At 51.5% G+C, this 139,446-nt stretch overlaps 6 protein-coding genes and 1 long non-coding RNA gene across 10 annotated transcripts; 5 read left to right on the plus strand and 2 right to left on the minus strand.

Annotated features, from left to right (window-relative positions):
• The first annotated feature begins 17,725 nt into the window (after positions 1-17,725).
• Positions 17,726-28,628, plus strand: LOC120383913 (zinc finger protein RFP-like). 2 transcript variants are annotated; one of them, XM_039502237.1, is made up of 7 exons: positions 17,726-18,342; positions 20,583-20,678; positions 22,103-22,333; positions 22,941-22,963; positions 23,696-23,811; positions 26,842-26,901; positions 27,873-28,628. In XM_039502237.1, exons 1-7 carry the CDS (start codon positions 17,926-17,928, stop codon positions 28,391-28,393), a joined length of 1,464 nt encoding a protein of 487 aa, XP_039358171.1. In that variant the 5' UTR covers positions 17,726-17,925; the 3' UTR covers positions 28,394-28,628. The 2 variants fall into 2 exon arrangements, with proteins under 2 accessions (XP_039358171.1, XP_039358172.1); XM_039502238.1 differs by having other exon boundaries at positions 17,918-18,342; positions 22,103-22,240.
• Positions 28,629-38,857: 10,229 nt separating this feature from the next.
• Positions 38,858-71,907, plus strand: LOC120383489 (zinc finger protein RFP-like). The gene is made up of 8 exons (XM_039501652.1): positions 38,858-39,274; positions 63,777-63,872; positions 65,465-65,602; positions 66,304-66,326; positions 67,061-67,176; positions 70,255-70,314; positions 71,283-71,573; positions 71,885-71,907. Exons 1-8 carry the CDS (start codon positions 38,858-38,860, stop codon positions 71,905-71,907), a joined length of 1,164 nt encoding a protein of 387 aa, XP_039357586.1.
• Positions 71,908-78,842: 6,935 nt separating this feature from the next.
• LOC120383982 (zinc finger protein RFP-like) lies at positions 78,843-88,993 on the minus strand. The gene is made up of 7 exons (XM_039502316.1): positions 88,550-88,993; positions 86,126-86,221; positions 85,511-85,741; positions 85,172-85,194; positions 84,264-84,379; positions 81,821-81,880; positions 78,843-80,673 (listed from the first exon to the last, which is right to left on the minus strand). Exons 1-7 carry the CDS (start codon positions 88,973-88,975, stop codon positions 80,159-80,161), a joined length of 1,467 nt encoding a protein of 488 aa, XP_039358250.1. The 5' UTR covers positions 88,976-88,993; the 3' UTR covers positions 78,843-80,158.
• Positions 88,994-92,028: 3,035 nt separating this feature from the next.
• LOC120383925 (zinc finger protein RFP-like) lies at positions 92,029-103,887 on the minus strand. Its single transcript, XM_039502253.1, has 7 exons — positions 103,436-103,887; positions 98,953-99,048; positions 98,155-98,385; positions 97,528-97,550; positions 96,680-96,795; positions 93,673-93,732; positions 92,029-92,799 (listed from the first exon to the last, which is right to left on the minus strand). Exons 1-7 carry the CDS (start codon positions 103,850-103,852, stop codon positions 92,285-92,287), a joined length of 1,458 nt encoding a protein of 485 aa, XP_039358187.1. The 5' UTR covers positions 103,853-103,887; the 3' UTR covers positions 92,029-92,284.
• Positions 103,888-111,367: 7,480 nt separating this feature from the next.
• On the plus strand, positions 111,368-123,680 carry LOC120384005. The gene is made up of 3 exons (XR_005588592.1): positions 111,368-111,415; positions 122,886-123,093; positions 123,626-123,680. It is a non-coding gene; the product is annotated as an uncharacterized LOC120384005 (long non-coding RNA).
• LOC120383966 (zinc finger protein 239-like) lies at positions 113,963-118,211 on the plus strand. Of its 3 annotated transcripts, none has more exons than XM_039502290.1 (3): positions 113,963-114,018; positions 114,626-114,742; positions 115,074-118,211. In XM_039502290.1, the coding sequence occupies exons 1-3, from the start codon at positions 113,985-113,987 to the stop codon at positions 116,039-116,041; spliced, it is 1,119 nt and encodes a 372-aa protein (XP_039358224.1). In that variant the 5' UTR covers positions 113,963-113,984; the 3' UTR covers positions 116,042-118,211. The 3 variants fall into 3 exon arrangements, with proteins under 3 accessions (XP_039358224.1, XP_039358223.1, XP_039358225.1); XM_039502289.1 differs by having other exon boundaries at positions 113,966-114,018; positions 114,629-114,742; positions 115,038-118,211; XM_039502291.1 differs by having other exon boundaries at positions 113,966-114,018; positions 114,629-114,742.
• Positions 123,681-123,698: 18 nt separating the features above from the next.
• On the plus strand, positions 123,699-137,787 carry LOC120383985 (zinc finger protein 641-like). Its single transcript, XM_039502320.1, has 3 exons — positions 123,699-123,752; positions 124,269-124,382; positions 137,648-137,787. The coding sequence occupies exons 1-3, from the start codon at positions 123,719-123,721 to the stop codon at positions 137,722-137,724; spliced, it is 225 nt and encodes a 74-aa protein (XP_039358254.1). The 5' UTR covers positions 123,699-123,718; the 3' UTR covers positions 137,725-137,787.
• Positions 137,788-139,446: the final 1,659 nt, after the last annotated feature.

The raw sequence follows: 139,446 nt of genomic DNA on the forward strand, positions 1-139,446 counted from the left end.
GCAACAGCGTGATTTGTGGGTAAGATCAGATGTGTATATTGACCTGGGGCTGGGGCTTGGTCCTTTGGGATCGAGAGAACCGTTTTCTTTTATTGGGGTGTTGGTTTTCATAACCATTCATCCCCAGGACGAGTGGGTCTGGTGGTGATACTGGGAGACTGGAGTGTCTAAGGACATTGTTTGTGTGACTTGTGTTACCCAGTGCGGTGAAACCAAAGTCCTTTTTGTCTGGCTGGTTTGGGTTGCCTTAGAGGTGGAAAACCCCCAGCCGAGGGCTGTAACTGCCCTGTTTGAGCAATTTGTCCTGAATTGGCACTCTCACTTTGGTACCGCCAGAACTGCCTCGTCACAGTGTGAATAAGTGAAAAGGGAGGTAAGGTTTGGGGGTACAGAGGACGCCCCTGACCCCAAGGTGGTAACCAGAGTGGCCCCATTCATTTTTTCCACTGGCTTCCTCCTTGATTATTTCCAATGACTTGGCTCCCTATGCACATGTCACTGGTCCAGGGATGGTTGTGCACCTGTCACTGTTCCGGGGATGGTTGCAAATCTGGAGGGATGGGCTTTGCGGTCAAAAACGCTCACGATCTGCTTCCTCCTGGCTAATGTGCCAAATTGACCTATTGGATGAGTGAGGTGCGCTCTTTCACTCATTTGTGTGTGAGTACGTGAAAAGGGAGGTAAGGTTTGGGAGTATACCTAAATGCACTCCCCTTCCCCACTCCCAGCCCTATGCATGCTGGCTTGGGAATATCACTACTGTAGTGTCAGCTTTTAAGAGAGCTTCACATGCAGAGCTGTAACTAGGGATTTTTGGCACACAAGGCAAGGAACAGAGGCAGCATGTCTGGCTCTTCCCTATTGGAGGGAAGGATCCACCAACGAATTTCTGCAAAAGAGCCGTATGCGCCGCCCATCTCCATTGAAGACGACCAGCGGCACTTCGGCAACGAGTACCACAGTCCCTCTCAGAGGGAAGGACTTGCTGCCGAATTGTCGCTGAAGGAGAGACTTTCTGAGCCCCTCACTTTCTGTGCCCGAGGCAAGTGCCTCACTCTCCTTGCCCTCGTTACGGCAATAGTCACATGCACCACTTCTAGTATTACAGTAAGTTAAAACAAGCTACAGTACATTGGGACATTAATGCTCTATTACAGTGTTTGCAGTAGCATATTAAAAGCTATAACACTGAACAGACTAGTTAGGGCCGGCTTTAGGAAGTTTGGGGCCCACCCAATTCAAACATTTTCGGCGGGGCCCCAGCAGGGATGACTTTAAAAAAAAGGAAAAAAAGGTGGGGAAAAAAAAGCCTTTCCTTTCTTAGCAACCGGTTCCCTATAAAAAGTTCTGATTTAAGGGATGTGCCAGAATATGAATTTCTGGTACCAATAGGGTTACTATATTTCCAGATTTAAAAATTCCTCCTCAACAGCAATTTAAGAACCAAAAAGTCTGACATGTCCGGGAAAATATGGCTGTATGTTAACACTACCTACAGTTCTTTTTTAAAAAGATGGGACTGAACTAGAAATGAACTCCGCTTCCCATGTGTGGGTCCCCGCCACTCCCTGGGAGTGTGCTAGGGTGACCAGATGTCCCAATTTTATAGAGACAGTCCCAATCTTGGGGTCTTTTTCTTATATAGGATCCTATTAACCTCCACCCCATCCTGATTTTTCACACTTGATGTCTGGTCACCCTAGGGTGTGCACATGGTTACCAGCTGCTCTCTTCTCCCATCATTGAAGCAGGTGTGCAGGGTTACTGCCCAGGGAATTGCAGGACACCAGTGGACATGGGGCTGGCTGCAGGCAGGGCAAGGGGTGCAGCAATGGCTGGAGACAGGGGTGTGTGGGGTGGGGTGGGCTGGCTGGCTTCAAGCAGGGCCATAGGGGGGTGTGGCATAGATTGGCAGTGCGGCATAGATTGGCAGTGCTGAAGACAGAGAAGTGCAGGAATGGCTGGCTTCAGGCAGGGGGGGTGCAGCAGAGGTTGGCTGGAGACAGGGCATGGGGTGCAGGTACAGGGGGTACAGACCACCCGGTATGGTAAGTGCTCCCTCCTCCTCCTCCCTCCCCCACCAGAGTAGCAGCAGCCACCTGGGGCTCCCCTGCTTCCACAGCCCTGGCCATGTACACAGCTGCCGGAGCCCTGGGGAAGCGGCGGGGCTCCAGTGGCTATTTAAAGGGCTGAGGCGATAGAAGCAATGGGAGCCACAGACTTTTTAAGTAGCCCACAGATCCCAACAGCCCTACCCCATGGCTCCAGCAGTGTGGCAGTGGTGGCAATTTAAAGGGCCCCCAGGACCTTTAAATTGTCCCCTGGAGAAGCCGGGCCACCCTGGTACAGTGCACTGACTCTTGCCAATACACCAAACCGGGGCTTGGGCGCGGGACCCTCTTAGGGGCAGGGCCCGATTCAGGGGAATTGGTTGAATTATCCTAAAGCCGGCCCTGCCAGTATATCCAGGACATTAGTAGCACACTTTTCCCCCACCAATACCTAGTAGTTGCACTGTCATCTCCCATAGCTACTTAGATTACAGCTTTATTGTTAAACCTAAATTGGGAAGAAAGACGACTGATTCAGAACTTCTTTAATGGTTACTTTATCGCTAAAGAGTGTAGTGGGGTGTAGACTTGGAGAGAGGAAGGTTTCTATGATGTAGGCAAGATCAAGTATTTTATCCAAAACCAGAATACGAATGGCACTGGTCTTCTTGGTGTCTGACCTTGAGCTATTGTCGAAAGTTTGAGGGTGACTCGTCTTCTTCCTCATATTTTGGTTGAGGATTCCATTGATAAAGGGATTGGCCTCAAATACCTGGTTGTAGGACTCTGCCACGGTGTAGTTTTCATCTTGGGTTGCCTGGTCCTAATTATAGTAAAGCATGCACTTTAGTCTTTGTAATTATCTGTTATAACAATGTGGAACTAGCTGTTTTACGGGATGTCTCGATTTCATTCCTGTAGTAACATAACTGGTGATAGGAAAGCAGGGAGAGAGAGAGGTGTGTGCTCTGCAAGGCTGCTGGCCACAGGGCCAATGGGTGTGGGTGGGCTGGGTAGGATCGCGGGAGTCACCTCTCAGGGATCTGCCCCACTAGTGCACAAATCCTGCAAACTCCTAGTAAGGGTGTAAAAATTCTCCCCTTCCCCAAATATCTGCCTGTCCCAGGGGGGCTCTATGACCATGTTCCCATCTTCTTGGATTCCATGATCCTCCAGAAAAACCAAGAGGACAGGTTCAACTCACAGAATGTCCTTTGTGACAGACACTCTCCCACTACTTCAGGCACCCTGATCTGGTCTGATTTCACCATCTGTGCAGGATTTCCCATTCCCAAACCTGACCTGATCACCCGGCTGGAGTGAGGGGAAGAACCATGGGTGCCCAATCTCCAGGCCTGCAAGAAAAGAGTGATCCCGAGAGGCACCCGCACAGGTGACAACTGACATCTGGTGAATGAAGGAAAAAGTTGAGAATCCCAAAAATGTGGTGTGAGTAAACACCCTCAGTTCTTCCTCATCTCACCCAGGGCAGGGTTGTATTCAGCAGATATCACTCACACCACTCCACCCGTCCTGTTAGCTGCAGGAGTTTCCTTCCCATCTTTCCTTCTCTTTGAGTCTTTGGGTGGGAAGTGTAATCAGATTCCAATTGCTCAGTCTGTGCAAATGTAGAGTGTTGGGTTTTCCTTTGGTGCTATTCCTCTTTCTCCCCAGCACAATAATTCCTGTCTGGATTGTCTCTCTCTCCCAGCAGGTGATGAGGCAGTGAGTTAGAACAAGGAGAACTATCATGAGGAAGTTCCTAGGGAAGTAGAATCACTGGGAACCTTTGTGGGAAGAGTTTCAGGGAATTTTTCCCAGTGCTTGGAACAGGGAGAAGCCTGGGGAAAATTGGCACGAGTCAGAGAGGCTGCTGGGGAACCACCCAAGGAAGAAAGTGCATGGATCTATTCTATATGGGGGAGGAGACAAGGGTCCCAATGAAACCACAATCCAGCAGACAAAGCCCACCAAAGAGAAACCCTATCAATGCCTCAAAAGTGGGAAAGGATTCATTCTGAGATCATACCTTGTTACACATCAGACAATTCAGAGTGGAGAGAAACCCCTTCAATGCTTGGACCATGGGAAAAGCTTCAATAACTACTCAGACCTTAGTAACCATGGGAGAAGCCACATGGGAGAGAAACCCTATCAATGCCTCAAGTGCAGGAAATGTTTCAATGGAAGCCAGCCCTTATTGCACATCAGAGAATCTGCACTGGAGAGAGACCCCATAAGTGCTTGGGCTGTGGAAAAAGTTACACAGCAAGATCAGGCCTTGTTACACATCAGGCAAGCCACACAGGAGAGAGGCTTTATAAATGCTTGGCATGTGGGAAAAGCTTCATTAATAGCAGAAACCTTAATAGCCATCAAAGAATCCACACAGATGAGAGAGCCTATAAATGCCTGCACTGTGGGAATGGTTTCCATTGGAAGTCAGCCCTTAATAACAAAAGGAGGAGTCTGGTGGCAAATTAAAGACTAACAGATTTATTTGGGCATAAGCTTTTGCGGGTAAAAACCCACTTCTTCAGATGCATGGAGTGAAAATTACAGATACAGGCATAAATATACTGGTCCATGAAGAGAAGGGAGTTACTTTACAAGTGGAGAACCAGTGCTGACAAGGCCAGTTCAATCAGGGTGGATGTGGTCCACTCCCATTTAAATCTGTTATTGAATGTCCAGGGAGATTGAAGTGTTCTCCTACTGGCTTTTGTATGTTACCATTCCTGATATCTGATTTGTGTCCATTTATTCTTTTACATAGAGACTGTCCCATTTGGCCAATGTACATGGCAGAGGGGCATTGCTGGCATATATCACCTTAGTAGATGTGCACATGAATGTGCCCCTGATGGTGTGGCTGATGTGGTTGAGTCCTATGATGGTGTTGCCGGAGTAGATATGGGGACAGAGCTGGCAACGGGGTTTGTTGCAGGAATTGGCTCCTGGGTTAGTGTTTCTGTGGTGTGGTGTGTAGTTGCTGGTGAGTATTTGCTGCAGGTTGGGGGGCTGTCTGTAAGCGAGGACTGGCCTGTCTCCCAAGGTCTTTGAGAATGAGGGATCATTTTCCAGGATAGGTTGTAGATCATTGATGATGTGCTGGAGAGGTTTTAGCTGGGTGCCATATGTGATGGCCAGTGGTGTTCTGTTATATTCCTTGTTGGGCCTGTCCTGTAGTAGGTGACTTCTGGGTACCCATCTTGCTCTGTCAATCTGTTTCCTCACTTCCCCAAGTGGGTATTTCAGTTTTAAGAATGCTTAATAAAGATCTTGTAGGTGTTTGTCTCTGTCTGAGGGATTGGAGCAAATGCGGTTGTATCTTAGGGCTTGGCTGTAGATAATGGATTGTGTGATGTTTCCTGGATGGAAGCGGGAGGCATGTAGGTAAGTATAGTGGTCAGTAGGTTTCTGGTATAGGGTGGTGTTTATGTGACCATAGGCGGCAGGTTTGTATAATTTTTGGTGGGGCCCAAAATGGTGGTGCCCCCCCGCTCCCGCCCTGTAAGCCAATATAAAATGAAGCTATAACGCGTCAGTGCCACAAGATTACAAGGGTCAATTAAAAGTGGAAAGTCAGAAGCAGCACTTACCTACTTCAATATACAGTATTATATTTTGTTGCACTTGTTGTGATGAAGTGGGAATGTTAATATTTTCTCTGAATACTGTGTGGGTGCCTCAGTTTCCCCTGCAAGATGCCAACTGAAGGTGTTGGGGACAAAGAGATCAGGTGGCCTCCTTGTCCGGAAGAGACACAGAGGAGGGAGTGTCAGTTTGGAGCTGGCTGGGGAAATGGGGAGAGACCCAGAACTTGGTTCTGGGCTCCCCACCCCCTAAGATAGACCTGACAGAGGGGTTCTGTTTTCTGTACCAACAAGCTCTGTTTAAACTGTGTTCCCGTCATCTCATAGACTTTAAGGTCAGAAGGGACCATTATGATCATCTAGTCTGACCTCCTGCACAATACAGCCCACAGAATCTCACCCACCCACTCCTGTAACAAACCTCTAACCTATGTCTTAGTTATTGAAGTCCTCAAATCGTGGTTTAAAGACCTCAAGGTGCAGAGAATCCTCCAGCAAGTGACCAGTGCCCCACGCTGCAGAGGAAGGCAACAAACCTCCAGGACCTCTGCCAATCTGCCCTGGAAGAAAATTCCTTCCCGACCCCAAATATGGTGATCAGTTAAACCCTGAGCATGTGGGCAAGACTCACCAGCCAGCACCCAAGAAAGAATTCTCTGTAGTAACTCAGATCTCATCCCAGACCACTGGGCATATTTACCTGCAAACCTTCTGTTTTACTGTCTGGCTGAGAGTCACATCTGACTGCGGAGTTGGAGTGCAGGGACCTCTGGTTGCCCCAGGACCAGCCTGGGCAGACTCGCTGTGGAAAGTGCATGATGTGGAAGGGCATGCTGAATGCTCTGAGGTCAGACCCAGGAAGGTGTAAGCTTCTTGCCCTGGAGACAGTCTGCTCCGAGAGAGGAGGCTCCCCCAGAGTCCTGACTGGCTTTGTATGGAGTTGTTCCAAAGCATCACAGCATCCCCTTCCACACCATGCACTTCCCAGAAGTCCGCACAGGCACTGACACTCCCTCCTCTAGCCTTTGCCTCTTTTCCAGGCATTAGGAGGCCACCCGATCTCTCTGTTTTCCAACACCTTCAGTTGGCACCTTGCAGGGGAAACTGATTTGGGAGAAATGAAGTAAAAGCTGCCCAAACGGAGCTTGAATTTTGAGGTGTTCAAATCTGGAAGGCAGGTGCTGGGGGTGGGAGAGGGCTGTGGGCTCCATGGGGGAGGATGGCAGCAACTGTCTGGAGCTGCATGGAGCCAGACACGCTGGTCTGAGTGGCACAGTAAGCGGTTTGGGGGTTGGAGAAGAGGTAGGAGGTTCCGGGGGGCAGTCAAGGGACAAGGAGCAGGGGGGGTTGGATGGGGCAGAGGTTTGGAGGGACAGTCAGGGGACAGGCAGCAATTGGATAGGCATGGGAGTCCAGGAGGTTTATCAGGGGACAGGTAGGGGGTGGGGTCCTGGGGGAAGTTGGGTGGAGTCTCAGGAGGGGCTGTTGGGGACAAGGAGAAGGGAGGCTTAGATAGGGGCTGGGGTCCCAAGGCAGTTAGGGGCAGGGGTCTCGGGAGGGGGTAATCGGGGCAAGGACCAGTGGTGCTTAGATAGGAGATGGGGTCCTGAGGGGCAATTGGGGCAGGGGTCTGGGGAGGACAATCAGTGGCCAGGGGCTGGGATTCAAAGGGCTCTGGGCTGCTGGCAGCCGCGGGAGCCCTGAGACCTTTAAATCCCAGCCGCGGCCGGGAGTCAGAGGGCTCTGCGCTGCCCGCAGGCTTTGCGGCGGCGGCTGGGATTTAAGGGGCTCAGGGCTCCCCGTGGCTGCCAGCAGCCCAGAGCCCTTTGAATCCCAGCCCTGGCCGCTGATTGCCCTCCCCAGACCCCTGCCCCAATTGCCCCTCAGGACCCCACCCCTATCTAAGCACCACTGGTCCTTGTCCCCGATTACCCCTCCCAAGACAACTGCCCTTGGAACCCCAGCCCCTATCTAAGCCTCCCTTCCCTTGTCCCCAACTGCCCCCTCCTGAGACTCCACCCAACTTCCCCCCAGGACCCCACCCCCGACCTGTCCCCTGATAAGCCCCCTGGACTCCCATGCCTATCCAATTGCTGCCTGTCCCATGACTGCCCCTCTGAACCTCTGCCCCATCCAACCTCCCCAGCGCCTTGTCCCGTGACTGCCCCCCGGAACCTCCTACCCCTTCTCCAACCCCCAAACCGCTTACTATGCCACTCAGACCAGCATGTCTGGCTCCGTGCAGCTCCGGACAGTTGCTGCCATGCTCCCCCATGGAGCCCACAGCCCTCTTCCACCCCCAGCACCTGCCTTCCAGATTTGAACACCTCAAAATTCAGGAGTGCTCAAGCTCCGTTTGGGCAGCTTTTACTTCATTTCTCCCAAATCAAATATACTGATCCACTGTAACTTGCTGTAGAAAAAGTAGGATAAAATTGAGCAAGAAATGCTTATTAGCACTGGAATTGCTACTTTCAACAGCCATTGCCTTTTTGTTTGTTTGAAAGGAAGACAGTGAGATTGCATTGGCAAATTCCCCATAGAAAGAAAGAGTGGAACAAAAGAATAATAAAGGCTCCTCAACTTTTCCTCATTTATGGAGAACAGTCTTATAATATGCATCCAGATATCCTCCAATCACACAAGCTGAAAATTGTTCCACTTTACTGCAGCTCTGTAAGCATATGGGAACCAATCCTGTCTGTGTTTTGTGCACATCCAAAATTCTGGCTGAACGACCCGCCCTGGGAGCGAGTTACCAGTGACCCAGGGCTGGGGCAGAAGGAGGTGGGGGGGGGCACTGGTGTGGGGAGCCCAGGGCTAGGGCAGCAGCAGGGTGGAGGGAGGGCACTGGTGGGGAGGAAAGGGGGAAGCCCAGCGCTGGGGTGACAGGGTGTGTGTGTGGGTGGGGGGAGAGCCCAGGACTTGGGCAGCAGGAGGGTACGGGGGGAGCCCAGGGCTGGGAAGGGGGACAGCAAAAAACCTAGAGCTGGCCCTGCCCACAACCCCCAGCTGTGTCCTTGTGTGTGTCTGTCTCCATCATCCCTGGCTGTGTCTGTCTGTCCCACAACCCCCTGGCTGTGTCCGTGTGTGTGTCTGTCCCACAGCTGTGTGTGTGTGTCTGGCTGCCCCCAGAGCTCACCGGCTGTGTCTGTCTGACAGTGACAGACCCTGCTGCTGCTCTGCCCAGCGCTGAGAGCCGCTGCCTGTGGCTCCCTCCCACTCCCTGCTGTGGAGGCGTGGCCAGGCAGCTCCGGCACCGCCCCCGGCAGCTCCCATTGGCTGGGGTTCCCAGCCAATGGGCTGTGAGCCAAGTCAGCCCGGGGAGAGCTGCCGCTGAGGTAAGAGCGCCCACATTGCTGGTGTGGGGACCCCCGGAGCACAGGGCCTGGGGCCCAAACATTGGTGGAGCTGGGCCCACCCTCGGGATTATTGGTGGGGCCTGGGCTCCACGGGCCCATAGAACTCGCTGCCTATGTCTAGGGGGTCTGGGTAGGTGCTGGGCACTGGGGGGGTGGGGAGATCTGTGTGTTGGGGGGCTGTCAGTGGTGGAGATCTGTGTGTGTGTGGGCGCTGGGAAGTGTGGGGGGTCTGTGCGGGTCACTGCAGTTGTGGTGGGGGGCGCCACTGGACAGTGAGGGGATCTGTAGGGGCCTCTGGGTGGGAAGGTGTGGGGCACTGTGCAGTTGTGGGAGGGCTGTGGGGGGTCTTCAGCTGGGGGCACTGGTCAGTGAGAGGATCTGTGGGGGTTCTGAGTGGGTGGGGAGTGATCTGGGAGTGCACTGGGCAGGGGTTTGTGGGGTCTCTGGATGGTGCAGCACTGGGCGAAGGGAGTCAGAGGGGTTCAGGGCAGGGGGGTTGTGGGGGTCTCTGGGTGGTGTGGCACTGGGCATAGGGAGTCGGAGGGGTGCTGGACAGGGGGTTTGTAGGGGTCTCTGGGTGGTGTGGCACTGGGCGAAGGGAGTCAGAGGGGTACAGGGCAGGGGGTTTGTGGGGGTCTCTGGGTGGTGTGGCACTGGGCATAGGGAGTCGGAGTGGTGCTGGGCAGGGGGTTTGTGGGGGTCTCTGGGGGATGCGGCACTGGGCATAGGGAGTCGGAGTGGTGCTGGGCAGGGGGTTTGTGGGGGTCTCTGGGTGGTGCGGCACTGCGTATAGCGAGCCGGAGGGGTGCTGGGCAGGGGGTAGCATGGTGCAGCATGGGCCCACCCCCAAGGGGAAGAAGCACAATGGCAATGCAGGGCTGGACTGGACAGCGTGGGTCTGGCAGCTCCTGGTTTGTAAACAGTGCCCTTGTACTGGGCTGGGTGGAGTGGGGCTGTCCCTGCCGTGCCATGACTCATATCCCATTGCCCCAAGTCAGCCCCTCGCTCTGAGGACTCTGCCCCCATGCCTCATGTCCCCATTTCCCCCATGGGGACCCACAAATATGTTTAGCACCGGGCCCACAACAGGTTAATCCGGCCCTGTTTGGGGTGCAGGCTCTGGGATGGAGTTGGGGGTGCAGGAGGGTTGCAGGCTATGTGGAGTTTGAGTGACGGGTGCAGGCTCTGACCTGGGGCAGGGGATTCGGGTACAGGAGGGGGTACAAAGACATGTGGGCTCTGGGAGGGAGTTACCAAATCAGCACGTTGTATAAGAGAAAGGAGCTGCAGTGATTTCATATAGACATAGAAAATGATAGAAGACACTTTTCCATAGTCAAAATGTGAGAGGCAGATGTGAGGGAGAGAGGGGGCGTCTGTACAATATTTCCCCGCATTCAGTCTCCTGGCTGGAGCAGTAAGAGCCCCGCAGCACTTGTACAGGATCGAGAGGAGCTGCGGTGTCTGAGCTTTGACAGTCTGGAAATTGGGCTGCCTGTGCCTTTAAGACCCAGCCCCAGGAACCCGCCCCCTGCTCCGGGGCTGACACGCGGCAGAACTGAAAACCGCCTCTCCCCCCCCCCCCCACAGCTCCGACCCCCCCAGATCTGCGAGCCCAGCAGGTGGCTCATCCCGAGGGGCCCCTGTCCCCCCCACCCCCTCCCTAAGCGGGGGTTTTGTCCCCGCACAGGGTCTGGCAGAGTCTCCCCCCCTGCGCTTAACCGCGGCTCCCACCCCCCACCCCCGATTTTTCCCCTTCAGCCTCTCTCCTGCCGCTGCCTACAGCAGCTTGAACCCCCCTGGCCCGTAAATTTCTGTCCCCCGCTCAGACCCTGGCAGCCCCCCCCCCGCTGCGATTTGCCCCCGTGAGCATTTTAAACGCCCCCAAAGAGCAGGCAGCAAATCGTGAGTAGAAGTGAGGGCAGAGAGAGGGCAGTGGCGACAGCGGAGGTTACTGGGCATGCTCAGTTCGGACGCGCATGCTCAGTGCAGCCAAAGTAGCAAATCGGGAGCGGTTCGTGTTTCTGTCCATACACCGGGCCTGAGCCCAGCGCTCGCTGCCCGGAGCTGCCTCCCGGCTGCTCCTGGGTCCTAGCGCTGAAGGGATCGCGCTGCAGCATCTCTGGGCATAGGGAGTCGGAGGGGTGCTGGACATGGGGTTTGTAGGGGTCTCTGGGTGGTGTGGCACTGGGCGAAGGGAGTCAGAGGGGTACAGGGCAGGGGGTTTGTGGGGGTCTCTGGGTAGTGTGGCACTGGGCATAGGGAGTCGGAGGGGTGCTGGGCAGGGGGTCCCACCGTCCCTCGCGGCGACCAGCAGAGCGTCTCCAGTGGCTTGCCACCCCAAGCACGGGCTTGGCGTGCTGATGCCTGGAGCCACCCCTGCTAGTGTGGGGAACTTCTCTGGCTTATTCACCACTCTGATGGAATCGAATAGCAAACTGAGCTGAGTCCTCGCTCTTACTACTTTCACCCAGAGGCCTGCCTGACCTCGAGGATTCCCTTTCCACGCTCATCCCTGAAACCCCGACAAGGCTGGACCCAGGATTCCTGAGGGGGCTTCACCCCCAATTTTGTTGCGATCACCAGGATAGAAGCTAGGGTGTCGTATCCCCACTCTGGGGTGCTCTCTTCACTCTGGACGTGTCCCTAATGTCGCCATTCAGCATTGCATAGAATTTAGAACAAATACGATTTATTGAACAGCAAGTAATAAAAAATAAAAAAGGAAAAAATGGAAAAGGGGAAAGGAAAACATGATGTCATCCCATGCTGCCCAGGGTCCCCCCTCACTCTCCCCAGCTGCTCACCACACCCAGCTCCAGACTGCTCCAGACCCAGCTACCCTCTGCCTCAGTGCTTCTGCTGCTCTGCCTCCAGCCCAGTTCCGGCTGCTCTTCTCCCCTTAGCTCTGCCCTTCTCTGGCAGGCAGCTCCAGCTCACACAGAGAACGGGCACCTGATTCCCTCATTGGCCTGCCTGCCCTGTCAACGAGGTTGACCTATAAAAGCAGCAAAGAATCCTGTGGCACCTTATAGACTAATAGACGTTTTGCAGCATGAGCTTTCATGGGTGAATACCCGCTTCGTCGGATGCAAGTTGACCTAGTGCCTTGGCCTCTCTCCATTCGCCCTGGGGACTAGTCTCAGGGTTTTCATTTCTCATTGGCCCTTCCTGTCTTTTGCTACTGGGAGAAACCAACCAACCCCCCCCCCCACTATGTTTCAGTAAGGGGCCAACAGTTATGGGTCAGGCAACTTCATGGTCTATGTGAGCTCCAAAGCATGCCTCAGGTGACACAAGAGATCCACTTCCTGGACACTACAGTGCAAATAAGTGATGGTCACATAAACACCACCCTATACCAGAAACCTACTGACCACTATACTTACCTACATGCCTTCTGCTTCCATCCAGGAAACATCACACAATCCATTATCTACAGCCAAGCCCTAAGATACAACCGCATTTGCTCCAATCCCTCAGACAGAGACAAACACCTACAAGATCTTTATTAAGCATTCTTAAAACTGAAATACCCACTTGGGGAAGTGAGGAATCAGATTGACAGAGCAAGATGGGTACCCAGAAGTCACCTACTACAGGACAGGCCCAACAAGGAATATAACAGAACACCACTGGCCATCACATATGGCACCCAGCTAAAACCCTCTCCAGCGCATCATCAATAATCTACAACCTATCCTGGAAAATGATCCCTCATTCTCAAAGACCTTGGGAGACAGGCCAGTCCTCACTTACAGACAGCCTCCCAACCTGCAGCAAATACTCACCAGCAACTACACACCAAACCACAGAAACACTAACCCAGGAACCAATTCCTGCAACAAACCCCGTTGCCAACTCTGTCCCCATATCTACTCCGGCAACACCATCATAGGACTCAACCACATCAGCCACACCATCAGGGGCACATTCATGTGCACATCTACTAATGTGATATATGCCATCATATGCCAGCAATGCCCCTCTGCCATGTACATTGGCCAAATGTAAAAGAATAAATGGACACAAATCAGATATCAGGAATGGTAACATACAAAAGCCAGTAGGAGAACACTTCAATCTCCCTGGACATTCAATAACAGATTCTCTCATGTTTTCTTTGTTCCAAGTTTGAAAATTTCCCCTGGTCCTCACATTGAGGTCCCTTCCACTTGAACTTCCTTCTGATTCCTCTTCTACCTCACTCCCTTGTTCTCCTTTTCCACTGCCTCGAGGCACCTGGAGGTTTTCTCTTTCCAGACAGGAATCATTGTGCAGGTTTCATGGAGGATTACAAAGAGAGGAGAACCAAGAATTCTGATTTTCACACTCTGAGCAGACACAGTGGATTCAATTCCCACCCAAAGCACACCAGAGGAGAAAACTGGGAAAGGAAACTTGGGGGCTAAAACAGTGCTCTCTCTTGGTGTAAAGGATCCCAGCTGAATACTCCCTGGGAAACTGTCTCTCTGTCTGAAGGTTTGACTGCTTAAACTCACTGCATTTTCACCGTTTTCTCCAAGAACTTCAGTTCTCCTGGTTGTCACATGTCTGAGCGATTTTCTCTAGCACGGGAGGGGCGATGACTGCGCTTCATTTGCACTTGCACTTCTCTTATTCCCTCCACACTCCCAGGCCGACTCACAGGGGGGGAAATCATTAATCTCTGCAGACTGTGAAACTGCACAGAGATCAATCTGGAAGTAGTGGGAGAGTCTCTTCATGAACCAGCATATGATGAGGAACCTCTGATCTTTTGTGTCTGGGCCCACATGGAAGTGATGGGGACTTCTCCTCTTCATATTTCCCCCTGGGACAGGCAGATATTTGTGAAGGGAGACCTCTCCTCCTCTTATTAGGCAGACTTGAGCTAGGACACACCAGGTTCCTTGCACACCCTCAGCACTCATCGAAATCTGGAGCCTCCTCCTGTGAGAGCTAGCCCCAAACATGAAGGAGCTATTCCATGATTCCCAAGTGAGAAAGTTCTCTGGATCACTTCTTCTACGAATTCTAACTCTTGAACGATCTTCTCCTTGGGGTGCAGATAGGATGGGGATGAACTAGCATGTTGCAGGATTTGGAGCCCTCTCTCCCACCTTGGAGGGGCTCTCAGGAATGAACATTTCCTCCCCAGACCTTGCACAGAGTGTTTTCTCGCCTGACCAGGAACAGACAGACCATTAACTGACCAGATTACCCCACGGCTTCTAATGACTGCAATTAACAGGGGAGGAGGAAGCCCTTCCAAATGGGAAGATGACTCTCATGATGTCCCTGTAGAGGGCTTTCTGAGAATCTAGCTGAGCCCCCTCAGCAGAGGTGCTGCACTGCTTTGGTGACTGGATCACCATGGCATTGGAGAGTCACCTCCTCCCCACCACTTCACACACAATGCCAGCCACAGCTGGGTAATAGCCACAGCTCATCTTTCTGGGAAAACAGGCTCCCAACCTTCCCCCTGCAAATTTTTGCCAGGAAAAGGAATGAGGCTTCTGGGGGGAGAGGTGTGAGCCCCATCTACCCAAATTCTTCAGGATGTTGGGCCAGGCTTTCTAGCTGCCAGCCACAGAGCAGCTGCCCTGGGGGAGGAGCATGAACAGCACACTGACAGCATTGATTTAGGCAGATTCCCAGCCTCTGCACCATCCTGGTATGCCTCTTTCTACTGCTCCAGGAAACTGTTCCTAGCTGAAAACCATTCTGGTTTCCTTTTGTACAGGGAGTCTTTTTCTGATTTTTTTCCTGGCTTCCTGCAGCCCTGCCAGCAGGTTGATCACACACGGAGAATGATCCCTTTCCCCCCCCCTTTCCTTCCTCCCTACTTCCAGAGGCTCCTAGAAATCTCCTACCTCCCTAGGCTCCACTACAGCATTTTCCATTTTCTCCCCCAGATGTCATCTGGCACCCTGAGATGTTATTAGCATCACCTGGATTTCAGACCTGTAATGGTCCTATACAAATATGAGGATCCTCCTAGAACTGGAAAAATTTACGAGGTTTGTGCTGAACTCCCCTGCCATCCCTACTTGGGTGCAGCAGTACTGATTTTTCCCTCTCATCCCCAGTTGCTTCTCCTCCGATTTTAATTCACTGCCTTCCACCCTGCCTCCTCCCCAGCCTGGGGATCCTCCCCCCCCCCTGCCCACAAATCCATCCATTATTCCCACAGTTCACCCTGAATGGGCCCTTACCATATAGCATAGAGTCACCCAGGCCTAGCACTGTGCAGGCAGGCCCTGCCAGCTGAACTAATTCCACCAGACAAAGCTCTGCCACCAGATCCAGCAGCATTTCTGTGAAAATGATAGAAAGAAAGCAGAATGAAAGGAGCCACTTTGTTGTCCCCCACTCTTGTTGTGTCACTCCTCTAACTCTCCCCTTCTCTTCCTAAGTGTGCAGAGCTCTGTCTGAGTCCACTCTGCTTTCTTTTTCCTCACTCAGCTCTCTCCCTCTTCCCAGGGTACAGTCTCTTCCGGGGGTAGGTGAACTCCTGTGCATGGTGAAAGGATCGTGGTGCCTAGAAGGTAGCAGTATCTGAAAAGAAAAGTCCCAAAAAAGACAGGAGTCCCTATGAAAATCAACCCACCCCGGGAAGCAGGGAGGATGGAGAATCATTTTCTCCTTCCTCCTGCCAGATCTGCCCCCTGCCCCTGTATCACTTGCGCCCCTCCTGTCCTTCTCCCTGCCGCCCCTGGGAAAGGGCCGCCCCAGGTGGGTGCTTGCCCCGCTGGGCTCTAGAGCCGCCCCTGGAGGCAGCCATAAGTTGGGAAGTGTATGGTCACATCCTCACATTCCAAACTAGTCACATTGAAATAAGGTGCTACTGGGCTATGAGGAATACAATTCTGTCCTGATATTCCTGTCACCTCCAGAGAAAGGGAAGAGCCTAGAAGATGTAAAAGGAAACTTCATTTGATAGCATCCTGTCTGGCAAGAACTCACTTATCAATAGCTGGGATGTGAAATCCTCATTTCTGTATTGTTCTATCACTGTAGTCTCCACTTCCCTATTGTTTGTCCGTATAATCTCTGTCTGGTTCTGTGATTGTTTCTGTCTGCTGTATAATTAATTTTGTTGGGTGTAAACCAATTAAGGTGGTGGGATATAATTGGTTAAATAACCATGTTACAGTATGTTAGGATTGGTTAGTTACATTTCAGTAAAATGATTGGTTAAAGGTATAGCTAAGGAGAACTCAAGTTTTACTATATAGTCTGCATTCAGTCAGGAAGTAAGGGGAGGAATGGGAACAGGGACTGGGGATGGGGGAATTGGAATCATGTTTCGCTAAAGGTGGGGAATGGGGACACAGGCAAGGCTCTATGGTTTCATGGCTGGGAAGGGGGTCACGGAGGAAGGAAATTGGAATCATGCTTGCTGGAAGTTCACCCCAATAAACATCGAATTGTTTGTACCTGCAGACTTCGGGTACTGTTGCTCTCTGTTCATGCGAGAAGGACCAGTGAAGTGAGATGGTGAAGGAATAAGCCCCCTAACACTAGTGGCAGAGACACAGCCAGGAAGGTATCAGAAGCTTTTCTTGATGTAAGCGGGGAATGGTCCCGCTATTGTGGGGAACTTTCCTGGCTTCTGTACTACCCCGGTGAAGTGGGCTAGCGAAAGGATCAGAGCCCTCGCTCCCACTTCCTTTACCCAGAGGCCTCCCTGCCCTCGAGGGCTCCCCTTCCACTCTCCTGTCTGGCAGAGTCCTCGTAACCCCAACAAGGCTGGGCCCAGGATTCCTGGGGGGCTCAACCCCCAACCCTGCTGTGGTCACCCAGGACAGGGGCTACGGTGTCCCCACTCCAGGGTACCCTCTATGCACTGGGCACCTCCCTGACCCACTGATCACATCATACAATTTAAAGCAAATACAAATTATTTAATTAACACTTATTTTAAAAAAAGAATAAGGAAAAATGGGAAAGGTTAAAGGAAAACACATCACCCCGCTCTGTGGCAGGGAACATCACAAACAGTGTCTCTGGACATCAAGGCAGTTCACAGTCTGTTCCTTGTAGGTCCCAGGCCTTCTTCTCAGGCCCTGGCTGTGCTGCAGGGACACTGCGGGTTGGACACTTGCTCTGGCGGTGGCCACACACTCTCAGGCTCTGGGTGGCGGGACCCTTCTCCCCAGTGTCACCCCTGCCCTGTCAGGGTTACGATCCCCCTCCAAGTCTGGCCTGCAAGGCCTCTTGGCTGAGGCGTCTCCCTGTGCTGGGCCCACTGCCCAGGGTCCCCCTCGCTCTCCCCAGCTGCTCACCGCACCCAGCTCCGGACTGCTCCATTCCCAGTTCCACTCTGCCTCAGCACGGCTGCTGCTGCTGCTCTGCCTTGAGCTCCCTGGGCTGCTTCTCTGGCCTCTCTGGCTCTGGTTGCTGCAGCTCTGCTCCCAGGGCAGGGCTGCTCTCTCTGGGCTGTGCTCTGGCTTTTTGGGCTGCAGCTCTGCTCCCATCAGCTTAGCTTGGGGACCTGCTCTCTCCTTAGCTCGGCCCCACTCCATCTGACTCAGACAATTCCAGCTCACACAGAGGACGGGACCCCTCTGGCCTCCTGACTCCTTGATTAGCCTGCCCGCCCTGTCAATCAGGCTGACCTGGAGCACTGGCCTCTCCACATTGTTCCTGGAGACTGTCAGTCTCAGGCTCCTGATTTCCCATCAACCGCTCCCTTTTTAGTGCTGGGAGCTAGCGACCAACCCCCCCCCCACTGAATGTCAGTAAGGGGGCAACAGTTCCCTTACACATTTTTACACTAAAGCCTCCAGGGGTGAAATTGGCTGGGACCTTCCTGCTCTGCAAACAGCATGAGCCATTTTCAGGCAAGGAAACACCCCCTTGCTGCTGCAGGCGGGGCAGAGTGTGAATTCAGGAAATTGAAACTTACCCTGTTTACTGCCAGAGGGAGCCATGGCTGCAGAGAACCCCGTGGAAAGTCTCCAGGAGGAAGTGACATGTCCCGTCTGTCTGGAGTATTTCACAGAACCTGTCAGTCTGGAGTGTGGGCACAATTTCTGCCGAGCCTGCATCGCCCAGTGCTGGGAAGGATCCGATACAGCCGCCTCCTGCCCTCAGTGCAGAGAAACTGTGCAACAGGGAAACCTCAGGCCCAACAAGCAGCTGGCAAATGTCATAGAAATCGCCAAGCGGTTGAGTTTACAACCAGCAAAGGGAACAGGAGGGGACGGGGTGTGCAGGGAACAACAGGAGGCTCTGAAAATGTTCTGTGAAGAGGATCAAACCCCCATCTGTGTGGTGTGCGACAGATCCCGGGCTCACCACGCTCACACGGTGGTTCCCATCCAGGAGGCTGCCCAGGAGTACAAGGTAGGGAATTGCTGTAAAATTTAATGGGTTAACTTTTGGGTTTTAATGACAGGCTAATTTCACTGAGAGTTCCCTGTCACGGGTGTGACTCATCATTCAGCTCTGTAAAGTCTTCATTGTACGGGAGATGCTATAAGAAAATTAATGGTCCGGAGGCAAACTACCAAGTCTTGAAATCAGGATCTACCTCCCCCTTCCCCAAGACCTCGCCGAATTCCCGCTGAATCCATAGCCCCCTCTCTCCATTGCTCACTTTCACCGGTAAGGGCAGGGAGTTGGGGTTTGGGTGGGGGTGCAGGCTTTGGGCTCTGGCCAAGGGGTTCGCAGTGTGGGAGGGGGCTCTGGGCTGGGACAGAGTGTTGGGGTGCTGGAGTGGGTATGGGGGGGCTGGCTCTGGGAGGAGGGTTAGGGCTGGGGCAGGGGGTTGGGGTACAGGAGGGGGTGTGGGGTGCTGGCTCCAGCTGGGTGGCACTGGCTTACCTCTGGCGACTCACGGTCAGCAGGGCTAAGGCAGGCTTCCTGCCTGCCCCAAATCCTGCACCACTCCTAAAAGGGTCCCTGGGGGGGCATGTGGCCCTGCACGCTGCCCCTCTCTGCAGGCACCACTAACCACAGCTCCCATTGGCCACAGTTCCTGATTTAGGGCCAATGGGAGCTGCGGAGGCGGTGTTTGCAGTCGGGAGCCATGTGCGGAGACCCATGCCCTCAGCCCAGGCTGTGGGGGCATGCTGGCTGCTTCTGGGAGTGCCGTGCAGTTGGGGCAGGCAGAGAGCCTGCATTATCAGCAGCAGCCAACCCTGCTGTGCCACTGGAGATCACAATTAACCGGGAGAGTCTCCAGGATCGACCAGTAGGTGACCACTGGTCTAGCTAGACAAATCTCCCTAGACCCAGTCCAAGACTCAAGCCACTTTGCAATGCTGCCATCTTAGCATCAGCCCCACCCAGTGATGAAGTGTCTCCTTTAGGAGGGAGAGACGCCTTGATAAAGGTCCCAGGCCCACCAGGGAGAGGAGGTTTCTGAACTCCCGTCTTGCTCCATGAGAGATTAATCTCAGACGCTGCCGGCCTGCAATAGAGGAGATCATGGGGCTAAACGCTGTGTGGGACCCCGAGCACCTTGAGCCCACACACAAAAGGGCTCCAGACAGCTCAGGTCCATGCCAAGTACCACTGGGATTACACTGGCTTGTAGCAAAACTAACCCGAGGCTGGAGCTGACCGGTGCCAGTCTGACCTGTTCTGTTGTGTACGTGGGCAAGGACCAGCCAGAGTGGTTCCATTAGTCCCACCAGGCAGCCTTTTGTAATCTCCCAGAATGCACTGCTTCCGGGATCTTTACCAGGCAATGGGACTGTGGGGTATCTGCCCAAGGGGCATTGTCATGAAAAGAGTTTAGGGCAGCACTGGGGCAAACCCCAACCCGTTCTTTACACAAATCTGCATCATGTCTAATTAGGATGGTCACCGAGGCATCCCCAGAACATAGGACATGCCCACGCCTGCCTTCATGGGCCCGTCCTCACCAGTATCACTCGCCCTGTGTGGGCCCCACCACCGCTTTTTTCAGCGTGTCCCCACCTGCATCATTCTGCATGAAGGTGCCACCCGCAGCCACGCCCCCACTGTCATGGGTATCCTCCTGCAGCCTCAGTCTCCTCCACCTTTTTCATCGGACAAACACACATCCAGTGCCAAGTCCCTACCAGACACGGATAGTGCTCCACAACACTGGGACTGTGCAGCTTCCAACCAGATGAATGGCCTCCTGACGTCTCATGGGGTTTGCCCTGGTGCTTAGACCAGCTCAGCCCAACCCCAGTGCAGTCCCCAGGGCTTCAGGGCTGAAATCCCAGCCCCTATTTAAACCCTGGTGGCTTCTGGGATTTGTATCACTTGGTTCGTTAAACTCTCTACAAAACAGCTTTATTGATTCACCCGCATGTAACTTTGGTGCCCTGTTATGCTCTGTACCACTAATCAGTTCACAAATACCAGTAAAGCTTGGTTATAATTGAGATCTCTCTCTAACTACTGAAAAGACTGAATCTGAATAGGTACCGAGTCCGAATGTGAAACGTTCCCAGTCTCCATTAATGAGGTTTCATCTCCTTGGTGGTCCTGATGTCACAAAGTGATTAGAACCACAGTCATCTTGGGTTTTGGGTGGAAAAACACCCACTTCCAAACACCTCTCAACTATCCAGATTAAACCTCCTAAATCATTTCTCTTTCTTCAGGAAGGAATCCAGGCCCATTTGAAGATTCTGAGGGAAGAGAGAGAAAAGCTGCTGGGATTGAAAGCGATTGGAGAGGGGAATAGCCAGGAGTATCTGGTAGGTGCCTGTTGTTATGAACCGGCTGGGACTGGGAGCGGGAGGTCTGTTTGGAGGCAGACTCCTGTGTGGCCTTGGTGAACATGGGCTTGTGTGTTTTTCTCCAGGATCATGGATTGCTGGGTTAGATTCATGTATAAACAAGCCCTAAGCTTCCATTTTCTTTCATGAGTTAATATCTAGCCTTTGGTGGCTTGCCCAGAAATCCTCCCCAAGTGAACTGAATGTCCCCATGAAGTGCTATCCGCTGTGTCTGGTCATTTTGTGCATTTTTTAAAATGTTTGTTTCTTTTAACTCTCCTGGCGTCTCTGTCAGTGTAGTGCTGAGTCCTGCCTCCTGCTGCTCTGGGTGTGAATTTCCAGAGACCATAAATAACAGAAGATGCTGACCGTGACAGGCATGGAAACATCCATTTCAGAGGGATACAGGGGCCAAAGGGAAAGGTGTGAGAGAATCCTCTGCCTAGTACACACGGGGTAGAGTCAAATGTCAGAAATATGAGTCAACAGTGTGATGCTGTTGCAAAAAAAGCAAACGTGATTCTGGGATGCATTAACAGGTGTGTTGTGCGCAAGCCACGAGAAGTCATTCTTCTGCTCTACTCTGCGCTGGTCAGGCCTCAGCTGGAGTATTGTGTCCAGTTCCGGGCACTGCATTTCAAGAAAGATGCGGAGAAATTGGAGAGGGTCCAGAGGAGAGCAACAAGAATTAAATTCAGTTCTAGAACTGAAATGTCATCAAGTCCAGCCCCCTGCCTTCACTAGCAGGAGCAAATACTGATTTTGCCCAAGATCTATAAGTGGCCCCTGAAGGACTGAATTCACAACCTTGGGTTTAGCAGGCCAACACTCAAATCACTGAGCTATCCCTCCCCCTATTTAAGATTGATTAAAGGTCTAGAGAACATGACCTACGAAGGAAGGCTGAAAGAATTGGGTTTGTTTAGTTTGGAAAAGAGAAGACAGAGAGGGGACATGATAGCAGTTTTCAGGTATCTAAAAGGGTGTCATAAGGAGGTGGGAGAAAACTTGTTCATCTTAGCCTCTAAGGATAGAACAAGAAGCAATGGGCTTAAACTGCAGTAAGGGAGGTTTAGGTTGGGTATTAGGAAAAAGTTCCTAACTGTCAGGGTAGTTAAACAGTGGAATAAACTGCCTAGGGAGGCTGTGGAATCTCCATCACTGGAGATATTTAAGAGTAGGTTAGATAAATGTCTATCCGGGATGGTCTAGACAGTATTTGGTCCTGCCATGAGGGCAGGGGACTGGACTAGATGACCTCTCGAGGTCCCTTCCAATCCTAGAGTCTATGAAAAATCTTAGTATTTTAAAAGACATTCTCCCTCCTGTACACTCAGCTCTCCATGAAAGGACTCCAGGCTCCATCTATGTCCCTGACCAGCCCTTCCCCTATTTTCTTGCAGAAACAAACACAAACCGAGAGGCAGAAGATTGTGTCCGAATTTCAGGAACTGCGGGAGTTCCTGGAGGAACAAGAGCGACTCCTGCTGGCCCAGCTGGAGAAGCTGGATGAGGAGATTGTGAGGATCCAGAATGAAAATGTCAGTAAACTCTCAGAGCAGATTTCCTATCTCAGTGAGTTGATCAGTGAGATGGAGGGGAAGTGTCAGAAGCCAGCAAGTGAATTCCTGCAGGTGAGGCTGAATGAGAAATGCAGATGGGTGCTCCAGGGTGCCCCGACGGCTGCCCTGCTGATCAACTCCTCCTCCTACCTCTAGCACCATCTGGCTGCTGCGATCAGCTGTTCCACTGTGTGAAGGAGAGGCTGAGAGGGAGAGAGACGAGCGGGGAGGGAGTGTGCTCACCAGAGGAGCTAGGGAAGAGACAGGGTTGGGGTGAAGTGGGAGCAGGAGGAGCTAGGCTGGGGTGTGACATTGCAGGAAGGGTTTGGGCGTGGGGTTGAGCACCCCCAGGGACAATTAGAAACTGGCAGTCATGATTAAAAACATGCCAGATCCTAACACAAGGAAGGGAGGGCTCCTGAATCCTAAGCACTGGAGTCCAGCAGTCGTAGACCATGGTGTAACTCGGCGTGTGCATTGCTCACATGTGAGTAACTATTATTCTTTGCAGAGTCACAGACACAGAGATATGAGAGATGGAAAAGCCCCATTAGCTCAGGGAATCCATGACCCTGGGCCAGGGCAGGGCCTCTCTTCCTCATATTTGCAAAATCTCTTCCCTGGAATCCCGTGTGTGTCTCAGAGGGGACTGAAATTATTTTCTCTCTCTCTTTTCTAGGATATTAGAAGGACCTTGAGCAGGTACGTGTCTCTCTCTCACTCCCCCTCACACCTCACAATGCTGGGAAAGAGCTTGGTGGTGATGTTAGCACCACATCTCCTCAGGGCTCTACAGCAAAATGTGTGAGGAAGGTCAAATGTTGGATACGAACCTCTCTGATCAACTTCATCCTGAGGTTCTCACCTTTGTATAGAAGACTCTGGAATTCTCCATTCAGTGGGAAAGACTGACCTCAAGTATTTCCTAGAGATGTCACCTCCTTGGGGGACTGGCTGCTTCAGGACTATGAGGATGGAATATAGGCCTGTCACTGCTGGGTACTGGTCACTATTCAGCCCAGGGCAGCAGTGGTCAAGAGTCTTTCCCACCTGAGGACTGTTTGGAGACCTGTGTGGAATATGCTGGGGAGTGGGGAGTTGGTGTCTCAGTCTAGTTCCTAGAGGGCAGATTTCTACAGCACTTCACATGGGAACTTCCTGTTTCTCAGAGCATGGAGGCCTAGGAGTGAATTGGCCATGGAGACTCAATTCCCCTTTTGTCCCCAGAGCTGCTCTCTCCAGACCAGAGTTGAAGAATATTAAAGAGTCCTGTGAAGGGAAGGTTATACGGCCATGGGCTATGTTGCACCTACTCTCAGATTGGGAGAAGTTGAGGAATTGTAACTCCAGACATATTAGAGCAGCGACTCACTAGCCAGAATTTATAACAAGTCACACAATGAAATATAATCATGGGAAATGGTTTCTCTCTAGGTGTGAGAAGGGGAAGTTCCAGCAGCCAGAGGAGATTTCTCCTGAACTGGAAGAGCGAGTCAGTGATTTCTCCCAGAAAACGATTGTGCTACTGGAGACTCTGGGGAAGTTCAAAGGTACCTAGAAGGGATCTGGGAATGGAAATTGGGATGAGCCTCTGAGACTGAGGGAAGAGAGTGGCTCTGGCCAATTGGGTCACAATTAGATGATGCTTCTATTTCATTGTTGGGTGAGAATGTCACGCATTTGGGGTCCAAGTCACTCAGGTTGATATATTCAAGCCTTTATTTTTACTAAAAACATGCCTTCCCATGACAATTACTGTTAAAGAAAGAAATGACTCAGACTCATAGAGTTTAAGGCCAAAAGGGACCATCACGATCATCCAGTCTGACCTCCTGCACATTGCAGGCCACAGAATCTCACCCACCCACTCCTGCAATAGACCCCAACCTCTGTCCGAGTTACAAAGAATCCACCATTGAAATAGTTTAAATCTGCAAATGACCTGTGCCCCATGCTGCAGAAGAAGGCAGAAAACCCCCCAGGCTCTTTGCCAATCTGACTTGGGGGGAAATTTCTTCCCGACCCCAGATATGATGGTCAGTTGGATACCGAGCATTTTGGCAAGACCCAACAGCCAGACGCATAGCAAAGAATTCTCTATAGCTCAGAGCCCTTCCCATCTACTGCCCCATCACAAGCTATAGGGCACATTTCTCAAAGGCGGATCCAGCCCATCGCTGTGCTCGGGTCCAGGGCCAGTGCAACGATGTTTCGCGCCCTAGGCGAAACTTCCACCTTGCGCCCCCCCTCCCACCAAGGCAGCTCCCTCCCTCTGCCCTGAGGCACCCCCCCACACCCCAGCTCACCCCTGCTCCGCACACGAGCACGCTGTCGGTGCTTCACTTCTCCCGCCTCCCAGGCTTGCAGCGCCTAAGCTAATTGGTACCGCAAACCTGGGAGGCGGGAGAAGTGAAGCAGCCACGGTGTGTTCGGGGAGGAGGCGGGGCAGGGGTGAGCTGGGACGGGGAGTTCCCCTGTGTGCCGCTCCCCCCCCTTTCTGCAGGCGGCCCTCCCCGCGCTCCCCCTGCCCCAGCTCCCTCCACCTAAATGCCAGCGGAGACCGGGGCGGTCAAAGATCCGGCTGCCGTGGTCGCTGTTGAAGAAAATGGCGCCCCCCAAATCCCAGCGCCCTAGGCAACCGCCTAGGTCGCCTAAATGGTTGCACCGGCCCTCCTTGGGTCCCATACGGCAGCTAGTCTTGGCCAAATAGACAATTGTAGGGAAGGAGAAAGCCCCGCAGGGCTGCCCAGAGGATTCAGGGGGCCTGGGGCAAAGCAATTTTGGGGGCCCCTTCCATTAAAAAAAATTGAAATACTATAGAATATTATAGTCTCATGGGGGCCCCTGCAGGGCCAGGGGCAAAATGCCCCACTGCCCCCCCCGGCAGCCCTGAAGCCCAGCCCCCATGGTCAGGGATCCCTCCAGCACAGGAGCCTCTGGTGCCTCCTCCGCAGCACCTGCAGGCAGAAGGCGTGTTCCTGAGAGGGCTGGGAATGGGGTGAGGGTGATGAGGGCGGGTGGAAGAGGGACGGGGGTGGACGAGGGATAGAGGGAGGTGGGCAGCGTAAAGCTGGGCCTCTGACACTCTTCTCCCTGGCCAAGACCCATGGGGGCCATTGTCATAGGGATGTAACTCTGGCTGGCTTCAGAACTTCCTTATCCTCTCCCAAGTTCTGCACCGGCCCCTGCAGCCACTGAATAGCAGAGTCACCCCTCTCCTGCTGGTACAGGGGTGAATTGTCCAATTGAGTCAACTTTCCCCCACCTCAATTTCTACATTTATAAAATTTGTATTTCTGCCTATGGAGGACGAGGCCCCGTCATGCTGCTTAGTGTAGAGACGCTGAATGAACAGACCCAATAACCTCTGTGACAGACCCAGACCACTGGGGTACAGGAGCCTGGTAGAAGGAAAATATACTGGCCACGGGATGAATAGTTCCCTGAGTGACCAGAGGAGGGGCTGCACTAGAGCAGTCAGGACCCTGCTAGAACCAATTAAGACAGGCAGGCTAATTAAGACACCTGGAGCTAGTTAAAACCATACTAGAATCAGTTATGGCAGGCAGACTAATCAGGACACCTGGTTTAGAAAGAGCTCCCATCAGTTAGTGGAGGGTGAGCGAGGAGTGAGAAGGTGCTGCTGGAGGACTGAGGCGTACAAGCGTGATCAGGCTTCAGGAGGAATATCCTGCAGTGAGGATAAAGAAGGAGCTGGGGGGAGGCCATGGGGAAGTAGCCCTGGGAGTTGTAGCTGTAGCTGTCATGCATCTGATACAGGGGACATCGTAGACATCTGCTCTCCACAGAGCCCTGGGCTGGAACCCCGTGTAGAGGGTAGGCCTGGGTTCCCCGCATCCCACCAACTCCTGATTGGACACAGGAGGAGTTGACCTGGTCTGTGACCAACATCAGAGGGAAGGTCTAATTTGGAAAGGGATCTGGCCTGTCCCCGACTCACTAGGTGGGACACAGAGACTGCGGGGATTGTTCTCCATTTCGCCCATGCTGGTCAATGATGGGATTAGCTGAGTGAGCGGCAGGTTTGAGCCTCTAGCAGAAGTGGCCAAACTGAGAGCTGCCGTGAACCTCTGAGGTGAACAAATCCGCCAAAAAAGGGCAGGACCCACCAAGGCAGAGGAGGAACTTTTAGAGCCAGGATTTCACAAACTCTCAATATCCTGTTAGTGTCAAAGGGACCAAAGTGGGCAAAGTTACTGTCATTCCAAAGTCTTTGTAGGGTCTGGGTCTAGATTACGGCAAAAGGCAATAAGTGAATGAGACAAACCAACTGGAGTTTGAAGGGTGGGAGGGGATGAGGAGGGGAAAAGTAAATCTCACTGACAAATTATCTGTTCTGAGATGTTTGTGAGGCTGCAAGGACGTTGGTTCCGTTGCCGGGAAATGCCTGAATGAGAGAGGAAAGAGATGGTTTCTGACCTATTTATATAAAATATCTGAGTGTTTCTCGGTGTGGTTCTCTGACATAATTAAAAGACAGTTCTATGAGTTGAGAGTGGGGATGCTGTTATAAATATGAAAGCCTGAAATCTCATCTCCTTTTTCCTTCTCCCCTCCAGACACTCTGCCGTCTGCACTAGAGATGAAAAGAGGAGCATCCCTAGGAACATTCAGACAGGGTGAGATTGCAGCTGGAGATTGTTTTTAAATGATCAGAAAACGTCTTCATGAGATTGTAGCTAAAGTTACCAACCACACTGATACCGACCAAGACACACAGAGCCCTAACAGCACCACACTGAACAGTGAGGAGCTCCCACGCTGAAGTCCCACAAACACTCCTGACACCAACCTTAGTGCTGAGTTCATGCCCACGCTGCTGAACAGAAAATCTCTCCCTGAGCAGCATGTGCACAGAACTCTCTGTCCTGAGGGCTGACACATCACTCTGCTCTACCCCAGTGCTGGGGGTCTCCCTCATCCTGTTTCTACAACATCCTGCCTTTCCTCTGGGCAGGGTTGGGCTCTCCCATTGGAGCTGCTCACTGCTTCCTGGATTGAGGAGACGCTCTCCCTGTGAGGCTGTCAGCTCCTTCCTTCTCTCTGGGCTGGGGATGGGGCTACCCCACACAATGCCCGCTCCTACTCTCTGGTCATAAGCAGCTCTTTCCCAATGCTGCACCTTCCTCTCCGTTCCCTGGCCCGGGAGTGGAGGCCACCCCACCCAATGCCATTTCCTTCTCTCTTTTCTTAATTGGCTCTTCCTACTCTGGCTGAGGAGTGGAGGCTGCATTTAGGGGAGGGAGTTTAGCTCTGGGGTTTAAAGCTGGTACCTGCCTCCTCTGCTCTCTTCTCATTAAAATCTTCCTGGCTGTGTCTCTGATGCTGGGAATGGAGCAGCCCCAACAGAGGGAGCAGGGAGCTGAAGCCTCAGCAAGGACATGAAAAACTAATGAAGTGAGTCCCATTACACGGACTGAGGAACTGCAGTGACGTCCCTGCTCAGTCTCAGGTGCCCAGGCCAGAGGCAGCTCCCTGGGATCCAGGCCTGTCCCAGCCAGGATGGGGCTGCTGGGGAGTGTGAGAAACGGTCCCAGCCTCCTCTAAGGACAAACTCTGCCCCTAACGCTCTGATTTTCTCTCTCTCCAGTGAATGTGACTCTGGATCCAGACACGGCTCATCCTGACCTCATCCTGTCTGAGGATTGGAAACGTTTGAGATTGGGAGACACACGGCAGCAACTGCCCAACAACCCTGAGAGATTTGACCCTTGGCCCTGTGTGCTGGGCTGTGAGGGATTCACCTCGGGGAGACATTGCTGGGAGGTGGAGGTGGAGGTGGGGGATGGGCGATGCTGGGCTGTGGGGGTGGCCAGAGAGTCTGTGGGGAGGAAGGGAGAGATCAGCACTAGCCCTGAGGGGGGGATCTGGGCTGTGAGGCGCTTGGGGAATCGGTTCCGGGCTCTCACCTCCCCTGTGACCCGCCTGCCCCTGAGCCGGGCCCCCAGCAGGATCCGGGTTTGTCTGGACTGTGACCGGGGGCAGGTGACATTTATCGATGCTGGTGACGAGGCCCCGATCTTCACTTTCCCGCCGGGCCCCATCCCTGGGGAGAGAATCCGACCCTGGTTCTGGGTGGGGATGGGATCCCAGCTCAGACTGTGTCCCTGAGACACACAGCAGAGAAGGGAACCGGAAATCAGCCTCTCTACTCTCAGGGACCCCAGTCTATATGACCTTGGAGGACTCTTGTCTACCCAGAACCTGGCTCCTTATCTCTAAGACCTGTGGATGCCCCTCCCCTCCCCTGCTAGTGTGACCAGATGTCCAGATTTTATAGGAACAGTCCTGATTTTTAGGTCTTTTTCTTATATAGGCTCCTATTACCCCCCACCCTCTCCCCCCTCCCCCCGATTTTTCACACTTGCTGTCTGGTCACCCTATTCCCTGCATTCCCAAGGATGGGTGCAGGAGGAGGGAACAACCCCTGGGGCTGCAGGAGGGGCAGAGGGGCCCTGAAGGGGATGGGGATGGGAAGGAGGCAGAACTAACAGCCAGACTGGGGACAGGTGCAGGTGGAGGTGACAGGACACAGCGTGAATCAATCAGGGTTTGGGGGGTTGGGGAGAAGCAGCAGCAGGGAGGGGTTTGTACAGATCTGTGGGATCAGATCTCACGGGGGTCTCCCAGCCAGAGCTCCTGCCGCAGGGGCCCAAGTCACCATCCCCTGTAACGACAGGACAGCTGGTAACCCTGTAACTGTCACAAAAAAGGTGGGGGGATGGGGAGATGGGTGCATATTGACAAAAAAAATGATATAACCTTAAAAAAATCATCATTGTGTGAGTCTAATGATTTTTTTTTCAACTCCTGAGGTTGGCAGCACTGGGAGAGTCAGGGACAGGGTGGCATTAACAAGAGGGAATTAGAAGAAGCAAGAAGAAAAATGTAAATTTAAATCAAACAAGAATAAATAGAGAGTCTATGAGAAATGGTGAAGAACAGAAATGAGAAGAGTGACAAGAAAATATCCCTGACAGGGGAACAAGCCGGGGGCAGCAGGAGGGGAAGGGATAAAATCAGGGGAAAGAAGGGAGTGGCCGTAGGGGATGATGTGTGACAGGGAAGGAAGGAGAGTGGGAGAGACACGGGAAAATAAACAGGGATCAGAAGTGAGGGTTAGAAAAACGAGTAGAAAAGAACAGTATGAAAGGAAAGGGAACATGACAGGGACAGAGATTTATTACAAGTTCCTGAAAGCGACACTGTAACTCATTAATTCCCTATATTAATTTCTGGACGACTGTACTGTTGTTGTGCCATTAAAAAAACTGTTCTCAGTGGTTGGGGAATCTCCTTTCCATGCTGTGGTTATTAAGGCTCCTTCTCGGCTCTGTTTACTCACCACCTTTAGCAGGGCTGGCTTTAGGCCTATTCCCCAATTCCCCCTCATCGGGCCCCGCGCCTAATAGGGCCCCGCGCTCAGTGAGAATCCCTTCCCTGGCTAGAGGCACCTTTTTAATTTTTACTCACCTGGCAGCGCTCCAGGTCTTCGGTGGCACTTCGGCAGCGGGTCCTTCAGTGCCGTTGAAGACCTGGAGCAAGTGAAGGACCCACCGCCGAAGTGCCACCGAAGACTCGGAGCACCGCCCGGTGAGTACAAGCCCCACGTGTTTTTTTACACATCAAAACTGTTCGAATTGGGCCCCGCACTTCCTAAAGCCGACACTGACCTTTAGTTACTGACTGTAAATAAAACATTACAAACAATTCTTCGTGTTTCTTCCACTTTTTACTGTCCCCGCTGCATTTGTTGGGGGCAGAGTCCTGGGATTTGCTTTCTCACCTGCTTGTGTCCCCACCCATCCAGTGCCCACAGGATATATTGTGACCCTAGGAGGAGAGTTTGGGTTTTCCTGTGACGTGTCACTCTCCTGCCTGTGCTCTGTCTCTGTCCTGTGCACACCCACGTCAATCAGGAATTGCTCAGCTGTGCTCTGCGGAGAGGAGACTGGCTGCACAGGGTGCGATCCATGACTTGGTGTTGCAGTGCTGAGCATCACTTAATTTGTAGGTAACTAGAAAATCACAGTCTGCAACTCTGCAAAGCTGAGTTAGGGGCCTAAATGCCCTATACAATGCCTGGGCATCACAGGCACCTTATAGTGCGATTCACAAAAGCCAGCTCACTAGGCGGGGAGCCATCTCAGCTAGCCAATGGGAGAGGTGACAAGGGGAGGGAGTGTGCTAAGCCCCACCCTCCCTCACAGACAAGTGCCTACATCGGGGCTGCAGAGGGGCATCTGTGTCTGCTTAGCAATCCATAGACAGTAACCCAGAGCAATTCTGAACATGGGTCCGTGTGTTCACACTGTGAGCTGCAAGCTCATGGGGGTGGCCACAGTTGCGGCACTTGCAGTGGCACTGGGAGAGGTGGATTATAGGCAGCTATCCCAGAGAGCACCTCTTACCATTCTGGCGCCGTGTCTTGTGAGAAGGGGCCGGAGAGGTGTAGGGCATTCTGGGTCCTGTCCCAATGCACCGTGATGCATCGCTTCACATCCCAACAATCCCTGTGCTTCCATCCACATTTGGTGCCACCTTTCAATGGTTTTTGTACTGCGCGCTCTGTCTTCCCTTTCTGTCTGCAAGAATGGATCCTGACCTTGTGAGGAACATGCTCATGGGTCTTGCCAGCATGTCACGAATTGCAGTCGAGTTACTCCTTAAGCTACAAAGTGACAGGAGTCTGTTGATGATATTGACTTGAGTAACGCATACAACATGAGATTGATTGTAGTGTTCATGGACATACTCACCACCGCGGAACGCCGCTTTTGGCCTCGGGAAACAAGCACTGAGTGGTGGGATCACATCGTCATGCAAGACTGGCATGACGAGCAGTGGCTGCAGAACCTTTGGATGAGAAAAGCCACTTTCATGGCACTGTGCCAAGCTTGCCCCCATCCTGCTGCACAAGGACACAAGATTGAGAGTTGCCTTGCAGGTGGAGAAGCAGCTGGCTATTGCGATCTGGAAGCTAGCAACTCCAGACAGCTACCGATTGGTCACTAACAAGTTTGGACCATTGGAATCGTGTTGATGCACGTTTGCAGGGCCATTAATCACATCCTGCTCCGAAGAACTGTGACTCTGGGTGATGTGCGTGACATTGTGGCTGGCTCTGCAGAAATGGGTTTCCCTAACTCCGGAGGGGTGATAGATGGGACGCATATTCCAGTTCTGGCACCAGACGACCTACCCTCCGAGTACATCAATTGGAAGGGGTATTTCTCTATGGTTCTCCAGGCACTTGTGGATCACCGGGGGTGTTTCATGGACATTAATGCAGGCTAGTCCAGAAAGGTGCATGAAGCATGCATTTTTCAGAACACAGGCCTGTTCAGGAAGCTGCAAGCCGGGATTTTTTCCTGGACCAGAAGATCACCATAGGGGAAGTCGACATGCGTACTGTGATCCTTGGAGACTCGGCTTACCCTTTAATGCCGTGGCTCATGAAACCCTACACAGGGAGCCTTGACAGCAGCAAGGAGCGGTTCAACAACAGGCTGAGTCAGTGCAGAATGACTGTGGAATGTGCTTTGGGCCATTTAAAGGGCCACTGGTCCTTTCAGGATCCCGCCACACCTGTACTTTTTGATTTTCAGTAAGGGACTGCTGCATGACTTCATGCAGCAGGTCCTCTTTGGCTCTTCACAGCCGCTTCCTGACTCTTTGTAGTCTTTTGGCCGGCTGCGATCTCAAGGTTGCATCTGTAAAGCCAAAGTGCAACACTTAACAGAGGCAGCAATGTTCACACTAGACACAGCAATTATTTGGCCGTACTTAAAAACAAGTAAAGTAAAGTGTACACAATAGCAGAAAGTGCCGGCCCCAAAACGAGCACACACAACCCACAGCAGCCCCAAAATGGTGAGTAAGCACAGGGCCAAGGGGTCCTTTGGAGTTGGTTCTGTGCCTTGGGGAGAGCCAACAGCTGCAGGGGGGCCCTATACTGAAGACTGTCCCCACATTTTCTACACAATGAGTTCATCTTGGAAGTTATCTTGCTGCTGAGGATGACCTGAGAAGCAAGGGAGGGTCTTCTACTACAATGTGGGTTCCGCCCTGGCCCTTATGCCACTTGCCGGTGTGCAGCAATGGTCCCCCCCACGCCCTGCCCCTCACTGCACAGTGGCATGGACACATTAGCCTTACTGGGACAAGGAGCACAGTAGCTCTGCCGAGGAACATGCACAAGCGGATTGCCCAGCTTCTGCATCAGACCTTTGAAGAGATCACTGAGGACGATTACCACGATGTGAGAGAGCACATCAACGCCCTGTTCTGCATCTAGGGATGCCCATGGATGCAGCCCTAATCCTCCTCGCCCCAAGATCCTGCACCAAACAACTTCCTTCCCAAAATAAAAGCCGCCTACCTGGCACCTCCTCTGCTGTTTGTTCTTCCCCAAGCACCGTCCGCTGGGACTGGCTACCTTCCTCCTAGCTTGAAAACAGCTCCTGGCGGCATGCGTCTAGGGATGCTGGGCTGTCCTTTGGCTCTGGGACCCCCCCTCTTCAACACTCTCGCTCCCGCTTTCCTCTTCCTTGAACTCTGTGCTGCTACGGCCTCTGAGGTGTCCAAGGTGGTCTTCGGAGTGGAGGTGAGATCACCCCCAAGTATGGTGTCTATCTCTTTGTAGTAATGGCAGGTCACAGGGGCAGCACTGGAGGGGCGGCTTCCCTCCCACACTTTGCAGTAGGCACTCCGCAGCCCCTTCACTTTAACCCTGCACTGCATCCCAGTCCTGGACCCTTTCCATCATGGCCCTAGATATTTGCCCGAAGGTATCGTAATTCCTACGGCAGCAGCACAGCTGGGACTGGACAGCTTCCTCCCCCCAAACACTGATGAGGTCCAGCACCTCGCCATTGCTCCATAGTGGGGATTGCCTGGCGCGTGGAGGCATGGTCACCTGGAAAGATGCGCTGAGAGCACTCCACGCCTGCAGGAAGGGGAATTTCAAAATTCCCAGAGAATTTAAAGGGCAGGTCTGGCAGTTGGTCACCTGAGGGCAGGGCAGTAGAGTTCAAAGTGATGACCAGAGCAGCTAGAACAGGCATTGTGGGACACTTCTGGGGGCCGATCAGAGCGCAGTGATAGACCAGGGTGTCCACACTGGCACCGCCTGTGGGAGGGAAGGTGATGCTAGCAAACTCAGCACCAGGTTATGCCAAGGCCCCCAGGTCTCACTGAGAAATGCCTGGCTGGAAACCAGTCTGGATCACCTGTGTGTTAGTGCTGTTAAAATAGAGATTTGATTTATAAAAAAGTCCTTAGCTTTTTGAAATACTTGTGAGTTGGTGCCTGCATTAACCTCACTTATAATATCTGTATCCATGTTATAGGGTAATAGCTCAGTGTTTGCTCCGCCATTATAAATGTATTTGCTGCGAAACTATGAATCTAGTCAGGAGGGAAGGAAGCATCACCGAGCGTAAAATACTAGATTACCACAAGAGGTGAGTTGGTTTAAGGGACCATCACAAAGGCAGGCTTGCCTGAGTGGCAGGATATGTCAGTCTGTGACTCCATGTTAAGGCTGTTATAGTGCTTGAGGGGTTCAGACTAGATACCTAGTGGGTGAAATCTAAATATAGAACATACAACCAGCATGGGGTTTGTGCCCTGGTTTGGTACTCACATGCCTGAGCTCCTCTAGACAGCGGGATTGAACCTGGGTCTCAAGGACTGGGAGGAGGACTGGCTCCCAGGGATAGCACCTGAGATACAGCAGTGCTGGGCGGGCTCAGGGGAGCAGAGGGAAAGCTCCAGCCTGCTGCCTGCCAGGCTAAGGCCCCTGGAAGGAAGGGCTAAGAAGGTGCCAGGGCCAAGGGGAACTGGCCCAGGGAGAGCGAGCAGCAGAGGGGCGAGAAGGAAGGCAGGACATGGCTGTCGCTAGAGGGTCCCCGGGCCGGCAGCCAGAGGAGCGGGCAGGCCTGGGTCCCCCCCTTACACAGCACTAGCCGCAGAGGAGTGTGGCCTGATACAAACGGTGGCTTGTCCCTGAGGCAAGGGGCTAGACTTTGGGGCTGCAGTTGGCCACGGCGGCAGGTGCTGACTGAGAGCTGCTGATACCCCCCCGGAAGGGGGGTAAGAATGGAGGAGTTGGTGCTGCTGGGAGCAGTGCTCTGAAGAGGACACCGTGGTTCAAGAGCGATGTTGGTTCAGCGAGATGGTGGAGGGACAGAGGGCCGGAACAGGCAAGTCACCATGTGCAGAGGGCACTCCAGGCTGGACAGAGCTAATTCCCAGAGTGACCAGCAGGAGGCGCCATGGTGGAGAGCTTGGTACAGTTTAGAAAGCTGTTGGGACAGCGAACAGCATGAATGGGCCTTTGTCCTCCTTAGGCAGAAAGAGGAATAATAATAAAATCATTTTATCCATGTGGGAATTGAGACGGGGGGAAGGTTGGCTCCATGGGCCAGATTCACCCCTGTACTGGCAAAAGGAAAGAGGGGAGGGGCCATTTGTGACTCTGCTGTTCAGTGGCTGCAGGGGCCGGTGCAGACCTTGGCACAGGCAGAGGAAGTTCTGAAGCCAGCCAGAGCTACACCCCTGTGACAATGGCCACCGTGTGTCTTGCCCAGCGTGCAGAGTGTCAGAGGCCCAGCTTTACACTGCCCACCTCCCTCTGTCCCTCATCCACCCTCCTCCCTCTTCCACCCCCACCCCATTCCCAGCCCTCTCAGGAACCCGCCTTGTGCCTGAAGCTGCTGTGCAGGAGGCACAAGTGGCTCCTGTGCAGAAGGGATCCCTGACCATGGCGGTGGGGCTTTCCCCTTCCCTACTACAGCTCATTTGGTCCAGACTAGCTGCCGTACGGGACCAGAGCTCAGTGTTGAGCTGGGTCCAGATTAATAAACAGCTTTTAATTTAGGGTCTAGATGTTGGGTGCCGTCCTTTAGGCTCCTGGGCCTGGTTCTCACAGGGTTTGGGCACCTGCAGCTCCTACTGACTCCACCTAGCAGCTGTGGAGGCCAGGGGCAGCCCGTCCATATAGGCGAACTTGGCAGTCATCTAGGGTGTCAAGTTAAATGGGGTGCCAAATTTGAGGAAAAAAATCAAATGAAAAAAAAGAAAAAGGTGGAAAAAAATATAAATAAAATAATGGAGATGTCATTATTTCAACTCCTATGCACGTACGGCAGGAATATGAATTATAATTCATTTTTCCACATTTCTGAGAATGTATTAATATGTCAAATATTTTACTTACTGCAGAAATAAAGATTTTAGCAAAAAATAAATAAATTTGCGACATAGTGTCAAGATGACCCACTCTGCAATTTTGATAAGCAATAACTCAGCCACAGTGAAACATATCCTTCAGCGGCAAGAGCTGCAATGCTAGTGACACCTAACTCAAATATACATCAAGGTCACATAGACAGAAATTCCTGAAGAGTGGAGATATCGTGATTGATACATGTCAAACAGTCATTTTAACACACGTCACAGGTAGATGGTTAAGAATCGAGCGAATACTGTGGAAAATTGTCTTTCTTGGTGCCAAAGAATAAAGAATAACGTCTTTCAGCATTATACATCCAAAATGTGAGTATCTTTAAGCGTTATTAAACCTTAGCATTATTATCGGTCTGTATAATGATGAGCTTTTCTTTGTTATAACTGGTTCATGTGTAATAAATAAGGTCCATAAAATAAAAGAAACAGTGTTAATGCTTAATAGACTACGAAAGTGATGACGTCACACTCCACGCGGGTAACCGTGAGGAAGGGGATTACTTTCCAAACAACCGGTGTCAGGTTATAACGTCAAAAAAGGCCATTTTGTTTCCGCTGTAACTAACTGTTTTAATAGGTAACTGAGTGTATGTTACTGATCATTGAACCTTTAAGCAGTGAAAAAACGTGTTGGGATGGCTGCAATGTGGTTTAAATCGCCAACCATGTGGTGTGTGTGGCAGCCATCCTTAACGCTATAATGCTTGCAGTCGGCAGCACAATATATGACAATATTCAAATGCCCCATGGCAGAAAGAGGAAAAATAAGACCCTCAGGAACTGAGTATAGTAAACAAAAGGCTGAGAAGGAAAAGGAGCAAGTGAAACAGCAGGGATCCTTCCAGAAATATCTTCTCTTTAATCCAAATAAAGATGGAAGCAGTTTACAGTATCCAGATAAAGGACTTTTACCCTGCTCCAACCCCTCCCTGAAACCAATCTGCAGCCCGCAGCTCTCTGCCGTCCTCCAGGCACCTCCCCATGCCACCAAATAGCTAATTGGCAGCCCACAGAACAGCTATACCTGGTGGGTGCTGAGCTCCCCCTATATTTGTTCTATGGGTGTTTGAGCTCTGGAGCACCCATGGGGTCAGCACCTCTGCTGCTTACAGTCATGGGACCGAGCAGTGACCAAGTATAAACAGTGACTTCCAATGAGACTTAGCCACGTCCTGCTGTTAATGGGCAGGTCGGTAAGGCCAAAATTTACAGCAGTGGCCTAATTGTGGGTGTCTCGGTTTATCTTCTCGACATACAGGAGTTCAGGGCACGTGTTCCACCTGCATTCGCAGCTGCAGCTGGAGTCAGTGGGCGCTGCGGGTGCCCAGCCCCTTGGAGAACCAGCCCCTCAGCATCTACCCAAATTTGGACCCTAAATCAAAAGACATTCTTGACATTTGGACCCAGCCCATCAGTGTGCTCTGGCTCCTGGTCCAGCCAGCACGGCTGTTTGTGCCTCCTCCCCAGCAGCTGCAGGCACAGGGAGCGCTCCTGGGAGGGGCGGGAGGCAGTGGGGGTGGAAAGGGATAGAGGGGTGTGGCCAGGGTGAAGCTGCACCTCTTTTACTCTGCACCCTGGCAAAGCCCCTTACCATTAAAGCTGCGATGCGGCTCTGGCTGGAGCTCAGGACTAGCCTGGCTGCTGCTAAGGTCTGCACTGTCCTTTGCAGCCACTAAATAGTGGCCTGCTGAACCAGCCCTTTCCTTGCCTCAGTTTCCCCATCTCTACAATGCCTGGGTGTCTGTTCGTATTACAGTCTATGGAGGACGAGGGCCCCGTGGTGCTGAACTCTGAGCAGACGCTGAGGAAATAGACCCGAAAAGCTTACGATTCAGTGTCCCGATCCTGAAAGGTCTCAGCGTCCCAATGATGCCAAAGGGACCGAAATGGGTAAAATTACAGTCACTATTTACTGAGAAAGGGTCGGAGCACAAAAATGTCTCCCCCCGAGCTGTCTGACTGAATGTCTCTAAGTAACCAGTTGCACATGGTACATACGACAGCCAGGGGAGAGAAATGACAGGTACGATATGAACCATTCCAGTCTTTTTCCTTCCTGTAACCCTGTACCAAAGCACTGAATCTGCTCTGCTCTGCAATGCTGAGTGAAGACCCAGGTACCTGAGGGAGCAGCAGGGGAAAGGTGTTTGAATGATGCCTGCAAATCTCAGGCCTTGCGGAGACCAACAAAAGATCAGCACTTCCCTGCGCTGAGCTGCAACGTCTATTAATGACGTTGTTAAACCTCTGCAACACTGGACCCGGGTAACTAGCTCCATCTGCAGCAGCTTCTCTGCCCAGCACGGCTCCCTCACAACAGCTGAATTCCCTCTCCTTGTCCCTGATGGCAGCTTCCCAGACTGCCCCAGGCCTCCTCAGTCGGTCCCCACATCCCCTCCTGCAGCCACAATGGGCAAGTGGCCTGAGAGGTCTCTGTTTATCCCACACCAGGTACCTGCAGCCCCTAGTGCGAGCTCCCTGAACACCTGCTGCCCTTGGCCGTTGGGCCCCAGCGCTCACCTGGGGGACAGGAGCTTGGTCTCCCTGCAGTCCCTGGGCTCTCTGCTGGGACTGACAAACAGGGAGAAAATGGGGGCAGGGCCTTGCTGGGTGTGGTTGTGTTACAGGGGCACCTGCCCCACTAGGGCCTAGGCTGAGACCCCAGCACATTCCACAGGCCCCTGAGCCGCCATCAGATGGACTTTCAGCCTCGGTCTGTGTGGTGGTGGAGGAGGCACTAGGTTGCTGCTGGGGGAGGGAGGGAGGAGATTTACCTGCTTACAGACAATTTTAACAGTTCTAAAGCTTCAACTTCTTGAATCTCAGTGTCCAGTGTCATTAAATAGTTCTGGTCTGACCAAAATATTGTCTGATCCCCCCATAATTTCCCACAACTGTGAAAATTTTAACTGGAATCAAATGCTTAAAACCCAGATTGTTGTGCAGCTGTGAAAGTTAAAATCAATAAATATAAAAATTGCTTAAAATAAACATCATCTGTCAAAATTATATAGTATAGAAAAAAATTCTGCCCAGCCTGACTATCACTCCTAACACACAGCTCCTGCTCCTGCAGGCTCATCCTCACAGGGGGGCTGCCTCAGGGACCCTCCCCACCAGCACATGGGCTGATTGCAGGACCGTATCCCTAGTGCTACATTTTTACACTAAAGCCTCAGAGGTGAAATTGTTTGGGTCCTTCCTGCTCTGCAAACAGCCTGAGCCATTCTCAGGCAAGGAAACACCCCCTTGCTGCTGCAGGCGGGGCATAGTGTGAATTCAGGAAATTGAAACAAAGCCTGTTACAAACTGCCAGAGGGAGCCATGGCTGCAGAGAACCCCGTGGAAAGTCTCCAGGAGGAAGCGACATGTCCCGTCTGTCTGGAACATTTCACAGAACCTGTCAGTGTGGAGTGTGGGCACAATTTCTGCCGAGCCTGCATCAGCCAGTGCTGGGAGGAATCTGATACAGCCGCCTCCTGCCCTCAGTGCAGAGAAACTGTGCAACAGGGAAACCTCAGGCCCAACAGGCAGCTGGCAAATGTCGTAGAAATCACCAAGCGGTTGAGTTTACAACCAGCAAAGGGAACAGGAGGGGACGGGGTGTGCGGGGAACACCAGGAGGCTCTGAAACTGTTCTGTGAAGAGGATCAAAGCCCCATCTGTGTGGTGTGCGGCAGATCCCGGGCTCACCGCGCTCACACGGTGGTTCCCATCCAGGAGGCTGCCCAGGAGTACAAGGTAGGGAATTGCTGTAAAATTTAATGGGTTAACTTTTGGGGTTTAATGACAGGCTAATTTCACTGAGAGTTCCTGTCACGGGTGTGACTCATCATTCAGCTCTGTAAAGTCTTCATTGTACGGGAGATGCTATAAGAAAATTAATGGTCTGGCAGTGTGGCAACAGAGGCAAACTATCAAGTCTTGAAATCAGGATCTATCCCCCCTTCCCCAAGGCTCCGCCGAAGCCCTGCTCAATCCATAGCCCTCTCTCTCCATTGCTCACTTTCACCGGTAAGGGCAGGGAGTTGGGGTTTGGGTGGGGGTGCAGGCTCCGGGCTGTGACCAAGGGGTTCGCAGTGTGGGAGGGGGCTCTGGGCTGGGACAGAGTGTTGGGGTGCTGGAGTGGGTACGGGGGGCTGGCTCTGGGAGGAGGGTTAGGGCTGGGGCAGGGGGTTGGGGTACAGGAGGGGGTGTGGGGTGCTGGCTCCAGCTGGGTGGCATTGGCTTACCTCAGGTGACTCACGGTCAGCAGCGCTAAGGCAGGCTTCCTGCCTGCCCCAACCCTACGCCACTCCCAAAAGGAGCCAATGTGCCCCTGGGCCCCCTAGCGGGGGGGGGGGCATGTGGCCCTGCATGCTGCCCCTCCCTGCAGGCACCACTCCCACAGCTCCCATTGGCCACAGTTCCTCATTTACGGCCAATCTGAGCTGCGGAGGCGGTGTTTGCAGTCAGGAGCCATGTGCGGAGACCCATGCCCTCAGCCCAGACTGTGGGGGCATGCTGGCTGCTTCTGGGAGTGCCGTGCAGTTGGGGCAGGCAGGGAGCCTGCATTAGCAGCAGCAGCCAACCCTGCTGTGCCACGGAGATCACAATCAACCGGGAGCATCTCCAGGATCGACTAGTCGATAGGAATCAACCAGTAGGTGACCACTGGTCTAGCTAGACAAATCTCCCCAGACCCAGTCCAAGACTCAAACCACTTTGCCATGCTGCCATCTTAGCATCAGCCCCACCCAGTGATGAAGTGTCTCTGTTAGGAGAGAGAGACGCCTTGATAAAGGTCCCAGGCCCACCAGGGAGAGGAGGATTCTGAACTCCCGTCTCGCTCCACGAGGGATTAATCTCAGATGCTGCCGGCCTGCAATAGAGGAGATCACTGGGCTAAACCCTGCATGGGACCCCGAGCACCTTCAGTCAGCACACAAAAGGGCTCCAGACAGCTCAGGTCCATGCCAAGTACCACTGGGATTACACTGGATTGTAGCAAAACTAACCCCAGGCTGGAGCTGACCGGTGCCAGTCTGACCTGCTCTGTTGTGTACGTGGGCAAGGACCAGCCAGAGCTGTTCTGTTAGTCCCACCAGGCAGTCTTTTGTAATCTCCCAGAATGCACTGCTTCCGGGATCTTTACCAGGGAATGGGACTGTGGGGTACCTGCCCAGGGGGCATTGCCATGGAGAGGGGTTAGGACAGAACTGGGGCAAACCCCAACCCGTTCTTTATACAAATCTGCATTGTGTCTAATTAGGATGGTCACCGAGGCATCCCCAGAACATAGGACATGCCCACGCCTGCCTTCATGGGCCCGTCCTCACCAGTATCACTCGCCCTGCGTGAGCCCCACCAACGCTTTTTTCAACGTGTCCCCACCTGCATCATTCTGCATGAAGGTGCCACCCCCAGCCACGCCCCCACTGTCATGGGTATCCTCCTGCAGCCTCAGTCTCCTCCACCTTTTTCATCGGACAAACACACATCCAGTGCCAAGTCCCTACCAGACACGGATAGTGCTCCACAACACTGGGACTGTGCAGCTTCCAACCAGATGAATGGCCTCCTGACGTCTCATTTGGTTTGCCCTGGTGCTTAGACCAGCTCAGCCCAACCCCAGAGCAGTCCCCAGGGCTTCAGGGCTGAACTCCCAGCCCCTATTTAAACCCTGGTGGCTTCTGGCATTTGTATCACTTGGTTCGTTAAACTCTCTACAAAACAGCTTTATTGATTTATCCCCATGTAACTTTGGTGCCATGTTATGCTCTGTACCACTAATCAGTTCACAAATTCCAGTAAAGCTTGGTTATAATTGAGATCTCCCTCTAATTACTGAAAAGACTGAATCTGAATAGGTAACGAGTCCGAATGTGAAACGTTCCCAGTCTCCATTAATGAGGTTTCATCTCCTTGCTGGTCCTGATGTCACAAAGTGATTAGAACCTCAGTCATCTTGGGTTTGGGGGGAAAAACACCCACTTCCAAGCACCTCTCAACTATCCAGATGAAACCTCCTAAATCATTTCTCTTTCTTCAGGAAAGAATCCAGGCCCACTTCAAAACTCTGAGGGAAGAGAGAGAAAAGCTGCTGGGACTGAAAGCGACTGGAGAGGGGAATAGCCAGGAGTATCTGGTAGGTGCCTGTTGTTATGAACTGGCGGGGACTGGCAGTGGGGGGTCTTTTTGCAGGCAGACTCCTGTGTGGCCTTGGTGAACATGGGCTTGTGTGTGTTTCTCCAGGATCATGGATTGCTGGGTTAGATTCATGTATAAACAAGCCCTAAGCTGCCATTTTCTTTGATGAGTTAATATCTAGCCTTTGGTGGCTTGCCCAGAAATCCTCCCCAAGTGAACTGAATGTCCCCGTGAAGTGCTGTCCGCTGTGTCTGGTCATTTTGTGCATTTTTTGAAATGTTTGTTTCTTTTAACTCTCCTGGCGTCTCTGTCAGTGTAGTGCTGTGTCCTGCCTCCTGCTGCTCTGGGTGTGAATTTCCAGAGACCATAAATAACAGAAGATGCTGACCATGACAGGCATGGAAACATCCATTTCAGAGGAATACAGAGGCCAAAGGGGAAGGTGTGAGAGAATCCTCTGCCTAGTACACACAGGGTAGAGTCAAATGTCAGAAATATGAGTCAACAGTGTGATGCTGTTGAAAAAAAAGCAAACGTGATTCTGGGATGCATTAACAGGTGTGCTGTGCGCAAGACACGAGAAGTCATTCTTCCCCTCTACTCTGGGCTGGTCAGGCCTCAGCTGGAGTATTGTGTCCAGTTCTGGGCACTGCATTTCAAGAAAGATGTGGAGAAATTGGAGAGTGTCCAGGGGAGAGCAACAAGAATTAAATTAAATAAATGGAGATATCCTGTCTTCTAGAATTGAAAGATCATTGAGTCCACCCCCCTGCTTTCACTAGCAGGACCAAGTACAGATTTTGTTTGAGAGCTATAAGTGGCCCCCTCAAGGACCGAACTCACAATCCTGGCTTTAGCGAGTTAATGTTCAAACCACTGAGCTATCCCTCCACCTGTTTAAGAAGGAGTAAAGGTCTGGAGAACATGACCTACGAAGGAGGGCTGAAAGAATTGGGTTTGTTTAGTTTGGAAAAGAGAAGACTGAGAAGGGACATAACAGCAGTTTTCAGGTATCTAAAAGGGTGTCATAAGGAGGTGGGAGAAAACTTGTTCACCTTAGCCTCTAAGGATAGAAGGAGAAGCAATGAGCTTAAACTGCAGTAAGGGAAGTTTAGGTTGGACATTAGGAAAAAGTTCCTAACTGTCAGGGTGGTTAAACAGTGGAATAAACTGCCTAGGGAGGTTGTGGAATCTCCATCACTGGAGATATTTAAGAGTAGGTTAGATAAATATCTAACCGGGATGGTCTAGACAGTATTTGATCCTGCCATGAGGGCAGGGGACTGGACTCGATGACCTCTCGAGATCCCTTCCAGTCTTAGAGTCTATGAAAAATCTTAGTATTTTAAAAGACCTTCTCCCTCCTCCACACTCAGCTCTCCATGAAAGGACCCTGGGCTCCATCTATGTCCCTGACCAACGCCTTGCCCTATTTCCATGCAGAAGCAAACACAAACCGAGAGGCAGAAGGTTGTGTCCGAATTTCAGGAACTGCGGGAGTTCCTGGAGGAACAAGAGCGACTCCTGCTGGCCCAGCTGGAGAAGCTGGATGAGGAGATTGTGAGGATCCAGAATGAAAATGTCAGTAAACTCTCCGAGCAGATTTCCCATCTCAGTGAGCTGATCAGTGAGATGGAGGGGAAGTGTCAGAAGCCAGCGAGTGAATTCCTGCAGGTGAGGCTGAATGAGAAACGCAGATGGGTGCTCCAGGGTGCCCCCAATGGCTGCTCTGCCAATCAACTCCTCCTCCTCCCTCTAGCACCATCTGGCTGCTGTGATCAGCTGTTCCACTGTGTGAAGGAGAGGCTGGGAGGGAGAGAGACGAGCGGGGAGGGAGTGTGCTCACAAGAGGGGCCAGGGAAGAGGCAGGGTTGGGGTGAAGTGGGAGCAGGAAGAGTTGGGCTGGGGTGTGACATTGCAGGAAGGGTTGTGACGTGGGGTTGAGCACCCCCAGGGACAATTAGAAACTGGCAGTCATGATTAAAAACATGCCAGATCCCAACACAAGGAAGGGAGGACTCTTGAATCCTAAGCACTGGAGTCCAGCAGTCGGAGACCATTGTGTAACTCGGCGTGTGCATTGCTCACATGTGAGTAACTATTATTCTTTGCAGAGTCACAGACACAGAGATATGAGAGATGGAAAAGCCCCATTAGCTCAGGGAATCCATGACCCTGGGCTAGGGCAGGGCCTCTCTTCCTCATATTTGCAAAATCTCTTCCCTGGAATCCCGTGTGTGTGTCAGAGGGGACTGAAATTATTTTGTCTCTCTCTTTTCTAGGATATTAGAAGGACCTTGAGCAGGTACGTGCCTCTCTCTCACTCCCCCTCACACCTCGAAACGCTGGGGAAGAGCTTGGTGGTGATGTTAGCACTGCATCTCCCCAGGACTCTACAGCAAAATGTGTGAGGAAGGTCAAATGTTGGATACAAATCTCTCCCATCAACTTCATCCTGAGGTTCTCACCCTTGTATAGAAGACTCTGGAATTCTCCATTCAGTGGGAAGGACTGACCTCAAGTATTTCTTAGAGATGTCACCTCCTTGGGGGACTGGCTGCCCCGGAATATGAGGATGGAATATGGGTCTGTCGCTGCTTGGGCACAGGTCCCCATTCAGCCCAGGGCAGCAGTTGTCAAGAGTCTTTCCCACCTGACGATTGTTTGGAGACCTGTGTGGAATAAGCTGGGGAGGCGGGAGTTGGTGTCTCAGTCTAGTTCCTAGAGGGCAGATTTCTACAGCACTTCACCTGGGAACTTCCTGTTCCTCAGAGCGTGGAGGCCTAGGAGTGAATTGGCCATGGAGACTCAATTCCCCTTTTATCCCCAGAGCTGGTCTCTCCAGACCAGAGTTGAAGAATATTAAAGAGTCCTGTGAAGGGAAGGTTGTACGGCCATGGGCTGTGTTGCACCTGCTCTCAGATTGGGAGAAGTTGAGGAATTCTAACTCCAGGCATATCAGAGCAGAGACTCACTAGCCAGAATTTATAACAAGTCACACAATGAAATATAATCGTGGGAAATGGTTTCTCTCTAGGTGTGAGAAGGGGAAGTTCCAGCAGCCAGAGGAGATTTCTCCTGAACTGGAAGAGCGAGTCAGTGATTTCTCCCACAAAACGATTGTGCTATTGGAGACTATGGGGAAGTTCAAAGGTACCTAGAAGGGATCTGGGAATGGAAATTGGGATATGCCTCTGAGACTGAGGGAGGAGAGTGTCTCTGGCCAATTGGGTCACAATTAGATGATGCTTCTATTTAATTGTTGGGTGAGAATGTCACGCACTTGGGGTCCAAGTCACTCAGGTTGATATATTCAAGCCTTTATTTTTACTAAAAACATGCCTTTCCATGACAATTACTGTTAAAGAAAGAAATGACTCAGACTCATAGACTTTAAGGCCAAAAGGGACCATCATGATCATCCAGTCTGACCTCCTGCACATTGCAGGCCACAGAATCTCACCCACCCACTCCTGCAATAGACCCCAACCTCTGTCCGAATTACAAAGAATCCACCATTGAAATAGTTTAAATGTGTAAGTGACCTGTGCCCCATGCTGCAGAAGGCAGGAAACCCCCCAGGCTCTCTGCCAATCTGACTTGGGGGGAAATTCCTTCCCGACCCCAGATATGATGGTCAGTTGGATACCGAGCATTTTGGCAAGACCCAACAGCCAGACACATAGCAAAGAATTCTCTATAGCTCAGAGCCCTCCCCATCTACTGCCCCATCACCAGCCATAGGGCACATTTCTCAAAGGCGGATCCAGCCCATCACTGTGCTCGGGTCCAGGGCCGGTGCAAGGATGTTTCGCGCCCTAAGCGAAACTTCCACCTTGCGCGCCCCCCTCCCACCAAGGCAGCTCCCTCCCTCTGCCCTGAGGCGCCCCCCTTTGTGGCAGCTCCCCAGGCTCCTCCCTGAGGCACCCCCCCCACACCTCTGAGGCACCCCAGCTCACCCCTGCTCCGTGCACGAGCACGCTGTCGGTGCTTCACTTCTCCCGCCTCCCAGGCTTGCAGCGCCTAAGCTAATTGGTGCCGCAAGCCTGGGAGACGGGAGAAGTGAAACAGCCACGGCGTGTTCGGGGAGGAGGCGGGGCAGGGGTGAGCTGGGACGGGGAGTTCCCCTGTGTGCCGCTCCCTCCCCTTGCTGCAGGCGTCCCTCCCCGCGCTCCCCCTGCCCCAGCTCCCTCCACCTAAATGCCAGCGGAGACCGGGGCGGCCAAAGATCCAGCTGCCATCATCGCTGTTGAAGAAAATGGCGCCCCCCAAATCCCAGTGCCCTAGGCGACTGCCTAGGTCGCCTAAATGGTTGCACCGGCCCTGCTCGGGTCCCATACGGCAGATAGTCTCGGCCAAATAGACAATTGTAGGGAAGGAGAAAGCCCCGCAGGGCTGCCCAAAGGATTCAGGGGGCCTGGGGCAAAGCAATTTTGGGGGCCCCTTCCATTAAAAAAATTGCAATACTATAGAATACTATATTCTCATGGGGGCCCCTGCAGGGCCAGGGGCAAATTGCCCCACTTGCCCCCCACCCCCGGCAGCCCTGAAGCCCCGCCCCCATGGTCGGGATCCTCCAGCACCGGAGCCTCTGGTGCCTCCTCCGCAGCACCTGCAGGCAGAAGGCGTGTTCCTGAGAGGGCTGGGAATGGGGTGGGGGTGCTGAGGGCGGGTGGAAGACGGAGGGGGGTGGACGAGGGATAGAGGGAGGTGGGCAGTGTAAAGCTGGGCCTCTGAAACTCTTCTCCCTGGCCAAGACCCATGGGGGCCATTGTCATAGGGATATAGCTCTGGCTGGCTTCAGAACTTCCTTATCCTCTGCCAAGTTTTGCACCGGCCCCTGCAGTCACTGAACAGCAGAGTCACCCCTCTCCTGCTGGTACAGGGGTGAATTTGTCCAATTGAGTCAACTTTCCCTCACCTCAATTTCTACATTTATAAAATTTGTATTTCTGCCTATGGAGGACGAGGCCCCATCATGCTGCTTAGTGAAGATGGTGAATGAACAGACCCAATAACCTCTATGATAGACCCAGACCAGTGGGGTACAGGAGTCTGGTAGAAGGAAAATATACTGGCCACGGGATGAATAGTTCCCTGAGTGACCAGAGGAGGGGCTGCAGTAGAGCAGTCAGGACCCTGCTAGAACCAATTAAGACAGGCAGGCTAATTAAGACACCTGGAGCTAGTTAAAACCATACTAGAATCAGTTATGGCAGGCAGACTAATCAGGACACCTGGTTTAGAAAGGAGCTCCCATCAGTTAGTGGAGGGTGAGCGAGGAGTGAGAAGGTGCTGCTGGAGGACTGAGGCGTAGAAGCGTGATCAGGCTTCAGGAGGAAGATCCTGCAGTGAGGATAAAGAAGGAGCTGGGGGGGAGGCCATGGGGAAGTAGCCCTGAGAGTTGTAGCTGTAGCTGTCACGCATCTGATACAGGGGACATCGTAGACAGCTGCTCTCCAGAGAGCCCTGGGCTGGAACCCCATGTAGAGGGTGGGCCCGGGTTCCCCACATCCCACCAACTCCTGATTGGACACAGGAGGAGTTGACCTGGTCTGTGACCAACACCAGAGGGAAGGTCTAATTTGGAAAGGGATCTGGCCTGTACCCGACTCACTAGGTGGGACACAGGGACTGAGGGGATTGTTCTCCATTTCTCCCATGCTGGCCAGTGATGGGATTAGCTGAGTGAACGGCAGGTTTGAGCCTCTTGCAGAAGTGGCCAAACTGAGGGCAACCGTGAACCTCTGAGTTGAGCAAATCCGTCAAAAAAGCGCAGGACCCACCAAGGCAGAAGAGGAACTTTTAGAGCCAGGATTTCACAAACTCTCAATATCCTGTTAGTGTCAAAGGGACCAAAGTGGGCAAAGTTACTTTCATTCCAAAGTCTTTGCAGGGTCTGGGTCTAGATTACGGCAAAGGGCAGTAAGTGAATGAGACAAACCAACTGGAGTTTGAAGGCTGGGAGGGGATGAGGAGGGGAAAAGTAAATCTCACTGACAGATTGTCTGTCCTGGGATGTTTGTGAGGCTGCAAGGACGTTGGTTCCGTTGCTGGGAGATGCCTCAATGAGAGAGGAAAGAGATGCTTTCAGACCTATTTATATACAATATTTGAGTGTTTCTCTGTCATAATTAAAAGACAGTTCTAGGAGTTGAGAGTGGGGACGTTGTTATAAATATGAAAGCCTGAAATCTCGTCTCCTTTTTCCTTCTCCCCTTCAGACACTTTGCCGTCTGCACTAGAGACGAAAAGAGGAGGATCCCTAGGAACATTCAGACAGGGTGAGATTGCAGCTGGAGATTGTTTTTAAATGATCAGAAAACGTCTTCATGAGATTGTAACTAAAGTTACCAACCAAACTGATAACGACCATGACACACAGAGCCCTAACAACACCACACTGAACAGTGAGGAGCTCCCACGCTGAAGTCACACAAACACTCCTGACACCAACCTTAGTGCTGAGTTCATGCCCACTGTGCTGAACAGAAAAACTCTCCTTAAGCAGCCTGTGAACAGAGCTCTCTGCCCTGAGGGCTGACACATCCCTCTGCTCTACCCCAGTGCTGGGGGTCTCCCTCATCGTGATGCTACAACATCCTCCTTTCCTCTGGGCAGAGATGGGCTCTCCCATTGGAGCTGCTCACTGCTTCCTGGATTGAGGAGACGCTCTCCCTGTGAGGCTGTCAGCTCCTCCCTTCTCTCTGGGCTGGGGATGGGGCTACCCCACACAATGCCCCTTCTATTGTCTGGTCATAAGCAGCTCTTTCCCAATGCTGCACCTTTCTCTCCGTTCCCTGGCCTGGGAGTGGAGGCCACCTCACCCAATGCCATTTCCTTCTCTCTTTTCTTAATTGGCTCTTCCTACTCTGGCCGAGGAGTGGAGGCTGCATTTAGGGAAGGGAGCTTAGCTCTGGGGTTCAAAGCTGGTACCTGTCTCCTCTGCTCCCTCATTAAAACCTTCCTTGATGTGTCTCTGATGCTGGGAATGGAGCAGTCCCAGCAGAGGGAGCAGGGAACTGAAGCCTCAGCCAGCACATGAAAAACTAATGAAGTGGGTCCCATTACACAGACTGAGGAACTGCAGTGACATCCCTGCTCAGTCTCAGGTGCCCAGGGCAGAGGCAGCTCCCTGGGATCCAGGCCTGTCCCAGCCAGGATGGGGCTCCTGGGGAGTGTGAGAAATGGTCCCAGCCTCCTCTAAGGACAAACTCTGCCCCTAATGCTCTGATTTTCTCTCTGCCCAGCGAATGTGACTCTGGATCCAGACACGGATCATCCCCGACTCATCCTGTCTGAGGATCGGAAACGTTTGAGATGGGGAGACACACGGCAGCGACTGCCCAACAACCCTGAGAGATTTGACACTAGGCTCTGTGTGCTGGGCTGTGAGGGATTCACCTCGGGGAGACATTGCTGGGAGGTGGAGGTGGGGGGTGGGCAATACTGGGCTGTGGGGGTGGCTAGAGAGTCTGTGGGGAGGAAGGGACAGATCAGCCTCAGCCCTGAGGGGGGGATCTGGGCGGTGGAGTGGAGGGAGGATCAGTTCCAGGCTCTCACCTCCCCTGGGACCCCCCTTCCCCGGCGCCGGTTCCCCAGCAGGATCCGGGTTTGTCTGGACTGTGACCGGGGGCAGGTGACATTTATCGATGCTGGTGACGAGGCCCCGATCTTCACTTTCCCGCCGGGCTCCGTCCCTGAGGAGAGAATCCGACCCTGGTTCTGGGTGGTGGGATCCTGGCTCAGCCTGTGTCCCTGAGACACACAGGAGGCAGGAACCGGAAATCAGCCTCTCTAGCCTCATGGACCCTAGTCTCTATGACCTTGGAGGACTCCTGTCTACCCAGAACCTGGCTCTTTTTCTCTATGACCTGTGGAAGCCCCTCCCCTTCCCTGCTAGGGTGACCAGATGTCCAGATTTTATAGGGACAGTCCCGATTTTTGGGTTGTTTTCTTATATAGGCTCCTATTACCCCCCACCCACCTCCCAATTTTTCACACTTCCTGTCTGGTCACCCTATTCCCTGCATTCCCAAGGAGAAGGGAAGAACCCTTGGGGCTGCAGGAGGGGCCCTGAGGCCACATGTGGGGGCTGGGCAGGGGGCAGAACTAACAGCCAGGCTGGGGACAGGTGCAGGTGGAGGTGACAGGGACACGGCGTGAATCAATCAGGGTTTCGGGGGTTGGGGAGAAGCAGCAGCAGGGAACGGTTTGTACAGATCTGGGGGATTAGATCTCACTGGGGTCTCCCAGCCAGAGCTCCTGCCGCAGGGGCCCAAGTCACCTTCCCCTGTAACGACAGGACAGCTGGTAACCCTGTAACTGCCACAAAAAAGGCCGGGGGATGGGGAGATGGGTGCATATTGACCAAAAAAATGATATCACCTTAAAAAAATCATCATTGTGTGAGTCTAATGATTTTTTTTTCAACACCTGAGGTTGGCAGCACTGGGAGAGTCAGGGACAGGGTGGCATTAACAAGAGGGAATTAGAAGAAGCAAGAAGAATAATGTAAATTTAAATCAAACAAGAATAAATAGAGAGTCAATGAGAAATGGTGGAGAACAGAAATGAGAAGAGTGAGAGGAAAATATCCCTGACAGGGGAACAAGCCGGGGGCAGCAGGAGGGGAAGGGATAAAATCGGGAAAGAAGGGAGTGGCCCTGGGGGATGATCTGTGACAGGGAGGGAAGTAGGGTGGGAGAGAGACAGGTAAATAAACAGGGATCAGAAGTGAGGGTTAGAAAAACGAGTAGAAAAGAACAGTATGAAAGGAAAGGGAACATGACAGGGAGAGAGATTTATTACAAGTTCCTGAAAGAGCCACTGTAACTCATTAATTCCCTATATTAATTTCTGGACGACTGTCCTGTTGTGCCATTAAGAAAACTGTTCTCAGTGGTTGGGGAATCTCCTTTCCATGCTGTGGTTATTAAGGCAGCTTCTTGGCTCTGTTTACTCACCACCTTTAGTTACTGACTGTAAATAAAACATTACAAACAATTCTTTGTGTTTGATCTACTTTACTGTCCCAGCTGCAGTTGTTGAGGGCAGAGTCCTGGGATTTGCTTGCTGACCTGCTTGTGTCCACACACTCCCATGGCGACAGGATATATTGTGACCCTGGGAGGAGAGTTTGGGTTTTACTGGGATGTGTCACTCTCCAGCCTATGCTCTGTCTGTCCTGTGCACATCCGTGTCAATCAGGAATTACTCAGCTGTGCTCTCTGGAGAGGAGACTGGCTGCACAGGGTGCGATCCATGACTTGGTGTTTCAGTGCTGAGCATCACAGGGCTTAATTTGTAGGTAACTAGAAAATCACAGTCTGCAACTCTGCAAAGCTGGGTTAGGGGCCTAAATGCCCTATACAATGGATGGGCATCACAGGCACCTTACAGTGGGATTCACAAAATCCAGCTCACTAGGCGGGGAGCCATCTAAGCTAGCCAATGGGAGAGGCGACAAGGGCGGGGGGGAGTGTGCTAAGCCCTGCCCCCTCTCACAGACAGGTGCCTAAATCAGGGCTGCAGAGGGGCATCTATGTCTGCTTAGCCACCCACAGACGGGAACCCAGAGTAATTCTGAACATGGGTCCGTGTGTTCACACTGTCAGCTGCAAGCTCATGGAGGTGGCCACAGTTGCGGCACGTGCAGTGGCACTGGGAGAGGTGGATTATGGGCAGCTATCCCAGAGAGCACCTCTTCCCATTCTGGCACCGTGTCTTGTGAGAAGGGGGCGGGGAGGTGCAGGGCATTCTGGGTCCTGTCCCAATGCACCGTGATGCATCGCTTCACATCCCAACAATCCCTGTGCTTCCATCCACATTTGGCGCCAACTTTCAATGGTTTTTGTACTGCGCGCTCTGTCTTCCCTTTCGGTCTGCAGGAATGGATCCTGACCTTGTGAGTAATATGCTCATGGGTCTTGGCAGCATGTCTCGAATTGCAGTCGAGTTACTCCTTAAGCTACAAAGTGACAGGAGTCTGTTGATGATATTGACTTGAGTAACGCATACAACACGAGATTGATTGTAGCGTTCGCAGACATACTCACCACCGCGGAACGCCGCTTTTGGCCTCGGGAAACAAGCACTGAGTGGTGGGATCACATCGTCATGCAAGACTGGCATGACGAGCAGTGGCTGCAGAACCTTTGGATGAGAAAAGCCACTTTCATGGGACTGTGCCAAGCTTGCCCCCATCCTGCTGCACAAGGACACAAGATTGAGAGTTGCCTTGCAGGTGGAGAAGCGGCTGGCTATTGCGATCTGGAAGCTGACAACTCCAGACAGCTACCGATTGGTCACTAACAAGTTTGGACCATTGGAATCGTGTTGATGCACGTTTGCAGGGCCATTAATCGCATCCTGCTCCGAAGAACTGTGACACTGGGTGATGTGCGTGACATTGTGGCTGGCTCTGCAGAAATGGGTTTCCCTAACTCCGGAGGGGCGATAAATGGGACCCATATTCCAGTTCTGGCACCAGACCACCTACCCTCCGAGTACATCAATTGGAAGAGGTATTTCTCTATGGTTCTCCATGCACTTGTGGATCACCGGGGGTGTTTCATGGACATTAACGCAGGCTGGTCCAGAAAGGTGCATGTAGCATGCATTTTTCAGAACACAGGCCTGTTCAGGAAGCTGCAAGCCGGGACATTCTTCCTGGACCAGAAGATCACCGTAGGGGAAATCGAAATGCCCACTGTGATCGTTGGAGACCCCGCTTACCCTTTAATGCCGTGGCTCATGAAACCCTACACAGGAAGCCTTGACAGCAGCAAGGAGCGATTCAACAACAGGCTGAGTCGGTGCAGAATGACTGTGGAGTGTGCTTTGGGCCATTTAAAGGGCCACTGGTCGTTTCAGTATCCCGCCACACCTGTACTTTTTGATTTTCAGTAAGGGACTGCTGCATGACTTCAGGCAGCAGGTCCTCTTTGGCTCTTCACAGCCGCTTCCTGACTCTTTGTAGTCTTTTGGCCGGCTGCGATCTCAAGGTTGCATCTGTAAAGCCAAAATGCAACACTTAACAGAGGCAGCAATGTTCACACTAGACACAGCAATTATTTGGCCGTACTTAAAAACAAGTAAAGTGTACACAATAGCAGAAAGTGCCGGCCCCAAGACGAGCACACACAACCCACAGCAGTGGTGAGTAAGCACAGGGGCAAGGGGTCCTTTGGAGTTGGTTCTGTGCCTTGGGGACAGCCAACAGCTGCAGGGGGCCCCTATACTGAAGACTGTCCCCACATTTTCTACACAATGAGTTCATCTTGGAAGTTATCTCGCTGCTGAGGATGACCTGAGAAGCAAGGGAGGGTCTTCTACTACAATGTGGGTTCCGCCCTGGCCCTTATGCCACTTGCCGGTGTGCAGCAATGGTCCCCCCCACGCCCCGCCCCTCACTGCACAGTGGCACGGACACGTTAGCCTTACTGGGACAAGGAGCACAGTAGCTCTGCCGAGGAACATGCACAAGCGGATTGCCCAGCTTCTGCATCAGACCTTTGAAGAGATCACTGAGGCCGATTACCACGATGTGAGAGAGCACATCAACGCCCTGTTCTGCATCTAGGGATGTCCATGGATGCAGCCCTAATCCTCCTCGCCCCAAGATCCTGCACCAAACAACTTCCTTCCCAAAATAAAAGCTGCTTACCTGGCACCTCCTCCACTGTTTGTACTTCCCCAAGCACCGCTTCCTCCTAGCTTGAAAACAGCTTCTGGCGGCATGCGTCTAGGGATGCTGGGCTGTCCTTTGGCTCTGGGACCCCCCCTCTTCAACACCCTCGCTCCCGCTTTCCTCTTCCTTGAACTCTGTGCTGCTACGGCCTCTGAGGTGTCCAAGGTGGTCTTCGGAGTGGAGGTGAGATCACCCCCAAGCATAGGCGGCGAGATCCCGACCCACATGGTGCTCGGGCACCAGCAATATTCAGAGCCTAGGGGCCCAGCTCCACAAATATTTAGCTCCACGCTTTCCCCGAGTGTCCCCGGGCCCTAACTTACTGCCCCCATCCCCCACTCACCTTTCCGGGCTCCAGAGCAGAGAGGAACTGACACACCCTCTCTTCGGGGCAGCTCCATGTTGCCTCCCTGCAGCAACTGCTCCCGCTGGGTCCTAGTGCCCCCAATTCACTGGCAGGGCAGACTGACTATGAGCCTGCCGTTCCCCCTCAAACCCTTCCCTTTTCCAGCAGGACCCTCCAGCAGCACAGCCCCCCACACGGCCCCCGCAGTCACTGCTCCTGCCCCATGCTGGGCAAGGAGGCAGCCCCACCCCTAGTGAGGCTACAGTCAGGGGCAACAGCAGGGGAGGAGGCGTATGCAGCATCCCCCGGCACCCACCACGGGGGAGGTGAGGGAGCTTCCTGGACATGAGAGAGGCCCTAGGAGCACATGCAGTGACAGTGGTGGGGGTGAGTGTGCTGCTGGGGGGGCAGGAAAGGGGGGCTCCTCCCCCAGAACTCGCTGCTGCTGGCAGGGAAAGGGCTGGGGGGAGTCCTCCTCTCTGGACCCTGTCCCAGAGCAGCCTGCCTGCACCCCAAACTCATCCCCAGCCCTGCCCCACCCCAGAGCCCACACCCCAGCCAGAGCTTTCACCCCCTACCGCATCCTCAACCATCTGTCCAAGCCCTGAGCCCCTTCAGCACCCCAAACACCTTATCCCCAGTCCTAGCCAGAGCCCTCACCCCCTACACCCCTAGTCTCACCCTGAGCCCCTCCCACACTCAAAACCCCTCATCTGCAGCCACACCCCATAGCCCTCACCCCTGCACTCTATTCCTCAGCACCCCTCCCTCACCCAAACTCCCTCCCAGAGCCTTGGGCAGGTGGGGGGCAGAGTTAGGGGGACGGAGTTTGGGCACCACCAAAATTTCTACAAACCTGCCACCCCTGCCCCCAAGTATGGCGTCCAGCTCTTTGTAGAAATGGCAGGTCACGGGGGCAGCACCGGAGCGGCAGTTTCCCTCCAACACTTTGCAGTAGGCACTCCGCAGCCCCTTCACTTTAACCCTGCACTGCATCCCGGTCATGGCCCCTTTCCATCATGGCCCTTGATATCTGCCCGAAGGTATCGTAATTCCTACGGCAGGAGCACAGCTGGGACTGGACAGCTTCCTCCCCCCAAACACTGATGAGCTCCAGCACCTCGCCATTGCTCCATAGTGGGGATCGCCTGGCGCGTGGAGGCATGGTCACCTGGAAAGATGCGCTGAGAGCACTCCACGCCTGCAGGAAGGGGAATTTCAAAATTCCCAGAGAATTTAAAGGGCAGGTCTGGCAGTTGGTCACCCGAGGGCAGGGCAGTAGAGTTCAAAGTGATGACCAGAGCGGCTAGAACAGGCATTGTGGGACACTTCTGGGGGCCGATCAGAGCGCAGTAATAGACCAGGGTGTCCACACTGGCACCACCTGTGGGAGGGAGGGTGATGCTAGCAAACCCAGCACCAGGTTATGCCAAGGCCCCCAGGTCTCACTGAGAAATGCCTGGCTGGAAACCAGTCTGAATCACCTGTGTGTTAGTGCTGTTAAAATAGGGATTTGATTTATAAAAATATGCTTAGATTTTTTGAAATGCTTGTGAGTTGGTGCCTGCATTAACCTCACTTATGATATCTGTATCCATGTTATAGGGTAATAGCTCAGTGTTTGCTCAGCCATTATTAATGTATTTGCTGTGAAACTATGAACCCAGTCAGGAGGGAAGGAAGCATCACCGAGCGTAAAATACTAGATTACCACAAGAGGTGAGTTGGTGTAAGGGACCATCACAAAGGCAGGCTTGCCTGAGTGGCAGGATATATGACAGTCTGTGACTCCACGTTAAGGTTGTTATAGTGCTTGAGGGGTTCACAGTAGATACCTAGTGGGTGAAATCTAAATATAGAACATGGGGTTTGTGCCCTGGTTCGGTACTCACATGCCTGAGCTACTCTAGACAGGGGGATTGAACCTGGGTCTCCCGCATGCTGGGCGAGTGCTCTAACCAACAGGGAGGGCGGGCATTAAAGTTGAAAGGAGGGTGACATCACCAACCTCCTCCCCACCGATTTTGTGCAGAGTGAGGCAGGTCCCTACCTCATTCCAGCAAGAAACACCTTCAACACCTGAACCACCTGACGTCAGGCGCTGGGTTCCTGTCTGTGAGAGGCTAAGCAGAGATAGACGCCCTCTGTAGCCCAGATTTAAATACCTGTCTGTGAGAGAGGGGCAGGGCTTAGGACACCCTCTCCCCTTCTCGGTCTTTCCCATTGGCTGGCTTAGATGGCTTCTGCCTACTGAGGTGGCTTTTGTGAATCACATTGTAAGGTGCCTGTGTCGCCCTGGCATTGTCCAGGGAGTTTAGGCCCCTGACTCAGCTCTGAGGGTCACAGTGCTGCGGTTCCTGTGATTTTCTAGCTGCCTAAAAATTAGGCCCTGTGATGCTCAGCATTGCAACACCTGAGTCCCTGCATGGATCGCCCCTGTGTAACCAGTCACCTCTCCACAGAGCACAGCTGAGCAATTCCTGATTGACATGGGTGTGCACAGGACAAGAGACAGAGAACAGGCTGGGTAGTGACACATCAAAGTAAACCCCAAACTCTCCTCCTAGAGGCGCAATATTCCCTGTGGGGGCTACCGGGATACAACCAAGTCAGGAAGCAAATCCTATGACTCTGCTACTGCAGCTGGAATATTAAAGGGGAACAAACAGGAAGGAATGTGGGTCATGTTTTATTTACAGTAAGTAACTGGAAAGTAAAAGGAGCAGAGAAGGAGCTGTAATAACCGCAGCATGGCCAGGAGATCCCCAGCTGCTGAGAAGAGTTTTCTTAATGGCACTAAAATAGCACCAATGCCCAGGAATTAATATAGGGAATTAATGAGTTACAGTCTCTCTTTCAGTAACGTCTTAAATCTCTCTGCCCTGCTCACGTTCACTTTCCTTCGCCTTTTTCTACTCTTCATTTTTCTAGCCCACATTTCCCTGGTTATTTTCCTGTGTCTCTTCCACTCTCCTCCCCTCCCTCTCCCCCTTTGGCATCTCCATTCATTCCCCCTGATTTTAATCCCTTCCCCTCTTGCTGTCCCCGGGCTGGTTCCCCTGGCAGTGATATTTTCCCGTCACTCTTCTCATTTCTGTTTTGCACCATTGCTCCAGGACGCTCCTGTTATTCTAATTTTATTTTAATTCACATTTTTCTTCCTGCTTCTTCTATTCCCTCTGGTTAAACCTGCCCTGTCCCTGCCTCCCCGAGTGCAACCATAAGAACCTAAGAACATAAGAACGGTCGTACCAGGTCGGACCAAAGGTCCATCTAGCCCAGTATCCTGTCTACCAACAGTGGCCAATGCCAGGTGCCCCAGAGGGAGTGACAATGATCAAGTGATCTCTCTCCTGCCATCCATCTCCACCCTCTGACAAACAGAGGCTAGGGACCCCATTCCTTACCCATCCTGGCTAATAGGCATTTATGGAATTAACCACCATGAGGAGTTTATTAAAAAAAACATGAGACTGACCCAATGATCATTTTTTAAGGTTATATCATGGTTTTTGGTTTAGCTCCACCCTTTGCCCATCACCTCCGGGTTCCCCCCAAACCTCCCAACTCCTGATCAGACACAGGAGGAGTTGACCCAGACTGTGAGGAAGATCACTGAGGTGAGCAGATCTGCCAATAAGTGCAGGACCCACCAAGGTAGAGGAGGAACTTTGTCACAGTTCCTAATCGCATCTGTCTTAACTTTTCTTGTACCACTTGCGTATCTGGGGTTCCAAAAGGGGAGTGTCTAGGTATGATGCTAATGATTTCCCATACCCGGCTCAGAGCTTACAGCTTGTTGCTGCCTTCCCCTCTCTCCAGCTCCAGAGACAAAGATAACCCCCCCACACACACACACACACCCAGCAGTTTTTCCAATCTGAAAGGCTACAGTCCCCCTATTGGTTCCCCGGGTCAGGTGCCAGCTCAGATAAAAGCAGCAAAGAATTCTTTGCTGCTTTTACAGATCCAGACTAACACGGCTACCCCTCTGATACTCAGATAAAGCTTCTCTTAACCCTTTACAGGTCAGGTAATTAGGGGACAGTTGCTAAGGAGGATTCTATAGCTCCTGACTGTCTGGGTGTCCCCAAAAGGGAGCTACCTCCTTTATCACAGCCAGCGTTTGGGCCTTGCTGGGTTCTTCCATTGGCAGGAGAAATGGATGATAGGAGTCAGGTATTTCTGTGGTGCAATCTTCATTAGTTACAAACAATGGCCACACATTCCTGTGCCCTGAACACGATAGAAACAAACAGCAGCCATCAGTTTCCTTACTCAGAACTCCACATCTGCCTTTCCAGGGAACTCTGTCCCTGAAGCAAGCTCTGTTTCTGTTTCCTGCCAGGATCACACTCACGACTGCTTCTCTTGGCTTTCTACCTCACACACACCAAGCTGCCAGCCAACCCCTCAGCCCCTGTGTTTCCTGCTAGCTCCAGGGAAACTCCTCTGAGGCCTGCTCTACACAACACTTAGATCAACCTAGTGACACCATGGGCAGTGAAAAATTGTGTGCCCTGAGTGCCACGGCTAGATGGACCTAACCCCCGGTGCAGACAATGGAATTCTGCCGGTGACCTGGCTACGGCCTCTCAGAAAGTGGGATTAACTAGAGCGATGGAATAACCACTTCCGTCAATGCAGGAGGCATCTACACTGGGGCACTTCAGCGACACAGCTGTAGCTCTGCTGAAGTAGCGACTGTAGCGATACCCTTATTCTTCCTGAGGCCTGGTCTACACCTAAAACTTAGGTTGGCCTAGGTACAACACTCAGCACTGTGAAAACTTTCACACCCTGTGTGACGTAGCTAGACCAATCTAACCCCCGATGTAGATGCAGATAGGTCAGTGGAAGAATTCTAACAACTGCCTCTCCCAGAGATGTAGTGTAAACACACCCTTAGACTGTGATCCAGAAAAGCCAGCACTGTAGTGGGGAAACCACCTAAGCTAGCCAATGGGAGACGCCAATGAGAGGGGCAAGTGCTAAGGGCTCCCTGCACAGAGGGAGACACCTGCTGAGCTGCACACCCCATGGCTGGAGGAGGATGTGGGGGTGCTGTCACGTCACCTCCTTTATTGTAGTGCATCACCGGGATGACGAGAGTTACGGCTGAGACCAGCTTTCTGTGGGAGTGCACTAAGATCGACACCATCCCTCAGTTTGCCTGGATGTTTGGCATGCCCTGGCAGAGCAGGGTCGGGCCGGGGACCAAATTGGAGGCCAGTTGATGAAGGGTTCCCAAGATATGTCTCCCTGGTAAAAGTGGATGGCTTCTATCACCATTTGTGTTCGCTGATAGGGAAAAGCCCAGGGTGGAGCATTTTGCTTCAACGTCTCTCTCACTGGAGGGTTACCCACAGAGAGTGTCTGGGACCAGGGTTGCAAAGTGTTGAAAATAATTTTTATGGACAGTATAGAAAAAAATTATGGACGACCAAACTTTTTTACGCACACGTTCTTACGTACTATAAAGATGGCTCTAAAGGAGAAAAGGGAACAATATTCCATGTTTTTATTCCTACATCACAACAGCAATGCTATTCTGCTAGTTGAACCTACTAACGAGCCACATCAGCGTCCTCCAAGTTCTCCAGTTTGTGATCATACACAGACAGGCCTGTTCAGGAGCTGGCATCATCTCTTGTTGCTTTTCAAAAGCACCTGAGTCCATGAAGCAGTATGGTAGGTAGGACGGTCCCAGGGCGGGCAGGGAAACACCCAAGGTCCTACCACTGCTGGGGTAGGGAGGGCCGGGCTGAACAGGGGTCGGGACGGGGTGGAACTGGCCACGCCAGCCGCTGCGTGAATTATACAGCCGCTCTCCTGCCTCTCAGCTTTAGCTCTCAGCAACATCACACGAAACATACAGGAACCATGCTGCAGACGGAGATCCAATCCACTATTGTTCCAACCAAGATTTACCTCGTGTTTGTAAAGAAATTCAGTCATGTTATTCAACATGACTTTGACACACCATTTCTGTTAGACACCAGTATGGCTTCAAACCCTAGACCAAGGTAACTAGTTGCATCCACAGCAGGATCTCTGCACAGCACGGCTCCCCCGCCAAAGCTAAATTCCCTCTCCTTGTCCCTGATGGCGGCTTCCCAGACTGCCCCAGGCCTCCTCAGTCTGTCCCCACATCCCCTCCTGCAGCCGCAATGGGCAAGTGGCCTGAGAGGTCTCTGTTTATCCCACACCAGGTACCCTGCAGCCCCTAGTGCGAGCTCCCCGCACACCCGCTGCCCTCGGCCATTGGGCCCCAGCCCTCACCTGGGGGACAGGAGCTTGGTCTCCCTGCAGTCCCTGGTCTCTCTGCCTGGACTGACAAACAGGGAGAAAATGGGGGCAGGGCCTTGCTGGGAGTGGTTGTGTTACAGGGGCACCTGCCCCACTACGGCCCAGGCTGAGATCCCAGCACATTACACAGGCCCCTGAGCTGCCATCAGATGGACTTTCAGCCTCGGTCCGTGTGGTCAGGGCCGCCCAGAGGGGGGGGCAAAGGGGGCAATTTGCCCCGGGCCCCGGGCTCCGCAGGGGCCCCCAAGAGAAAAGCGGAGGCTCCCGCCTCCGCCCCTCTCCTGGAGCCTCGGCGCATAGAGCGCCGAGTCTCCGTCCGAGCGCCTGAGCCCCGCCCCGATCCCCCCCCCCCCCCCGCTGCAGGTCTTCGGGGCACTTTGGCGGCGGATCCCGGAACGGAAGGGGCCCCCCGCCGCCGAAGACCCCGGGCCCCCGGGATCCTCTGGGCGGCCCTGCGTGTGGTGGTGGGGGGGGGAGGCTCTGGGTTACTGCCCTGGGGGAGCTGCTGGTGGAGGGAGGAGATTTACCTGCTAACAGACAATTTTAACAGTTCTAAAGCTTCAACTTTTTGAATCTCAGTGTCTAGTGTCATTAAATAGTTCTGGTCTGACCAAAATATTGTCTGATCCCCCCAAAATTTCCCACAACCATGAACATTTTAATTGGAATGAAATGCTTGAAACCCAGATTGTTGTGCTGCTGTGAAAGTTTAAATCAATAAATATAAAAATTGCTTAAAATAAACATCATCTGTCAAAATTAGATATTATAGAAAAAAATTCTGCCCAGCCTGACTATCACTCCTAACACACAGCTCCTGCTCCTGCAGGTTCAGCCTCACAAGGGGCTGCCTCAGTGACCCTCCCCACCAGCATAGGGGCTGATTGCAGGACCGGATCCCTAGTGATACATTTTTACACTAAAGCCTCCAGGGGTGAAATTGGTTGGGTCCTTCCTGCTCTGCAAACAGCCTGAGCCATTTTCAGACAAGGAAACACCCCCTTGCTGCTGCAGGCGGGGCATAGTGTGAATTCAGGAAATTGAAACTAACCCTGATCCCCTGCGCAAAGGGAGCCATGGCTGCAGAGAACCCTGTGGAAAGTCTCCAGGAGGAAGTGACATGTCCTGTCTGTCTGGAGTATTTCACAGAACCTGTCAGTCTGGAGTGTGGGCACAATTTCTGCCGAGCCTGCATCAGCCCGTGCTGGGAGGGATCTGATATAGCCGCCTCCTGCCCTCAGTGCAGAGAAACTGTGCAACAGAGGAACCTCAGGCCCAACAGGCAGCTGGCAAATGTCGTAGAAATCGCCAAGCGGTTGAGTTTACAGGCAGCAAAGGGGAGAGGAGGGGACGGGGTGTTTGGGGAACACCAGGAGGCTCTGAAACTGTTCTGTGAAGAGGATCAAACCCCCATCTGTGTGGTGTGCGACAGATCCCAGGCTCACCTCACTCACAGGGTGGTTCCCATCCAGGAGGCTGCCCAGGAGTACAAGGTAGGGAATTGCTGTAAAATTTAATGGGTTAACTTTTGGGTTTTAATGACAGGCTAATTTCACTGAGAGTTACTTGTCACGGTCTGTGTGTGACTCATCATTCAGCTCTGTAAAGTCTTCATTGTACGGGAGATGCTATAAGAAAATTAATGGTCCGGCAGAGCAGCAACAGAGGCAAACTATCAAGTCTTGAAATCAGGATCTACCCCCCTTTCCCCAAGGCCTCGCCGAATTCCCGCTCAATCCATAGCCCTCTCTCTCCATTGCTCACTTTCACCGGTAAGGGCAGGGAGTTGGGGTTTGGGTGGGGGTGCAGGCTTTGGGCTGTGGCCAAGGGGTTCGCAGTGTGGGAGGGGGTTCTGGGCTGGGACAGAGTGTTTGGGTGCTGGAGTGGGTACTGGGGGGCTGGCTCTGGGAGGAGGGTTAGGGCTGGGGCAGGGGGTTGGGGTACAGGAGGAGGTGTGGGGTCCCGGCTCCAGCTGGGTGGCACTGGCTTACCTCTGGCGACTCACGGTCAGTAGGGCTAAGGCAGGCTTCCTGCCTGCCCCAACCCTACGCCCCTCCCAAAAGGGGCCAATGTGCCCCTAGGGCCCCTGGGGGGGCATGTGGCCCTGCACGCTGCCCCTCTCTGCAGGCACCACTCCCACAGCTCCCATTGGCCACAGTTCCTGATTTACGGCCAATGGGAGCTGCGGAGGCGGTGTTTGCAGTCAGGAGCCATGTGCGGAGACCCATGCCCTCAGCCCAGGCTGTGGGGGCATGCTGGCTGCTTCTGGGAGTGCCGTGCAGTTGGGGCAGGCAGGGAGCCTGCATTATCAGCAGCAGCCAACCCTGCAGTGCCGCTGGAGATCACAATCAACCGGGAGAGTCTCCAGGATCGACCAGTAGGTGACCACTGGTTTAGCTAGACAAATCTCCCCAGACCCAGTCCAAGACTCAAACCACTTTGCCATGCTGCCATCTTAGCATCAGCCCCACCCAGTGATGAAGTGTCTCCGTTAGGAGGGAGAGAGGCCTTGATAAAGGTCCCAGGCCCACCAGAGAGAGGAGGATTCTGAACTCCCATCTCGCTCCATGAGGGGTTAAACTCAGATGCTACCGGCCTGCACTAGAGGAGATCACTGGGCTAAACGCTGCGTGGGACCTCGAGCACCTTCAGTCCGCACACAAAAGGGCTCCAGACAGCTCAGGTCCATGCCAAGTACCACTGGGATTACACTGGGTTGTAGCAAAACCAACCCCAGGCTGGAGCTGACCGGTGCCAGTCTGACCTGCTCTGTTGTGTACGTGGGCAAGGACCAGTCAGAGTGGTTCCATTAGTCCCACCAGGCAGCCTTTTGAAATCTCCCAGAATGCACTGCTTCCGGGATCTTTACCAGGCAATGGGACTGTGGGGTATCTGCCCAAGGGGCATTGTCATGAAAAGAGTTTAGGGCAGCACTGGGGCAAACCCCAACCCTTCTTTACACAAATCTGCATCATGTCTAATTAGGATGGTCACTGAGGCATCCCCAGAACATAGGACATGCCCACGCCTGCCTTCATGGACCCGTCCTCAAAAGTATCATTCGCCCTGCGTGGGCCCCACCAACGCTTTTTTCAGCGTGTCCCCACCTGCATCATTCTGCATGAAGGTGCCACCCCCAGCAACCACCCCCCTGTCATGGGTATCCTCCTGCAGCCTCAGTCTCCTCCACCTTTTTCATCGGGATAAACACACATCGAGTGCGAAGTCCCTACCAGAGACGGATAGTGCTCCACAACACTGGGACTGTGCAGCTTCCAACCAGATGAATGGTCTCCTGACGTCTCATGGGGTTTGCCCTGGTGCTTAGACCAGCTCAGCCGAACCCCAGTGCAGTCCCCAGGGCTTCAGGGCTGAACTCCCAGCCCCTATTTAAACCCTGGTGGCTTCTGGGATTTGTATCACTTGGTTCGTTAAACCCTCTACAAAACAGCTTTATTGATTCACCCCCATGTAACTTTGGTGCCCTGTTATGCTCTGTACCACTAATCAGTTCACAAATACCAGTAAAGCTTGGTTATAATTGAGATCTCTCTCTAATTACTAAAAAGACTGAATCTGAATAGGTAACGAGTCCGAATGTAAAGCTTTCCCAGTCTCCATTAATGAGGTTTCATCTCCTTGGTGGTCCTGATGTCACAAAGTGATTAGAACCACAGTCATCTTGGATTTTGGGTGGAAAAACACCCACTTCCAAGCACCTCTCAACTATCCAGATGAAACCTCCTAAATCATTTCTGTTTCTTCAGGAAAGAATCCAGGCCCATTTGAAGACTCTGGGGGAAGAGAGAGAAAAGCTGCTGGGACTGAAAACGATTGGAGAGGGGAATAGCCAGGAGTATCTGGTAGGTGCCTGTTGTTATGAACCGGCTGGGACTGGCAGTGGGAGGTCTGTTTGGAGGCCGACTCCTGTGTGGCTTTGATGAACATGGGCTTGTGTGTGTTTCTCCAGGATCATGGATTGCTGGGTTAGATTCATGTATAAACAAGCCCTAAGCTTCCATTTTCTTTCATGAGTTAATATCTAGCCTTTGGTGGCTTGCCCAGAAATCCTCCCCAAGTGAACTGAATGTCCCCGTGAAGTGCTGTCTGTTGTGTCTGGTCATTTTGTGCATTTTTTTAAATGTTTGTTTCTTTTAACTCCCCTGGCGTCTCTGTCAGTGTAGTGCTGTGTCCTGCCTCCTGCTGCTCTGGGTGTGAATTTCCAGAGACCATAAATAACAGAAGATGCTGACCATGACAGGCATGGAAACATCCCTTTCAGAGGGATACAGGGGCCAAAGGGGAAGGTGTGAGAGAATCCTCTGCCTAGTACACACGGGGTAGAGTCAAATGTCAGAAATATGAGTCAACAGTGTGATGCTGTTGAAAAAAAAGCAAATGTGATTCTGGGATGCATTAACAGGTGTGTTGTGCACAAGACTCGAGAAGTCATTCTTCCGCTCTACTCTGCGCTGGTCAGGCCTCAGCTGGAGTATTGTGTCCAGTTCCGGGGACTGCATTTCAAGAAAGATGTGGAGAAATTGGAGAGGGTCCAGAGGAGAGCAACAAGAATTACATTAAATAAAAGGATATATCCTGTCTTCTAGAATTGAAAGGTCCTTGAGTCTAGCCCCCCACTTTCACTAGCAGGACCAAGTACTGATTTTGCCTGAGGTCTATAAGTGGCTTTGTCACAAACTGAACTGAACTCACAACCCTGGGTTTAGCAAGCCAATGCACAAACCACTGAGCTATCCCTCCCCCTATTTAAGAATGATTAAAGGTCTAGAGAACATGACCTACGAAGGACGGCTGAAATAATTGGGTTTGTTTAGTCTGGAAAAGAGAAGACTGAGCGGGGACATGATAGCAGTTTTCAGGTATCTAAAAGGGTGTCATAAGGAGGTGGGAGAAAACTTGTTCATCTTATCAGAGGGGTAGCCGTGTTAGTCTGGTTCTGTAAAAGCAGCAAAGAATCCGAAGAAGTGGGTGTTCACCCACGAAAGCTCATGCTGCAAAACGTCTGTTAGTCTATAAGGTGCCACAGGATTCTTTGCTGCTTGTTCATCTTAGCCTCTAAGGATAGAAGGAGATGCAATGGGCTTAAACTGCATTAAGGGAGGTTTAGGTTGGGCATTAGGAAAAAGTTCCTAACTGTCAGGGTAGTTAAACAGTGGAATAAACTGCCTAGGGAGGTTGTGGAATCTCCATCTCTGGAGATATTTAAGAGTAGGTTAGATAAATGTCTATCCGGGATGGTCTAGACAGTATTTGGTCCTGCCATGAGGGCAGGGGACTGGACTAGATGACCTCTCGAGGTCCCTTCCAGTCCTAGAGTCTATGAAAAATCTTAGTATTTTAAAAGACCTTCTCTCTCCTGCACACTCAGCTCTCCATGAAAGGACCCCGGGCTCCATCTATGTCCCTGACCAGCCCTTCCCCTATTTTCATGCAGAAACAAACACAAACCGAGAGGCAGAAGATTGTGTCCGAATTTCAGGAACTGCGGGAGTTCCTGGAGGAACAAGAGCGACTCCTGCTGGCCCAGCTGGAGAAGCTGGATGAGGAGATTGTGAGGATCCAGAATGAAAATGTCAGTAAACTCTCTGAGCAGATTTCCCATCTCAGTGAGCTGATCAGTGAGCTGGAGGGGAAGTGTCAGAAGCCAGCAAGTGAATTCCTGCAGGTGAGACTGAATGAGAAACGCAGATGGGTGCTCCAAGGTGCCCCCAATGGCTGCTCTGCCAATCAACTCCTCCTCCTACCTCTAGCACCATCTGGCTGCTGTGATCAGCTGTTCCACTGTGTGAAGGAGAGGCTGGGAGGGAGAGAAAAGAGCAGGAAGGGAGTGTGCTCACCAGAGGAGGCAGGGAAGAGGCAGGGTTGGGGTGAAGTGGGAGCAGGAAGAGTTGGGCTGGGGTGTGACATTGCAGGAAGGGTTGGGGCGTGGGGTTGAGCACCTCCAGGGACAATTAGAAACTGGCAGTCATGATGAAAAACATGCCAGATCCCAACACAAGGAAGGGAGGGCTCTTGAATCCTAAGCACTGGAGTCCAGCAGTCGTAGACCATGGTGTAACTCGGCGTGTGCATTGCTCACATGTGAGTAACTATTATTCTTTGCAGAGTCACAGACACAGAGATATGAGAGATGGAAAAGCCCCATTAGCTCAGGGAATCCATGACCCTGGGCCAGGGCAGGGCCTCTCTTCCTCATATTTGCAAAATCTCTTCCCTGGAATCCTGTGTGTGTGTCAGAGGGGACTGAAATTATTTTGTCTCTCTCTTTTCTAGGATATTAGAAGGACCTTGAGCAGGTACGTGTCTCTCTCTCACTCCCCCTCACACCTCACAACGCTGGGGAAGAGCTTGGTGGTGATGTTAGCACCACATCTCCCCAGGGCTCTATAGCAAAATGCATGAGGAAGGTCACATGTTGGATACGAACCTCTCTGATCAACTTCATCCTGAGGTTCTCACCCTTGTATAGAAGACTCTGGTATTCTCCATTCAGTGGGAATGACTAACCTCAAGTATTTCCTAGACATGTCACCTCCTTGGGGGACTGGCTGCTTCAGGACTATGAGGATGGAATATGGGTCTGTCACTGCTTGGGCACAGGTCCCCATTCAGCCCAGGGCAGCAGCGATCAAGGGTGTTTCCAACTTGAGGACTGTTTGGAGACCTGTGAGAAATGAGCTGGGGAGGGGGGGAGTTGGTGTCTCAGTCTAGTTCCTAGAGGGCAGATTTCTACAGCACTTCACCTGGGAACTTCCTGTTCCTCAGAGCATGGAGGCCAAGGAGCGAATTGGCCATGGAGACTCAATTCCCCTTTTGTCCTCAGAGCTGGTCTCTCCAGACCAGAGTTGAAGAATACTAAAGAGTCCTGTGAAGGGAAGGTTGTACGGCCATGGCCTGTGTTGCACCTGCTCTCAGATTGGGAGAAGTTGAGGAATTCTAACTCCAGACATATTAGAACAGCGACTCACTAGCCAGAATTTATAACAAGTCACACAATGAAATATAATCGTGGGAAATGGTTTCTCTCTAGGTGTGAGAAGGGGAAGTTCCAGCAGCCAGAGGAGATTTCTCCTGAACTGGAAGAGCGAGTCAGTGATTTCTCCCACAAAACGATTGTGCTATTGGAGACTCTGGGGAAGTTCAAAGGTACCTAGAAGGGATCTAGGAATGGAAATTGGGATTAGTCTCTGAGACTGAGGGAGGAGAGTGGCTCTGGCCAATTGGGTCACAATTAGATGATGCTTCTATTTCATTGTTGGGTGAGAATGTCACGCACTTGGGGTCCAAGTCACTCAGGTTGATATATTCAAGCCTTTATTTTTACTAAAAACATGCCTTCCCATGACAATTACTGTTAAAGAAAGAAATGTCTCAGACTCATACACTTTAAGGCCAAAAGGGACCATCACGATCATCCAGTCTGACCTCCTGCACATTGCAAGCCACAGAATCTCACCCACCCACTCCTGCAATAGACCCCAACCTCTGTCCAAGTTACAAAGAATCCACCATTGAAATAGTTTAAATGTGCAAGTGACCTGTACCCCATGCTGCAGAAGAAGGCAGAAAACCCCGCAGGCTCTCTGCCAATCTGACTTGGGGGGAAATTCCTTCCCGACCACAGATATGATGGTCAGTTGGATACCGAGCATTTTGGCAAGACCCAACAGCCAGACACATGGCAAAGAACTCGCTATAGCTCAGAGCCCTCCCCATCTACTGCCCCATCACCAGCCATAGGGCACATTTCTCAAAGGCGGATCCAGCCCATCACTGTGCTCGGGTCCAGGGCCGGTGCAAGGATGTTTCGCGCCCTAAGCGAAACTTCCACCTTGCGCGCCCCCCTCCCACCAAGGCAGCTCCCTCCCTCTGCCCTGAGGCGCTCCCCCTTGTGGCAGCTCCCCACGCTCCTCCCTGAGGCCCCCCACACACACCTCTGAGGCACCCCAGCTCACCCTGCTCCGTGCACGAGCACGCTGTCGGTGCTTCACTTCTCCCGCCTCCCAGGCTTGCAGCGCCTAAGCTAATTGGTGCCACAAGCCTGGGAGGCGGGAGACGTGAAGCAGCCACAGAGTGTTCGGGGAGGAGGCCGGGCAGGGGTGAGCTGGGACGGGGAGTTCCCCTGTGTGCCGCTCCCCCCCTTTCTGCAGGCGGCCCTCCCCACGCTCCCCCTGCCCCAGCTCCCTCCGCCTAAATGCCAGCGGAGACCGGGGCGGCCAAAGATCCGGCTGCCGTCGTCACTGTTGAAGAAAATGGCGCCCCCCAAATCCCAGTGCCCTAGGTGACCGCTTAGGTCGCCTAAATGGTTGCACCGGCCCTGCTTGGGTCCCATACGGCAGATAGTCTCGGCCAAATAGACAATTGTAGGGAAGGAGAAAGCCCCGCAGGGCTGCCCAGAGGATTCAGGGGGCCTGGGGCAAAGCAATTTTGGGGCTCCTTCCATTAAAAAAAATTGCAGTACTATAGAATACTATATTCTCATGGGGGCCCCTGCAGGGCCAGGGGCAAATTGCCCCACTTGCCCCTCCGCGGCAGCCCTGAAGCCCCACCCCCATGGTCAGGGATCCTCCAGCACAGGAGCCTCTGGTGCCTCCTCCGCAGCAGCTTCAGGCATAAGGCGGGTTCCTGAGAGGGCTGGGAATGGGGTGGGGGTGGTGAGGGCGGGTGGAAGAGGGAGGGGGTGGACGAGGGATAGAGGGAGGTGGGCAGTGTAAAGCTGGGCCTCTGAAACTCTTCTCCCTGGCCAAGACCCATGGGGCCATTGTCATAGGGATGTAACTCTGGCTGGCTTCAGAACTTCCTTACCCTCTGCCAAGTTCTGCACCGGCCCCTGCAGCCACTGAATAGCAGAGTCACCCCTCTCCTGCTGGTACAGGGGTGAATTGTCCAATTGACTCAACTTTCTCCCACCTCAATTTTTACATTTATAAAACTTTTATTTCTGCCTATGGAGGACGAGGCCCCGTCATGCTGCTTGGTGTAGAGACGCTGAATGAAGAGACCCAATAACCTCTGTGACAGACCCAGACCAGTGGGGTACAGGAGCCTGGTAGAAGGAAAATATACTGGCCATGGGATGAATAGTTCCCTGAGTGACCAGAGGAGGGGCTGCACTAGAGCAGTCAGGAACCTGCTAGAACCAATTAAGACAGGCAGGCTAATTAAGACACCTGGAGCTAGTTAAAACCATACTAGAATCAGTTATGGCAGGCAGACTAATCAGGACACCTGGTTTAGAAAGGAGCTCCCATCAGTTAGTGGAGGGTGAGCGAGGAGTGAGAAGGTGCGGCTGGAGGACTGAGGCGTACAAGCGTGATCAGGCTTCAGGAGGAAGATCCTGCAGTGAGGATAAAGAAGGTGCTGGGGGGAGGCCATGGGGAAGTAGCCCTGGGAGTTGTAGCTGTAGCTGTCACGCATCTGATACAAGGGACATCATAGACAGCTGCTCTCCAGAGAGCCCTGGGCTGGAACCCCGTGTAGAGGGTGGGCCCAGGTTCCCCGCATCCCACCAACTCCTGATTGGACACAGGAGGAATTGACCCGGTCTGTGACTGACACCAGAGGGAAGGTCTAATTTGGAAAGGGATCTGGCCTGTCCCCGACTCACTAGGTGGGACACAGACTATGGGGATTGTTCTCCATTTCGCCCATGCGGGCCAGTGATGGGATTAGCTGAGTGAATGGCAGGTTTGAGCCTCTAGCAAAAGTGGCCAAACTGAGGGCTGCCGTGAACCTCTGAGGTGAGCAAATCCACCAAAAAAGCGCAGGACCCACCAAGGCAGAGGAGGAACTTTTAGAGCCAGGATTTCACAAACTCTCAATATCCTGTTAGTGTCAAAGGGACCAAAGTGGGCAAAGTTACTTTCATTCCAAAGTCTTTGCAGGGTCTGGGTCTAGATTACGGCAAAGGGCAGTAAGTGAATGAGACAAACCAACTGGAGTTTGAAGGGTGCGAGGGGATGAGGAGGGGAAAAGTAAATCTCACTGACAGATTGTCTGTCCTGGGATGTTTGTGAGGCTGCAAGGACATTGGTTCCGTTGCTGGGAGATGCCTGAATGAGAGAGGAAAGAGATGGTTTCAGACCTATTTATATAAAATATCTGAGTGTTTCTCGATGTGTTTCTCTGTCATAATTAAAAGACAGTTCTAGGGGTTGAGAGTGGGGACGCTGTTATAAATATGAAAGCCTGAAATCTCGTCTCCTTTTTCCTTCTCCCCTCCAGACTCTCTGCCGTCTGCACTAGAGACAAAAAGAGGAGGATCTCTAGGAACATTCAGACAGGGTGAGATTGCATCTGGAGATTGTTTTTAAATGATCAGAAAACGTCTTCATGAGATTGTAGCTAAAGTTACCTACCAAACTGATACCGACCATGACACACAGAGCCCTAAAAACAACACACTGAACAGTGAGGAGCTCCCATGCTGCAGTCACACAAACACTCCTGACACCAACCTTAGTGCTGAGTTCATGCCCACGCTGCTAAACAGAAAATCTCTCCCTGAGCAGCATGTGTACAGAGCTCTCTGCCCTGAGGGCTGACACATCCCTCTGCTCTACCCCAGTGCTGGGGGTCTCCCTCATCGTGATGCTACAACATCCTGCCTTTCCTCTGGGCAGGGTTGGGCTCTCCCATTGGAGCTGCTCACTGCTTCCTGGATTGAGGAGACGTTCTCCCTGTGAGGCTGTCAGCTCCTCCCTTCTCTCTGGGCTGGGGATGGGGCTACCCCACACAATGCCCCTCCTATTGTCTGGTCATAAGCAGCTCTTTCCCAATGCTGCACCTTCCTCTCTGTTCCCTGGCCCAGGAGTGGAGGCCACCCCACCCAATGCCATTTCCTTCCCTCTTTTCTTAATTGGCTCTTCCTACTCTGGCCGAGGAGTGGAGGCTGCATTTAAGGGAGGGAGCTTAGCTCTGGGGTTCAAAGCTGGTACCTGCCTCCTCTGCTCCCTCCTCATTAAAACCTTCCTGGCTGTGTCTCTGATGCTGGGAATGGAGCAGCCCCAACAGAGGGAGCAGGGAGCTGAAGCCTCAGCAAGCACATGAAAAACTAATGAAGTGGGTCCCATTACACAGACTGAGGAGCTGCAGTGACGTCCCTGCTCAGTCTCAGGTGCCCAGGTCAGAGGCAGCTCCCTGGGATCCAGGCCCGTCCCAGCCAGGATGGGGCTGCTGGGGAGCGTGAGAAATGGTCCCAGCCTCCCCTAAGGATGAACTCTGCCTCTAACGCTCTGATTCTCTCTCCCCAGTGAATGTGACTCTGGATCCAGACACGGCTCATCCCCAACTCGTCCTGTCTGAGGATCGGAAATGTTTGAGCTATGGAGACAGATGGCAGGATCTGCCCAACAACCCTGAGAGATTTGACACTCAACCCTGTGTGCTGGGCTGTGAGGGATTCACCTCGGGGAGACATTGCTGGGAGGTGGACGTGGGGGATGTGCGATGCTGGTCTGTGGGGGTGGCCAGAGGGTCTGAGAGGAGGAGGGGACGGATCAGCCTCAGCCCTGAGGGGGGGATCTGGGCTGTGCAGTGGTGGGGTGAGTTACGGGCTCTCACCTCCCCTGTGACCCCCCTGCCCCGGCGCCGGTTCCCCAGCAGGATCCGGGTTTGTCTGGACTGTGACCGGGGGCAGGTGACATTTATCGATGCTGATTACGAGGCCCTGATCTTCACTTTCCCGCCGGGCTCCATCCGTGGGGGGAGAATCCGACCCTGGTTCTGGGTGATGCAGGGATTCCGGCTCAGACTGTGTCCCTGAGACACACAGGGGAGGGAGGAAACAGAAATCAGCCTCTCTACCCTCAGGGACCCCAGTCTCTATGACCTTGGAGGACTCTTGTCTACCCAGAACCTGGCTCCTTATCTCTATGACCTGTGGAAGCCCCTCCCCTCCCCTGCTAGGGTGACCAGATGTCCAGATTTTATAGGGAGAGTCCCGGTTTTTGGGTCTTTTTCTTATATAGGCTCCTATTACCCCCCACCCCCCTCCCGATTTTTCACACTTGCTGTCTGGTCACCCTATTCCCTGCATTCCCAAGGATGGGTCCAGGAGGAGGGAAGAACCCCTGGGGCTGCAGGAGGGGCAGAGGGGCCCTGAAGGGGATGGGGATGGGAAGGAGGCAGAACTAACAGCCAGACTGGGGACAGGTGCAGGTGGAGGTGACAGGGACACAGCGTGAATCAATCAGGGTTTGGGGGGTTGGGGAGAAGCAGCAGCAGCAGGGAGGGGTTTGTACAGATCTGTGGGATTAGATCTCACTGGGGTCTCCCAGCCAGAGCTCCTGCCACAGGGGCCCAAGTCACCTTCCCCTGTAACTACAGGACAGCTGGTAACCCTGTAACTGTCACAAAGGGAGTGGGAGGGATGGGTGCAGATTGACACACACACAAAAACATTGTATCGCCTTAAAAAAATCATCATTGGGTCAGTCTCATGATTTTTTTTTTAAACTCCTGAGGTTGGCAGCACTGGGGGAGCCAGGGACAGGGTGGTTTAACCAGAGGGAATTGGAAGAAGCAACAAGAAAAATATAAATTTAAATAAAACAAGAATAAAGGGAGAGTCTATGAGAAATGTTGGAGAACAGAAACGAGAAGAGTGACAGGATAATATCTCTGACAGGGGAACAATCCTGGGGCAGCAAGAGGGGAAGGGATAAAATCAGGGGAAAGAAGGGAGCACCCATGGGGGATGATCTGTGACAGGGAGGGGAGGAGGGTGGGAGAGACACAGGAAAATAAACAGGGATCAGAAGTGAGGGTTAGAAAAACAAGTAGAAAGGGACAGTATGGAAGGAAAGGGAACGTGAGAGGGACAGAGATTTTTTTAAAGTTACTGAAAGCGACACTGTAACTCATTAATTCCCTATATTAATTCCGGGACGACCGTCCTGTAGTTGTGCCATTAAGAAAACTGTTCTCAGTGGTTGGGGAATCTCCTTTCCATGCTGTGGTTATTAAGGCTCCTTCTCGGCTTCCTTTACTTACCACTTTTAGTTACTTACTATAAATAAAACATTACAAACTATTATTTGTGTTTGTTCCACTTTACTGTTCCAGCTGCATTTGTTGGGGGCAGAGTCCTGGGATTTGCTTCCTGACTTGATTGTGTCCCCCCCAGAGCCCAGGGAATATCATGCCCCTAGGATGAGTTTGGGTTTTACTGAGATGTGTCACTCTCGAGCCTGTGCTCTGTCTCTGTCCATGTCACTCAGGAATTGCTCAGCTGTGCCCTGCCGAGAGGGCGGCAAATCTGCAGAGGCAGCAAATTTATAATAGCAGCATTTTTGTAATCGCGGCATTTTTGCACAAGCCCACTGTCTGTCGGATGCCTGTACGCAGGCGCCAACTTTTGTCAGTGCGAGTGGGTGCTTGCGCCTGCCCCTCCCCCAGCCCTGCCCCGACTCCACTCCACCCCAGAGTCCTCGCCCCAATTCCACCCCTCCCTGCCCCTATTGGATCCCTCCCCAAATCCCTGCCCCGGCCCCGCCTCCTCCCTCTCTCACAGACAGGTGCCTAAATCGGGGCTGCAAAGGGGCATCTATGTTTGCTTAGCAACCCACAGACGGGAACCCAGCACTTGACGTCAGGTGGCTCAGGCGCCTAAGGTGTTTCTTGCTGGAATGAGGTCAGCACCTGCCTTGCTCCATAAGAAAGGGGGCTGGGGGAGAGAAGCAGGAGGTGGTTTTGGTGCTATCACCTGCCTTCTAACAGCCTCATGGTGAGAGCACTCGGCTGGCATGTGGGAGGCCCATGTTCAGTTCTCCCACCAAGCTGTGTGCAGCAGCTCACGAACGTGAGCACCAACCTCAGGGCAAACAGTTATAAACCAGGGCACAGACTCCCACTGGTCGTGTGTCCTGTATTTAGACTTCACCTCCCAGGTATCAAGTGAGAACGCTCAAGCACTAGAACAGCCTGAACATGGAGTCACAGACAGTCCCCTGGGGTTCTCCCGTCTGTCTCGCTGCTTTTCTGCCTGCTCCCCCAGCCTGGGCAGCCACGTTCCCAGCAGCAGAGTCGGGGCAGCTACTGACCACAGCTATCTATGGTTAAAGCCACCAGCTGCTCTATCCTAGAGACAGAGCTGGATGAAGGTTGTGACGGACCTAAGGCTAATGCGAGGGACGGGCCTAAGTATGAATTACACATTGCAAAAAAATTATGTCATCAAACATTTCTCTACATACATATTTTACATATTATTTATTTATATAATATTAACAAGTTCATTCTACTCTGACTACACTCAGTTCTTCAAACAGATACTTCCAAGTAAGAGGAAGCACGAGGGATGCTCCGCTCTCCTCCTCTTAGGCCTCCTTCCTCCTAGGTCAGAGGTGGGCAAAGCTTTTGGCCCGAGGGCCACATCAGGGTTCGGAAATGATATGGAGGCTGGGTGTGGCTAGGCCCCAACCCACTATCCGATCCCCCCACTCTGACTGCAGTCTGGGAGGCAGCCTGCTTCTATTCTGTAAGGGTATGTCTACACTATGAAATTACTCCAGTTTTACAGAAGTCGATTTTTGGGAACATTGTATGAAGTCGAGTGCATGCATCCCCACTAAGCACAGTAAATTAGTGGAGTGCATCCATAGTACCATGGCAAGTGTTGACTTACCCCCGGCTTCTCTCTCGCTTGGAGCCTCAGCGCATCCAGGAGCTTCTCTCATCAGTAGACAGGATACTGGACTGGATGGAGCTTTGGTCCCACCCAGTATGTTCTTATGTTCTAACCTAAATGAACCCAAAGTTATGGAGTAGATATGAGTTAAGGAAGCCAGCAGGGTATCAGAAGCCTGAAAAAATCTCTGACTGGATGGGCTCAGGCATTTGGTTACAAGCTGAGGATTTTTTTGGATTTTTTTTAAGCAGAATTTTTTTATTGCTTCTTTAAACAATCAAACACAGCAAGCAGCAAATATTTGGCCGCACACTTCTGAAACCCCAAACCATGTTCAGGTTTTGGCAGACTAATTTCAGCTTTTCAATTAAAAAAACCCCACTGATTTTGAAGGAATGCAGACATTGTCCATGATTTTTTCTGCTTTTTAAAAACCCCTAGTTTTCAATCCCAAAAAAGTTCTGATGAAAAATATTTGTCCAACCCTTTTAATGAGCTTTAGTGCCTTTTAGCACTAGCTGATGCTGAGAACCAGTGATACCTTGTAAAGGTGACTTGAAAAGAAGTTCTCTCAAAACTGGGTTTGTGCCAAGACATGGAAGGTTTTTAAATGTTTATTTTTCCCAGGGCCACCCGGGATGGGGGGGAAGTGGGGCAATTTGCCCCGGGCCCCACAGGGGCCCCCATGAAAATATAGTATTCTATAGTATTGCAACTTTTTTTTATGGAAGGGGCCGCTGAAATTGCTTTGCCCCAGGCCCCCTGAATCCTCTGGGCAGCCCTGCAGGCTCTCTGCAAACTCAGGCACAAGTCACTATATCAATTAAGCTCAGGCCACATTATCAAACTTTTCTTTTCAATCATGTGGGCTAGAAAGTTACTTTTCGTTCGCTGATTTTTTTTTTATTACAAAATCTCACGTGACTCGAGAGATGGGTCCGTAGGGAATATCCTACAGCACCTGTGTTTAAACCCACCCCTGTATGTTCCATGCAGCAGAGTGAGGGCTGCTGTGTGCATGATTCATGTGAATGTTCTGCTGGTGGTGCCTGGGCTGCTAGGGTGTGGTAGGAACATTCCTGGCCTGGCAGCAGCACAGACACATCTTGCTTCAATCCTGTGTGCGAGGAAAGTGCCTCACACAGAGATCTAGTGCCCACCTCTCCCTAATGAACAGTGCGGGGTTGACAGGCTGGGGCACCACCAGTGGCCAGGGCTCCCTGCAGCTGCCCAGAGGAAGGAGTCTGCAGGGGAGAGATTTAGGTAGAGCCAGAGATCAGGGAGAAAATCTGGGTGTTGAGATGAGTTCCTGTCTGCATCCTGTAAAACTTGCCCATATCGGTATTGCCCTGGCCTCTTCTTTTGTCATTCAGTGTTGAACGCATTCTAAACCAATATGCATTTCCTCACCTTTTGGGGGTGAAGCCAGACTTTAAGGCACCTGCTCCCCTACTTGGTGTAAACTCTGCTTGTGCCAATCAGAAACGGACACAAACAGGTTTTGGGCCCCGTCCCCTATGACACTTCTATGATGTCATAGTTGGTTCTTTATAGGCCTGCCTGCCATGTGCAGGCAGGGAGAGGAGAAAGAAAAACGAATCCTGTGTATCCTGTGTACACCCGTAACCGAGCCTGATCACCTCGAAGCCTCTCTCTCAGCTCACGTGTTTCAAACAGAGCTTCTATGTTTGCCGGTCGTTATGCGTTGGTTTGTATATGTAAGTATCGGTTATTACTAAATGCTGCATCTTTGTTTATAAATATTGTTAATAGATATTTTAGTCATTGTGTGTTTTAAGTTTCATTAACTCTATTAGCTAATCATACGCTGATCCCTTACCCCTTGTAATTATCCCCAATAAAACTTTACATTGATTAATTTTAGTTGTGTGTGTGTCTGCAGTTTGCATCGTGACCCACACTCTCCTTGCATCCGTTACCAATATAGTCTATTGCCACGTGCAGCCTGGTAAATAACAGGCCTGCATTTTTCTTTCGCCCCTGCGTGCCCGTGGCAATTTACACTGGGAAACTGGGAGATTCAGTAGCTCTGAGAGACTGAGTCTGAAAAGGGAAGGATTGAATTAACCTGGACCCAGAGTGTGTCCTACCTTGTATTTCTGGGCAGCATCATCCATGCAGGGCCGGCTCCAGACCCCAGCGCGGCAAGCACGCGCATGAAGCGGCATTTGCCGGCAAGGGCGGCAGGCTGGGCCGGTGGACCTGCCGCAGTCATGCCTGCGGCAGGTCCACCGGAGCCCCGGGACGATCGGACCTGCCGCAGGCATGACTGCAGAGGGGGCGCTCCTCCCGCGGCTCCAGTGGACCTCCCGCAGGCATGACTGCGGACAGTTCGCTGGTCCCGCGGCTCGGCTGGACCTCCCGCAGGCATGCCTGCGGAAGCTCCACTGGAGCCGCTGGACCAGCCAACCGTCCGCAGCTGCGGGAGGTCCAGCCAAGTCGCGTGACCAGCGGACCCTCCGCAGTCATGCCCGCGGGAGGTCCGCTGCTCCCGGGGCTCCGGGGCACCTCCCGCGCATGACTGCTTGGGGCGGCCGAATATGTAGAGCCGCCCCTGCATCCATGAGAAGCACCATGTGAGATCTGTGCTCTGGGGCTCTCTCACAAACCACACACAGGGCTTCCCCGTCCTCTTCACAGAACAGATCCAGGGCTTTCCCGCGTCTCTCACACAGATTCTCTTTTCCTGGTTTGAAATGCAGTTGCTTGATTTTTTCCACTATATTTGCTAGCTGATAATTACTCTGGAGAGCACTTTCTGGATTCAGGCTCTGCAGCTGGGGCAGCACAAAGGGTCAGAGCCCAGCACTGCCCGTGTCTCACAGCGCTGAGTGATGCAGCCTCGGCAGAAGTTGTGCCCACAGTGTGTGGTCGCTGGGTCCGTCAGATATTGTGGACAGATGGGACATTTGGTTTCCTCTTGGATTTCCTGGACGGGAGCCACTGAGGCCATGGCTGCTGGGATCTCTGGGCTTCTGTTCTCTCTGCATCAGAAATGTCCCACCTCATATCAGCTGTACAGGTGCAGAATGGGGTGAAGAGAAAGGAGAGGCCGGGAGGTGGAGCAGAAAGTTAGGAAAGAAGGAAGCAGAAACGACCTAGGCAAGGAACGGGAACAGTGGGGTGTAACGAAGCAGAAAAGGAATGAAAGGAAAAGAGGGGAACAAACAAAAAGAAAACCCAAGCACATAAAAGCTTCAATTCTACCTAGTACATGTACAAGTGGGGGTTGGGCTGGCTTGTACTCCCGGGCCTAGCTCAAGCAGCCTCCTTGCTTCTGCAGCTGCACTGCTCTGAGCAGTAGGCTAGTTCTACCTGTCAGCTGGGAAAGACACTGCCTCCGTGCTGGGTAGACAGGCCCTCAAACGAACTAGGACATTCTTCATTCACAATGAGGCCATCCACAGCTACCAGCAGACTTGCACTGAAACAACAATAGGTGGGAACTAACCCCACTGAGTGATTTCAGTGACAATGTGTGTGCAGAGGAGCCTCGGCTTGGCTGTGTCTTGCTGAACATCTAACCACCCGCTTGGGACCAGCTGGGCTACAGGGGCTCCCTGGGTTAAGGTCAGAGGCCAGTGATGAGCTGCCAAAATCTTAACAACCGGCTCCCTATAAAAAGTTCTGATTTAAGGGGGGGAGTGGGGGAGGGGCCGGGGCAGGGGGGGACATACTCATAGGGCTGGGGGCAAATTCTGATCCAGGTTGCACCATCGCTCCTTTGACCTGAGCAGTTAGCCAGTGTCTGGGGCCTTGCTAGGTTCTTCTACTGGGAGGAGAAATGGATTATAAGAGTCAGGTATTTCTCTGGAGCAATCTTTATTATTTACACACAATGGCCACACATTCCTGTGCCCTGAACATGGTAGAAACAAACAGCAGCCGGCAGTTGCATGTCTGCCATTCCAGGGGACTCTGTGCCTGAAGCCAGCTCTGTCTCTCAGGTTCCTGCTGAGACTATGCTCATGACTGCATCTCTTGGCTTTCTGCCTCACACACACCAAGCTGCCAGCCAGTCCCTCAGCCCCTGTGTTTCCAGCTAGCTCCAGGGAAACCCCTCTTGGGCCAGGTTCTCCCCAAAACCCCAATTAATTAAATCTGCATCCCTCCACCCCACACCTCCCTGTCCCCAGTCAGGCTCTTAATTCTACCCCCTTCCCAGCCCCCACCTCTGCCCCTCGGGTCCCCTCTGCTCCTCCTGCAGCTCCACGAGCCCTTCACCCCCACATCCATGGTGCTGCAGAGAGGGCGGGGGAGGTGCTTCCAGGGCTCATAGAGCTAAGAGGCCAGATGGTTGGGTAGACAGGAGTCCTCCAGGCCATAGGGGCTAGGATGACTGTGCTAGAGAAGCCCATTTTTCCATCCCCAGTGGGCTGCTCCCCCCCATGTCTCAGTGACACTGTCTGACCCAGGATCCCCAGAGTCCTCCTGGACCATAGAGGACAGTGGCAAACAGGCTGCACAATTCCTGGGGCAGTGATGAGATTGGCTTGTCTACTTAGGCACCGAGGTCTGGATTTTCCGGGGGGTGCTTGACCCTGCCCACTCCATCCTATGCTCCACCCCCACTCCACCCCTTCTCACCCCCTCCACCAGGGTGCTCCATATTCGACTGGTGTCTCCCCATAGTGGGGGGAAAACGATCCAAAGGGCAGGTCCCGTGCCCCCTCGCCCAGCCTCGGGGTCACCGCACTCTCCCCACCCCATGCAAATTGTGGGGATGGTGCTTTTTCCTTCAGCTGCATCAGCCCCTCCTCACGGCATGTTCTGCCACTGTCTCTGGCGGGCAGGAGCCCAGGGAGGAGCAGGAAGGAGCCACTTTTAACACCAGCCCCTTTTGCTGTGCGGCTGCCTGAGGAAGTCGCTTTCGCTCCCTACCTGGGCTCAGGTGCCAAACTCTGGCGCCTGAGCCCAGGCAGGGGGCAGAAGTCACCTCCCCAGCCAGGCTTTCTCAGGCAGCTGCCACGCAGGGATGCAGAGCAGTGTCTCAGCGGCTGGCCTGGCAGGGGCTGGTCCCGGCCCTTCCACTTGCAGCATCTGGGCCATGCGTTCCCCAGGCCTGCCCCACCTCTTCATGCCCCTCCCCACCCATTGCTTCTGGCATGCGGCTAAACAGCTGATGGTGGTGAGTGGGAGGCCCTGGAGGGGATGCTGATGAGCGGATTGGCAGGGCCCACCCCTGGCGGGTGGCTGGGGGGGGAAGAAGATGCCCACCAGTGGGTGATCAGCATTTTTTTCTAGGGCAACGAGATTGGCATCTCTACCTCGCTCATGCCCTGCTCTCTGTGCTTTGACAGTCCAGAGGCTGCAGAGAGTTCAGACCCGAAGCAACCTCCAGGGTCACAGTGATGGCATGATAGAAAGTCCACAGGGAGAAGTCATAGAGACAAGGGTGTGTGAGGCTAGAGAGGCTGACGTCGGGACCCCCAGTGGAATATTCCACCCCTGTCCCCGACCTCCCCCCGCCACCGTGTCTCAGGGACACAGTCTGATCCGGGATCCTGGCCCCACCCAGAGCCAGGGTCGGATTCTCTCCCCAGGGACGGAGCCCGGCGGGAAAGTGAAGATCGGGGCCTCGTCACCAGCATCGATAAATGTCACCTGCCCCCGATCACAGTCCAGACAAACCCGGATCCTCTTGGGAGCCCGGTGCCATGGCAGGGGGGTCACAGGGGAGGTGAGAGCCCGGAACTGACCCCACCACCGCTCCACAGCCCAGATCCCCCCCTCAGGGCTGAGGCTGATCACCCCGTTCCTGCTCACAGACTCTCTGGCCACCCCCACAGCCCAGCGTTCCCCATCCCCCACCTCCACCTCCCAGCAATGTCTCCCCGAGGTGAATCCCTCACAGCCCAGCACACACAGCGCAGTGTCAAATCTCTCAGGGGTGTCGGGCAGATCCTGCCATTTGTATTCCCATCTCACACTTTTCCAATCCGCAGAGAGGACAAGGTCAGGATGAGCCGTGTCTGGATCCAGAGTCACATTCACTGGGTGGGGGGTAAAGAATCAGAGCGTTAGGGGCAGAGCTCAGCCCTGGGGGCGGCTGGGACTATTTCTTACACTCCCCAGCTACCCTGTTCTGGCTGGGACAGGCCTGGATCCCATGGAGCCGCCTCTGTCCTGGACACTTAAGACTGAGCAGAGATGTGTCTGCAGTTCCTCAGCCTGTTTCTCATTTGCTTGCAAAAGCTTCAGCTCCCAGCTCCCACTGCTGGGGCTGCTCCATTCCCAGCAGCAGAGACACAGCCAAGAAGGGATCAGAAGCTTTTATTGAGGAGGGAGCAGAGGAGGCAGGTAACCAGCTTAAAAACCCAGTGAGAAACTCCCTCCCCTAATGCAGCCTCCTCTCCCAGGCCAGGGAACAGAGAGGAAGGTGCAGCAGTGGGGAAGAGCTGCTTAACACCAGAGAGTAGGAGGTGGCATTGGATTGGGCCATGGGGGAGCCCCATCCCCAGCCCAGAGAGAAGGGAGGAGCTGCCAGCATCACAGGGAGAGCGTCTCCCCAATCCAGGAAGCAGTGAGCAGCTCCAATGGGAGAGCCCAGCCCTGCCCAAATGAAAGGCAAGATGTTGGAGAAGTGTGATGGGGAGTCTCTGGGTAAAGCAGAGGGATGTGTCAGCCCTCAGGGCAGAGAGCTCTGTTCGGGTGCTGCTCACGGAGTGTTTCTGTTCAGCAGCCTGGGCATGAACTCAGCACTAAATTTGGTGTCAGGGTTATTTGTGTGATATCAGCTTGGAATCCCCCCAGGTGTTCCGGCACCTTGGCAGACATTTGGGGGGGAGGGGGAGGGACGAGGGCCGATTGCCTGAGGCCCTGCCCCATTACTCCTCTTCCCACCGAGGCCCTGACCCCTCGCCGTGCCGGGAGCTTTTCCACTGTGGGGAACCCCGGACCCTACAGCTGCCCTGGGCTGGTGTCTGGGGCTCTGGGAGCAGCCCCTGGCCCATGTCTCCACTAACCAGAGTGCACCACCCCAGGGCAGGTGGAGGGTGCAGGGTTCCCCAGGACCACCCGAGCTCCCTGCGTGACAGCTGAGCTCTGGCTTCTGGCCTGGCCAGGGAGCAGGTCCTTGGGGGAAGAGGAGCAGGGGTGGGGTCTGAGAGGGGCAGGGCTGGAAAGAGGCTGCAGTCTCACCCTGTCTGTGTGCCCCGAGTGGTTCGCTTCTTTTTGTCTCCAGTTCAGAGGGCAGAGTGTCTGCAGGGGGAAAGGATAAGAGGGGTGAGATTTCAGGCTTTCATATTATAACAGCGTCTCCACTCTGAACTCAAAGAGCTGTGTTTTCATCATGACAGAGAGACAGACAGAGAGGCCCAGAGACACACTCAAGTATTTTATATAAAAAGGTCTGAAATCTTAATCTATTTCCTTTCTCATTCAGGCATCTCTCAGCAATGGAACCAGCATCCCTGCAGCCTCACAACCAGCCCAGGACCCACAATCTGTCAGTGAGATTTACTTTTCCCCTCATCACCCCTCCCTCCCTTCAGACCCCAGTTGGTTTGCCTCATTCACTTACTGCCTTTTGTCAGAACCTAGACGCAGATCATGCAAAGACTTTGGCAAAAGAGTAACTTTACCCACTTGGGTCCCTTTGACACAAACGGGATGTTGAGCGTTTGCAAAATCCTGGTTCTAGTTGTGAGCTGTTGGGTTTGTTTACACAGCGTCTCTACAGAGAGCAGCATGAAGGGGCCCTCCTCCTCCATAGGCAGAAATAGGAATAACAATAGAATCATAGGACTGGAAGGAACCTTGAGAGGTCATCAAGTCCAGTCCCCTGCACTCATGGCAGGACCAAGCACCATCTAGACCATAGGACGAAACAATAAGATCATTTTATCAAGGTGGAAATTGAGGCGGGGGGAAGGTTGGCTCCATGGGCCAGATTCACCCCTGTACCGGCAAAAGGAGAGAGGGGAGGGGCCATTTGTGACTCTGCTGTTCAGAGGCTGCAGGGGCCGGTGCAGACCTTGGCACAGGCTGAGGAAGTTCTGAAGCCAGCCAGAGCTACATCCCTGTGACAATGGCCCCCGTGTGTTTAGGCCACTGTGCAGAGTGTCAGAGGCCCAGCTTTACACTGCCCATGTCCCTCTGTCCCTCATCCACCTGCTCCCTCTTCCACCCACCCCATTCCTAGTCCTCTCAGGAACCCGCCTTGTGCCTTCAGCTGTGGAGGAGGTACAAGAGGCTCCTGTGCTGGAGGAATCCCTCGCTGTGGGGGAGGGGCTTTCTCCTTCCCCGCAGCCCATGTGCCCAGACTAGCTGCATACGGGGCCAGAGCACAGTGATGCTCTGGACTCGGTCCAGGTGTAACAACTGACCTTTAATTTTGGGTGCCGACCTTTAGGCACCTGGGGCCTGGTTCTCAGAGGGGCTGGTCTCCTGCAGCTCCCACTGACTCCACCTGCAGCTGTGGAAGCTACATGGCTCTGGCGCACCTGCCCTGCTGCTCTCTAGTTGGGAGAGGGAAACTCGGGTGCCCCAAATTAGGCCATTTTCCTGATTTTTGAACTGAATGCTGAATGTTGCGACCTTTGGTAAGTCATGAATTAATGTGAGACATCCTGATGCCTGGGTCCCCGCTACATCTGCTCCATTTGTCTGCTTTCCACTAGTTATTATATTGAGAATTGGTACAAGGGTCATTTCTTATACATAAGTTTGGACAGATGGAGACTGTGCATTTATACCGACTGACTTGGCTTTGGCCTGGTGAGCCGTTTACTTGACATAAGGGAAACGTTGCCTTAAATGACCTTTTTTATTAAGCGATGTGTTCATAAGTTGCTCTGTGAGACAAAGAGAGGTTTTGACCACACAATGTGCTTCAAGACAACAGACACACACAATGTGCTGCCCAGGAGCAGTTAGCAAAGTCCAAAAACCCCAATGTGGAGAAAAGGGTCAAAGTTATCTGTGCACATCAGTGGCGATGAATGAATCAGAAAAGTGAATAACTTGAAAATGTTGGGCAGCAAAAGCCCTGCCAGTTAAAAAGTTCATGCATGTGCAGTGCATGATTTAGGCAAGACACGTACTATTCATAACACACAAAGGTGATTGGAAAAGAACTAATAAATATATAATCTGGATGTGTATAAGATGTCAGACATTGTATGGAGTAGTCAGAGCATCAAAGGAGAAATGCATCATGACCCACCTTTGCCCCAGGAGAAGGTAACTGGGCAGTATTTATTTCAGTATGTCTGTCATTTCTTACTTGAGTAATAATTATAATGACAAGCCAGGCTTTTGGAACAAATAAGGGGTTGAATTAATCAACCTGAGTGTCTTGGACCCCAAGTGTGTGACATTCTTACCCAACAATTTTAAATAGAAGCATAATATAATCTATGGGAACTGAAACAACCACTCAGCCGACCTCAAATGAGATGGGAAGATTTCATCCTGAAAAGATATTGCCACACATGGAGAAGGAAGCCCAGGTTACTAGAAGAATGGTCAATCAAGGTAATCAAGGTGATAAACTAATTATGAACCAATTGATCAGCGCCATTGTCTTCCCACAGACTCAGACACTTAACCTAATTTCCCCTCCTACATCCCTTCTAGGTACCTTTGAACTGCCTCAGAGTCTCCAATAGCACAATAGTTTTCTGGAAGTAACCACTGACTCGCTCTTCCGATTCAGGAGAAATCTCCTCTGGCTGCTGGAACGTTCCCTTCTCACACCTGGAGAGAAACAATTTTATGTGATTATATTGCATTTAGAATCATAGAATCTCAGGGTTGGAAGGGACCTCAGGAGGTCATCTAGTCCAACCCCCAATAGTGACTGATTATAAGTTTTTGTTAGTAACTCGCTGCTCTAATAGGCCTGGAGTTAGAATTCCGCGACTTCTCCCAGCCTCAGAGCAGGTGCAGCACAGGCCATGGCCATGAAATGTTCCCCTCAAAGGACCCATTAATATTCTTCAACTCTGGCCTGGAGAGATCAGCTCTGGGGACAAAAGGGGAATTGAGTCTCTATGGACAATTCACCGCTTGGCCTCCATGCTCTGAGGGACAGGAGGTTCCCAGGTGAAGTGCTGTAGAAATCTGCCCTCTAGTAACTAGACTGAGACACCAACTCCCCCCTCCCCAGCTCATTCCACACAGGCCTCCAAACAGTCCTCAGGTGGGAAAGACTCTTGATCGCTGCTGCCCTGGGCTGAATGGTGACCAGTGCCCCAGCAGTGACAGGCCCATATTCCATCCCCACAATCCTGAGTCAGCCAGTCCCTCGGGAAGGTGACATCTCTAGGAAATACTTAAGGTCAGTCCTTCCCACTGAATGGAGAATTCCAGAGTCTTCTGCGCAAGGGTGAGAACCTCTGGATGCAGTTGTTCAGAGAGATTCGTATCCAGAATGTGACTTTCCCCACACATTTTGCTGTAGAGCCCTGGGGAGATGCAGTGCTAACATAATCTCCAAGCTCTTTCCCGGCATTCTGAAGTGTGAGGGGGAGTGAGAGAACCCCGTACCTGCTCAAGGTGCTTCTGACGTCCTAGAGGAGAGAGGGAGAAAAGAATCTCAGTCCTCTCTGACACACACACACAGGGGATCCCACGGAAGGGATTTAGGAAGGTGGGGGAAGAGACCCTGCCCTGGCCCCAGGGCTATGGATTCCCTGAGCTAATGGGACTTTCCCTTCTCTCATATATCTGTGTCTGTGACTCTGCTAAGAATAATACTCACTCAGACGTCAACAATGCACATGCCGAGTTACATCAAGATCTCTGTCTGCTGGACCCCAATGCTTATGATTCAGGACCCCTCCTTTCCCTGTGTGGGGGTCTGGGATGTTTCACACTCAGTCTCACCTTCAGGAATTCACTCGCTGGCTTCTGACACTTCCCCTCCAGCTCACTGATCAGCTCACTGAGATGGGAAATCTGCTCAGAGAGTTTACTGACATTTTCATTCTGGATCCTCACAATCTCCTCATCCAGCTTCTCCAGCTGGCCCAGGAGGAGACACTCTTGTTCCTCCAGGAACTGCTGCAGTTGCTGAAATTCAGACACAATCTTCTGCCTCTCAGTTTGTGTCTGTATCTGTATGAAAATAGGGAAAGGGCTGGTCAGGGTCACGGATGGAGCCCAGGGTCCTTTCATGGAGAGCTGAGTGTGCAGGAGGGTGATTTTCTTTGAAAATTCTAAGATCATGTTAGTGCAAGAAATGACCAGACACAGTGGGCAGCACTTCACGGGGACATTCAGTTCACTTGGGGAGGATTTCTGGGCAAGCCACAAGGGCTAGATATTAACTCATCAACTGGAATAGAAGCTTAGGTCTTGTCTACACATAGATCTAACCCATCAATCCATGATCAGGGAGGAACACACACAAGCCCATGTTCACCAAGGCCACAGAGGAATTTGGCTCTGAACAGACCTCCTATTGCCGCTCGCTGCTGGTTAATAACAACAGGCACCTACCAGATACTCCCAGCTTTTCGCTTCTCCAGTCACTTTTAGTTCCAGCAGCTTTTCTCTCTCTTCTCTCAGAGTCTTCAAATGGGCCTGAAGTTTTTCCTGAAGAAACAGAAATGATTCAGAAAGTTTTGTTTTGAGGGTTGAGAGGGGTGTGAACTGAGTGTTTTTCCACCCAAACCCAAGATGACTGTTGGTTCCAACCGCTTTGTGACATCAGGGCCACCAAGGAGATGAAACCTCATTAATGGAGACTGGGAGCGTGTCACATTCCAACTTGTTACCAAATCAGGATCCGTCTCTTTAGTAATTAGAGAGAGATCTCAATTATAACCGAGCTTTACTGGTATTTGTGAATTGATTAGTGGTACAGCACATAATAGGGCACTGGAGTCACGTGGGGGTGAATCAACAAACCTGTATTTGAGAAGGGTTAACGAACAAAGTGATACAATTCCCAGAAGCCACCAGGGTTTCAATATGGGCTGGGATTTGAGCTCTGAAGCCCTGGGGCCGCACTGGTTGGACTGAGCTGGTCTAAGCACCAGGGCAAACCCCACGAGACGTTGGGAGGCCATTCGTCTGATTGGAAGCTGCACAGTCCCAGTTTTGTGGAGCACTGTCCCTGTCCGGTAGGGACCCAGCACTGGACGTGGCTTTGTCTGGTGCAAAAGAGAAAGAAGGAGACTGAGCTGCAGGAGGACACCCGTGAGGGTGGGGCTGGGGGTGGCACCTCCATGCACAATGATGCAGGTGGGCGACCCACTCACAAAGGCAGTGGTGGGCCCACGCAGGGTGAGTGATACTGGTGGGGACGGGCCCATGCAGGCAGGCATGGGGATGTCCCGTGTTCTGGGGATCCCTCGGTGACCACCCTAATTAGACATGATGCAGATTTGTATAAAGAACGGTTGGGGTTTGCCCTAGTGCTGCCCTAAACCCTGTCCATGGCAATGCCCCCTGGGTAGGTACTCCCCCTCCCCCTGGTCCCATTCCCTGGTAAAGATCCCGGAAGCAGTGCATTCTGGGAGATTTCAAAAGGCTGCCTGGTGGGACTAATGGAACCACTGTGGCTGGTCCTTGCCGACGTACACAACAGAGTAGTTCAAACTTCAGACTGACACAGGTCAGCACCTCCCAGGAGTTAATTTTGCTGCTATCCAGTGTAATCCCAGTGGTACTTGGCATGGACCTGAGCTGTCTGGATCCCTTTTGTGTGTGGACTCAAGGTGCTCAGGGTCCCACGCAGCGTTTAGCCCAGTGATCTCCTCCAGTGCAGGCCGGCAGCATCTGAGTTTAACCCCTCATAGTGCAGCACAGGAGTTCAGAATCCCAGTGAGAAATTTCATCTCCCTGCTGGGCCTGGGGCCTTTATCAAGGCAGCTCTCCCTGCTAATGGACACACTTCATCAGGGGTGGGGGGGCAGGGACTGACACTGAGGAGGCAGCATGGTCTAGTGGCTAGGGCCCTGGACTGGGTCTAGGAAGACCTCAGTCCTATTCCCATATACCAATGACCCTGGGCAACTCACTGTCCCTTCTGGGCCTCAGTTTCTCTCCTTGTTTGTCTTGCCTATTTATGCGGTAACCTGCTCAGAGAAGAGATTGTCCCCTGCTGTTTTTTTGTGCAGGGCCCAGATCTCATTTGGGGTAATCATATAATAGACAATAAGGTAATCATAATAATAGGCGCCAACTTCCACTGTTCCCGGTGGGTGCTCGAACCCCACCCCCCCCCGCACCACTCTCGCCCCGCCCCCATTCCATCCCTTCCCCAAAGTCCCCGCCTCTTCCCTGCCTCCTCCCCTGAGTGTACCCGCATCACTGCTCCTCCCCCTCCCTCCTGGAAAGTCCCAAGTGCTGCCAAACAGCTGCTTGGTGACAGGAAGCACTGGGAGGTAGGCGGAGGAGCAGGGATGTGGCGCGCTCGAGGGGGGGAGGAGGTTTGGTGGTGCGGGGATGAAGGAGAGCTTGGCTGCTGGTGGGTGCAGAGCATCCACTAATTTTTCCCCAGAGCACCCACGGAATCAGCGCCTATTATCATAATAATAATTTCTATTAAACAAATCAGTAACAAGAACAGCTGGTAACTTCCCCTTCTCCAGGCTGAGGGCAACACATTCATGTCTGCAGCTCTTCTGAGTCAAGCTTCACTGAGCATTTCACAGCTTCCGCTGTGTTAAAGCTGGTTTGAAAAGGATTCAGCATCTCAGAAAAGTTTCCCCCCTCAGGAGGTGTCTGTAAAGAGTTTATATTTTGCCTCTGTTGCCAAATGGCCAAATCATTAATTTTGTCATAGCATCTCCTATACCATGAAGGCTTCACAGAGCTGAATGATGTGCCACACCTATGCCATGTAACTTTCAGTGAAATTAGCCTGTAATTAAAATCCAAAGTTATTACCCATTAAACTCAACAGCAATTCCCTACCTTGTACTCCTGGGCAGCTTCCTCTACGGGAACCACCGTGTGAGCTCTGTGCGCCTGGGACAGATGGCAAACCAGACAGATCGAAGTTTCATCCTCTTCACAGAACAGTTTCAGAGCTTCCTGGTGTTCCCCACACACCCCATCTCCTCCTGCTCCCTTCGCTGCCTCATTGGCCTGTAAACTCAGCCGACTGGCGATTTCTACCATGTTTGCCAGCTGCCTGTTCGGCCTGAGGTTTCTCTCTTGCACAGTTTCTCTGCACTGAGGGCAGGAGACGGCTGTAGCGGATCCCTCCCAGCACTGGCTGATGCAGGCTAGGCAGAAATTGTGCCCACATTTTGTAATCACTGGGTCCTTAAAATACTCCAGACAGATGGGACATGTCGCTTCCTCCTGGAGACTTTCCACGGGGTTCTCTGCAGCCATGGCTCCCTCTGGCCAGTGTAACAGGGTAAGAACTAAGAAGTTTCAATTTCCTCCTGAGTTCGCACTCTGCCCCGCCTGCAGCAACTGGGTGTTTCCTTTCCTGGACTGATGCACACTGTTTGCTGAATTGGAAGGAGCCCACTGGTAACAATTCAGCTCTGAGGGTTTAGTGAAAAATATACCACTAGTGTTCTGGCCTTTTAGTCAGCCCCTTGTGCTGGTGTGGGGGTCACTGGGGCTTCACGTGGACATCAGCATCTGTCTGTCCTGATGAGCTTGCAGGCGCCGGGTGGGTCAGTGTGTCTAAGGAGTGATAGTCAGGCTTGGTAGAATTCATTTGTAATATAAAATGTTGACAGATGTTTATTTTTAAGCAATTTTTATGCTTATCAATTTAAACTTTCACAGGTGCACAAAAATGTGGATTTAAAGCATTTTATTCCAATTTTTATCAATTGAAATTTTCACAGTGGTGGGAAATCTAAGGCAGGATCAGACAGTATTTTGGTCAGACAATAACTACTTAATGACAGTAGAGACAGATTCAAAAAGCTAAAGCTTCATATCCATTAAAATAGAGATTTTCAACCTCACATGTCAAAATATGCAAAGTAAATATTCTTAAATCAATGTCAAAGTCCTAGGGCAGCATTGTTCTTACTGGGCCTATTGGTACATTTTAATTATTATCAATGGAAGTATTTTTTCATGGTCTCTGTGTGTAAATCAACATTTGCAGATATCGACCGATAAAGTCTAATCCTTTCAAGTCCAGTGATTTGAAATTCACAGGCGAAAACCTTGGTTACGCTGGTATCAACATTTCAAAGCGTGATTCTCATGTATACTGAGGCTGCTCTGGCTAAATGTAAAGGCGCCACAGTGCTACCAACACTCATGATTTTATCATGATTCTTATAATATTTGGTGTGTTTGTTAAAGCCCCAGCTCCTGGAAGCATGTGATGAGGTGAGACTCTTGGCTTTTGTTTCCTAAACAAAGGAACTTTCCAGTTTTCTTGGTTGCAGAGAAAAAAAACCTATACAAACTGTGATCTGAGTGAAGCCTAAAGGTCTGAGAAGGCAGAGGATGAATAGAAAGAACCCAACATTTATTATTGTTATGTTTAAGTAAGTCTCATGGTTTTTAAGGCAATTTCATCATTCCAGGGGTCCTGACTCATCGTTTTTTAAAAGTTTGGGACTGACAAGCCTGTGAGAATTCAGGCCTTAAATCTCTATCTGCTACCCATGGAAAGCCCCCTAAATTTAGTGCCATGATTTATCTAAAATAGCACACTTATAGACAGGGAAATAGACAGAGAGGCCAATGCGTGGAAATGCACATGGAGCTGGGCTGTGGGCCCAAGAAGCAAATGATCCCAGCCCCCCTGGATTGGGGGTGAAGTAAAGAGATAAATTAGAACTTTCATTTTTTTTATGTAGGTCCTTAGAGCCTTTGCTGGAGACAAGACCTGAAAACATGAACTGATCACTGCCAAGGTGGCATTGCCAGCATCACGTAACCAAAAATCAGGAGAGTTGCTGAAGGAAGCATGAGGGGTTTTTTAAAATTATATTCTGGATGTTTTGTTTGTTTCGGAACATTCAGGATTCACTCTGCTCATGTTCTCAATCTTTTCTACTCAGCCCTGAGAGCAAGAAAGTGATCGTTGTTAGAGTGAGTGCTGAAATTGCCACCCAATCACAGGATTCCAGGAGCTGAGGCATTAAGAGAAACACCAGCTAGTGAAAGAGTCAGTGTGATGCCCATGCACTGTGTAGGGAGTTCAGGGCCCAAGTCAGCTTCGCAGAGTTGCAGACTGTGATTTTCTAGTTGCCCACAAATTAGGCTCTGCCATGACGCTCAACATTGCAACACCAAGTCCCTTCATGGATCGCACCGTGTGTAACCAGTCACCCCTCCGCAGAGCACAGCTGCGCAATTCCTGATTGACATGGGTGTGCACAGGAGAGACAGAGCACAGGCTGGACAGTGACACATCACAGTAAACCCAAACTCTCCTTCTAGAGGCATGATAGTCCCTGTGGGGGCTGGGGGGACACAACCAAATCAGGAAGCAAATCCCAGGACTCTGCCCTCAACAACTGCAGCTGGGACAGTAAAGTGGAACAAACTAGAAGATTTGTTTGTAATGTTTTATTTACAGAATTAGATTTGCCAACTTTCTCATGAACACCCTTGTCCCAACCCTACAGAGCTGAGAAGGAGCCTTAATAACCACAGCATAGAAAGGAGATCCTCAGCTACCGAGAACCGTTTTCTTAATGGTACAGCAACAGTACAGTTGTCCAGCAATTAATATAGGGAAATAATGAGTTACAGTCTCACTTTCAGGAACTTGTAATAAATCTCTCCGTCCCGCTCACGTTCCCTTTCCGTCTCCCTTTTCTTTCACATTGTCCTTTTCTGCTCATTTTTCTAGCCCTCACTTCCCACCGCTGTTTATTTTCCTGTGTCTCTCCCACGCTCCTCTCCTCTCTTTTACACCTCTTCCCCCATGGCTGCTCCCTTTCCCCCACTGATTTTATGACTTCCCATCTTGCTGCCCCCAGGCTGGTCTCCCTGGCAGGGATATTTTCCTGTCACTCTTCTCGTTTCTGTTCTCCACCATTTCTCATAGACTCTCCCTTTATTCTTGGTTTGTTTTCATTCACATTTTTCTTCTTGCTTCTTCTAATTCCCTCTGGTTAAACCTGCCCTGTCCCTGCCTCCCCCAGTGCTGCCAACCGCGGGAGTTTTAAACAAGATCATGAGACTGACCCCTTGATGATTTTTTTAAGGTTATATAATGGGGGTTTTTTTTGGTCAATCTCCCCCTCCCACCTCTGTGTGACAATCACTGGGTTGCCAGCTGTCCTGTAGCTACAGGGGAAGGTGACTTGGGCCTCTGCGGACGGAGTTCTGGCTGGGAGACCCCCGTGAGATCGAATCCCACAGATCTGTACAAAACACTCCCTGGTGCTGCTTCTCCCCAACCCCCCAACCCCTGATTGATTCATGCTGTGTCCCTGCCACCCCCACCTCCGCCTGTCCCCAGCCCGGCTATTAGTGTTACCCCCTGCCCAGCCCCCTCACTGCCCCTCACTCCTCCTGCAGCCCTTGGGGTTCTTCCTGCTCCCCCTTCGATCCCGGGGGCTGCAGGGAAGGGGAGGGGCTTCCATGGGTCATAAAGATGAGGAGCCAGGGGCTGGGTAGACAGGAATCCTCCAAGGTCATAGAGATTGGGGTGTGTGAGGCTCGAAAGGCTGATTTCAAGTTCTCCAGTGGGATATTCCACCCCTCCCCTCAGGGGCACAGTCTGAGCTGGGATCCCAGCCACACCCAGAGCCAGGGTCGGATTCTTCCCCCAGGGATGGATCCTGGTGGGAAAGTGAAGATCGGGGCCTCGTCACCAGCATCAATAAATATCACCTGCCCCTGGTCACAGTCCAGACAAACCCGGATCCGGCTGGGGATCCGGCGCCGGGGCAGGGGGTTCTCAGGGGAGGTGAGAGCCCAGAACTGATCCCCCAACCACCCAACAGCCCAGATCCCCCCGTCAGGGCTACAGCTGATCCATCCCTTCCTCCTCACAGACTCTCTGGCCACACCCACAGCCCAGCCTCCCCCACCCCCCACCTGCACCTCCCAGCAATGTCTCCCTGAGGTGAATCCCTCACAGCCCAGCACACAGGGCTTAGTGTCAAATCTCTCAGGGGTGTTGGGCAGCTGCTGCCGTGTGTCTCCCCGCGTCACATTTTTCCAGTCCTCAGACAGGATGAGGTTGGGATGAGCCGTATCTGGATCCAGAGTCACATTCACTGGGGAGAGAGAATCAGAGCGTTAGGGGCAGAGCTCAGCCCTGGGGGAGGCTGGGATCATTTCTCACGCTCCCCAGCAGCCCCATTCTGGCTGGGACAGGCCTGGATCCCAGGGAGCTGCCTCTGTCCTGGGCACCTAAGACTGAGCAGGGACGTCACTGCAGCTCCTCAGTCTTTTAAATGGGACCCACTTTATTAGTTTTTCATGTGCTTGCTGAGGCTTCAGCTCCCTGCTCCGTCTGTTGGGGCTGCTCCATTCCCAGCATCAGAGACGCATCAAGGAAGGTTTTAATGAGGAGGGCGCAGAGGAGGCAGGTACCAGCTTTGAATACCAGAGGGAAGCTCCCTCCCCTAAATGCAGCCTATACTCCCCGGCCAGAGTAGGAAGAGCCAATTAAGAAAAGAGAGTAGGAAATGGCATTGGGCGGGGTAGCCCCATCCCCAGCCTAGAGAGAAGGGAGGAGCTTCTGGGATCACAGGGAGAGCGTCTCCTCAATCCAGGAAGCAGTGAGCAGCTCCAATGGGAGAGCCCAGCCCTGCCCAGAGGAAAGGCAGGATGTTGGAGAAGTGGATGAGGGAGATCCTCTGCACAGGGGTAGAGCAGAGGGATGTGTCAGCCCTCAGGGCAGAGAGCTCTGTTCACAGGCTGCTCAAGGAGAGTTTTTCTGTTCAGCAGTGTGGGCATGAACTCAGCACTAAGGTTGGTGTCAGGAGTGTTTGTGTGACTTCAGCATGGGAGCTCCTCACTGTTCAGTGTGTTGTTGTTATGGTTCTGTGTGTCATGGTCGGTATCAGTTTGGTTGGTAACTTTAGCTACAATCTCATGAAGACATTTTCTGATAATTTAAAGACAATCTCCAGCTGCAATCTCACCCTCTCTGAATGTTCCTAGGGATCCTCCTCTTTTCATCTCTAGTGCATATGGCAGGGTGTCTGGAGCGGGGAAAGGAGAAAAGAGATGAGATTTCAGGCTTTCATATTTATAACAGCGTCCCCACTCTCAACTCCTAGAACTGTCTTTTAATTATGACAGTGAAACACTCAGATATTTAATATAAAAAGGTCTGAAACTCATTCAGGCATCTCCCAGCAATGGAACCAACATCCTTACAGCCTCACAACCATCCCAGGACACACAATCTATAAGTGAAATTTACTTTTCCCCTCCTCATCCCCTCCCACTCTTCAGACCTCAGTTGGTTTGTCTCATTCACTTATTGCCTTTTGTCATAACCTAGATCCAGAGCCTACAAAGACTTTGGCATAAAAGTAACTTTTCCCACTTTGGTCCCTTTGACACTAACGGGATGTTGAGAGTTTGTGAAATCCTGGCTCTAATTGTGAGCTGTTCGGTCTGTTTACTCAGCGTCTCTACAGAGAGCAGCACGGGGCCTTGTCCTCTATAGGCAGAAATAGAAATAATAGTAAAACCATTTTATAAATGTGGAAATTGAGGTGAGGAAAAATCCTTGACTTGATTTTCCTTGACCTCACCTCAGTCCCTGGAAAAATCATGGAGCAGGTACTCAAGGAATCAATTCTGAAGCACTTAGAGGAGAGGAAAGTGATCAGGAACAGTCAGCATGAATTCACAAAGTGCAAGTCATGCCTGACTATCCTTATTGCCTTCTATGAGGAGATAACTAGCTCTGTGCATGAGGAAAAAGCAGTGGATGTGTTATTCCTTGACTTTAGCAAAGCTTTTGATACGGTCTCCCACAGTATTCTTGCCAGCAAGTTAAAGAAGTATGAGCTGGATGAATGGACTATAAGGTGGACAGAAAGCTGGCTAGATCATCAGGCTCAACAACAATGTCTAGTTGGCAGCCGGTTTCAAGCGGAGTGCCACAAGGGTCGGTCCTGGGGCTGGTTTTGTTCAATATCTTCATTAATGATCTGGAGGATCGCGTGGACTGCACCCTCAGCAAGTTTGCAGATGACACTAAACTGGGAGGAGTGGTTGATACGCTGGAGGGTAGGGATAGGATACAGAGGGACCTAGACAAATTAGAGGATTGGGCCAGAAGAAACCTGATGAGGTTCAACAAGGACAAGTGCAGAGTCCTGCACTTAGGACAGAAGAACTGAATGGCTGGGCAGCAGTTCTCCAGAAAAGAACCTAGGAGTTACAGTGGACGAGAAGCTGGATATGAGTCAACAATGTTCCCTTGTTGCCAAGAAGGCTAACGGCATTTTGGGCTGTATAAGTAGGGGCATTGCCAGCAGATCGAGGGACATGATCATTTCCCTCTATTCGACATTGGTGAGGCCTCATCCGGAGTATTGTGTCCAGTTTTGGGCCCCAGACTACAAGAAGGAGGTAGAAAAATTGAAAAGAGTCCAGCAGAGGGCAACAGAAATGATTAGAGGACTGGAACACGTGATTTATGAGGAGAGGCTGAGGGAACTGGGATTGTTTAGTCTGCAGAAGAGAAGAATGAGGGGGGATTTGATAGCTGCTTTCAACTACCTGAAAGAGGGTTCCAAAGAGGATAATATAGACTGTTCTCCATGGTAGCAGATGACAGAACAAGGATCTCAAGTTGCAGTGGGGGAGGTTTAGGTTGGATATTAGAAAAAACTTTTTCACTAGGAGGGTGGTGAAGCACTGGAATGGGTTACCTAGGGAGGTTGTGGAATCTCCTTCCTTAGAGGTTTTTAAGGTCAGGCTTGACAAAGCCCTGGCTGGGATGATTTAGTTGGGATTGGTCATGCTTTGAGGAGGGGGTTGGACTAGATGACCTCCTGAGGTCCCTTCCAACCCTGATATTCTATGATTCTATGATTTTAAGGTTAACTCAATGGGACAAATTCACCCCTGTGCCAGCAGGAGAGGGGTGACTCTGCTGTTCAGTGGCTCCAGGGGCCGGTGCAGACCTTGGCACAAGCTGAGGAAGTTCTGAAGCCAGCCAGAGCTACATCCCTAGGACAATGGCTCCCATGTGTTCTGGCAACTGTGCAGAGTGTCAGAGGCCCAGCTTTACATGGCCCATGTCCCTCTGTTCCTCTTCCACCCCCTTCCACTTCCATCCACCGTCACCACCCCTACCCCATTCCCAGCCCTCTCAGGAACACGCCTTGTGCCTGCAACTGCTGGGGAGGAGGCACCAGAGGCTCCTGTGCTGGAGGGATCCCTGACCATGAGGGAGGGGCTTTCTCCTTCCCTCCAGCCCATTTGGCCCAGACTAGCTGCCGTATGGGACCAGAGCTCAGTGATGGGCTGGATCCACCTTTGAGAAATGTGCCCCATGGCTGGTGATGGGGCAGTAGACAGGGAGGGCTCTGAGCTATAGAGAGTTCTTTGCCACGTGTCTGGCTATTGGGTCTTGCAAAAATGCGCAGTATTCAACTGACCACCATATTTGGGGTCGGGAAGGAATTTTCCCCCAAGTCAGATTGGTAGAGAGCCTGGAAGGTTTTCTGTCTTCCTTTGCGATGCGGGGCATGGGTCACTTGCAGATTTAAACTAGTGTCAATGGTGGATTCTCTGTAACTTGAAGTCTTTAAATCATGATTTGAGGACTCCAGTAACTCAGCCAGAGGTTAGGGGTCTATTACAGGAGTGGGTGGGGGAGGTTCTGTGGCCTACAATGTGCAGGAGGTCAGACTGGATGATCCTGATGGTCCCTCCTGGCCTTAAAGTCCATGAGTCTGAGTCATTTCTTTCTTTAACAGTAATTGTAATGGCAGGACATATTTTTGGTAGAAATAAAGGTTTGAATTAATCAACCTGAGTGACTTGGACCCCAAGTGCGTGACATTCTCACCCAACAAGTAAATAGAAGCATCATCTAATTGTGAACCAATTGGCCAGAGACACTCTCCTCCCTCAGTCTCAGAGGCTCATCCCAATTTCCATTCCCAGATCCCTTCTAGGTACCTTTGAACTTCCCCATAGTCTCCAACAGCACAATCATTTTCCGGGAGAAATCACTGACTCGCTCTTCCAGTTCAGGAGAAATCTCCTCTGGCTGCTGGAACTTCCCCTTCTCACACCTGGAGAGAAACAATTTTACATGATTATATTTCACTGTGTGACTCATTATAAGTTCTGGCTAATGTGTTGCTGCTCTAATGGGCCTGGAGTTAGAATTCCTCGACTTCTCCCAATCTGAGAGCAGGTGCAACACAGGCCATGGCCATACAACCTTCCCTTCACAGGACTCATTAATATTCTTCAACTCTGGGCTGGAGAGACCAGCTGTGGGGACAAAAGGAGAATTGAGTCTCCATGGCCAATTCACTCCTAGGCCTCCATGCTCTGAGGGACAGGAGGTTCCCAGGTGAAGTGCTGTAGAAATCTGCCCTCTAGGAACTAGACTGAGACACCAACTCCCCCCCTCCCCAGCTCATTCCACACAGGTCTCCAAACAGTCCTCAGGTGGGAAAGACTCTTGACTTCGGCTGCCCTGGGCTGAATGGTAACCAGGGCCCCACAGTGACAGGCCTATAGTCCATCTGGACAATCCTGAGGCAGCCAGTCCCTCAGGGAGGTGACATCTCTAGGAAATACTTGAGGTCAGTCCTTCCCACTGAATGGAGAATTCCAGAGTCTTCTATACAAGCGCGAGAACCTCAGGATGAAGTTGATCAGAGAGATTCGTATCCAACATGTGACCTTCCCACACATTTTGCTGTAGAGCCCTGGGGAGATGCAGTGCTAAAATCACCACCAAGTTCCTTCCCAGCATTGTGAAGTGTGCGGGGGAGTGAGAGAGAGACACGTACCTGCCTAAGGTGCTTCTAATATCCTAGAAGAGAGAGAGACAAAAGAATTTCAGTCCCCTCTGACACACACACACACCGGGGATTCCAGGGAAGAAATTTTGCAAATATGGGAAGGGGAGGCCCTGCCCTGGCCTAGGGTCATGGATTCCCTGAGCTAATGGGGTTTTTCCATCTCTCATATCTCTGTGTCTGTGACTCTGCAAAGAATAGAAGTTATTCACATGTCAGCAATGCACACGCCGAGTTACACCATGGTCTCCGACTGCTGGACTCCAGTGCTTAGGATTCAGGAGCCTTCCCTTCCCTGTGTGGGGATCTGGCATGTTTCTAATGACAGGTGTTGGTTTCCAATTGTCCCTGGGGGTGCTCAACCCATGCCTCACCCCCAATCCACCCCTTCCTCCAATGCCACACCCCAGCGCTACTCTTCCTGCTCCCACTCCACCCTGCCTCTTCCCTGCCTCCTCTCGTGAGCACACTCCCTCCCTGCTCCTCCCCCTCCCTCCCAGTACCTCCCGCACACAGCTGATTGCAACAGGCAGGTGGTGCTGGAGGGAGGGGTAGGAGTTGATCAGCAGGGAGCTGGCTGCCCTGGAGTCTCCACCTATGTTTCTCAATCAGTCTCACCTGCAGGAATTCACTTGTTGGCTTCTGACACTTCCCTTCCATCTCACTGATCAGCTCACTGAGATGGGAAATCTGCTTGGAGAGTTTACTGACATTTTCATTCCGTATCTTCACAATCTCCTCGTCCAGGTTCTCCAGCTGGGCCAGCAGGAGTCGCTCTTGTTCCTCCAGGAACTGCCGCAGTTGATGAAATTCAGACACAATCTTCTGCCTCTCGGTTTGTGTTTGTTTCTGTATGAAAATAGGGGAAAGGGCTGGTCAGGGACATGGATGGAGCCCGGGGTCCTTTCATGGAGAGCTGAGTGTGCAGGAGGGAGAATGTCTTTTAAAATCCCAGGCAGAGGATTCTCTCATACCTTCCCCTTTGGCCTCTGTATCCCTTTGAAAGGGATGTTTCCATGCCTGTCATGGTCAGCATATTCTGTTATTTATTGTCTCTGGAAATTCAGACCCAGAGCAGCAGAAGGCAGGACTCAGCACTACACTGACAGAGACACCAGGGGAGTTAAAAGAAACAAACATTTCAAAAATGCAGAAAAGGATCAGACACAGTGGACAGCACTTCACGGGGACATTCAGTTCACTTGGGGCGGATTTTTGAGCAAGCCACAAGGGCTAGACTTTAACTCATCAACTGCAATGGAAGCTTAGGGTTTGTCTGCACATGGATCTAACCCAGCAATTCATGATCATGGAGAAACACACACAAGCTCACGTTCACCAAGGCCACACAGGAGTCTGCCTCCAAAGAGACCTCCCACTACCAGTCCCTGCCGGTTAATAACAACTGGCACCTACCAGATACTCCCGGCTATTCTCCTCTCCAGTCGCTTTCAATCCCAGGAGCTTTTCTCTTTCTTCCCTCAGAGCTTTCAAATGGGCCTGGATTCTTTCCTGTAGAAACAGAAATGGTTTGAGAGGTTTCATCCTGATAGTTGAGAGGTGCTTGGAAATGGGCGTTTTTGCACCTGAAACCCAAGATGACTGTGGTTCTAATCACTTTGAGACATCAGGACCACCAAGGAGATGAAACCTCATTAATGGAGACTGGGGACGTGTCACATTCTGATTCATGACCAGTTGCGGTTCAGCCTTTTTAGTAATTGGCGAGAGATCTCAATTATAACCAAGCTTTACGGGTATTTGTGAATTGATTAGTGGTACAGAGCATAACAGGGCACTGGAGTCACATGGGGGTGAATCAATAAACCTGTTTTTAGAAGGTTTAACAAACAAAGTGATACAAATCCCCAAAGCCACCAGGGTTTCCCTATGGGCTGGGATTTCAGCCCTGAAGCCCTGGGGCTGCACTTTTTGGGCTGAGCTGGTCTAAGCACCAGGGCAAACCCCATGAGACGTCAGGAGGCCATTCGTCTGGTTTGAAGCTGCGCAGTCTCAGTTTTGTGGAGCACTAACCCTGTCTGGCACGGACCCAGCACTGGACGTGGGTTTGTCTGGTGCAAAAGGGAGAGCAGGAGACTGAGGCTGCAGGAGGACACCCGTGAGGGTGGGGGCAGGGTTGGGGTGGCACCTTTATGCGGAATGATGCAGGCGGGTGGCACGCTGGAAAAAACGGTGGTGGGGTCCACGCAGGGTGACTGATACTGGTGAGGACGGGCCCATGCAGGCAGGCGTGAGGGTGTCCCATGTTCTGGGGATGCCTCAGTGACCTCCCTAATTAGACATGATGCAGGTTTGTATAAAGGACGGGTTGGGGTTTGCCCCAGGTCTGTCCTAACCCCTCTCCATGGCAATGCCCCCTGGGCAGGTACCCCACGGTCCCATTCCCTGGTAAAGATCCCGGAAGCAGTGCATTCTGGGAGATTTCAAAAGGCTGCCTGGTGGGACTAACAGAACAGCTCTGGCTGGTCCTTGCCCACGTACACAACAGAGCAGGTCAGACTGGCACCGGTCAGCTCCAGCCTGGGGTTGGTTTTGCTACAATACAGTGTAATCCCAGTGGTACTTGGCATGGACCTGAGCTGTCTGGAGCCCTTTTGTGTGCGGACTGAAGGTGCTCGGGGTCCCACGCAGCTATTTAGCCCAGTGATCTCCTCTAGTGCAGGCCGGCAGCATCTGAGTTTAATCCTTCATAGAGGAACACAGGAGTTCAGAATCCCAGTGAGAAACCTCCTCTCCCTGGTGGGCCTGGGACCTTTATCAAGGTGTCTCTCCCTCCTAACGGAGACACTTCATCACTGGGTAGGGCTGATGGTAAGATGGCAGCATGGCAAAGTGGTTCGGGTCTTGGTCTGGGGAGATCTGGGTTCTATGCTAAGCTCTGTCACTGACATACTGGGTGACTGTGGGCAACTCGCTGCCCTGCTTTATGCCTCAGTTTCCCTTCCCACATTTTATCTAGCTAGACTAGTCTATCCTGGAGACTCCCCCAGTCGATCAAGATCTCTGGCAGTGCAGCGGGGTTGCCCGCTGCTGCTAAGGCAGGCTCCTTCCTTCAAGCACCGCCCCCGCACATCCCACTGGCCAGGAATGGGGAACTGTAGCCAGTGGGAGATGTGGGAGCGGTGCCTGCAGAAAGGGGCAGCACACTTGAAGTTGCAACTAGCAAGAGATGTGAAGGGTAACAAGAAGGGTTTCTACAGATATGTTAGCAACAAGAAGAATCATAGAATAGCAGGGTTGGAAGGGACCTCAGGAGGTCATCTAGTCCAACCCCCTGCTCAAAGCAGGACTGGGAAGAAGGTCTGGAAAGTGTGGGACCCTTACTGAATGGGCGAGGCAACATAGTGACAGATGATGTGGAAAAAGCTGAAGTACTCAATGCTTTTTTTGCCTCGGTCTTCACAGACAAGGTCAGCTCCCAGACTGCTGCACTGAGCAGCACACTATGGGGAGGAGGTGAGCAGCCCTGAGTGGTGAAAGAACAGGTTAAGGACTATTTAGAAAAACTGGACATGCACAAGTCCATGGGTCCAGATCTAATGCATCTTCCGGGAGTGCTGGGGGAGCTGGCTGATGTGATTGCAGAGCCATTGGCCATTATCTTTGAAAACTTGTGGCGATTGGGGGAGGTTCTTGGAAAAAGGCAAATATAGTGCCTACATTTTAAAAAGTACAGAAAGAGAACCCAGGGGACTACAGACCAGTCAGCCTCACCTCAATCCCTGGAAAAATCATGGAGCCGGTACTCAAGGAATCCATTCTGAAGCACTTAGCAGAGAGGAAGGTGATCAGGAACAGTCAACATGGATTCACCAAGGGCAAGTCATGCCTGACCAGCCTGATTGCCTTCTATGATGAGGTAACTGGCTCTGTGGATATGGGGAAAGTGATGGATGTGATATATCTTGACTTTAGCAAAGCTTTTGATACGATCTCCCATAGTATTCTTGCCAGCAAGTTAAAGAAGTATGGATTGGATGAATGGACTAAAAGGTGGACAGAAAGCTGGCTAGATTGTCAGGCTCAACAGGTAGTGATCAATGGTTTGACGTCTAGTTGGCAGCGGGTATCAGCGGAGTGCCCCAGGGGTCAGTCCTGGGGCCAGTTTTGTTCAACATCTTTATTAATGATCTGCATGATGGGATGGATTGCACCCTCAGCATGTTTGCAGATGACACTAAGCTGGGGGAAGAGGTAGATATGCTGGAGGGTAGGGATAGGGTCCAGAGTGACCTAGACAAATTGGAGGATTGGGCCAAAGAAATCTGGTGAAGTGCAGAGTCCTGCACTTAGGACAGAAGAATCCCAAGCACCACTACAGGCTGGGGACCAACTGGCTAAGCAGCAGTTCTTCAGAAAAGGACCTGGGGATTACAGTGGATGAGAAGTTGGATATGAGTCAGCAGTGTGCCCTTGTTGCCAAGAAGGCCAACAGCATATTGGGCTGTATTAGTAGGAGCACTGCCAGCAGATCAAGGGAAGTGATTATTTCCCTCTATTCCACACTGGTGAGGCCACACCTGGAGTATTGTGTCCAGTTTTGATCCCCCCACTGCAGAAGAGATGTGGACAAGTTGGAGAGAGTCCAGCAGAGGGCAAAGAAAATGATTAGGAGGCTGCATTACATGACTTGTGAGGAGAGGCTGAGGGAACTGGGCTTATTTAGTCTGCAGAAGAGAAGAGTGAGGGGGGATTTGATAGCAGCCTTCAACTACCTGATGGGGATGGGGGGTCCAAAGAGGATGGAGCTCGGCTGTTCTCAGTGGTGGCAGATGACAGAACAAGGAGCAATGGTCTCAAGTTGCAGTGCGGGAGGTCTAGGTTGGATATTAGGAAATGCTATTTCACCAGGAGGGTGGTGAAGCACTTGAGTAGCTTACCTAGGGAGGTGGTGGAATCTCCATCCTTAGAGGTTTTTAAGGTCAGGCTTGACAAAGCCCTGGCTGGGATGATTTAGTTGGTGCTGGTCCTGCTTTGAGCAGGGGATTAGACTAGATGGCCTCCTGAGGTATCGTCCAACCCTAATAGTCTATGATTTTATGCGCGTTGGCCCCTTCCGGGAGTGGCGTGGGGCTGGGGCAGGCAGGGAGCCTGTCTTAGCCCCACTGCACCACTGATCGGGAGCCGCTCAAGGTAAGTCAGCACCCCATGCCCCCTCCTGCACCCAGCACCCCCTCCTGCACCCTATACCCTCTGCCCAAGCCCTGACCCTCCTCCCAGAGCCAGCACCCCATACCGTTTCCTGCACCCTAATACTCTGCCCCAGCCCAGAGCCCTCCCATGCACCCCAATCCCCTGCCCCAGGCTCAGCCCAGAGCCCACCTCCCACACTGTGAACCCCTCGGCCCCAGCCCAGAGCTTGCACCCGTACCACAAACCCAACCCCCTGCCCCAAACCGATGAAAGTGAGTGAGAGTGGGGGAGACTGAGCAACGGAGAGAGGGGGGTATGGAGTGAGCAGAGTTTTTGGGGGAAGGTGCAGGGCCTCAGGGAAGTGGTAGGGTAGATCCTGCTTTAAAGACTTGATACTTTGCCTCTGTTTCCACACTGCCAGATCATTTATTTTGTTATAAAAACAAGTCCAGTGGCATCTTAAAGACTAATAGATCTATTTGGGATTAAGCTTTCATGGCTAAAGACCCACTTCTTCAGATGGGCTTCAAATGGACTGACGGTGAAACACCCGTTGCAATTCCTCATTGTTTTTGTGGCTACAGAACACAGCTACTCCTCTGAATTTTGTTATAGCATCTCCCCATACAATGAAGACTTTACAGAGATGCATGATGTGTCACACCTGTGTCAGTAACATTCAGTGAAATCAGCCTTTAATTAAAAACCAAACGTTAACCCATTAAATCTGATAGGAATTCCCTACCTTGTACTCCTGTGCAGCCTCCTGGATGGGAACCACCGTGTGAGCGCGGTGAGCCCGGGATCTGTCGCACACCACACAGATGGGGGTTTCATCCTCTTCACAGAACAGTTTCAGAGCCTCCAGGTGTTCCCCACACACCCCGTCCCCTCCTGCTCCCTTTGCTGCTTGTAAACTCAGCCACTTGGCGATTTCTACCATGTTTCCTAACTGCACGTTGGGCCTGAGGTTTCCCTGTTGCATAGTTTCTCTGCACTGAGGGCAGGAGGCAGCTGTATCGGATCCCTCCCAGCACTGGCTGATGCAGGCTCGGCAGAAATTGTGCCCACACTCCAGAATGACAGGTTCTGTGAAATGCTCCAGACAGACGGGACATGTAGCTTCATCCTGGAGACTTTCCATGGGGTTCTCTGCAGCCATGGCTCCCTCTGGGCAGTGGAACAGGCTTTGTTTCAATTTCCTGAATTCACACTATGCCCCGCCTGCAGCAGCAAAGGGGTGTTCCCTTGCCTGAAAATGACTCGTGCTGTTTGCTGAGCAGGAAGGACCCGACCAATTTCACTCCTGGAGGCTTTAGTGAAAAAATGTATCACTAGGATCCGGTCCTGCAATCAGCCACTGTGCTGATGTGGAGGGTCACTGAGGCATCCCCCTGTGAGGATGAGCCTGCAAGAGCAGGAGCTGTGTGTTTAAGGCAGGATAGTCAGGCGGGGCAGATTTTTTTTAATACTATATAATTTTGACAGATCATGTTTATTTTAAACAATTTTTATATTTATTGATTTAAACTTTCACAGATGCACAACAATCTGGATTTTAAGCATTTCATTCCAATTAAAATTTTCAGGGTTTTAGGGGAAATTATGGGGGGATCAGACAATATTTCGGTCAGACCAGAACTATTTAATGACACTAGACACTGGGATTCAAAAAGTTGAAGCTTTAGAACTGTTAACATTGTCTGTGAGCAGGTAAATCTCCTCCCTCCCCCAGCAGCTCCCCCAGGGCAGTAATCCAATTCTCCCCCACCACCACAGGGACCGAGGCTGAAAGTCCATCTGATGGCGGCTCAGGGGCCTGTGGAATGTGCTGGAAGCTCAGCCTGGGCCCTAGTGGGGCAGGTGCCCCTGTAACACGACCACACCCAGCAAGGCCCTGCCCCCATTTTCTCCCTGTTTGTCAGTCCAGGCAGAGAGACCAGGGACTGCAGGGAGACCAAGCTCCTGTCCCCCAGGTGAGGGCTGGGGCCCAATGGCGGAGGGCAGCGGGTGTGTGGGGAGCTCGCACTAGGGGCTGCAGGGTACCTGGTGTGGGATAAACAGAGACCTCTCAGGCCACTTGCGGCTGCAGGAGGGGATGTGGGGACAGACTGAGGAGGCCTGGGGCAGTCTGGGAGGTCACCACCAGGGACAAGGAGAGAGAATTCAGCTGTGGTGGGGGAGCCGTGCTGCACAGAGATGCTGCTGCAGATGCAGCTAGTTACCTGAGTTCAGTGTTGCATCAGTTGAACACCGTGGTTAATCGAGACGTTGCAGCAACTCAGCAGAGGGAAGTGCTGATCTTTTGCTGGTCTCTGTGCGGCTTGAGATTTGCAGGCATCGTTCAAACACCTTTCCCCTGCTGCTCCCTCAGGTACCTGGGTCTTCACTCAGCATTGCAGAGCAGAGCAGATTCAGTGCTTAGGTACAGGGTTACAGGAAGGAAAAAGACTGGAATGGTTCATATCGTACCTGTCATTTCTCTGCCCGGGCCCTGGAGATGTACCATGTGCAGCTGGTTACTGAGAGACATTCAGTTAGACAAGTGGGGGGGGAGGCATTTTTGTGCTCTGTCCCTGTCTCAATAAATTGTGACTGTAACTTTACCCACTCCGGTCCTTTTGACATCACTGGGACGCTGAGACCTTTCAGGATTGGGACACTGAATCATTAGCTTTCTGGGTCTATTTGCTCAGAGCTCTGCACTATGGGGCCCTCATCCTCTATAGACTGTAATGCGAACAGACACACAAGCATTGTATAGATGGGGAAACTGAGGCATGGAGAGGGGTGGTTCAATAGCCCCCCTATTCAGTGGCTGCAAGAGCCAGTGCAGACCTTAGTAGCAGCCGGGCAAGTGCTGAGCTCCAGCCAGAGCTGAATCCCTGGTTTAATGGTCCCAGGGGCGGCTCTACCTTTTTGGCCGCCCCAAGCAGTCATGCGCGGGAGGCGCCCCGGAGCTGCGGGAGCAGCGGACCTCCCGCGGGCATGACTGCAGAGGGACCGCTGGTCCCGCGTGGCTCGGCTGGACCTCCCGTGGCTCGCAGCGCCAGGATGAGCTGGGGCCCCAGCCTTTTGCCGCCCCCTAGATTTTGCCGCCCTAGGCACCAGCTTGTTTTGCTGGTGCCTAGAGCCGCCCCTGAATGGTCCTAAGGGGCTTTGCCAGGGTGCAGGATATAAGAGATGCAGCTTCACCCTGGCCACACCCTCTATCCCTTTCCGCCCCTTCCTCCTCCAGCCTGTCCCTGCCCCAACCCCACTCCCTCCCGCCCCTCCCAGGAGCGCTCCCTGTGCCTGCAGCTGCTGGGGAGGAGGCACAAACAGCCGTGCTGGCCGGCCCAGGAGCCAGAGCACAATGATGGGCTGGGTCCAAATGTCAAGAATCTCTTTTGATTTAGGGTCCAAATTTGGGTCCTGACCTAAGTGCTGAGGGGCTGGTTCTCCAAGGGGCTGGGCACCCGCAGCGCCCACTGACTCCAGCTGCAGCTGCGAATGCAGGTGGAACACGTGCCCTGAACTCCTGTATGTCGAGGAGATAAACCGAGACACCCACAATTAGGCCACTGCTGTAAATTTAGGCCTTACCGACCTGCCCATTAACAGCAGGACGTGGCTAAGTCTCATTGTAAGTCACTGTTTATACTTGGTCACTGCTCGGTCCCATGACTGTAATCAGCAGAGGTGCTGACCCCATGGGTGCTCCGGAGCTCAACCCCTCATGGAAAAAATATAGGGGGAGCTCAGCACCCACCAGCCACAGCTGTTCTGTGGGCTGCCCATCAGCTGTTTGGTGGGTAGGGGAGGTGCCTGGGGGAGGGCAGAGAGCAGTGAGCTGCAGATTGGCTGCGGCTTCGGGGAGGGGTTGGCGCAGGGTCGGGAAGAGGCAGACAGAGGGCACGGCCTTAGGGCAGGAGGTGGAATGGGGTCAGGAAGAGGTGGAGCGAGGGCAGGGCCTCAGGGGAGGGGCATAGTGAGGGCGGGACCCAAGGGCAGAGCGGGGGTGGAGCCCTCTGGGGAAAAATAAAAGTCAGCGTCTATGGTAAGCAGAGACCTAGCAGCGAAAGGCCCATATTACATCCCCAGTGTCTACAGGCAGCCAGTCCCCCAGGGATGTGACAAGTTCATAATCTTTCCCACGAGATGGGTAAATCCACCAATTTGTTCACAGGGCGAGAACCTCGAGGTTAATTTAAACAAAGTGAAAGTAGCAGAAATGTGGCTCCTGTCCACACTGTGCTGAGGGGAGACGTGGCTTTCACCTGGTGTCCAAGCCTTGCCCAGTCTCAAGAAGTGTGAGGGGGAGTGAGAAGGAGCCACGTGTCTGGGTGAGGTGCCTCTGACGGCCTAGAGGGGAAAAAGAGAGAAAAGAGCGCTCGGACTAATACGTCACACAGTGGGGTGGGGCTGTCGGACTCTGGGATACAGGGCGATTGCTCTGTGCATGGTAAGTTTAGATCCTATCCAACCCCGCCCCGCTCCCTGCCCCTTGATTGCCCCCCAGATCTCCCACCTCCTATCCACTCCCCCTGCCCCCTGCCCACCATCCGGTACCCCCACCCCCATTGAACACCCCCCTGCTCCCTGACTGCCCTCCGGGACTCCCAACCGCATCCAACCCCCACTACTCCCTGACTACTCCCTGGGACCCATGGCCCCATCCAACTATCCAGATTTTCTTTCTGGTTTTCATGTTGCAATTTTAGTTTTTCCAATTCCGGTTCCAAATTTTCCTTTTCATATTCACAGGCATCGTGCTTTTCTGTGAGCTTATTTACAGCCTGAGACATAGCACAGATGACTCATGCTGCTGTTTGGACTTTCTTGGGAAAATAGCCCTGTTGATTCCTCAACAACAAGTTGTCCAAACCTTTCTTATGCAGTGTAGAGACTGCAGCAATCACACATGGATCAGTCCCCAAGCTTTTAAACACCTGTCTTAACAAGCACTCATTAACCATAGCCGGAGGCTTCGGGGTGTCCCCCTTGTCCTCTGGAGTAAATGCACCTTGCTTTCACTTGCAGAACATCATAGACTTGGAGATAGCACTTATTCAATTCCACGTGCCTGTGTATTTCCCTCTCTCCCAATAATCTGTATCCAATCTGATCCAATCCTTGGTTCCCTGGCCACTGAGTCTAATATCGTAAGACAATATTTTAGCTTATCCAACCAGTTGAGAAACAGTTAACATATTCACTGGCACGGTAACCATCCTCTGCTACCAAATGTTGAAATGGATCTTTAACGGCTCACAGCTGGGCAGAATGTTTCCTGGTACCAATCAACAAGTCAGATTCAGTAGACTCCATGCACAACAGTTTATTTGAGAAAGAATTCCAGAGGCAGTGTAAGGTTATCTAATGCACGTCTCTCTAGTGAGCCTCAATTCCCCAAGCATAAATCCTCAGTAATCATGCTGGCCCCACACAGTGTTCTGATTGGCTGGTATGGCTACTGATCTAAATGAGGATTTCTCTCTTTTATTGTCTTCTCTTGTCAGGCACCTGGTCTATCAAGGATTCCCCAGAGGCAATGGCTTTCAAAGGAGTCACATGCCCTGTGGACATTTTAGTACTAATTTTCTCCTAATTAATAGTTTGGAAGGGACTGCAGAAGAGGTACGGACCAGACATCACCCCACGTTTATTCTCTGATCAATCGTTCACTCAATCTCTCAGCACAATGCCTTCCAAAGGGGTCATTTTGGTCATTTTGGCCTGGGTCTGCTTCTGCCAAGCTCACTGATCTCGTGTTTATACGGTTTCTTTACCTAGTGAGCTGGCATATTGACTGACAAAGGTCAGTAACAGAGCAGACACACAGAATAGAGAATTTCCACATTAACCATGTGATGCTCAGGAGGCCCTGCTCCCAGAATCCTCTAGCAAATTCAAACATGTCAAGCCGGACCACATTCATGTTCACCACATTCATTAATAAGAAGCGCAGTAATTCATAAACATTCAGCACCATCCCAACACCCTGGACAGTGAATCTCCTGGTTTCCCCCCTGTCTCAGCGTGAGGGAGCCATGCTTCTGCTTCAATGGTTGTCAGTTCCCTGTCACCTCCAGCCTTTTACTTCCCCACATTAACTCATCAGGGCTCTACTGGTCCTTACTTTCCCTTGCAGGTTAACACTAGGCACAACCTCGTCTCCAGCCCCTCTGATGTGTCCTCCTGTAGTGTCCAGCCCCTCTCCACTGGATACCCAGAAATTCCCAGGTAAGCCATCAGAACAACACCAGCTTGTTTGATTCAACTGAGGATCACCACCAACAGAACATCACAGCACTGAGATATATTTTTAGTGAAAACAAACAAGAGTTTATTAGTTCAGATTGAAGAGATAGTGAGCAAAGTAATAAGACCAACAGGTTACACACCAAACACCAGGTATAACAGGATTCAGATAGGCTGAGATTAACTTTTACAGGTAAATTCCATTGCTAAAGCATTCTCCCAGGGTCACCAGCCACCACTGATGAAACCCCCCTTTTCATGAATGCAAAGCATGCTCTACTTTTCACTTCCTGAAGGATTGCAGGTGCTGTTCTTGTCCCCCAGTTGTAGTCCAGTAAACCGCTGAAGTGCCCCCTCTCACCATTGTGTGTTCTCCAGTGGGCTCTCTCTGTTAGTCCTATGTGCCAGTGGCTCTCAGCCTTTCCCCACCACTGCACCCCTCTCAAGAGTCTGATCTGTCTTGTCTCCTTGGCTCACTTAAAAATGACTCACTTCCAAAATCTGACAGAAAAATACAAAAGTGTCACAGCCACTAGGACTGAAAAATTGCTGCCTTTTTCTTTCTTACCATCGAATTTTAACAAAGAAATCAATTTGAATTAGGGATTTCAAATGATTAAAAAAATTAATCTTGATTAATCACATGGTTATTTGAACTGTTAAACAATAATAAAATAGCATTTCTCTACATATTTTTAATGTTGTCTCCATTTTGTAATATATTGATTTAAATTACAACACAGACTACAAAGTGCACAGTGCTCACTTTATTTTTTATTACAAGTATTTGCACTGTAACTTCCCCCAAAAGAAATAGTATTTTTCAATTCCCCTATTACAAGTACTGTAGCCCAATCCCTTTATCATGAAAGTTGAAATTCCAAATGTAGAATTATGTAAAAAAAACCTGCATTCAAAAATAAAACAATGTAAAATTTCAGAGCCTGTATGTCCACTCAGTTCCACTTCTTGTTCAGCCAATCGCTTAGACAAAGAAGTTAGTTTCCATTTGCAGGAGGTAATGCTGCAAGTGAGAAGAGGCAATCTTATGACACTGTTGCAGCCGGAGTTGCAAGATATTTACATGCCAGATGCACTAAAGATTCCTGTGTCCCTTCATGCTTCAACCACTGTTGCTTAGCCTCCCTTCCCCTGGCCTGTTTTACCTGCTGCCCATGCTCAGACCAGAGCTGATCATTCTTCAGCTTTTCAGCCACTTCTAGCGTTTGTGGGGGAAAATTTTCATCTGCCAGTAGGGTTCTCAACTGTCCTGCACTGGACACCATTTGCGGCAATGGCACCTGTTCTGGGAGAATTGGAAATCCTATTTGCCAGGGAAATCCCCTGTGGCTGGGACTTCCCATTTGCCTGCCTCCTGCCGAAGGAGAGTCAATTGGCGCTTTTTTTCTTTTTTTTTTTTTTTGAGCTTCTCCCACAGACATAGCTGCTATTGCCCATTGGGGTGAATTATTTAACTCTCCTGCAGGTGCAGTACAGAAAATGCTCCCTGTAGGAATGTGCTACTTATGGTGAACTAAAGCTAGGTCTACACTGAGAGGGGTGGGGGGTGGACCTAAGATATGCAGATTCAGCTACGTGAATATCTTAGGTCGATTTACCTGGCCGCGAGTCGACTGCTGCCGCTCCCGTCGACTCCACTTCCGCCTCTCGCCGAGGTGGAGTTTCGGAGTCGACGGCAGCGCGATAGGGGATTGATTTATCGTGTCTAGTGTAGGTGCGATAAAATTGGTCCCCGATAGATCAATCACTACCCGCCCATCCAGCAGGTAGTGTAGACGTACCCTGAGTCTTCACAGTAACAGCTGCTGAAGCCACTGCCCTTCACCCTGCCCTTACTAAGCCTAAGATTGTGCTCAGTGCTTTTTACAGGGGTCAAAAAGGGGCAAATGAGAGGAGGGGAGCAGCCAGCAAGGACTCAGATCCTTCTGCTTTTCGATTCCCCGCTTACCTCTGCACATGTTTACTGGTTTCCCCTAAAGTTCATTAAGTATGTTAGGGAAAAGTGTCAGAGCGGCCACCAGTGAGAGTTGCTGGCCACACTCTGAGGCCACCAAAAATTTGGTTGTGAGACCCCCTGGGCTAGATGCTCATGATGGGCCCTTCCGACCTTAGAGCCTGGGAGTGGAACAGGAGCCGGACCCAGAGATGCTGCAGCGCGATCCCTTCAGCGCTAGGACCCAGGAGCAGCCGGGAGGCGGCTCCGGGCAGCGAGCGCTGGGCTCCGGCCCGGCAGCAGGAAGTGACTCGCAGCCGCTGCGGTGACTCTGGCTCCCAGGCTCCTGGCGAGATCCCCGAGCCCCGGGGGGCGGCTGGTGCTGGGAGCCCGGAGCCCTGGCTGCAGCCGGGAGAGGGGAATCTCCAGCAGGGCCCTTCCCGCTGCTCCCCCCCCAGGAGCCTCTCCCAGGGCAGAGCCCCCAGCCCGGCCCGGCCCCTGCCCCGGGGGGCCCCGCTCGGAGGGAAGGTGAGAGAGACCCGCCCCCCCCGGGCTGCAGGGGGAGGTTTGGCCCCAGGCTGCTCCCAGCGGAGCTGGCTGCGATTCCCGCCCGGGGCCCGGGAAAGCTGCCGCCAGCCCCGGTGGGGCGAGGCCGGGATCACGTTACCTCCCAACTCCCCCTCCCCCCCATCCGCTGCTTTGTTTCCCTGCCCCTGGCCGCGCTGGTGCGGACGGAGGTTGCAGCTCAGGGGGATCTGGGGGGGGGCGGAAGTTGGGCAGGGGCCAAACTGAATGCAGGGTGGGGGGTGGGGAAGGAGCGGGGCCCAGGGGCACAACCAGGGTTGGGAGTGGAGCAGCACAGGCGCTGGCTCTAGGCTGGTGGGGCCCTGCTTCCCCCCCCCCCCTTGAAGGGGTTTCCATCCTAAACAGAGTTCAGAGTTTGGTTCAATGGCTCTCAGTGCGCCCCCCACTGTACAGATTGTTTCAGCCCCCCTGCCTGGGACTAGGAGCCGGGGATAAGAATGGGGAACAGCCGGCGGGGGGTGAACCGAGGGCTGAGGGAGGCAGGCTGGGAACACAGCCTAGAGCAGAGCTTGTTAGCACAGAAATCAGGAACATTCAGCAAAGTCCATCAGAGACTGGATCCGGCCCTGGGCTCGCCCTGCTGAGTCCCAAAACAAGAGACTGACCCGCTTCCAGCTCCCCATCCTCAGTGGCACCCAGCTGCCCCTCCCCCGTGCTGTCTCTCCTTCTCAGGAAAACAGGTCACCTGGCCTCCCCCCCTCTCTTTGTTCTCCAAGAGCTTGGGCTGGCTCCTTGCAGAGGACCTGCTCCTGCCATCTTTTGCCAGGACACAGAATTCTGGCCATTCTCTATGCCCAGGGAGCCACTCTGCAGTCACACCTGCCCTCTAGAGGTCTCCGCAATGATCTCACACCCATATCCCACCAGCTTGATACTTGAGTAACACATGGGGAAATTGAGGCACACACACAAACATTAAGAATATTCCTGCTTCATCACACCCCTCTGAGACCAGCCCAGGGGCACTTTCTCCACTGGCTGGAACCCCTCTAACCATACCAGCCCCTGAGCCTGCAGGTGATGGAGAGACCTGGGCAAAGGGCTGGAGCCAGGCAGGGAAATGACTCTGCACAAAGGGCTCCTTTCAGGGACCAACTGGTGTCGCAGGGTGTTCAGTGCTGAGGGGAGGGGCTGAATCTGTGTTGTGATAAAGTGACTCAGGGTTTTCCCAGCATGGCAGAGCCCAGAGCATCTGTCTGCCGGGAGAAAGTGTGTGACATGGACTCAGTTCCCTTCTGTAACCTCCCCTCTCGCCCCGACAGGCCAAGGAATCACGTCCACATTTCACTCCAGATGGTCCCATCTTCCAGGAGACAGGGAAGGGAAATCGCTGTGATGGAGACAGCTCAGGTAGGGGATTTTCAGGGAGCTGTGGGGGGTGGGGTGGGAAGGATTTGGTGTATAGGGGAGGGGCAGGAAACACACAATGTGAGGCAGGGAGGGGATGGGGTGTGATACACCTCCTGGAAAATGATCAACCTGGGCCTGATTTTGTGAACAGGCCCGTGGGGATGGGACTGAACGGGATGGGACTTTCCCCCATTTCTGACCCAGAAAACACCCCACTGGCCAGAGGCTGCTGTGAAATACGAAGGGAAGCTGTCAAGGTTCCAGTCCCGTATCTGCCTGTGGCTGGCAGGCATGTGGGAAATGAGAAGACCCTGCCCTGCTCCGTGTGCTGGGGGGACAAGGAGCTCTCACCTTCTCCCACCCCCTGAAGCCTCCTGGCTGCTCTGAGCAGGGTGCAGGGTGGGGAGAGCGGGATTCTGCTTCTTCGGGTCTCCCAGAGTTTCACTGTTTTGTTTATTTTTCCCTGTGACTAGTGCTGAGGTGGGCAAACTATGGCCTGTGGGCCACATCTGTCCTGCCTGGCCCTTGAGCTCCTGGCCAGGGAGGCTAGCCCCTGGCCCCTCCCCTGCTGTCCCACCTTCCCCACAGCCTTAACTCACTGTGCCACCAGTGCTCTAGACTGTGCAGTGGCATGGCTGGCTCCAGCTGGGTGGTGCTGCTGCCAGTCCTGGTGCTCTGAACAGCATGGTAAGGGGGCAGGGAGGAAGGGTTGGATAAGTTGCAGGGGGTCTCAGGGAGTGAGGGTGAGGATAGGGGTCGGGGCAGTCAGGGGACAGGGGAAGTTGGATAGGGCATGGGGTCCTGGGATGGGGAGGTCAGGGGACAGGGAGCCGGCAGGGTTGGAAGGGTCAGAGGTTCTGAAGGGGGCAGCCAGGGGGTGAGAAGTGGGAGGGGTCAGATAGGGGGTGGGGCCAGGCTGTTTGCGGGAGTCACAGCCTTCCCTACCCGGCCCTTCATATTATTTCCAAACCCCGATGTGGCCCTCAGGCCAAAAAATTGCCCCACCCCTGGACTAGTGGGATTGTGGCTGGGGTAGCAGGTAGTCAGTGCAGGACTCTTGTTGTTTCAGATGCCGGTGACCTTCGAGGAGGTGGCTGTGTATTTCACCCAGGGGCAGGGGGCTCTGCTGGACCCCGCTCAGAGAGCCCTCTACAGGGACGTCATGCAGGAGAACTACGAGACGGTGACCTCGCTGGGTAAGGGATTCCCGGCCCCTCGGTTATTAGAAGCTGTGGGGTCTGCATGTCTGAATCTGGTCAGGTTCTTCCCTGCTCAGTTAGATTGGAGGGGACTGGGCTCCGTAATGCACAGCTGCCATGTGAGAGAGACTTGCATCTCTGTACCCTCTCCAGTGAGACCAGGGTGTCAAAACCTAAGGGATATACAAAATCATCCCCACCCGACCCCCTAGCTTGCAAGGTGGAGAAGTTGTGTATTGTCCTGTCTGTGTTGTTTCTCATTCACACACACAATCCCTGTTCACCTCCCTCCTTGGGAACAGCTCCAGCCATGCGGCGGGCTCTGGGCTCCACTGGTTTAGAAATAGGCAGAGGTTTAACTCCAGAGCTGGGGGTGTGTCAACAAGGCCCCCAGGGAGCACAGATCCTAGGAACTCCTAGTGAGGGCATCACAATTCCTCTCACTTCCCCTGAGGGAGCTCAGTGACCATGTTCCCGTGCTCTTGGATTCCATGTTCCTACCCAGCACAGCAGAGGGACAGGTTCCACCCACGGAATGTCCTTTCTGACAGACGCTCTCTCAATCCTCCACACACCCTGATCTGGTCTGATTTCACTCCCTGAGCAGGATTCCCCCTTCCCAAACCTGACCTAATCACCTGGCTGGAACGAGGGGAAGAGCCATGGGTGCCCGATCTCCAGGCCTGCAAGGAAAGAGAGATCCCAAGAGGTGCCCGCACAGGTGAGGACTGACACAGAAACCATTTGGTGAATGAAGGAAAAAGTTGAGAATCCAAAAAATGTGGTATCAGTAAGTGCCCTCGGATCTTCCTCATCTCACCCAGGGCAGGGCTGCAGTCAGCAGACATCACTGACATCACTTTCCACATGTCCTGTTCCCTGCAGGAGTTTCCTTTCCAACGTTCCTTCTCTGTGAATGTTTGGGTGGGATGTGGAGGCAGAATCCAGTTGCTCAGTCTGTGAAGCTTTAGTATGTTGGGTTTTCCCTCGGTGCTCTTCCTCTTTCTTTGTCCCAGGCACAATGACGCCTGTCTGGATTATCTTTCTCCCAGCAGGGGAAGTGGAACCAGAGGGGACCTTTGTGAGAAGAGCTGCAGAGAATTTTTCCTACTGCTGGGAACAGGGAGATGACGGGGGAAATTGGCAGAGGTCAGAGAGGCTTCTGGGAAACCACTCAAGGGAGCAAACAGATGAATCTATTATCTGTGGGGAAGGATACAGGGATCCCACAGCCCAGCAGACAACCCCCAAGGAAGACAAACACTATGAATGCCTTGGCTTTGGGAAAGGATTAGTTCTGAGACGGCTTGTTACGCTTCAGGCAATAAATACTGGCGAGAAACCACTTCAGTGCTTAGACCGTAGGGAAAACTTCAGTAACCTCTCAGATCTTAATAACCATGGGAGAAGCCACACTGGAGAGAAATCCTATCAATGCCTTGAGGACAGGAACTATTTGACTCGGAAGTCAGTACTGACTACACATCAAAGAAGCCACATAGGAGAGAGACCCCATAAGTGCTTAGACTGTGGGAAAAGTTTTATATGGAAGTCAGACGTTGTCAGACATCAGGCTATCCACACAGGAGAGAGACCCCACAAGTGCTTAGACTGTGGGAAAAGTTTCATACGGAACTCAACCCTTCTTATTCATCAGGCAATCCACACTGGAAAGAGACCTTATAAGTGCTTCATCTGTGGGAAAAGTTTCATACAGAGGTCAAATTTTGTTGAACATCAAGCAGTCCACACTGGAGAGAGACTGCATAAGTGTTTGGACTGTGGGAAAAGTTTCACACACAGATCAAATTTTATAACACATCAGAGGATCCACACAGGAGAGAGACCCCATCAGTGCTCAGACTGTGGAAAAAGGTTCATAGAGAGGTCAGCCCTTTCTGTACATCAGAGAATCCACACAGGAGAGAGACCCCATCAGTGCTCAAACTGTGGAAAACGTTTCATACAGAGGTCAACCCTTCTTAAACATCAGTCAATCCATACAAGAGGGAGACCATAAGTGCTTCGACTCTGGGAATGGTTTCAGAAACAGATCAGCCCTTCTCAACATCTGGCAAAACACACATAGTGCTTAGACTATGGAAAAACGTTTCTAATAGATGTCCGTCCTTGTTTTACATTAGAGAATACACCCAGGGGAGAGATGCCCTTCGCTGCTTAGCCTGTGGAAAGAGTTTTATATGGAGGTCAGACCTTGTTAGACATCCAGCAATCCACAGAGGAGAGAGACCCCGTAAGTGCTTAGACTGTGGAAAACATTTCAGAAACTGATCAGTCCTTGTTTTACATGAGAAAATCCACACAAGAGCAAGTCTCCATAAGTACTTGGACTGTGGCAAAAGTTGCACACTGAGATCACACCACATTAAACACTGGAGAATTCACACACCATCTCAACTTCTGTGATACCTTCATGCACATCTACAAATAGAACTAGCAGAATCTTGTGTGAGGGAGAAGACAATATGCCACGTTTACTGTGAACACAGAGAATTCTTAATAGGAGTAAAAGATAAGTAATTCAGTTTCTATTCCTAGCTAAGATTGTTCACCACGTACACACACACAGAGTTCTACAGATGTAATATAATTATGAGCCTCAATTTCTTGTACTAGTCCACTGGCCAGTCACGAGGAGGGGAGCCGGGTCCTGTCTGTGTGCACCGATGCTCCTGGAGGATGATCATAGAACTGGAAGAAGAACCCAACCCTATGTTTTTGTACCCATCTTTTTATATATTTCTATCCATAGATCCTGTCCTGTCCCACTGCCCCTAGATACTGTATGACCATGAGTCATCAGTTAATGGCAGATGTGACTTTGATCTTTTTCTTGATGGGGCTTTTGTTTTTCTTTCTCTTGGGTGGGTTCTTTTGCAAGTTTTGCCCATATTGTTCATCAGCCATCAGGGCAGCTGGCAGCTGGTCTTTGAGATGAGCTGACATCAGGGACTGATCCCATCCCACACCCACATTCACACTTTTAAATGAAACACACACGCCTAACATTAAACAGAGTTTCAGTTTACAATATGGAGTTGCTGTAGCTATAATGTATAATGGTTTAAGATGGCGGTTTTAGTTACAATATGAAGGCACTTTAGTTACAATATATTAAAAAGAAAAGAGTTACAGTAACAGATTCTTCCAAGGCAATTTTTGGTAAGCTACTAACACATAATTTGTCCAAAGGTGGTTAACACTGTTTCATTTATAAAAAGACAATTTCATTAATAACAAAAGGTGGTTTCATTACAGTAATTTCATTGCAAGTATACAGAGCCATATTATATAGGTATAATTTATTTAAAGAGTGATTTCATTCTTCAGCCCTACAACCTGGCCCGAAACAGTTAAGAAACTTGCAGGCTAATTGACCCAGATTCAGCCTTTAGAGATATGTTAGAAAAGTGTTTAAATGGTATTTGAGGTTATTCCAAGGGTATGTCCAGACTACCCGCCCTATCGGCGGGTAGCGATCGATTTATCGGGGATTGATATATCGCGTCTCATCTAGACACAATATATCAATCCCCGAACGCACTCCCCATCGACTCCGGAACTCCACCGGAGCGAGCGGCGGTAGCGGAGTCGACGGGGGAGCCGCGGACGTCAATCCCACGCCGTGAGAATGGGAGGTAAGTCAGAATAAGATACTTCAACTTCAGCTACGGTATTCTCGTAGCTGAAGTTGCGTATCTTACATCGACACCCCCCTGTGTAGACCAGGCCCAAGTAATAGAGACTAGAACTTTGAAATGTAAACTTGTATTGTTAAAAACTCGGAAGAAGATAGTGCTGCTGATTAATCATGATTAACTCAAAAAAATTAATTGTGGGTAGAAAAATTATTGTCGATGGATGACATTGTTAAATAATAGAATACCAACTGAAATTTGTTAAATGTTTTTGGATGTTTTCCTGTGTTTTCATATCTATTGATTTCTATCACAACAAAGAACAGAAAGTGTGCAGTGCTCACTTTATATTATTTTTAATCACAAATATGTGTACTGTAACCATGAAAATCAAAAATAGTATATTTCAATTCACCTCCTAGAAGTACTGTAGTGCAATCTCTTTATCATGAAAGTGTAACTTAGAAACATAGATTATTTTTGTTATATAAGTGCACTCAAAAATAAAGCAATTAAAAACTTTAGAGTCTAGAAGTCCACTTAGTGCTACTTCCTTTTCTACCAATCGCTTAGACAAAGAGGTTAGTTTCCATTTGCAGGAGGTAATGCTGCAAGTGAGAAGAGGCAATCTTATGACACTGTTACAGCTGGAGTTGCAAGATATTTACTTGCCAGATACACTAAAGATTCCTCTGTCCCTTCATGCTTCAACCACCGCTGCTTAACCTCCCTTCCTTTGCCTGCTACCCCTGATATCCATGCTCAGACCAGAGCTGATCGTTCTTCAGCTTTTCAGCCTCTTCTAGGGTCTGTGGGGGAAATTTTTCATCTGCCTGGACCAGACACCCTTTGTTACAATGGCACCTGGCCCGGGAGAATTGGAAATCCTATTTGCCAGGGAAATCCCCGCTGGCTGGCATTTCCCATTTGCCTGCCTCCTGCCGAAGGAGAGTCAATTGACATTTATTTATTTTTTTAGCTTCTCCCACAGACAATAGCTGCTGTCGCCCATTGGGGTAGATTAATTAACTGTCCCGCAGGTGCAGTACAGAAAACTGCAATAGGGTTGAAATAGAAGGCATCTCTGAGTTGGGGGGGTCACTGCAAAGGAAAGGGGTAATGTTGGGGGGAGGCTGGGGGTAGACTGCGAGCAAGAGCAGACTGGCTGGGGGAGGGAGGAAAAGAGGGTGGGGGGTCAGGGAGAGGGAGAGATACAAGGGCAGCTCCCCCAACCCATGGGGCAGGAGGTGGGGGGCTGCCCCACCCAGCAGCCAGAGGGGAATTCTTTTACCGCAAACATCACTGAAGCTTTGGGGGTAGGTGGAGGTTTCTGCCTAAGGGCTCAGAAGCTACAAGGCAGGAGTCCAGACTAGGGATGTAAATAGAATTTTAAAGCAGTAACCGTTTCAGCTATTAACATTGTCCTGGTGAAACGTTAAAAGAATTCACAACACAGGCCCAGGGGCGGCTCTAGGAATTTTGCCGCCCCAAGCACGGCAGGCAGGCTGCCTTCGGCGGCTTGCCTGCAGAGGGTCCGCTGAAGTCGCAGGACCAGCAGACCCTCCGCAGGCAAGCTGCCGAGGGCAGCCTGCTTGCTGCCCTCATGGCGCCCGCAGAGCACCACCCGCAGCATGCCTTCCCAAGCACGCGCTTGGCATGCTGGGGCCTGGAGCCGCCCCTGCATAGGCCCCCACCCAGCATTCCGGCTGCCGCCATGACTGGCTGAGCCCAGCAAAGCACAGGGGGAGAGGCTGGAATTGCTCTGGGCTGTGGAATGATTTTAGAGCAGGGGTGCGGTGCCCCCCCTTATCCCTCTCTGTGCCCCCTGTATCCCCTTGAGGTAGGGCTGGGAGCAGAGCCATGGCCCCAGGAAGGGGGGAGTCAGGATGCAGACAGGGTAAGGGGCCCGAGGCTGGACATGGAGGCTGATGAAGTTATCCCCGTCATACTGGCATTGCCCCCCGCCCCCCCCCCTGCCTGGGAGTGTCCCAGTCCATGGCCTGCACCCCGTGGAACCCTGGGCGGGGGCAGGGACAGAACTAGGTCAGCAGCCAGAAGTGCTCAAAGATCATGAGTCTGCCCCCCACCCCAATCAGTTACAGAGATTACCAAGTATGGGGGCTTTTTATTTGTCCTCTGGATTTGCACCTTTTTGGAGACACTGGGAAGAAAGGTCCTGTCACCTAGAGCCTGAGGGCATGTGGCCACTGCCAGAGCAGGTGTCTGACCTGCAGCATCCCTGCAGCAGCCAGGGCCTGGGCAGGAGGCCTGGGGCGGGGAAGGGACAGACTGTGAACTGCCCGGGCATCCCACAGAGAATATATTATTGCCCTTATATAAACCATGGTACGCCCACATCTCGAATACTGTGTACAGATGTGGTCTCCTCACCTCAAAAAAGATATTCTAGCACTAGAAAAGGTTCATAAAAGGGCAACTCAAATGATTAGGGGTTTGGAGAGGGTCCCATACGAGAAAAGATTAAAGAGGCTAGGACTCTTCAGCTTGGAAAAGAGGAGACTAAGGGGGATATGATAGAGGTATATAAAATCATGAGTGATGCTGAGAAAGTGGATAAGGAAAAGTTATTTACTTATTCCCATAATACAAGAACTAGGGGTCACCAAATGAAATTAATAGGCAGCAGGTTTAAAACAAATAAAAGGAAGTTCTTCTTCACGCAGCGCACAGTCAACTTGTGGAACTCCTTACCTGAGGAGGTTGTGAAGGCTGGGACTATAACAATGTTTAAAAGGGAACTGGATAAATTCATGGTGGCTAAGTCCATAGATGGCTATTAGCCAGGATGGGTAAGAATGATGTCCCTAGCCTCTGTTTGTCAGAGGATGGAGATGGATGGCAGGAGAGAGATCACTTGATCATTGCCTGTTAGGTTCATTCCCTCTGGGGCACCAGGCATTGGCCACTGTTGATAGACAGATACTGGGCTAGATGGACCTTTGGTCTGACCCCTACGGCCGTTCTTATGTGTCCTGAGTGGTCACAACCAGGGTGGGGGACAACCCCCTCAGGAACTCTGGGCCCAGCCTTGTCGGGGTTATAAGGACTTTACCACACAGGAGCGTGGAAGGGGAACCCTCAAGGTGAGGCAGACTCTGAGTGAAGGAAGAGGGAGCGAGGACTCAGATCCTTCTGCTATTCCATTCCACCCAGCTGGTGTTTTAAGTCAGGAAAGTTCCCCGCAATAGCAGGACCATTTCCCTGCTTATCTCTGCGCATCTTTACTGCTTTCCCCTAAAGTTCATTAAGTATTTTAGGAACAAGTGTGACAGCGGCCACCAGCGAGAGTTCCTGGCCACACTGTGAGGCCACCAAATTTGATCGTGAGAACCCCTGGGCTAGATGCTCGTGACGGGCCCTTCTGACCTTAGCGCCTGGGAGTGGAACAGGAGCCGGACCCCGAGATGCTGCAGCGCGATCCCTTCAGCGCTAGGACCCAGGAGCAGCCGGGAGGCGGCTCCGGGCAGCGAGCGCTGGGCTCAGGCCCGGCCGCAGGAAGTGACTCGCAGCCGCTGCGGTGACTCTGGCTCCCAGGCTCCTGGCGAGATCCCCGAGCCCCGGGGGGCGGCTGGTGCTGGGAGCCCGGAGCCCTGGCTGCAGCCGGGAGAGGGGAATCTCCAGCAGGGCCCTTCCCGCTGCTCCCCCCCAGGAGCCTCTCCCAGGGCAGAGCCCCCAGCCCGGCCCGGCCCCTGCCCCGGGAGCCCCGCTCGGAGGGAAGGTGAGAGAGACCCGCCCCCCCCGGCACCCCCGGGCAGCAGGGGGAGGTTTGGCCCCAGGCTGCTCCCAGCGGGGCTGGCTGCGATTCCCGCCCGGGGCCCGGGAAAGCTGCCGCCAGCCCCGGTGGGGGCGGGATCACGTTACCCTCCCTGCCCCATCTGGTGCTTTGTTTCCCTGGCCGCGCTGGAGCAGACGGAGGCTGCAGCTCAGGGAGATCTGAGGGGGGCAGATGGGGAGGTGGAAGGTGATCGGGGGCTAAACTGAATGGTTTATTGGTGGCTGGGAACACAGCGTAGAACAGAGCTTGTTAGCACAGAAATCAGGAGCTCCCAGCAAAGTCCATGGGGGGGTGTGTGGAATCCAGAGTCTGGAGCCCTGGACTCTCCCTGCTGAGTCCCAAACCAGGAGACTGACCCGCTTCCAGCCCCTCATCCTCAGTGATGTCCAGCTGCCCCTCCCCCATGCTGTCTCTCCTTCTCAAGAAAACAGGTCACCTGGCCTCCTCCCCTCTCTTTGTTCTCCAAGAGCTTGGGCTGGCTCCTTGCAGAGGGCTGTTTTCAGCCACTGCTTGCCAGGACACAGAATTCTGGCCATTCTCTATGCCCAGGGAGCCACTCTGCAGTCACACCTGCCCTCGAGAGGGCTCTGCAGTGATCACACAGCTGTATCCCACCAGTTCAATACTTGAGTAACACATGGGGAAACTGAGGCACACATGATATTCACAAAAAACATTCAGAACATTCCCGCTTCATCCCACCCCTCTGAGAGCAGCCCAGGGGCACTTTCTCCAGTGGCTGGAACCCCTCTAACCACACCAGCCCCTGAGCCTGGGGAAAGGGCTGGAGCCGGGCAGGTAAATGACTCTGCACAAAGGCCCCTTTCAGGGACCAGCTGGGGAGTTTGGCCTACAAGGGGAGGGGCTCCCTGTGTCGGTGAGTCCTAGAGCTGCTGCCTTCAGTGGCACAGCCGGGTTCAACCCCCGTTAGCAGTGTCAGTGGCTGAGCTGCCTGATGAGAGCAAAGGCCCAGGGCAATGGGGAAGTTGCCCGTTCTCCCAGGGCGAGGGAAGAAGATAAAAGGGGGAGCGGAGAGACTGGAAGGGCAGCAGGAGCAGGGAGTGGGGAGGGAGGTTCCCAGCCCTGCCTGGCTCCATTCCCTGCACCCCCGGGGCACTCAGCTCTCCTGGGAACAAGGGGAGGAGCTGAGCGAGGAAAAGCCAGTTGCCGACTCTGCTGAGCATCGCAGGACTGAGGGAGCCGGGGCAGAGCTAGAGGGGTTACAATACACCGTGGGGCAGAGCCCTAAAGTGACTCCTTTGATTCTGCTCTTTTTCCGGTATTTGGCTCAGAGACGCTGTTCTGGGGAGGTGTAGAAGGGACTTGGTGGGGTTAGTTCTAATGGGGGAGGGGGCCTGACCGGGCCGGGGGGGGGGGAGGGGAAATGAACTAACTGGGTTTGTTCCCAGCATGGCAGAGTCCTAGAATCCGCGCGTCTGTCTGCAGGGAGAGAGCCTGCGGGGAACCGGGGCGTGACATGGTCTCCAGCCCCTTATGAAACCTGCCCAATCTCCCTGCTCCTCTGCCAGGCTGAGGAATCGCGTCCACGATTCCCTCCAGATCGTCCCGTCTTCCAGGAGACAGGGCCGGGAAATGGCCATGATGGAGCCAGCTCAGGTAGGGGACTTTCAGGGAGCTTTTGGTGGTGGGGGAGGGGTATTGCAGAGGGGTTAATCACCCGGGGTGAACCTGCTGGAACATGATTAACCTGGGTCTGATTTTCTGAAGAGGCCCATTGGTGGGTGTGGGGGAGGGGAAACATTCCCCCATTTCTGAACCAGGAAACAGCCCCCTGGGCAGGGCTGGGAAAACTGAGCAGACTCCCAGTGCTGGAGCCTGAACCCACTGGCCAGAGGCTGCTGTGAAATACGCAGGGAAGCTGTTGGGATTCCTGTCTCTGTCCCCGGATCAGAGCTCTGCTTCCCATGTCAGCCTGTGGCTGGCAGGCGTGTGAAAAATGAGAAGACCCTGCCCTGCTCCGTGTGCTGGGGGGGACAAGGAGCTCTCACCTTCTCCCACTCCCTGAAGCCTCCTGGCTGCTTTGAGTGGGGTGTGGGGGGAATTCTGCTGGTCTGGCCCTTCTCCCCTATGACTAGTGGGACTGTGGCTGGGGCAGCAGATGCTGAGTGGGGGACTCTTGTTGTTTCAGATGCCGGTGACCTTCGAGGAGGTGGCTGTGTATTTCACCCAGGGGCAGGGGGCTCTGCTGGACCCCGCTCAGAGAGCCCTCTACAGGGACGTCATGCAGGAGAACTACCAGACGGTGACCTCGCTGGGTAAGGGATTCCTGGCCCCTCGGTTATTAGAAGCTCGGGGATGGGGGGAGGGTCTCCATGTCTGACACCGGTCAGGTTCTTCCCTCATCACTCTCCAGTGAGACCGGGGTGTCAAAACCTAAGGCACAGACTAAATCATCCCCACCCAACTCTACTAGTTTGCAAGGTGGAGAAGCCGTGTATTGTCCTGTCTGTGTTGTTTCTTGGTTGCTCACAGAATCCCTCTTCTCCCTCCTTCTTGGGAACAGCTCCAGCCATGCGGAGGGCTCTGGGCTCCACGGGGTTAGAAATAGGCAGGGGTTTAACACTGGAGCTGGGTGTGCATCAGAATTCCCCTCACCTCCACAGATGTCTGCCTCCCCCGAGGGGGCTCAGTGACCATGTTCCCGTCCTCTTAGATTCCACATTCCCCAGCACAACACAGGGACATGTTCTGCCCACGGAATGTCCTTTCTGACAGATGCTCTCTCAATTCTCCACATACCCTGATCTGGTCTGATTTCACTCTCTGCACAGGATTCCCCCTTCCCAAACCTGACCTGATCACCCGGCTGGAACGAGGGGAAGAGCCGTGGGTGGCCGATCTCCAGGCCTGTGAGGAAAGAGGGATCCTGAGAGGCACCCACACAGGTGAGGACTGACACTCAAACCATCTGGGGAATGAAGGAAAAAGTTGAGAATCCCAAAAACGTAGTATCAATAAGTGCCCTCAGTTCTTCCACACCTCACTCAGGGCAGGGCTGCAGTCAGCAGGTATCACTGACATCGCTTTCCACATGTCCTGTTCCCTGCAGGAGTTTCCTTCCCAACTTTCCTTCTCTGTGAAAGTTTGGGTGGGAAGTGGAGACAGAATCCAATGGCTCCGTCTGTGCAGCTTTAGTATGTTGGGTTTTCCCTCGGTGCTATTTCTCTTAATTTCTCCCCAGCACAATGACTCCTGTCTGGATTGTTTCTCTGTCCCAGCAGGTGATGAGAGAGTGAGTGAGACCGAGGAGGGGAATCAACAGCAGGAAGTTCCTGGGCACGGGGAATCACAGGGGACCTCTGTGGGAAGACCCCATGAGTGCTTAGACTGTGGAAAAAGTTTCATGCGGAGGTCAGACCTTGTTAAACATGGGAGAATCCACACCGGAGAGAGACCCCATAAGTGCTTAGACTGTGGAAAAAGTTTCATACGGAGGTCAACCCTACTTGATCATCAGGCAGTCCACATTGGAGAGAGACCCTATAAGTGCTTAGACTGTGGGAAAAGTTTCATACGGAGGTCAGTACTTGTTAAACATCAGGCAGTCCACACTGGAGAGAGACCCTATAAGTGCTTAGACTGTGGAAAAAGTTTCATGCGGAGGTCAGACCTTGTTAAACATCAGGCAATCCACACCGGAGAGAGACCTCATAAGTGCTTAGAGTGTGGAAAAAGTTTCATACGGAGGTCAACCCTACTTGATCACCAGGCAGTCCACATTGGAGAGAGACCCTATAAGTGCTTAGACTGTGGAAAAAGTTTCATATGGAGGTCAGGCCTTGTCAGACATCAGGCAGTCCACACTGGAGAGAGACCCCATAAGTGCTTAGACTGTGGAAAAAGTTTCATACGGAGGTCAGACCTTGTTAAACATCAGGCAGTCCACACCAGAGAGAGACCTCATAAGTGCTTAGACTGTGGAAAAAGTTTCATATGGAGGTCAGGCCTTGTCAGACATCAGGCAATCCACACTGGAGAGAGACCCTACAAGTGCTTATACTGTGCGAAAAGTTTCATAGAGAGGTCAGGCTTTCTTATACATCAGACAATCCACACCAGAGAGAGACCTTATAAGTGCTTAGACTGTGGAAAAAGTTTCATACGGAGGTCAGGTCTTGTCATTCATCAGGGAATCCACACTGGAGAGAGACCCCACAAGTGCTTAGACTGTGGGAAAAGTTTCATGCGGAGGTCAGACCTAGTTAAACATCAGGCAATCCACAGCGGAGAGAGACCTCATAAGTGCTTAGACTGTGGAAAAAGTTTCATATGGAGGTCAGGCCTTGTCAGACATCAGGCAATCCACACTGGAGAGAGACCCTACAAGTGCTTATACTGTGGGAAAAGTTTCATACAGAGGTCAGGCCTTCTTATACATCAGACAATCCACACCAGAGAGAGACCTCATAAGTGCTTAGACTGTGGGAAAAGTTTCATACGGAGGTCAGGCCTTGTCATTCATCAGGCAATCCACACTGGAGAGAGACCCCACAAGTGCTTAGACTGTGGGAAAAGTTTCATACAGAGGTCACACCTTGTTCTACATCAGGCAGTCCACACTGGAGAGAGACCCCATAAGTGCTTAGACTGTGAAAAAAGTTTCATACGGAGATCAGGCCTTGCTAAACATCAGATAATCCACACAGGAGAGAAATCCCATAAATGTTTGGACTGTGGGAAAAGTTTCACACATAGATCATATCTTATGGCACATCAGGCAATTCACACAGGTGAGAGACTCCACAAGTGCTTAGACTGTGGAAAAAGTTTTATACAGATGTCAGTTCTTGTCAGACATCAGGCAATCCACACTGGAGAGAGACCCCACAAGTGCTTAGACTGTGGGAAAAGTTTCATACGGAGGTCAACCCTACTTGATCATCAGGCAATCCACATTGGAGAGAGACCCCATAAGTGCTTAGACTGTGAAAAAAGTTTCATACGGAAGTCAGGCCTTGCTAAACATCAGAGAATCCACACAGGAGAGAAATCCCATAAATGTTTGGACTGTGGGAAAAGTTTCACACATAGATCATATCTTATGGCACATCAGGCAGTCCACACAGGTGAGAGACTCCACAAGTGCTTAGGCTGTGGAAAAAGTTTTATACAGAGGTCAGTCCTTGTCAGACATCAAGCAATCCACACTGGAGAGAGACCCCACAAGTGCTTAAACTGTGGGAATAGTTTCATACAGAGGTCAGACCTTGTTAAACATCAGGCAGTCCACACTGAAGAGAGACCCTACAAGTGTTTAGACTGTGGAAAAAGTTTCAAACAGAGGTCAGCCCTTGTCAGACATCAGGGAATCCACACAGAAGAGAGACCCCATAAATGCTTAGACCAGAGGTGGGCAAACTACGGCCCGCAGGCCACATCCAGCCCGTGGGACAGTTCTGCCCAGCCCGTGATCTCCCAGCCGAGGAGGCTAGCCCCCGGCCCCTCCCCTGCCCCTATATGAAATCATGAGTGATGTGGAGAAAGTAGATAAGGAAAAGTTATTTACTTATTCCCATAATACAAGAACTAGGGGTCACGAAATGAAATTATGGGCAGCAGGTTTCAGACAAATAAAAGGAAGTTCTTTACGTAGCACACGTTCAACTTGTGGAACTCCTTATCTGAGGAGGTTGTGAAGGCTCGGACTATAACAGCGTTTAAAAGAGAACTGGATACATTCATGGTGGTGAAGTCCATTAATGGCTATTAGCCAGGATGGGTAAGGAATGGTGTCCCTAGCCTAGGGTGACCCGATGTCCTGATTTTATAGGGACAGTCCTGATTTTTGGTTCTTTTTCCTATATAGGCTCCTATTACCCCCCCACCCCCGTCCCGATTTTTCACACTTGTTGTCTGGTCACCCTACCCTAGTCTCTGTTTGTCAGAGGGTGGAGATGGATGGCAGGAGAGAGATCACTTGATCATTGCCTGTTAGGTTCACTCCCTCTGGGGCACCTGGCATTGTCCACTGTTGATAGACAGATACTGGGCTAGATGGACCTTTGGTCTGACCCAGTACGGCCGTTCTTATGTTCTTATGCTGTCCCCCCTCCCCCACAGCCTCAGCACGCCATGCCGCCAGCACTCTGGCCTATTGCTCCTGCCGGGCAGCACGGCGGCGTGGATGGCTACGGCATGGTAAGGGGGTGGGGAGCGGGGGGTCTCAAGGGGCAGTCAGGGAGCAGGGGGTGGTTGGATGGGGTGGAGGTTGGGGGGGGGGGCACTCCGGGGACGGGGAACAGAGGCGGGGATTGGATAGGCACGGGAGTCCCAGGGGGCCTGTTGGGATGGGGGTGTGGATAGGGATAGGGCAGTCAGGGAGTAGGAGGGGTTGGCTAGGGGGTGGGGTCTCGGGGGGTTCCAGGAGGGGTGGTCACGGGACAAGAAGCATGGGGGGTTGGATGGGTCAGGGATTCTGAGGGGGCAGTATAGGGGGCAGGGACCAGGCTGTTTGGGGAGGCACAGCCTTCCCTACCCGGCCCTCCATACAGTTTTGCAACCCCGATGTGGCCCTCAGGCCAAAAAGTTTTCCCCTCCCTGGCTTAGACTGTGGAAAAAGTTATACAGAGAGGCCAACCCTTCTTAAACATCAGGCAATCCACACAGGAGAGAGACCCCATAAGTGCTTGGATTGTGGGAAAATTTTCCCAAGGAGATCAGTCCTGGTTTAATATCAGAGAATATGCACAGGAGAGAGATCCCATAAGTGCTTAGACTGGGAAAAGTTTCATACAGAGGTCTGATCTTGTTAAACAATCAAGCAATCCATACAAGAGAGAGACCATAAGGCCATAAGACACACAGAGGAGTGACCCCATAACTGCTTAGCCTGTGAAAGACCTTTTAAATGGAGGTCAGAACTTGTTTCAAATCAGGCAATCCAGCCAGGAGAGAGACCCCATAAGTGTTTGGACCATGTGAAAAGTTTCACGGAAAGATCAAATCTTCTAACACTCAGAGGATCCACACAGGAAAGAGACCTCATCAGTGCTCAGACTGGAAAAAGCTTCCGACATAGGTCAGACCTTGTTAAACATCAGCTAATCCACAAAGAAGAGAGATCTCATAAGTGCTTAGGCTTTGGGGAAAGTTTTATATAGAGCTCGTCCCAAGTTTTACATCAGAGAATCCGCACAGGAGACCCCATAAGTGCTTAGACTATGGAGAATGTTTCATACCATGGTCAAGGCTTCTTATCAGGCAATCCACAAAAGAGGAAGACTCCGTAAGTGCTTGGACCGTAAGAAAGGTTTCAGAAACACCTCAGCCCTGACTGGTTTAGCCCAGCAAAGCACAGGGGGAGAGGATGGAATTGCTTTGGGCCCGCTACGATGCTTTTAGAGTAGGAGCAGGGTGCCTCCCCTTATCCCTGTCTGTGCCCCCGGTACCCTCTTGAGGTGGGGCCAGGAGCAGGGCCCTGACTCTGGTAGGCTGCGAGTTGGGATGCAGACATGGGGTAAGGGGCCTGAGGCTGGACGTGGAAGCTGATGAAGTCATCCCTGTCATACTGGCATTTCTCCCGACCCCTGGGGCTGTCCCAGTCTGTGGCCTGCACCCCGTGGAACCCTGCGGGGGTGGCAGGGACAGAACTAGGTCAGCAGCCAGAAGTGCTCAAAGATCACGAGTCTGCCCTCCCCTGATCGTCTTACAGAAATTACCAAGTTCGGAGTCTTTTTATTTGTCCTCTGGATTTGCACCTTTCCAGGGACACTGGTAAGAAAGGTCCTGTCACTTAGAGCCTGAGGGCGTGTGGCCACCGCCAGAGCATGTGTCTGACCCGCAGCATCCCTGCAGCACAGCCAGGGCCTGGGCAGGAGGCCTGGGACTGGGGAGGGACAGACTGTGAACTGCCCGGGCATCCCACAGACGCTGTTTGTGCTTCCCCCAGGCCCGCAGAGTGGGGCAAAGTGTTTTCCTTTTGCCTTCCCCATTGTTTCCTGGTTTCTTTTATTAGCTGCTGTTTAATAAATTGCATTTGTTCTGAACTATAGACAATGGTCAGGGAAGTGCCCCGGGGTGGGGGAAGTGCCCCGGGGTGGGGACGCTCTAGCCCGTGTCCTGAGTGGTCACAACCAGGGTGGGGGACGAGCCCCTCAGGAAGCCTAGGCCCAGCCTTGTCAGGGTTATAAGGACTGTGCCACACAGCAGAGTGGAAGGGGAGCCCTCGTGGTGAGGCAGGCTCCGGGTGAAGGGAGCGAGGACTCAGATCCTTCTGCTATTCGATTCCACCCAGCTGGTGTTTGTCAGGAAAGTTCCCCCTGGTAGGCAGTGGGACCATTTCCCTGCTTACCTCTGCACATGTTTACTGGTTTCCCCTAAAGTTCATTTAATATTTTGGGAAAAAGTGTCAGAGTGGTGTGAGAGAAACCAGGTTGGAAGCAACAAAATCAGAGACAGCTTTATTCAGGACATGCAATTTCAAGGGAAAAACCCAGCTGACAGAGAGCATCTCTGCCTCAGTTTCTTCAAAGTACAAGCAATATCACACAAGCATTTATACATTTGAATGGCCTGCATTAATTAAAAACATCTGCAGTGTGTTTATGTTATGTCTTGCCCATTCCTGTATTTTCTCACTTCTGTTCTCAAAACATCACTATCTCAAGGCTGGGTCACGCTGACTCTTCTGTTTCTTACTCGCTTCTGACGTGAGCCCTGTTGCTACAGGTCTCGCTATATTAGGCTAAGACTTAGCATGACGGTTGCTCTGTTTCTTACAACTGAGAGGCCTGTATTTAAATCCTTTAACCCCGTTTCCACATTCCCCCCTTTTGTGCTTGTCTTTAGCACAACCAACATTCTGAAACCTCCACTTGCATCATGCCTTGTATTTCTGTTTCTAGCGCAAAAGGATCAGGACTAGCCCTATACAGCTTAGCTGGAGATAACGATCATGCATAATTAGTGTGAACATGAAAAGCATTTTTGTTAGTACATCCCTTACCACGACATATTCCTACACTAAACAAAAGCAATGCAAGCAGTAGTGTCCCCATTGTAATAATATGCTGGGGTTGTTTCACTGCCTTAGTTACATAGCACATCACATCATAATTAGTAAACAAAAGAGACACTCTGTAGGCTGTATGAAAGCATGTTTTTCAATTTAATATATCTGAAGCACATGGATTTGACTCTGTAAGTCAGACATTTTCTGAAGCTCTGGTAAGAGTAAACGTAAATGTTGAAACCGGTCGAGTATCAAAGTGGTCCAATTGAAAGGAATCTGATACCTAAGGTCTAATTGTAGGGCTTTGTCTGCTGGCCAATAAATAATGTGATTTCCTGTGGCCGTGGTGAGATTAAAATGCAAGTCTAGCAAAGTGGTGGCCTTAATGTATACGCCGCTATCCTTATCTTGGAATAGCAACTGTCCTCTCAGGGTAGTTCCTTGTCCCAGACCTTCCCAACAAGCTTTGTTAAACATTATGACAGCTTCCTCTTGCTTCAATTTCCTTACATACTGAAACTGCAGGGGTTCCAAGGGCCAAAATGTCCACTGATTCCCTATTCCAATCCAAATATCAGGTGTTATTCGAGGAGCACTAACAACAAATTGGCTAGGCATTACTAGATGGTCTAATCTCCCAGATGTCATGGTGAATAATCCAGTCCCACTTGCATCCTCCCCATGGACCCGGCAGGATTTGGTATGTGGAAGCCCACACCAACCGGCCCATATGCTTGGAAAGAGCACTGAGAGTACTTGCACATCCATCCTGAAAATCTCCAAGTAGGTCTCCATGGCCACAAATCAGATGGCACTCCTGAAGCACTGATAAGAGCAGTGGGCCATGCCTGATGCTCAAGATCACTCCCAATTGCCGTGAGCTGGTCATTCAGGAAATCCTGAATCTCTGAACATGCTAGATCCCACTGCAATTCCTTTCCTGCCTCAGTGATTTTTAATACCATCTCTGTCAACAGCTCCTGGGTCATTGAACTAAGGGCAGAAATAACATGTAATTCATCAACTCCAGCTTGCACCTGGGTGAGCTGTGCTCCAGTAATAAGACCAGTGGCCTTTTCTAGTTGCCCTAATTTCTCATCATGTTGTTGGCCCTTAAGAATATTCCAAATTGCCGCTGCACTATTTGCACCACCCCATAAGTGTCCAGCTAAGCCTCTTTTCTTCCTGGAGGAGACTTACATCTGTGCCCTTTGCTGTGCTAGCCCCATAGCAGCTCCCCTGGAGCAATTTGGATACATGGAAGTGATTTGAAAACTGGATAGGGCACAATCCCTAATGTGGCATTAATTATTGTTATTCCATATCCTAGTACATCTCTCTCGGGGATAGCATTATACCACATCTATTGTTTAAATATTCTCAGGTACTTTCGAGAGGCATTAACATTAATAGCATAGGAAGGGATATATTGTAATATGGCACAGGTTAAATGATTAGTTACTTACTGAGATCATTTCAGTACAGGTAAAATTTCCAGTGGCAGAACACACTCTGTGAGTATGGATCTGATTATTTACTAATTGGGTAACCAAAACAATAAGGACCCCTTCCCCCAATATTCTACAGACCCCAGGAATGGCCATCATATCAATCCTATTATAAAACCTTAATTTCAAATTCTTGAAGCTCATTTGTAATGATGTCATATACTTTTATCTCCTCTGACCAGTCTTTTTCCACTCAAATGGGATATCCTGAACCTTAAAAATAAACTTTTTCAAACAATCTTTAAATAAATCACTGAAGTGTGAAGGCCTTGGCCATTAGGTTTTATCAGATATATGGCATTGTCTGTATTTGGATGTATTACAGGGGTAATAGTGTAATGGAGGAGATGGCAGGGGTAGTGGCAACAAGGTGCCTTTGGTATTTGTCATTTAAAAATCCAGTTAGGGAGGGCAATACATGCTGAAGGATTTATCCAAAAAGACAGGGCGCAGCCTGTGGAATAAACCCCAAAATCCAATCAATCCCACATTCCCAAGCATGGGTCCCACAAGTTTCTTCCTGCCAGTGTATAATTTTTTGTTTCTTCACCAGGGTCAGTTCTTAATGTCTTTTGTAGTCAGGAATTCCTGGACTTTGGCAATTTCAGTGGTGCGAGTGTTCCTTCTTCCCTGAAGCAATCGTGGCTCATCATCATACAGGGAGAAGTTACCAGCACACTCTGTAGTGCTTTGGTTTCTGTAGCAAATAAGGAATGCAGGTTAGTGTTGGGAATATTTTGCTAGCTTGGCAGCTGGTAGTGTGGGAAGCTAAGATGTTTAGGTTTTTAGGATGGGTTAATTAGGCTTTGAGCTTTGTTTTGAGAAGTTGGCCTTGGCTAGTTCTATGAAGTCACAGCTGCGGGTGTGTTAATTTTGTTAACCAATTAGCAACTGCTTGCTTGCCTGCTTCAAGAGTATAAAGATGTATGCTGGAGAGAAATAAATGACTTTGCTGCCAATCAAACTGACTGAAGAGCTTTGTTCATATACGCCTGCGATGCAACAAATGGTGACAATGAGGATAGTGTTGGTGGCCTGAACTGAAAAGAAGAAAAGGAGGCGCACCTGAGCTCAGTGTCGCGCACCTGAGTCTCAGTGTCGCACCTGAGCTCAGTGTCGGGCGTCTGAAAGGAGGCACACCCCAGCCCAGAGGTGAGCAGCTAACATCAATTCAACATGGGAACCGCTGCATCAGCGGAAGAAAGGACGGTGCATGAATATCTGATAAGCTCCTCTGATACGTTATCCCGTCTGCTGCGGTGGGGACAGAGAAGGGGACTTTCTGTTCAACCAAGTACAATTTTTGATAAAACTGTTTGGGTCGGTGGCTCAGGGCGATAGGAGGCCTTCTCCCTGAGTCCAGTATGGAATAAGGCGAAGGAGATAGTAGAAACTCGTGGCCGAGGCAGGAGTGCAGGTGGCCCTTTCTGAGCTCTGCAATGCCTTCTGTGTTGCCGGTTGGAGCCAGAGAGTTTTGTGATACCTTTGGCTTCTACCCTATGGATGATGTTGCCCTCCACTACCCTCCAATGTGGCTATTGGCCATGATTGATCCTGCCTCAGGTGGAACATGTGCCATCAAAGCCATATCCCGATTTGACTACGTTTACTCAATTTACTCAGTCTGATGCCTTCTATAAGGAGATGGAGCGCCAGGGTCGACAGCTGCAGCATATGTGTGACAAGTTGGACCAGTTGCACGGTTCTCCACCTGGATCATCGCGGTCGCATCTTCACGAGTGCTTTCATCCGACTCCCTTCTGCCCCGCCTGGCGGGACCCTCCAACTGGGGACCACAGCGCTGGCATGGGGTTTTAAGAGAAGCCATCCTTGAAGGTCTAACACCTGAGGCCTTTCTAATCATCCTTTGGACTGGAAGTTGATCCGTGAGGCACAGAAATCGATCATGGCTTATGGACTAGATAATCCGTATGTACAGTCTATCATTGAACAGGTATTTGCTGGCCAAGCAATGTGTCCATTAAGCTAGCTGACATGTTTCTTACACCTACACAGAAACTGTTGTGGAAAGATGATTGGGCTAAGAGAGTTGACTTGGCTCTTGTCCGCAATTTGGATTTACCGGATGATGATCCACTGCTGATATGTTTTGCATTTGCAAGCCCTCGATCCCGGATCCTGCAGCAGTCGCAGGAACTGGCTTTGGCTGCCTTTAAAGCGGTGCCCCAGATGGCGCTAAAATTATGCAAGGCCCATCGGAATCGTATTCCACCTTTTTGGATCGCCTCGAGAGGCTATTGATAGATCTCTAATCTGACGCCAGAGGCCAGAACTGCAGTTGGACTTGATCTTGCAACCCAGAATGCAAATCTCACTTGCATATTAGCCACCTTGCCCAAGATGATGGAAATGATTGAGGCATGCGGATAAGGCAGCAATTCATGCTAAGGCACAGGCCTCTGCACTGATGCAAAATGAGCAGCGGGCCTCTGATGTGTTACCTGAAGCTGCAACTGGCGCTTCAAGTTCTTCCTTCCAACACCGATGGCCCATTAGGATTTGGATTAAACAAGGTATTTTTGTTTTGCCTGGCCTTATTGATGCAATATTGGGATAATTGTCCCCTGTGACTATAACTGCTGGTACCTTGCTCAGTTAATACCTTTCGAGGATGTTCTCAAGGGTTTGGATCCACTGGCCCTCCCCAACCTGCCTTTGCTATGGACATCACTCAGATCAATTGGGGATGCAATGCAGAGTGGGGTAACTGAGGCACCTGTGACGACAGAGGTAGAAGATACTGTCAGCTGAGGCCCCATGCAGAATGATGTAGGAGATGCGCCATCTAACCTAGTATCAGAATGCCCAGGGGACATGTGTCCTCAAGAACTGCCTGTGTGAATTTAGCTGTGCAGCTGGCAGATACTGGCTCACCCATTTTTAGAACTGAAAGCTCTGGGGCTCAAAAAACATTTGTGCCTGTTACAGCTGCAGCAATTGAAGAACAAATCATTGCAGAAACTGTAACATCTATGGAAACCTCAGCTGAAACTTTAAAGCCTTTAGAAGCAGTGCCTGGAAAACTATTTCCTGAACTAGTCCAAGATATTACCACTGCTCATTCGGGATTTGAGGCTGCAAACAGTAGGACTGAAGAAACTGCAACAGTGTCAGTATTAGAGATGACTGCTGCAATGGTGGATGGAATGACTGAGAAAGCAACAAGATGTACACAGGACAACTGCTTGTTAGCTGTGCCAGGATCCCGTTTGTTTGATCCTCCCTGAATGATTTAGTTGATTGAGATAATTTTTGCTTTGCCTGAATGTATAGGAATTTCCCCCGTAGAACTTGAACCAGGATGGTGGTGGAACAGAAGAAAAAACACTCACATCATTGATATTGCCAATGTCTAGAAATTCCTGACTAAAAGGGCATTGAGAACTGACCCTGGTAAAGAAGCAAGGAATTGCACACTGGCAGGAAAAAATTTTGGACTCCTGCTAAAAACTGTGGTATTGATTGGATTTGGGTGTTTATTTTACTGTCTGCTCCCTGTGTTTTGGAATTTTTTTTAGCTTTTATTGCCATCCCTAATTGGTTTTTTAATGATTTTACCCCCCCCCATTACTAACCCCTGTTTTTTAGAGCCTAATTGTATTTTGTTTTTAAAGTATGAGAAAACTCAGCAAAAAGGTTTGTTGAGTATTCTCAAGGTGTTATTTAGGCATAAATTTAGGTAATTTGGGAGAATGGCTTTGAATTTATGTGACCCAAAATACCTTTTATGTAAAGTGCTTTTGTTAGCCTTTAGTTGTTTGCAGAAGATACCAGAAGGGTAGGGGCTAGTTAAGAAGTATACCCTCCTAACTAAATAGATAGTGGGATAAGTTGGTGTCCATAAAAGAAACGGTTTAGCAAGAGGAAACATGGATAGATAGAGAACTTGAAGAGGAAAAAGGATCGGGCCCAGGCGGGCAACAGACAACAAGCTTGGAAAACTGGTTGATAACCTTGAGGGTGTAGTTGATAGAAAGTTAACTCTGTGGTTGCTAAAGGGAATAATAGCTGAATTTTGTAAAAATGCTGAGAGAGAAAAGTTTTTGGTGTTTTGAAATTTTTGTAAATACATGTAGGCAAAGAAATTAGTTTGTAATTGTTTGGCTATGAATAATTTTGTTGCATTAGCTGAAGAATGTATATAGTGCTATGTAATTGTAATTGTATTAGGCTAAGGGCATATAAGTGGTGATTTTTTTAGTGTTTAAAAGTAGAAGTTAATAGTAAGAACCGCTGTAAATAGCTTTGAATTTAGAAGTAAGCCAGGATGCAATTGTATTACTGTAAATAATTTAATTGATGAAGTAATTCTGTTTTGCCTGAAATTAATAGAGTATTTGTATATTTTAAGTAATGAAGATTGATGCCAGCTGCATAGCATTTTATATACCATGCATTTATTTATAGAGTTAAATTTATGTTATGTGTCTTATGTTTTGTTTTGTGGTGTTTGTTTGTTTGTTTTTCTGGCCAGAATTGTTTTTTTTATGTGGTTTATGTTGTGTTTTCCTCAGTGTCAGTTTGATCGCCTGACATCTGAGGGTTGGTGTGCTATAGAGAAGAATTTACACCATTTATTTGTATTGCATGGTTATATAGGTTGGCTTTATAAAGTTTTAATTTTGGCTTGTGATAGATTGTGGTGTTATGCTGTAATAAGTTGGAAATGTTTTGCTTATGTTTTTATTCCTTTTTTCTTTCCCTCCTTTTTGATTTAGGTGTTGGGAATATTTCAGCTGGTAGTGTGGGAAGCTAAGATGTTTAGGTTTTTAGGATGGGTTAATTAGGCTTTGAGCTTTGTTTTGAGAAGTTGTAATTTTGTTAACCAATTAGCAACTGCTTGCTTGCCTGCTTCAAGAGTATAAAGATGTATGCTGGAGAGAAATAAATGACTTTGCTGCCAATCAAACTGACTGAAGAGCTTTGTTCATATACGCCTGCGATGCAACAGGTTAGCTCTGTCAGTGGACAAGGGAGAGGTTACCAGCACATCACCTTGTCCTTTTCTCCTGCTGTTCAGAAGGAGGAAAAGAAATACCAGAAGGAGAGAGAGGCTGATCAATAGTAGGAGTGGAATTATCTCGAGGCAGAGGGGTCTTTTTGCAGTGAGAAGCATGGGTCCAGGCTGTCAGTCCTTGGCACTTCACGGCAGTGTTGGCAGTCAGCAGGACTTGGTAAGGGCCTTTCCATTGTGGGAACAGAGCAGTCTTTCATGGATGGACCTTTGCATAGATCCAATCTTCTGGTTCCAAGGAGTGGCAGGGCTGCTAGAGTCTTTGGGTAGCGCTTCTTTTACCTGTGAGAAAAGAAACTAACACATTTCATTAGTGCCTGGCAGTGTTTTGCAGATTTTACAGCTGCTTGGGCACATTCAAGCCCCCCGTCCCCCTTTTCTTGGTTGTCAGCCAAGTCTTAGCTGTGAGCAGTGTCCTTGAACGGAGCCAGTGTCTTATCTTTGGACTGAGCTTGCTAGCTATAGTTTTTTTAGTTAACTCATTCTTTTTCCTTCTCCTCTTCTTGGCTTCTTTTAACCTACAAAGGAAACTTCCACTCTTCACTCATACACCTTTTCCCAACCATGAACACATACACATTGCCATTATACAGTACATTAGTCTTATTATTCAATGTAAGCCACATACACCCTTCCAGTAAAATAACTTTATTACAGAGCTTTGGAGCAACAAGCCAGGACAAGCACAACCACTTTTGAGGAGTCCACTCGGTTCAGCCTCTGGAGTCCAATAGCTTTCTTCCCTCCCCAGCCTCTGGCTAGAAATCTGAGGTAGCCAGAAGGATCCCATGTGCAATATGGGGAGTGGGTTAACCTTTCATGTCCTTGCTTCCAAAGACTGTTGGTGTGCAAATTTTAACAACAATTTTTCAATTAAAAGATCTGGCCAATGAAGTTTCTTTTTCTTACTTAAGCAAATGTATTAGATTTTAGTATATCACATTTGCCTCATATTATCTAAACGCTTTGTATTCCAAGTTGAATAAAACAAGTATCTGCATTTTGATTTAACCCTTCTATTTGATTTTGAACTAGACTGTCCTATGAAACTATTCAACACAATAATTCTGGCCACAAGACAAACAACACAAGACAGGACATAAAACACAGAACATAATTCCTATTGTGCCAGTAAATGCGTGGCATGTTGATTGCTTTTCAGCTGGCATCAGTTTTCTCTGATTTTCTGAAAGACAAAAAGAACATAGGTCTACCCCTTCTGGGCAGTCAGCCATTGCTTCAAATATTTCCTTTTTATACAAATACTCTTGTTAATTTCAGGCAAAACAAAGGAATTACCCATATTTTCTTGTATTTGTTTCATAGGCAGCCCAGGTTTCAGTGGCTTCTACCTTATCAGTTAGATAATTTGCATTAGCACAGATGCTTTCTGGCTTGCTTCTGGATCCAAAGCTACCCACAGCTTAAAGACTCTTACTTAAAAGAGAGACAATTGTTTTTACCAGTATTTTGATTGCTTTTTACTTTTAATGCCTGCTTTCAAAACACACAGCGATCTGAAAATAAAACACCACTTACTGTGGCCCCTTAGAGCCTAATAGGATTTTAATTAAGTAGCACTGTGTATTCACATTTCTTTAGCTAATTTGACTAAATTGTTCATAGCCAAATGATTGCAATCAAATAATCTCTTTGCCTGGATTTATTTACAAACAGCAAAAGACACCAAGAATTTTCCTCTTTAGCATTTTACAAAGTTCAACTGCTTGATTTCCTCTAGCAACTACAGAGTTAACTTCTCACTCTCTTTCCTTAAATCACTTGCTTGTCTCCCAAAGGACACTTTTTATCAGCTCAAATCACCATTTCAAGTATTGCCCTGGGGATCTGAAATCCCCATGCTTGTACTTACTGACTCTTTTCCTTCCACTGTGCCCTCAAAGTGTCCAGCCTGTTTTCCAATCTCTCTCGCTGTTGCTTGCCTGCTTGTCTGGGCCCAATCCTTTTTTCCTCACTCATTCCTTTCCATGGGCACAGGCTTTGTTCCACTACCAATTTAGCAAGGAGGGTGGGCTTTTCAACTAGCCCCCACCCTTCCTGGTCTCTTCCCTTAAACATTCTTACTCACAAGGCTACCCAAGTCTTCCCTCGTGAGGTTTGCCACCTGGCAAGGTGCATGGCCAGTTGGCGTCTTAACTATTCTATTATCTATGCTTTCAGTTGCTCAATTTTTCCTAGGTGTCGGGTACACGTCTCTCCTTTTTCCCCCAACTTCTCTATTGCCAAGTCCTGCTATGACCCGGGGTAGATCCACCTGCAACCCCTTTTTTTCCCTCTTTTTATATTCACAAACATGCTGCCTGGGCTGGCCAGGCCAGGGGGTAGGAGAGACAGAGAGGGAGAGATGGGCGGGAGGTTATCCTGTGCACAGGTTGTCTAGAGGTACGCTGCAAAAATCTCCAACTTGCTTTTGCTATTGGGAGGGCTGTTCTTAT

Source organism: Mauremys reevesii, linkage group 15 (genome assembly GCF_016161935.1).
Source record: "Mauremys reevesii isolate NIE-2019 linkage group 15, ASM1616193v1, whole genome shotgun sequence".
Classification (NCBI taxonomy): domain Eukaryota; kingdom Metazoa; phylum Chordata; order Testudines; family Geoemydidae; genus Mauremys; species Mauremys reevesii.

What these genes read in the sequence shown, in the direction of transcription:
- LOC120383913 (XM_039502237.1), top strand. Translation starts at nt 17,926, where the DNA reads ATGGCTGCAGAGAACCCCGTGGAAAGTCTCCAGGAGGAAGTGACATGT. An exon ending in GGAATAGCCAGGAGTATCTG is followed by an intron (nt 20,679 to 22,102) that starts GTAGGTGCCTGT and finishes ATTTTCTTGCAG; the next exon opens with AAACAAACACAAACCGAGAG. An exon ending in GACTCTGGGGAAGTTCAAAG is followed by an intron (nt 23,812 to 26,841) that starts GTACCTAGAAGG and finishes TCTCCCCTCCAG; the next exon opens with ACACTCTGCCGTCTGCACTA.
- LOC120383489 (XM_039501652.1), top strand. Translation starts at nt 38,858, where the DNA reads ATGGCTGCAGAGAACCCCGTGGAAAGTCTCCAGGAGGAAGCGACATGT. An exon ending in GGAATAGCCAGGAGTATCTG is followed by an intron (nt 63,873 to 65,464) that starts GTAGGTGCCTGT and finishes ATTTTCATGCAG; the next exon opens with AAACAAACACAAACCGAGAG. An exon ending in TCTAGGAACATTCAGACAGG is followed by an intron (nt 70,315 to 71,282) that starts GTGAGATTGCAT and finishes CTCTCTCCCCAG; the next exon opens with TGAATGTGACTCTGGATCCA.
- LOC120383982 (XM_039502316.1), bottom strand. Translation starts at nt 88,975, where the DNA reads ATGGCTGCAGAGAACCCCGTGGAAAGTCTCCAGGAGGAAGCGACATGT. An exon ending in CGAAAAGCTGGGAGTATCTG is followed by an intron (nt 85,742 to 86,125) that starts GTAGGTGCCTGT and finishes ATTTTCATACAG; the next exon opens with ATACAGACACAAACTGAGAG. An exon ending in GACTCTGAGGCAGTTCAAAG is followed by an intron (nt 81,881 to 84,263) that starts GTACCTAGAAGG and finishes TTCCCCCTGCAG; the next exon opens with ACACTCTGCCCTCTGAACTG.
- LOC120383925 (XM_039502253.1), bottom strand. Translation starts at nt 103,852, where the DNA reads ATGGCTGCAGAGAACCCCATGGAAAGTCTCCAGGATGAAGCTACATGT. An exon ending in AGGCTGCACAGGAGTACAAG is followed by an intron (nt 99,049 to 103,435) that starts GTAGGGAATTCC and finishes CTGTTTCTACAG; the next exon opens with GAAAGAATCCAGGCCCATTT. An exon ending in AGAATAGCCGGGAGTATCTG is followed by an intron (nt 98,386 to 98,952) that starts GTAGGTGCCAGT and finishes ATTTTCATACAG; the next exon opens with AAACAAACACAAACCGAGAG.
- LOC120383966 (XM_039502289.1), top strand. Translation starts at nt 113,985, where the DNA reads ATGCAGGAGAACTACGAGACGGTGACCTCGCTGG. An exon ending in CGAGACGGTGACCTCGCTGG is followed by an intron (nt 114,019 to 114,628) that starts GTAAGGGATTCC and finishes CTCCCTGAGCAG; the next exon opens with GATTCCCCCTTCCCAAACCT. An exon ending in CCCAAGAGGTGCCCGCACAG is followed by an intron (nt 114,743 to 115,037) that starts GTGAGGACTGAC and finishes TCTTTGTCCCAG; the next exon opens with GCACAATGACGCCTGTCTGG.
- LOC120383985 (XM_039502320.1), top strand. Translation starts at nt 123,719, where the DNA reads ATGCAGGAGAACTACCAGACGGTGACCTCGCTGG. An exon ending in CCAGACGGTGACCTCGCTGG is followed by an intron (nt 123,753 to 124,268) that starts GTAAGGGATTCC and finishes CTCTCTGCACAG; the next exon opens with GATTCCCCCTTCCCAAACCT. An exon ending in CCTGAGAGGCACCCACACAG is followed by an intron (nt 124,383 to 137,647) that starts GTGAGGACTGAC and finishes ACTTTATTACAG; the next exon opens with AGCTTTGGAGCAACAAGCCA.